The sequence below is a fragment of the Athene noctua genome, chromosome 2, assembly GCF_965140245.1.
Source record: "Athene noctua chromosome 2, bAthNoc1.hap1.1, whole genome shotgun sequence".
Lineage (NCBI taxonomy): Eukaryota > Metazoa > Chordata > Aves > Strigiformes > Strigidae > Athene > Athene noctua.
In genome coordinates, this window is record NC_134038.1 from 163,188,653 (window position 1) to 163,332,831 (window position 144,179).

At 38.3% G+C, this 144,179-nt stretch overlaps 1 protein-coding gene across 3 annotated transcripts; it reads left to right on the forward strand.

Moving 5' to 3' along the window:
* Positions 1-5,916: 5,916 nt before the first annotated feature.
* Positions 5,917-116,504, forward strand: VPS41 (VPS41 subunit of HOPS complex). 3 transcript variants are annotated; one of them, XM_074900924.1, is made up of 29 exons: positions 5,917-6,084; positions 10,127-10,165; positions 26,601-26,708; positions 29,659-29,736; positions 47,486-47,560; positions 53,184-53,246; positions 54,398-54,463; positions 64,500-64,619; positions 67,790-67,936; positions 69,146-69,212; positions 77,385-77,482; positions 79,772-79,901; positions 81,610-81,725; positions 83,316-83,372; positions 85,740-85,801; positions 86,564-86,645; positions 90,842-90,934; positions 91,438-91,565; positions 92,454-92,598; positions 93,816-93,857; positions 93,988-94,038; positions 95,295-95,432; positions 98,351-98,405; positions 99,497-99,637; positions 101,147-101,283; positions 109,867-109,966; positions 110,730-110,774; positions 112,229-112,308; positions 113,876-116,503. In XM_074900924.1, exons 1-29 carry the CDS (start codon positions 6,064-6,066, stop codon positions 113,954-113,956), a joined length of 2,565 nt encoding a protein of 854 aa, XP_074757025.1. In that variant the 5' UTR covers positions 5,917-6,063; the 3' UTR covers positions 113,957-116,503. The 3 variants fall into 3 exon arrangements, with proteins under 3 accessions (XP_074757025.1, XP_074757027.1, XP_074757028.1); XM_074900926.1 differs by lacking the exon at positions 5,917-6,084 and adding an exon at positions 7,756-7,777; XM_074900927.1 differs by lacking the exons at positions 5,917-6,084; positions 10,127-10,165; positions 26,601-26,708; ... (2 more) ...; positions 53,184-53,246; positions 54,398-54,463 and adding an exon at positions 58,942-59,033 and having other exon boundaries at positions 113,876-116,504.
* The last annotated feature ends 27,675 nt before the right edge of the window (positions 116,505-144,179 follow it).

Here is a 144,179-nt window from a genome sequence, read left to right on the forward strand (position 1 = left end):
AGTTTCCAGAAATATATTAATAAAACTATAAAATCTACAGTCAAGATTTGGGGTCCTACCTAAATATGTATTTTCTTTTAAGAATTGGTCACACTTACAAAGATAGACAGCAGTTTTTGATACACTCGGAAGGAAGTCCAATTGCTAAAAACTATCAAAACCTAAGACCAAACAATATCTTAAGACTGTTCTAACCATTTTGCGTTAATTTTAAACCAGATCAAATCTGAGCGCTTTCTTTGATGAAAATGCTCATTACTTGAATTACATTTATGTTTGACAATGGAATATGGCTCTTACTGAAAACAAACACTAATGCTGCTTTAAAAAGATTAAACTAATGAATAACCAGCTAGAAGGAATATATAAATGTGAAGTGAGAACTCTTAAAATAATAGCAAGGACTCTATGACGAGACAACAAAACACAAAATATCCCTAAGGAAGATGTGAAAGCATCGCTGTAGGTTTATATCTATAAACTTTCATTTATAAATTTTGTTTCAAAGAGAAAAAAATCAGGCACAGTAACTGTAAATTAAAACCTAGGAATGTTAAAAATACATATTAAAAGCAACAGGAAAAAAGAAGTCAAGTTAGAAGAATTAAAGACAAGGACTGTTCTCATTCTATTAAGAAGAAGAAATAATCCTAAAATGCAATGACAGCTGGAAATGGTAGAGTTATTCACAATAATAAAATAAATGCAAGTGAGGTGAGTATGTTGCATTAGTTTAACATTAAGAGAGTCATGTCCCACTAGGCACAAATCAAGAAAGATGGTAACAGATAGGAAGTATAGCAGACAACAGTCACAAAATTTATTTGTAGGATGTAAAACATCTTTTGTGAAAGAATCAGTGGCATCTTTCTATTTCACTTAACAAATAACTGAGAAGTGATTTCATGTTAGGCTATGAGTACTCACATGGGGAACAGAAATCTTTTAATACAGAACTTTCGAAAGTTGCTGACAGATGATGCTGTAGTGGACATAATGGAGCGCTTCAAAGCTGAAGTTAAGACAAATTTAAATTTGCCATAGGGAAAAGGAAAAACCATTACATACCGAGTCCTGAAATATTAGAACTATGGGGGGCTTATCAAAACTGATTGGAGAGCCATAGCAGAGCAGTTGAACAAAAGGAAGAAAAGAAATTCTTTAAAGCAGCAGGCAGAGAACTTCTGGTCTTCCTCGCCTCAAGAGAATGTGGAGACAAGCAGTACCAGCAGGTCCAAACCAGACAAATTTATCAACAGCAGGTTTGTTAAAAGATACTAGAAGGAGCAGTCACGGATGTGCCTTCTAACATCCCTAATTCCATACCAGTAGATGCTGGGGTAAGACAAGGGGAGTGGAGCTCAGAGATATGTGCTCTCGCGAGATAGCACCTCTTACTGCCACTGTTGAGGACCAAGCACTGGGCTGGATGGACCACTGCTCTGACACAGCAAGACATTTCTTTTGTGTTCTTTATTTTTCTAGCAATGAGTATAACTGCCCTTGAAAAGACTTATCAGAAGTGCAGGGAGTTCTGTGTAATTGGAAAAGTTCTATCAAGGTATGTTTTCTTTTAAAAAAATGGTACAAAGAGGAATTAATTCAGGTAAATCTCATGGCCCATGTTAGGGAGGACTTCAGATTAAACCACAGTGCTATTCCCATCTGCAGTCATAATCTATAGATCTATGAAATTATCTCATAATATAATAATTTTTCAACTCAGACTTGCTCCTTCTCTACTAGGCCCTTTATATTTTTAACTATATGGTTTTTAATAGGGTCCCTTACTACCTCTCCCTTTATATATAGCTCTTGTTTATCTTTAATAAATGGATAATTGTACTGGCTTTCTGTTGTTTACTATTCATATTTTTTCATCTTTTCTGTGTGCTATAGCCAGCACAAGGAGGTATCTTTCAATAAAGACTGCCTGACAGTGAAGATGAAGAAAGGGAGCAGAAGAAACATGGACAGGGAGTGAGGGTCAGAGGAAGAAAGAAAAGACTAAAGGAAATGTTATTCCAGAAGGATTTGAAAATAATTCACTATAATTTGGAAAAGTCTTTAAATGCCAGATAACACAGATCAACTATTTTAATGATTTTTTAATAATGTGTCTGATATTATTGCCACTCTCATTTTTATAAAAACAGCTGATCATTTAGCTTTAATTTAAATATGCTGCAGTGGTGGGACAGAGTGGTATTTCTTACCTTGACTTTTTGATGATATTGCAAATTACACAGGGGTGATCTTCAGCACCAGCTGAAGAAGGCAGTTATATGATGTTCATATGGTACTACTATGTTTAACAAAAAGATGTTTATTTATCCTTTTAAATGATTATCCTATGAAGATTTGCATATGAGCATGGTTTATCTAGCTTCAAGTCTTAAAGTGTGCTATTTTATTTTTTAAAAAATTTGTAATGGAAATGGGTTTTATAGTCATTGTTCTGATACTTATTTCAGGAAGAAATGTGATAAATAAATTTTAGAGTGAATTAAGAGAAAAATAAACAACTAGAAAAACAATATAATGCTAGCCGGTGAAATAGGATCTTTTTTAAAGTACGAAGTTACCAAACATGTTCAAAATTATGTTTATGGAAGGTATGGTACAAATTGAAAGTATCTTCACAGAAATAATTCTTTGATATAAGGGGGGAAAAAAAAGCCTTTGCAAGTTTATTTCTACAAAGAGAAAGAGTAAAGCCTTTGAACTTCTGTTGTTCTGACAATATCAGCTATGTTTTATCCAGCATAGTGTTTTTAAATGCTATTAACGTACACACAACACCGCTTTTTTTTTTTTTTTTAACTGAGTAAGTGGTGGTGAGAGTGGTGAGAGATAACCCAGCTGAATATTTTGTTGGATGAATCAGTCCTACTTGAAAGCAACTGAGAGCTCTTGGAGACTGAAATACAATAATCTCTACCAAATGGCATTGATACTTGCTGCTTGTTATGTTGCACAGTAGTCAGGAAGGAAGTGTGTAAAAGCAAGAGATAAAAATTCTATCAGCATTTGGAATCTGAATGTTGGTCAAGGCCCCAGTTTCAATGATAATTCTGAATTTTGTGGCAAAAGGTCAATCAGAAACTCATGACAGACTTGAATTTTAGGAAGCTGGATGGGGACATCAGCATCTTGTAGAAGTGTCCTGAAGAATTCCCATCAGCTGGAAGCTCTGCATTAAATTAGGCACAACTAACATTAAAAGCATCATGGTATGGCTAAAATTTTTATTCAAAAAGACTTAGGAAGAGTGATATTTTTGGTGAACCAAGTTAAAACTAAATGATAAGGTAGAGCTGGTCTATCACTTGAGATGGATCTGAGCAAGAAAGCTCTACCTAAACTTCAAAGTGTTCATAATCTCACCAGGGATCCCAAACCTCTCCCTCTTGTACAACTGACTTAACCCAAACGTCAGATCTACGTGCTGGCAGACAGCGAGAGTAGTTTTTAAGGTTAGGACAGAACATTTACTTCCCTTAGGCAGTGTTATATTTTCCACTTACGCTGAACTACACTTAAGCTTTTTATCTCCAAAGGTTCATTGGGATGTTCTCAGGCCTGAGTCTGTAGGATGCTGAGTGCTTTGCGGGAGGTGCTGAAAGCTTCTAAAACCCACTGACGTCATTGCTTGTTGATGGCTTTCAGCACTTTTGGATAGTGGGTGTGGGAGGGGTGGCAGAATCAGATGCCAACATATTAAATTTTCCTGACACAATAAAAGCCTATAATCATGGCAGATTGACTTCATACCTTAAGTCTAAACAAGAAAAAAATTAGTTTTGCACGTTTCTGCCAGAAATAAGTAGCACAGTGTAAGTAAATCACATTGTTTATACCACTTATTCTATGTGCAATGAAAACAAGAACAGCTGTTCCTTGACTGCTCTGTTTATAACAAATGTGCACTGTTAGCCGTTATAATAGCAAAGTTTACAAGATCTGCCATCCTTTCCCTTACACTCTGTTTTTCTTGGCATTTATAAAGTTAGTTATTAACGTTCATTTCAGTTTAAAAAGTGCCACAAAATGTCTCTGTTGAGGACAAAAAAAAAAAAAAAAAAAGAAAACCACCCTGAAGCCCCTATGCGTGGTTTTTTTTTCCCCCCTGAAAGTGAGAAAAAAAAAATTATTGGGCAACATTTCCTTTCACTAGGTATACACAGCCTTCGAGTACCAGATAAGATAGCTCGTGCATTACATATTACAGGACAAATCCTTGCTCCATTGACGGCAATGGTATTTTTCTTTCATTGATTTGAACAGGACTAAGATTCAAGAATATCAGAATGGGACCAGAATGAGCCCTCTGGGTAAGCAACACAGCTGTCAGCAAACTTTTCTTAAAGTCTCTTACATAAGTTTATTAAGTCTCATCTTGAAATCAGTTAAATTTCTTGACAGCAAGATTCTTCTGAGGACCACACATGTCTGACGTGTGGGAATCTACTTCTCATTTCCAGCCTAAATGAGTAGCTGATAACTATTTGATCTCATACCTTTTACTTTAGTAGCTCTTCTTCCTCTTCAGCTCTTTTCTATTTCTAGACTAAAGAAGCCAAGCTCTTCTTTTTCCAGTCTTCTCCAGTAGAACAGACCCTAAATTTCTGTGATCCTTTTAGTGGTCCTTTGCCACTTTCCAGTTTGAATTAATCTCTTTTGCAACAAAGGTGACTTGAAATTTACTGTTACATCCAGGTGATCTCAACAATATTTTGTACAATAGCAGCCAAAAACCTCCTTCTTTGTAGATATCCTTTGGCTCATATGTCCAGGATGATATTTACACACTCCTTCACCATGGTACCTTGACAGTCCATAGACATCTGGTAACAGACCAGAAAAGGAGGTTGTCTCATATAATGTCACTTGCAAATGAAGTGTATTCATGGTAGTTATATTCCTATGTTCTCGTACTGACACTGTTAACTTTGATAGCTCTCTCTCACCCCAGTGTCAACCTCTCACTGTGATTTTAAAGGACTGTTCTCTCTCAGTCAAAATTCTGGTAATTAGTTTCTAAAGTTATGGAAACTATATACATGATTTTCATATTGAAGGTAATACTCTCTGCAATTAACTTTAATTGCATGGCCTTATGGTCTTCCAGTATAATATTCTAAGATTTCTCTTTTATTGCCAAAGTTGACCTGCACATTTTTAAATACTTGGCTTTGATCCCAAGGGTAGAAGCTGGGTACATTAACACTGTAGCTCCCCCTTAGATTTGGAACAGCTCCAATGGCAAAACCCAAGTGATAAAAAGTACTGCCTATTGCTTTTTAGCTTTGGTTATATTATTAACATAAAATTTGGATTCAAGTACTGCTTTAAAGTTTTAAAAGAGAAAAATGAGGCAGCTTCTAGAATTGTAAAAAGATATTTAGGCTCTCTAAACTCCTGGCACTGAAGCGTGTGGGTAATTTCAATATCGACTAAGTAAAAAGTACAGAGAGGACAGAAGCTGCTACACGTCTTACCAGAGGATCTCATGGAAACCAGAGCTGTGCTTGACCAAGTGCTGATCAGATGGGCACCAGTAAATGGGCCTTGTCCTGGAGAACTGGCAGACCCGTGCGCGACACATCAGTGGGCACAGACAGGCTGCAAGCGGCTCTCAGCTTCAAGTACACCCAAGCTGTGGCTAACCAGAGGCCATCATCATTCACCATGGTGACCACCTTCAGCCTCATCACAGCTGGGTGTACAAATTCTCTGCGGGAATCGAAGGAATTCTGCTTAAAAAAGCATCTCACCTGCAGCTGAGGGGGGCAAAAGGACAACTCACTGGGATGTGCCGCCCCTGGCCTGTTGGGCCCAGCCTTGCCTCTGCCCTGGTGTAGGTTGTAAGGCAGCGCCACCATACCCACAGCTGGGCGAGAGCCACTCCCCGAAATCACTAACCACAACAACAAAAAAGAAGAGGGAAAAAAAAAAATAAAAAATGAGGCAAACGCGCACCCCCTTCGAAACTACATTTCCCAGGGTGCCTCCACAATCGCCGGCTCCCCGCCCCTCACAGGACAGCCCCGCGGCCGCGCCATGGCGGAAGCCGAGGAGAAGGTAGAGGCCGTGAGGGCACTGTCCCGCCGGAGGGGGCGAGGAGCGCGGCGGGGGGCGCGGCGGCGGGAGCGGGCGCCGGGGCGGCCCTTGGGAGCGGCGGGGCGGAGGGACAGCGGGCGTGTGAGGGGGCCGGGGGCGTCAGCCAGCCCTGCGGAGGGTGCCAGGGCCGGCGGCGGGCGGGAGCGGCGCCCGGAGCCACGCCGTGCCGGGGCGGAGGAGAGAAGATGGAGATGGCGGGGCGAGGCCTTCTCTCCCCCGCCGCGCTCCGGCCGGTGGGGCTGACCGAGGGTGCATGTCGCGTTTTGTCCGAAAAAAAAAAAAAAAAGAAAGCAAACCAATATGACAGACAGCCAGGGGAGGCGGCGCAAGCCCTGAGGGCTCCGCTTTGTAGATGACACCCGATGCAGGAACCTGGGGCTGGGTGGGAGGGAGAGATTTAGAAATGGAGCCGGCAGCCCCTCAGAGCCAGCTGAAGGGGCCGTCCACAGCGGTTGAGAAGCTGTCGTTTACCGAGCGGCACAGGAGACGTGAGCAAGTTCATCTCAACAGGGCAGTTTTCTCCTGAGACAAAATTTGAGGAGCTTGGTGCTTGTGACCCGTCGTTCCTCCTAAAACTCCCCCTGCCTAGACCACTCCTTCCCGAGAAAAAATAAAAGCAAGAAGCAAAGTTCCCGGTCCTTTCAGATACTTTCTCAATGTTTCTTTGCTGAGCCAGGACTTTGACACAGGGCAAAGATGTGTGATGTTTGTCTGTCTTGAATGCTTAAAGGTGGGGAATAGAATTACCTCAAGGAAATCGGCCTTAATTGGAGATTGGCACCTGGTTTCCACCTTCCCTGCTGTCAGGGGTTTTGTTGGGAGGGGTTGGTTGCTTTGGGAGAGGCTTCATGGCCTGGTTTGCTGAATTTTGAGTTGTGGTAGCGTTTGAAAGGGTTCTTGGGATAAAAGCAACTCTTGTCAAGTCTTCTTACCTAATAGTAGAAGAAATTAGAACAGCCTGTGCTTTGCTTTCTTTGGACTGTGGAAGGAAAGGTACTTTGTTTATTTCCTGCGGGGAGCAGGTACACCCCTGCTGAAAGGGATGTGTATGTTGTGTGTGTCGGTTTCTTTGAAACCCTAGGCCCGTAGATTTCCTGTCCCAGCAGCTTTAAGTTATGGGCCTAAACATATAGTGAATAGCATCTGATGTTTGTAAAGGCTGGGAAGGGAAAACCCTATAACCATCACATTGGAAAGCCAGTTTAAGAATTTATTGGGAAGTTATGTTGGATCTGCTAAGTGAGAGGCTATAATGGTGAGAGATTACTTCACATTTCTGTGGTTTCCTCCTCCGTGTTCCCTTTCTCTGTTCTTAGGCTGCTTGAGCAAGAGCATTTGCCAGCTGGCTGAAGTGTGCTGCTGGTTTTCCCCTAGAGTCTTAGAGCGACCAATGACAGCTATTCCTACATGATTTGGGATTCTGGTCGTCTACAAATCCCTGTTGAGGGATTTCCTTTTCACAGTTACAAGACTACTAAAAAGTAAAAGTGGGGGATAATCCTCTCGGTTCATGCATTTGGAGGGAGGGGAGAGAAACTGAACAAAACCCCAGGGCAGTCATAACTGCAGTTTACTCTTCCAGTTTGCCTGCACAAGTGGGAGAACTCTGGCAAAAAGCTTTTCATAGTAAGCTACTAGCAAGGGGAGTTAGTAGGTAAGTGTCAGTTCCAAGCACCTTCAGCTAAGTTCTTGTCAGGGAACAAATACAGTTTCTGTTTCTTTCCTGAGCCATGACTCCCTCTGAATTTTTGCATGTTATTTTCTGCAGTAAAACGTAAAGGCCATGAAGCATTTGCCTGAATCTGTGTGCCGTTTATGAAAGTTGCAGTGACTTGTGAATACAGTAGGGATACCAGCATACATGTCCTAAATCAAAACAGATTGATACTTTCTTGGTTCACACACGTTGATTATTTGAATCGACTTCTGGTGTGCCGTGATTTTGTAGGTCAAAATTTTCCAGGGATGCCCTCGCACATAACAACTTGCAACTCAGTTTAATCTTTAAGTGACTCAGGTGGATGTAAGGATCAGCTGTTGTAACAGCAAGTGGGCTGTTACCCCACTCTGCATGTCTGTAAGTCTGTCTGTGTGGTGTTAGATAGGGAGCTCATCTTGAAAATTATCGTTGCTGTCTTTCCCTACATTTGTGTTCTCCTGAATAGCCAAAGCAATTAGAAACGGGGAAGGGGGAGGGGGGGCGAATTTAAGCAGTGTAGCTGCACTAGAAAGTCTCATGTGTACCAGCAAAAATGTCACTTGTTGTCATTGCTGATTTTGTTTGGGAGAACAGATTTTTACCTTTTTAAGCAAGTTCTCCTGTTGTTACAAACTATGTGAACTATATCAAAATGGTAGTGCTAATAGTTTTTATTTATTAAGGAGCTGAGTAGGCAACTCCTGATAGTCTGAAGAGAAAGGCAGGGTTTTTTATTAGGAATCTGGTGGTATTTTGCATTGGACTTTGTATGTTGCTCTAGAACGTCCAATAGGCTGGCAGTGTTACACTACAGTATTGTAGTTCTGTTCTCCTTTGGTTATTATTAAGTAGAATTTAAGATGCACAAAGATTATATGTAACAGATTTGTTATTTCCTGAAAGGTAACTGCATCTTGTGAGTAGAAACCCTGAGACTGATGGACAGTTGTACTTGCGAAGTCAAACGTAAGCTTGAAAGTATGCCAGGATTTTACTCCCTCTTCATCTTCCCTTGACTCCCATGTTCTTTCTGCTTAGAATTTCTCAACTTATGTCATGAATATAGACTACTCAGATGACCCTTCTAGGGGATGTGTATTTTAGAGGGGGACCTGGCTGTAGCGATTAAAATGGAGGAAACCAATGGCAGCAATCATGGAAACACCTTGCACTGAGTTTCAGGTAGCAAGTAGAAATGATGGTTTTCTTCTCCCCCATCTGTTGTGATGGTCACTGTGGTCACTAAGGGTGAACCTCTGCTAACGAAAAGATGGCATTTGCTTTTTGCCTAGAGGTCACAATCAGTGCATTTTATAAATGTGGAAAATAAATAAATGTGGCAAACTAAAAATGACACTGGTTGTCCGTGCATTAGATTTTCTTCCCTTCCCATTTCTCTTTAGATTGTTGGTAACTGTATCTTTTTTTTTTTCTTTTTTGCCTTCTCTGGTGAAATTCTGTACCTATTTGTCTTACTGTCCAAATACTACTTCATAAGATTTGAAATGCTGCCTTCTCTCTCGCTCGTTCTTTGTTTATATCATATTTTGTTGTTAAAACGCTTACATTCACTGTCAGCGTATTAGTTGTAACCTTTTATTGCTATTGATAACAATAAATACGTTAAGTAAATCTTCATTTTGCTGACCTCTTTGAGGATGCATTGCATCAGCAGATTTTCTCAGTGGACAGGTGAGAGATTAGCAGGAGTTGACTTACAAAATTTTTTTTTTTGTAGGACAGTAAGAATCATTGTCTTGCCAGAGGGAGATGTTTTAAAGGTACAGCTGCTTCAAAGGCAAGAGAAAGCCACATGGCTTGCATTGGCATGGGATGGGAAGAAGAAAGTCTCCATGTGCTGGATTTTTATGGCAAATCGTTTGAAATGATTTAAGTTTAAAATAAGCCTATTAACAGCTGAATAGTTGAATACCAAAGCTAGTTTGTGGTTAACCTGAGAATGCTGTTCTGCCTCGCAAGTCAAGACACGGGCAGTTGCTTTGCAAAACTTGCTACCATGTGTGGAAGGAGCGAAGCTTTCACAGGGACAGGTTCTCAGATGATCCAGTCACGCTTTTAGGGTAACTGACAGTCAACTGGTGCCACTGAGTGTCAGTGTGGCACTAGTCTGCAAGTGCAAGCACAAATTGGGTATGAACAGAAAGGATGGAAACTGAACTTTGAGTTGCTTCCGCTTTATCCTCTTTTTCTTAATAAAGGTTTAAAAAGTGCTTTAAAAAGGGAAATACTGCTCTGTTATGTTTGTACTTCTGATTTCATCTTTGTTCTTTGTGTCGTTTTCAGGAAACCAGGTCTAATGAGGAATCAACAGATGAATCTGAGGTAAGCCTGCCTAAAATGCTTCACACTTCAACCTGTGTCAGTACTAGTTCTTATCACTATGGAGGGAAAATTACTACCTCATTGGTTGCTTTTAGAATTTTTGCTAGTACTGTGCAGCAAGGAATGCTAATCTGGGTTTAAATTATTATAAAGGAGCTGTGATTGCTATTAGAAGCTTCTTTGTATTTAAAACCCCCCACAATCACCCCATTAGAATAAAATGAATTATGTTGAGAGACAGATTCAAGTGCATGCACTTCTGTTTTGATCAAATGAAAATTTAATTGTGAGTATAATTATATATGCAGTAATACTACATTCAGGTAATTACTGTGTTATTTTACTAGCTTCATGGTCTAGATTTAATCATGTTCTGTGGAGTTTCTGTTTTAGAGATTTTGTGAAAAATTGTCTCACATTATGGAGAAGTCTGCCTACCCTGCTGTAGGTGCTGAAAAAGGTGGGCTGGGGGTGAGGAGAGGAAGGCAGCTACAGAGGGTTCAAGAATTCTTCCCCGAACAGCAGTGTACTAACTCCAAATTTACCGTCACTGAAGGAACCATGACAGATCTCGAAATGGATACTTGACTTCAGTGTCGTCTAGGATGGCTACAGGAGGGAGGCAATAAATGAGGGTGGTTGAGCAGCTCTGGATGTGGCCACCAGCAAGGACAGATGAAGCAGAGCAGTATGTATCTCAGTGAAAGTTGCTCCCAGACTTCCAAAACTTAATGGACTTGCTGTTAGGAGGATTTTCGGTTCTTTACCTAGTGACAAATCTTCATGCTTGGGATCTGGGTTTAAGCACTAAGCAGGTAGAAATCCTAATTTCCAAGACAGTGGGTACTGCAGTGGTGGATTCTGAAAAAATTCTTTTGCAGAGGATGGTGGCTTTGTTTCTCGTGGGATAGTATTTTCCCCTCTGCCTTTCACAAGTGGCTGTCTGCAGTGGCACTGCAGGGCATTCCTGGCGAGAAGTGGGGATTTCTTTGGCCCTTTAACCTTGCTGTGTCTAACAGCCACCTGGACCAGACTTTTTTTGCCCAGTGTGCAATGGTTTCATTCTGGATGTTGCTTTGTGATGTGAAGTGTGCTTAACAGTCACGGGGCAACAAGTCAGTGTTTACTAGAATAGTAATCCTCTCAAGCGTTGATATTCACAGGATAGTGAACACAAATACTTGCTGAGGCCTTCTTTTTCTTTAAAGCCTCTTGCAAGTGAGAAATTGTTTTAGTGGCCTTTTTAATGGCCTTTCAACATTTCAGCCCATAGTAAATAAGTATTTACAGCAGAATTAATCATAAATGGGTTGCCAGGTTATCGGGGTTTTACCTTAAGTAAAAATAGGCATCATGCAGTTTTCACAAAATTGAAAGTAATGAAATTTCAACAAGACCTTTGTTAAAGTTGATGTCTATTTTAATGTTAATGTTACATGTGTAGAGAAGTGAAAAGGAAATTTTCATGTTGAGAATGTAGACGTTGGATCTGACAGTCCAGTTGTCATTCTAATGCCTGTGAAAACGCTTTTCATGAGTTGTCTTTGAATAGTAAGTCCAGTCTTTAGTGTCTCGACACTGTACAGGTAGCTGATGAAATGAAACTTTGAAACCATGTTTAGAAAGTACTTAAAGTTAGTAGTGAATGATTTTCACAGTCTTAATTCTTACATCACTTGTTAGACTATTTCTAATGATCAAATATAAACCAAAAATAGTGGTAGAATCACAAAGTCTTAAATGTTGTCAGTGCTTGCTTATATTATTTGAAGTATGGTCAGCGATAGGATTGAACTGATCGCTTAGCTCTTGTGAACATAAAATTGTATTATTTCTTTTGGGTGGCCTATGAGACTATAATCGTTGCAACCTGTGTCCAGTTTTACCCATTAAAAAATATAATGCTTATGGCAAGGACTTTATAGACATCTTGTCATCATAGTAATAAAGATTTTTGCATATACAGTTGGTCTTGCACTTAATTTAAATTCTTTCAATCAAATTGAAAATTATTACTGTTGGTTTCAGAGGGCACATGACACATATCCAGGCTATACTATGGAAGTATTTTGTCTTATGGAGGAACGTAATTTTTAAATTCCTGGGTTTGAGTGAATGATGTCCTGTCTGAATTGGATGGGTAAACAAAAATACAGACTTTTTCCGTATTTTACACTGCTGTGCCACTATCTTAGTAAAGAGTCAAACATACGGTGATTCTGTTTTATGCAGCAACTCTTTTAGTATCATTCCTTTAGTAGCTCCTAGTAAAGAAGATGCTAACTGTAACTTGCTACCTGCTTGGTTTGTTTTGAATGACAGACGCTTTAACAAATGCCAGGATGCTTACTCACACAGTCTTGGCGGTAGAGCTTTATAATAGGCCTTAAATGTGGGAGTATGCAAAAATTAACAGCCTTGAATGTATGTGAGCTAAGAGCCCTTTATTGTAAGTTTGGTTCTAACTTGAGCTTCTCAGGAAATTGAGTTCCTAAGGCTGCTTAAGTCTTAATATTTTTCAGCTGTTTAAATCAGAATGTGTAAAATTCAAAGGTGTCAGCGGAGGTGTGCATATGTTCAGATGTTAAGCAGACTTTTCAGAGTGGAGATCGGGTAGTTACTTGTGTCAGCACCTGTAGAAATGTAATAGACGTTTCCTGATAACTGTAATACAACTTAGACTTTTATTTCATATCCTTATGTATGATATAGGGTATTATAAGCTGCTTCTTATAGACAGACTGCTACATATTATACAGTGATATGATGCGGAAGCAGTATAGCTAACACAGTCTTTTAATTTTCAGGAGAAGAACCTACTTGGTTTGCTAAATAATTCTGCTGTAGTCTTGAAGCACAATTATTTTCTTGTTGTATCTTCTAGTTTTGGTTGTTCGGTTTTGGGGTTTTTTTTTAATTGTGCTTGTGAAGTATATTTGCTTTACTTTTCCCAACCCTGTCTAATCATCAGATATGCTACATTTGGGGCTAAGCCTGAGCAGGTTGGTTTGTCTGAAAAGTCATAGTACAATGTGGTTTCACTGGCTTATTTAATTTTATTTTACAGCTATATGTTTGGATTGTCACATTTGATGAGATCTTAAAAGTAGACAACAAAGTAATCAGACTTTGGCTATTTGTATACTGTGGAGGAAAAACGTCTGCATAAATTATGTACAATCTGAATCTGTATTTCAGTTTTCAAATTAATTTTCTTCCTTGCAATGTCTTTGCTTCTGTAAACGCTTACTTTTCTCTGTTGAGTTCTTTTCTGTTGGGCAGATACTTACATTTTGCCAACTAATTAGCAAAAGATGATGCTAGTAAATGTTTAAGTAAATAGTTAAGCTTTCTTCAGTAGCAGTGCAACTTGGTGGTGAAATGCATGATAGTATTTTTCTTGCATTTAAATTGATGCTGCTGCTCAGCTTGTGATTTTGTCCTTGAAAGTTTTGCTTTTAATGAGAGAATCCCGTTATATTACATAATGGACTAATGTGAAGTGATTTAAACAAATTGTTATTTTAATTTAAAACATGATCTTCCTTAATTATTCCTTGTTTTAAATTACAGTAGCACACACACCAGCATGTTTTATGAAGTGCATTCTTGAATCACTTGCATTCTATGAAGAGTATTTCTTAATTCAAAAGAAATCTTATTAAAGAGTCAACTTGAGTCTCCCCTGAACCTCCATGCTGCTCTGCACTGTTATAGAGTGCGTTTATTTACAGTGTGTTGTAGTTACACGTATGGCAGATTCACCATTCACAGTGTTATACTATAAATCTTGTGATGTCAGGTGAATGTTATTTGTGTTTTCCCTGTATATGTAGTGCACAAAACATTCCCATTAAGACTTAATTTGAACTGATAAAACCCTGTATTGTACCCTGGAAACTTGCTGGTCTCCATAAATTAGTAACAGTTATTTTAGGGAACTTGCATGTAGCAGAAGAATGTTTGGAATCATGCCTCAGGGTCCTAGGACGTACAGCTTCCCTCTCAACCTCAGACTTCATGTACAGGTTAATTATGCTCTGCCTCTTTCTTGCCTGTGTGCCTCCCCCTGCCTCCCTTCTGCCTCTTATAAAATGGAGCAATAGTTTCTTATCTTTGAAAAGAGAGGGTTTCAAACCCCATTTGTGAGTGTGAAGTACTGATAAAATTTAAATCATGATGTATCAAAAACCAGAACCGTCCTACTTGATGAGAGAATCAAAGCTGAGTTATCATCCAGGAATTTGTTTAGTTACTTGTTAAAGTTTTCTACTCCATGCTAATTCACTGCTGAGGCTATGAGTGGATTGCCCTGGTCCAGTACGTGTGTTCTTTACAGGGAGCACCTTTTCAAGAACAAGTGTCACTGGGATCATAAAATTAGTGCTGTGTCCCATTAAATGATCCTGTGATTACGTAAGGAGTTTCACTGATTTTTTTTTTTTTTTTTTTTTTTTTTGTAGGTGATGCAGTACAGGGTAAAGTTTTTGTTTTGTATTGTTGATCTGTTAAAAGAAACCACATAAAAAAATAGGTGGGTGCAGATTTTAATTTTCTGCAAAAAGTTATTAAAAATAATATATATATATTTTTAAATTGCATTAGTATGTTCGTTGCTGGTTTGTAACTAGGTACTTGTGTGTGAGTCATCAGTGTTGCATATGTTTCCATTCTAGCATTTCCATTTTTATATCTCCTGGTCTTAATTTTTTTGGGCCTGTTTTCTGATCTTTGATCACTGGATCCCTGTGAAAGGGATATGTTTGTTCATTTAGTTTATTCTTTTAGTTATTTAAACACTATATTAATAATTTCTACGAGACTTCATAGAAAGTATTGTAGAAATTCTTGGTTAGCCCAGTGCTCAAACAATTTATGGTGATTTAGAAATATCCTTCACTGATACACTTTTATGGCTGAAACTGATAGTGATTTTGTACTTTAAGGTTTTCAAAATTGATCAGAGAAGGAGCAGTTAGGAAACATGTAAGCCTTAAAAAGAGGCAACTAAAAAGCCTTGATGTTTTCCTTTTCAGTGCACTCCAGATCTAAGTCTTGTAGGTTGGGTCTGGACTAGGTCAAAGCAATTAAATCATTTCAAGTAAATAAAGCATCTGGTAAAAAAAGCTCCTTGTCATACTCTGTTTCCATCAAAATGCTCTCTTAACATGGAGTGTGGAGCATTGGGCTGGAAGAGGTGAGCTCTTCTGTGACTAGTGGCTTTTGAAGGGGCATCACCATTACGTCAAAAAATGGATGGTTGAAAAGTAGATTTGGCTACTGTACCTCAGTCCAACTTGCCTTTTTTTGTCTCCTGTCTGACCTTTGGCAAAGTACATCTTTTCATCATGCCTCTTCCTTATTATTGCGTAGCTCCACATTAGGTTGCCATTTTTCTCTTCCAGTTGTTTTAGAAATATAAAATGGAAGAAAAGTGCTCAAAAAGGATATTATATTTCACATGCCTAAGCAATCCAAAGAGAGATTGCTTCCCCCTGCATGGCTTTAAGTGAAATTGGCATTTTAAATGGGGAGAATGGAAGGAAGAGATATATAAATTCCAAATAGAAAGTTCTCCTCCTTATTAGTGAGAAAATGTATCATGCAAATAATTTATCAATTTGAGTCAGTAGGATGAGCATAGTAAATAATTTATTGAAGTTTAAATGGAATCTTTTCATACATTAATTTGAAAAACAAGTTTGCAGTGACTAGTAACTAACATTATAATGTACATCGTTAGAGAATTGACTTGCAGGAAAAATGGATTATTGCTATATTCTTTTAATATCTTCTGGTTTTGAGTGAAAATTAGATACTTCATTTAATGAGCTATTAATATTAACCAGAAGTGCCTGTTCTATCAGTGTGTTGTGGAATACATTAAAAAATAAAAATGCTGCTGTGCGTGCTACATAAATTAAATGCAATTGCAAAGCTAGTGTGTTTACAGAGTATGCAGATGTGACTTTTCCAAAATAGTGAATGTATTCAACTGAGTGGAATAACACTCTGGGCTGGAAAAAGGAGAGTAGCGGGGAAATTCAGCCATTTACCATCTAGCTCTTCCACCGTGGTGAGTGGGTGAACTTTAAAAACTGCTGTTCCCAAAACTGCACTGTAGGGTTTTCATATGCAGTACATCACAAGGTGGCAACCGGGCTGCTTGAGTAGTGTTCATGGGGGAAACAAATGTTTGCCCAAAGTCCCTACTCAGCAAAAGGAAAATACAAGTAGAAATGCATAGTTTCATTGAGAATTGAACCGTGTTTGGATTTTTCATTGTTGGAATTGGATTTGGAGATGGAGGATAAAACAGCCTATCCTGTGCTGCCTCTCTATGGTGCACTTGATGTGGATGGACTGATCCTGTGCTTTTGAACACTGAAGTGGATTTGAAAGTTTTCTTTGGTGTTCTTTGCCGTGCACAAAACTACCAGTAAAATAATACAAATTGATGGGTGTCAAAGTGACACCGAATTGCACTATACGGACTTATTACTACTCTTTTTAAAAAAAAAAAAAAAAAAAGCCATTTATGATGATTGCTCATGAGCATTATGTCATCTGTGTGTTACTTCTGCTTCACAACTTGGCTCATGCCCAGCTCCTTCAAACTTGTAGGAGCAAATCTTCAATTGGTGTTCTGCAAATAGGGTGTGACATTCTGTATACCACAGTAGTTTTGTGAAGAAATAAAATGCTCTTTGCTTTGCTTTTCATCCGTGTGTCATTTCATACTGTGAATGCAGCCCATTTTGATACATATTCACAGGCAGCCATATCATCTTAATTCCTTGCTCCTGGTGTATATCTGCATTTTCCCAAAGAGGTCAAGGTATTAAATAAATCCCTGCAGAAAATGGCTGGGGAGAACAGAAAACTGCTGTGTGAAATTTTACCATCGTAATCCATGTTTACCAATTTTACAGCCAGGTACTGGGAAAGTATTGGTGATTTGCCTTATGAGGAATCATAAAGGAACTGGATGGGAGGTTATTCACTTCCTTAACTGAGCTAACATTACTCTGTTTTCACCACAGAATTAGGGGAAAAGATTTTTAGCAGCATAAGGCACAAATGTGTTTTCATGGTTTAGAAATTTCATTCTCCGTGCCCTTTGTTGTCTTGTGTAGTAATAGCTGCGGAATAGAAACCAACTCTCATACTGATTGGAAACTTGAATAGGTTTTACAATTATTCCAAATGATTGTAACGTTTATTCCAAACAATATTAATTCTCACAAAACCTGTGTTTATACAGGGTTCAAAATACAGCAATCTGTGCTCTTTTGCACTATCCTGCAAGTGTTACAAAACCTGAGTAAATAACTAGGTCTTCTGTGAAGATAATGATATGTCCTCCATGTCTGCCTCAGTAATTTGCATCTTTGTTGAAGTTACTACCCAGGTTGTCACTTGAGATCAGTAACTTTATGGCTCTCTTTTTATAGGAAATTGTGAGGTTTTTTTCTTTTTTTAAATCTAATTTTGGTTAAGCAGGCTAATAAATAAGGCCATCGATGTTCCTAGCTTTTATTCACTATTTCTCTGCCTACTTCTGAACCAGTGACTTCAAGATGAAATGCTCTTTGCTATTCTCATTCTTAAACCAACTAATTTATTTTTTTCTGCTTTGTTAAGCTTTTCTTACAGGAACAAACTTTCTAATACAGAAGTAACAGAGGAAGAGTTATGTTCTCTCAATAAGTTTTAGTCTCCAGAGGCTCTGGTAAAGTGCTTGATATTTAAATTCAGCACAGTAAATAAAACAAGAACTTGGAATAAAGTTGTGTTCCAATTTGTGCTCTATCTAGCAAACTGAGCTTCTGAAGGTTAAAGGCCTTAGTCTGAGTTTTTCTTGGCATCCCTTTAGTGTTAGTGATTTGATTGTATTGAGAGAAATTGAGTCAGGATCCTAATCCTGAAAATAGCATAGGTAGTCCCTTTATCATTGAGACAGGACATCTGGAAATGGTATCCTAGGGATGGAGAAACAGTAACGATGAAGCTGCACTTTGTAATAGTTATGTATTCTTCTACTATAATTCTTCTTGTTTGCTCTGTGTCACTTGTTTCTTCAGCACAAGTGGATATATCTGCCAAAACAGCAGAGGACGGAGTGCTTTCTTCTGGTTTGCTTTTGGATTTGTTTTTGCTTTTAGAAGAAGGTGGAGTAAGACCTAGAAATGGGCAGCAGGGAAGGGGTGACATTGGCATCATTTTAGAACACAGGAATCTTTTTAAAAAGCAAATATGGCCAGATCTACTTGGAGATCTTTTAATACATGAGTTTGAGTTGTTATATTTTTGAGGACTCAATGGGCTTTTAAATTGCACTTTGTGTGTTTCTTGATTATACAGAGTAACAGTCTACTACTGTGTTTGCAACAGTGCAAACATAAATTTTGGCAAATCTTCATGTTGTGAATTTCCATCTATTTTTATCAGAAATAATGATTATTTTAATTTTTTACAAAATAAGTGTTTAGGTTCCAGTTGTTACGAGAAGAAACTTCATTTGGGCTAGGGTTTTTTCTGACTCCCATGTCAGAATGGCAGGCAACCGGTTGTCCTGTGGGCCATTTCCTTCAAAAATGGCAGCATCAGAGGCAAACTCTGAAGAAGTCAGATATTACAATGGAAGAAATTTGAGTGAATAACTATGTCTTTTACAAGGATAATGATATGTCCTCTTTGCCCACCTCAGTAATTTGCATCTCTTGACAAATTTGACTTTAAAACTTCCCAAAGGCAAACCTCCCATGATTTCTGACCAGAACTGTTTATCATCTTTAAATAAGGTGAGCTTTCCAAATGGTGCTGAGGAGCATTTAAGACTGCTGGCATACATGCTCAATGCAGTTAATAGCAGGTCAGGTCACTTGATATTTCTGTAAGGAAACAAAAAGCATGTTTGCTTTTGGGGTAGAGGGAAGTGGACAAATGTCCAAAAATATTCTTGGATCCCTTATACCGATCAATTCCAATTTAATGTACAGGGTTCAAAGCTTTTACCTCTTCTCTTTAAAGTACAAGTGATAATCTGATGCCTGCAATCATAAGGCAAGAGTAGGATTTATGAAGATGTGTTTTGTCACTATTAAATGGGAATATGACAAGGAAGAGGGGGAGAAGGCTGATTTACCCCATCACCAGTCTAACCAAGGTGTTATCATACTTAAAATTATGAGCATGATAAGCTGTTTAGCAGATAAAGATTAGGAGTTTTTCTTTATTTTCATATTCTCATAAAACAGAAAACCTATTCAGTGTTACTACCAAATAATACAGTGACTTTAAAACATGATCCTGGGATAGAAGTTGAAGGGATCTCCAAACTGTGTTGTGACATGGTGAATTTAAAGAAGTAACATCATAAACAGACATTATCAATTTGTTACAACTTGCCTTTTAACACTTTCTAAACTGCTTTAAGAATATTAATCCTCCTGCATGTTATGTCCTGTGTTGCACCCATGCGATGTTTTCACTTGTAGCAGATTTTCTGCTTAATTTTTTAATTCATTAGCCGCATTCCCATATATTGCAAATGAACAGCATGTTCACTTGCATATGTGAATTCTGAATTAGTAAAATATAATTGCCATTTCCTTCCATGTATTTGAAGAACATCTATGCTGTTAAGGCATGGAAAGAGGACATGTAAATACAGGATGGTAATTGTCTGCATTGCCGAATCCTCTTGCTCAGTCTTGATCTCTGTCTCTGTAAGTTGGTGTGGGTATGCTGCTGGGATGGAAACTGTGGTCTGCTTTTTCTTAGATCCAGATTTAGTATATTTGCTGAGCTGTTCATGCTGGGTTCTGGTGTCTTGTGAACAGATGCTTTATGCCAGGCTGTAAGCCGTCATTAAAAACTCTGTAGAGGAAAGCTGTTCTGCCGTGAGGGTTGCCTGGCTGGAAGTGAGCTTCCAAATCAGGATGTGGTATCTTTGAAGAGTAAGAAAATGGGGATCCTGGCAGGCACACTGGAAGGTGTTGAAACTGGCATGGGAGTCCAGACTGGGAGGGTTTGGTGAAGTGTTCGAGGGGAGTTATGGTATCAGCAAAGGTCCATCTGAGGGTTGCCAGGGGACAAACCAGAGCAGGTTTGGAAGGGGGAAGCTAGAGGAGGGCTGGGTTCTCCTTCCTCTTGCTTGTTGAGGGCTCAGGACTCTGCAGTCCTAGTTGTGGAGATTAAGCGTTACACTGGGAGCCAGCACCCTTAACCTGTTGGTTTTGCATAGTTGGGTTACAGACAGGATTGACTGGTGCTTTGAAGGCAGGCCACCCCCTTCAACATCTGTCTGATGTAGCATTGTGGCGAGCAAAATCACTTGTTTCCTTCTCTGTTGGCAACCCAAAGTCCAGAGTTGCCCCCTCAGCGGACACCCCTGCAGAGCCACAGTAAAGAATTGCTGTGTCTGCATCTTTCTCTTCCAGACCAGGCTGGAGAACTGCTTGTCATCCTAGCTGAGCAAGGGTGTCTAAACTGACGCAAAATTTCCAGGGTGGAGAAACTATACAGTTTGTCAGGCCTAATCACTGCCGTTAGGTACAAAAATGTGGGAAGTGTCAGCATTTTAGCATACAGCTATTAGAAAAAGTAAATATCTGTGTGTGAAATATGGTAAATCAAGAAGTGAGAAGTGCACATGGGTATTCCTGGAGTGGTACTGGAAATATGGAGATTTGTGTCTGGTCATCTGGATTACCAGATAATCTGAGCCACATTTAGTCTAAATACGATCTGGGTAGAGAGAATTATTGCTGACAGATTAATGGAATGGTGAGTCTGTTTGTCTGAGGGACTCAGTGTTAGGTGAGTATTTTCTCTGAAGAATTTGTGGAGTGGGGTTTAGCAAACCTAAAGTCAAGTTCATTTATAAATCCGTGCTTCAGTATTTCTTGACCCTGAATGAAGGCGGATAGTCAGGTCCTAATAGAGATCTGGGATCTGAACTGGAAAGGGTGAAGACTGAAAATAATCATCATTTCTTTACCAGGCCAAAGGAGGCATTATGACCCATGTGGTACAATTCCTAGGTGTGGTAATGAGGTGAAGATTAAATTAAAAATTTTAGCTGTATCATTTCTTGGGTAGTACTTGCTTCCTCATGGAAGTCTTGCAACAGTTATCCTAAATCTTTAAGGTGCTTGTTGAGCGCCCTTGTCCAAACTGAGGTTTGCACAGCCTCCCTGGTGCAGTCCTGCCCTCCCAGGCAATGCTGGTGATAGGGAAGGTTTGTGGATGGCCTGGGGGTCAGGCAATGGTGTAAACATCACTGATGATTCCCCCTTTCCTAGCAGTGTGGTTAGAAGTCACCCATTCCATTTCTCAGCAGGGTACCAGCTGCCCATTGCTCCCCCTTCAATTAGGGGATTAGTAGAGGAGAGATCCTTCCCAGCCCGCTGACCCTTTCAGGCTGACGTAGTGCTTAGGGATATGGTGTAGTTCAGAACTGTCAATGTTAGGTTAATGGTTGGACAAGGTGATCTTCAAAGGTCTTTTCCAACCTAGATGATTCTGTGATATTCTGTGATAAAACCAAAATGAGACAAGCAATCCGACCCCCTGATTAATGCATCATTTTCGTTAAAAAATGAACAGTGGTAGATGGTTATGGTTTGTATCAAGACAAGATGTTAAGACCAAAAAGATAATACATGGTCTTGGCAACTGGGTTCTGCTGTTTATTTTGCTGCACTTTGTGCTCTATACATACAGAAGAAAAGTAAAGAATTCTCCCTGGAGACTGCATGTGGGGGCATGAGGGATTTTTATGTTTAGGCGTTTTTTATGGTTGTTTTTGAATGTCAGTATAAGTGAAGCTGTCCCCACCAGAGCACTAAGGATGTGTTTATTCATTTTTGCATAACTGAGGATGTTCTGTGAACCTTTATTTTAAGTCAGAAATAAACAGAATTGGTTTCTTTAGTTCTACCAGTTTTCATATAGTTTGTAAACTGATCATTCTGGAGCTCTAACTAGTTAGTTTAATTTTTTCTTCTGTGATAGTGACGACTGTTTAAATAAATAAAAATGCTGAGTTCTTAGGAGGTTCTGTGTGGCTTTCCAAAGATCTGGCCTATAATAAGTGTTAAGAAAAGTAACTCTCACAAATTGCTAAGATGCATAGAGGCAGAGCACTTTTAACGGATGTTAAGCTAGGAGGAACCGAGCTAATTTAACATTTTCTTATCTCTGAAATCGACGCAAACTTGAAAGCATGAAAAAAATGAAAATGAGGTGTGGGATTTTTGTTTGGTTTTGTCTTCCCCCCTCCCCCACGACACAGCCTTTTAGGAAGGCCTGTGACATCGTGACCTTGTTGCAATAGTGTGAAGTGTAGCTCCTTTGAAATTGCTCGAGTGAAGGACCTTGGGTATCTTGGTATTAGAGTTTAAATGCTTTGCAGGGTCAAAACTTGCAGGCATAAACAAGGCTGGAATGACCACCTATAGTGATTGGAATTCTAGCTGGGACTGGACAGATGATGTGCAGCAAAGAGGAAGGGCACTTGCCTTATAATGTATGCACCGTTTATTTCCATAAAGGCTTTGAAAAACTTCGAGGGCAAATCGTGCAGGAAGGATGACACTTTGCTGTCAGTGCCCGTAACATAATTAGAGTATCCGCAATCAGTAGAGCATGTAGTTCATGTGACAGACTGTCCTGTGGGCAGATCCTCTGCAGCAGGAGCAAATGTGGGCTAATGGAATAACTCCGGGAACTGCCCACAGGTTCCTTCTGGAAATTTTCTTCATGAGGACCAATTTCAGATAATTTTTTTTTTCCTCACAATTCCACCACAGTTGTTCCTGTAGGCAAAGCTAGGAAAGATGAGGCATTCAGAAAGGCAGATGAGCATCCCTTGCAGTGGTACTGGCCTTTTGAGAACTTACTGCATATTTGCAGCTCTCCCCAGTTTTATAAATCTGCTGCAGAAGAAGAGTTGGTAGCAAGCTTGAGACCTACTAGGTGTTAAATTTGAGAAGAGGAATTTGTTTTCAGTTCAGGAGTTCAGCAGTGACAAATGGAAGAGCTCTTAGTAGGAAGGAATTTGGATTAGTTTTACTGGTTAATTAGAGTATTTCATTCAGTTGGAAATGTGCTTTCAAGGGGAAATGTTTATGGATATCTGTTCTTTACAGGTTCCTTACAGTCTATTTTTAGCAATTTGACTGCTAGTTTCGCTGTAAAAAGCAAGTAGAAAAGTAAATGGAATCCAAGTTTCAAATTAGCATTCCTGTGGTTGGAAAAGGGTCGTTATTTATTTTACAACACCATGAAGGTAGCTTCCTCCTGTCAGCTCTCTGGGTTTCCTTCCCTTTCAGAATTTAAGGCTGCCATATGTGGAGCGCTTTATACATTTTGTGCAGTATCTATTTCTTTTAATACATTTGTCAAGAATTTCAAAATTTGGTGTTGCTGAGCTTGTTTTGTTTTGGGTTTTTTCAGGCAGAAAATACAGAAGTGTTAAGCAGTGGTACAAGAAGCAGGTGCTATAAAATTTATTTTCCAATGTTTAGAATCCTGTAGGATGGTTTAAAGGACTTCTTTAATTAAAAGTGCCATACACTTAGTAAAAATCCATGTTAGTTGAACAATTGATTTTTTTTTTTTTCTTTAAAAAAGGAAAGCTGTGAGTTTTCTTGTATGGGGTAAATGTCACTCTGTTTATATCTTAGCTTTGCTGCAAGTCAGGACTTGTACTATTCCGCTAGGTTGTCATAGAAACGCAGCTAACTGTCATCTCAACTCAGGCTGCTGATGGTTTTATTTGTAGGTTTTCAGGATTATTAAAATTTAACAAAAAATATTGATTTGCTTTTTATTAACACTGGCTTGTGTTTACTTTAGAAGTTCAGACTGCATAAAAGCTTTTCCTGATAGAAAAATACCTTTAAAATGATTAAACTCTGTTACTCTGAATAAGAGCTCATCACATGCATTTAATATATCAGGTGGAGTCTGAAGCAGTAGAGAAATCTTGCTTTTTTGTAAATCACTTTTTAAATTTCATTTTGTTTACAGCAAAGTGCCCCCACCTTGTTTCAATTCACCTTTTTGCTTGTCTTTTACTTAACATAAAAGATACCTGTCAAGAAAGCGTGAAATGGGTACATCATCGTGCCTAATATTTGAAGTTTTTATTTTATTTACTTTTTTTGAAGCTTGGCAGAATGCTTTGGTGCACCGACTTTTGAAAGTATATCTTTTTTTGTATATGTATGTGTGAGAAAAATTACTTAGTTTTCACTCATAAGTAAGACAGGCAAAACTTATTTACAGTGACTTTATCTAATGGTCCATGGATGAATGCTTTTATGCAGACTACTCAAGAGACTAGAATTAACTTTTCACGTTGGCTGCACATTGGATGTCCAGACCCCAGCAACATGTGGGATCTTATAAAAGCTAGATGACTGGAGTTCAATTTTTACTTTTATGAATTTATACAATGATTACCCATGCATTTCCAGTGTAATCTTTGTAAGCAATGTATAAAATGCAGTAAGGTATTAATTGCTGTAAGCTGCATGCATCCTTCCTTACGCTCTCCTTCCATCACATGTACACTTTTTTCTTTGACTTTACCTCCTTCTTCTACCCTGTAGTCATTTATTAAGAATCTGTAGGCACAAGAAATTTGGCTGATTTATGTACAGCCCTGTAATTTGACATTGTCATTCTGTCTAGTAACAACTTTGTTCAGTGTTAGATTTACTGAATAAAATTGTTTCTTGGTGGACATTTTGACACCTCACTTCAGACTGCTACGTCATGGACTGCTGACATCCCTGTATTAGTCTCATTTGTATTCTGTCATAAAACTCTCAAATAACATTTTAAAAGGGCCTCTCTTTGCAGCATATTTATATAAGCATGGGGCTAAATATTGAGTGTTTCCATGGGTCCGTATGGCTTTTATGTGTTTCATGTGAGGGTATGTACATATTATTACCATGTGTGATGGTAGCACGCATGGTAAATCGCCATAATATTTAACTGGGGAAAGGCTGGCTTTAGTACTCCAAAGGCAATGTAAACAAAATATGTTTTATTAACAAGTTAATATGTTTCTTTTCCAAATTTATTTTTCAGATCATTAGCTACAAGAAGATTTTGCACAAATATAGTTCTTCTGCCATAGCTCACACTGTGCATTTTTATCTTCTAGGGACTGGAAAGCAGTGGTTGGTGGGAAGTAAAGGCATTCCTTTACTAGAGCACTGCAGTGGTATATTCTCATTGCTTAGAAATGAGACATATTTTATGTGAGAAACAGACTCAGTGTTGATGTGTTCATTAGAACTAATAGTGAGTGTACGAGACTGTAATTGCAGGGATACTGTTTCCCAGTGAGGACCAAGGGATATATATAGGTTTGTGTATTTCTATGCCTGTATAGTATTGAGTCTTACTGAAGCCTGTGAAATCTCTCTCTGTCATTCTACTTCAGTAGACTGTCTGTTACATATAGATGCCTATGACCAGGGAGCTATTTTGCACCTTGGATTTTCTTTTTCTAAGAGATAAATGTGTTGGGTGTTTTTTGGATCAATGAGTTTGCTTGCTTGTGCTTTTTAGCTCTGTCTCCTTTCTCTTCACTTTGCCACTCAGTGCATCAGCTTTATTTGCATCTGTGAATCAGTTATTTGGTGATAATACCCAACATGCTTAAAAAGAAAGAAAGGAAAGTTTTGGTATTTACCAGAAAAGTTTTATAACATGCAGATGGTATAGGTGATCATTGGGAATGTGCTGTGGCTGGATCCTTTTCCCAGACAGTTTTGCAACAACGTATTTATACCTTTTTTTTTCTTTTTTAATGTAAACCCATTGGTGCGTTTTATACAATTAACTTATTCCTAGTGGGTTCTTTTTATTTTTATTCACAGCATTTTGCCTCTATCCTTTCTACAGAGGTGCAGCATCTTATAAAGGTCTTGAAGTTTCTTGCAGCCTGCATGCTTTAGCTTAGAGTTAATTGTGGCTTCAGTGGCACACTTTATTTTATCATCATCTGTTTTTCCATGTCCATCCCTTTTATATTTTTCTTCTCAATTGTGAATGACTAGGTAGCAAAGTACATGTACATTTTTTTTCCTGCTTTTTAGATATCGACTAAGTGCCTCTTACAGCTGTATTGATATGCTGCTATACAGTCATTGTTTGCACCCAGAACTTTGGAGTTAAAAAAGAAAGCATTAACAAAGCAGCACAACGCAAGCCCCCTCCAATGATAAAAATGTGAAAGTTTGGCCTTTGATTGTAATGGCTGTTGTTAAGAGATAGTAGTGATCCATCTTCGCCTGTTGCTGTGTGATAATTTTGGGGTATCTTTTAATTTGTTTTCATGTAAAATAAACTTATAAATGTTTGTTTTTTCTCTTGCTCCTTTTCCCTTACACTCTTCAAAATTTAGGAAGATGAGAGTGAAGAAGAACCTAAGCTGAAGTATGAACGGCTTTCTAATGGAGTGACTGAAATTCTCCAGAAGGATGCAGCCAGCTGCATGACGGTGCATGAAAAGGTATTACGTGACTTTGTGGCAGAGATAGAACTTCTGCTTGGTTTTATTTATTTATCTGTGCTTTTAATACATCAGTATATTTCTGTGTAGAAGTGCTGCCGAATTTAAAGTGCAGTGCAAGCCAACACTAATATAAACAAAATTAATGGTAAACCTGTGTTGAACAATCCACACGTTCTCAGTGAGAAAATGATGTGAGAATTCAAGGTGCAGTGATTTGTTAGATGGTATGTTCACATAAGCTACTGGGAAAGTGCTCACTTGAATTTAATTATGGGCCGTATTTTGATCTAGAATTGAGATACAGTCCCAACTTTCCTTCATTCAGAAAGGAAGTTGGCAGATACTGAGCTTATTTGTACAGTTTGAATCACTGAAGACAAGACTTGATTGTGCCAGGGGCCAGTTTAGCATGTATTCAGCTGTGGAAGAAAGCTGAGTTTCTGTTAATACAGCATAGAAGAAAGTAATTAAAATATTTGTTTTCTGTTTGTTTGGGTTTTTTGGGGGGGAGTGTTGTACTAACACTTCCCTATTCCCCGCCTCTGACTCAGTATGTCAAAAACAAGGAGAGGGAATGCATGTGCTCTAATACCGGTAAGGTTTGAGACATGCAAGAGAATGAAAGGGAGAAAGTGATGGACAATACAAAGTAAAGAAATTTTACAATGAATCATTCCTTTGTTCTTGCAAGAAAGAAACTTCTGTGTTTCTTTAGTGATTTAAACAATTGCTTTTTTATTTTCTGAGGTTTTTTCTCTTATAAATACTGAAGAATTTTTAGAGTATTGAGGAATTCTGAAGAGCATTTGAAAGTATGAGTTAATGGTTTGTCAAATATCTCTTATGTTTTACATATTAATAGTTATTTTCTGAATCTCTAATTTTTCACAGCCAGTAATAGCTCCTTAACAGTTATTGCTGAGGAATCTATCTCTGTTATTTGGCTATATTTTTAGATTGACTTGTGCTCTGTTTCTTTTACTCAGAGGACTGTTGCCATGGCTCAAGAGGCTCTTAAGATGAAGCTTGTATTTTAACTGTGCGAATGAAAACAATAAGTCTTTTTAAAATGTTTCTGACAGTTTAGGATTACACAGATATTTGGAAAATTGGCAAGCATTTCCTCCTGGTTTGTGGCCTGTTTGTCTTACCTTTTTCTCCTGAGCCTCAGGTAAATTTTGAAAGCCAAGAGTTGAACAGGGTTTTTCTATAAGGATGTGCAGAGACATAGCTTTAACTATAGTGTCACAAAGAGTGACAATACAAGAAAGCTGTTTAAGTATCCCAGCACTTTTAGTTTTCAGCAAACTAGGTACACTATTTATGAGAAGGATCAATATTGTTAGAAGACAGGTACTGGAGTCTTTTAGGAATAGGTCTCTTACAGCAGAGAGCTTAAAACTGACGCTAGGTTATAGGTTTTGGGAGGGTATTTTCTGTTTTGTTCTTTAGATTTGTTTTTTTTAACTCTGCAGGAGCAGGAAAAGCCCTGCTAAAAAGTCATCGTTAGCAAAATTATACAGTACTATGTAAAATATGCTTCTAATTAAAGCAGTTTAACTTTGCTGGAAACCCTGAAAATCTGGCTTCTGTATTCAGACTTATTTCCCCTCAGAATTATTTTTTTTTCTTTTCACTGCTAAAGCATCATATTTTCACCAGGCTTGCTGTCTGCACTGGATGACTAATCGTCATGGCACCTGGTGCATTCAAGCAGGCCTGTGCAGTGGAATAGTCATACCTAGTTATGTCTGCACACCTGATGTTTTATTAACCAGTATTGATTTTTTTACCCGGGGGACTTTTTTCTTCCTGAAAAAAGGCAACCTTGCAGGAGTGAAAGGCATTGCAGGGGATGAATTTCTAATGAACCCCTTCTTTCCCTTTCTTGACTCCTTTTAATGTAGCTTCATATTTTAAGTGCCTGAACTGAAATTTCATTTTAAGCAATTCCATTTTGATAAATCCTTTTAAACCTTGACTTTCTGTAAGGTTATTTTTTAAAGATTGTGCTGCCTGACTGACACGCTTAGCAGTGCCTGTAAATTTGAGCATTTCATTATAGGTTGCAATGAAGCATGCTCACATGCAGTGAAATACAGAGAATTGAGGAGTCTAGACTATTTGAGTAATGCTGAAAAGAGGGGGGGGGAATAAAAGAAACCTCTGTCATAAATCAAGTAGTACCGAAGTTCTTCTTTTTCTGTTTCGGTGTAGTTCACATGGCTCAATTAACAGCAGATCTCTCAGAATCAATTCCCTTCTTGATCGTATCAGAATAAGTTTGTGATAGCATGCATTTGTGTGGAGATTATTTTACTACTATTTTTTAGAATGAAACTCTTGATATTTCTGAGGAAAAGTGTATTTTTCTTGAGAGCATTCAATGTAGGACTGTTACTATGTGAAGGAAAGCAAACCCAGTGGTTATGTGTCTCAGAGACCTATAATTCAGCAGTATTTTACCAGTGGCTTACTGGTGGCCTCTTCCCGTGTTTGAATGTTTTGGATTTATGTTAATGATGAAGATGAATTAAAAACAGAGCCCAAAGGAAACCATTATGACTGAAACAAAGCTGTGTAAAGGATCTAGGAACTATTTCAGGTCTGTGCTGGTCCTTGCTTTCACACTGCATTTTTAATTTGCTGCCACAGTCCATCAGGCAGTGTGTACGGACTGTAGACACACCATTAGTTGTCAGTGGATGAGGGTCCTCATGACTCATTCTGACAGCTAACTTGCACTATCACAGTAATATGGGCTTGAAGCCCTGTTTTATTCGTTAGGTGCTGTTAAAATAAGCTTTCTCTGTAGAATGTGATGGTGTTTTTTTTTACCTGGTGCTGCTAATCACTAATCTGATAAACATCCAGAGTTCATTTAGCATTGCTGTAGTTTTGGTTGTGGTGTCTTTGTGTTTACGTAATCAGTCTCTTTCTTTTACAGTTTTTGGCACTGGGAACACATTATGGCAAAGTTTATTTGCTTGATGTCCAGGGGAACATCACACAGAAGTTTGATGTTGTAAGTATGGCATTATTCCAAACACATCTACTGGGATGTAAAAATGCTGTGATGTACTAAGTAATAAATAAGTTAACGCTCTTGTTACACCTGAAATTTTACTCTCATAAGAGGCAACATATGGTCTCTGCAAAAAGAAGTTACTGTGGATGGTTTTGTGATGAGCACATCTCAGTTTACACATAGTAAACTTTCTTTGTGAAGATGGAAGAGGAAATACATATTTATGATTGTAAATGGCTATTATTAATTATGTAACCCAGAGGCTTGTGACTTCCATAAGACATAAACCTGCTCATTAGATGACTATTGTCAGCTGTTAGTGTGTGCACTATCATCTTATCTAGTTGCCACAAGTAATTGAAAATTGATTGATTGCCTTGGTGGTTCAGTTTATCTACTGCAAATATATAACGCTAATATTTTATGTGAATGTTTTGAAGCTTGGACTCTTAAGGGATTGTATTGATTGAAGGAGAAGAGGCAGACTTTTTTGTTATTGTGGTTCCTGATATTAGAGAGTGAATGCTACATTTAAAGCTCTGTTCTAGAGTATTAAATGTGTCTTTTAATTGTGGATATGTGTTGATTATTTTTTGATTTATTTTTTAATCTTTCATTTTCAAATTCCCTGTCTTCCACAGGAGGTAGGAGGAAGACAACTAGCAATTTTTTTTTTCTCTCTCTTGGCATTGTCATAAAATCTAGTAGCCAGCATTGGTTTTTCATAGCAGTGTCAGCACCTGTCAGAGTATCCATCACAAGACGTTGGCATGTTTGCAAAGAGAACGTATGTTCTAAAGCTGACACAGCTAGCTGCATGGGAGGGGTGAAAGGTTTTGTTTCTGTTTTTTTTTAAATCTAATTATTCAGTTGTTTAGGGGCTGGATGGGGGAGAGGCGCAGCCAAAACCTAGACTCTTAAGCCCAACCTTTGGAGGAAATTTTATATATAGCATTGGTCAGATTGACAATGACCTTACTGGGTATTAATAAAAGTCAAGCTAATTAGGTTCTTCTCTTAACTTTATGTTTATCAGCCTCACAGAGGAGATGCTGACGGCATTTCAAATGAGGAAAAGCTTTTGGTGTCTCCCTTACAGTTCTAATTACTTTACATGTGTGCTACTTGCTAAAGATAGTTTCCTTCTCTCCAAATAATATTTGTGGCAGACCAGGTTAAAGCGTACCTGAATTCTTCTCTTACATCTCTGCTGTAAAAGACTGAATTAAAGACTCACTCAAATGAAGTGGAGATTTTCTATTGAGTCTGGCATTAAATGTGTTAGATTTGTATTCGTTCCACTCTGTGTCAGGTGCTTGGAAGACTTCATTTGTAGAAATTTTTTTTATTTTTTTTTCCCTAAGTGCATCACCAACAGCCTGTTCTCCCACACTGGTTCTGAAAGGTGAAATTCCTCTCTTTCTGTGAAGACATATAGCACTGCCTAGATGTAGAGCAAGGAACAAGTGGACCTGTTCTACTGAAGACTATAAAACAAAATCCCTGCATCTTCTTTATACCCACCTACCCACCCAAAGCTGCTATTCTTTTCTTAATAAAAAGTCCTACCCATGCCTGCTGGGAGGGTGGTTTCTTACAGTGAAGTTAAGTTTCGGTTATATAAACCACTTTCTGCTCTACTTACTTGGTTATCCATTTTCCGAACTTGGCCTGCTTGAGGATGAAGATTTTTGTGCCATGTTTTCTTATAGAGGTGGCAGAGATTTCTTTTTGAGATGGAGAACAGGAAAAAGAAATGTTTCTTAGATTCTGTTTTTAATGTTTCTGTCTCTTTTTGTAACATACATGTCTCCAGTGCCAAAGATAAATTCTATGGATCAGATGGAAAGGGTGCTTCTTTTTTTCTTTTTTACAGTTCGAAGAGAAATTATTTTGCTCTAGGACCGCTTGTCTTGAAAAGTTTTCCAAGGAACTACGAAATGGTGTAGAACAGAGTGGGCTGCCTATGTGAGAAACGGAGCAGCTCTGTGACATCCTTGACTGCTTAAACAGATAACTTTTCTGAATGAATGTTGTCAGCTGTTGAACCCTTGGACAGTTTATTCTGAACTGTCTGCTCTGTGTCAGAATATTTTCCTTCTAATGTGAACTTTTCAAGATCTTGGACTGCATAGAGGCATCACTATCAAAATGTTTGGTGCAGTCTTCCTTCTGTTCTCTCCTACCAATGCCTGTTTACTGTCTCTCCTCCTGAGGGATTTTGTGTTAGAGCATTGTCATGTTGTAAATCCCAAATAAAACCTAAGCCTTTTTTGAGAAGAAAGTGAGTCACTTCCTGAAGTCCTATAGATGCAAAGCATGCCTTGTAAATGTGCAGGGGCAAAGAATATTTCTCTAGTGGTATTTTCTCTGGTTCTTTGTTGGGTTCAAAATAAGAAAATTCTTCTGAGAAGCATTTCCACTGGTGGAGTAGCAGATATGGTTGTACTTTGAAGTTGTAGATAGAATAAGTGTCCGTTGTTACTAATTTCTGGAAATTAATAGTGTATAAAAATTGTTCCAAGTAAATAAAATAGTCTCTCATTAAAAATCAAGCAGTATTACCATTGAAATCTTTTAATTGTTTGTGGTAAACAGTATACCTGGGGAGTGACTTTTACATATTTTTTTTTGTGAAAGAATCTTTTAAGCAGACATTTTCTGTCTTGTGAGATGGCAGAAATGAATAGTAGTGATAACAAGGTGAAGCCCTTTGTCTGGAAGAAATCAGTTATTTAATTCAAGGAATTGTTCTGCATTTGAGTCTTTATCTGGATTTTTCAGGGATTTGGGTTTTTTTAAAGCCAAGTTGGGGAATAAAAAAATTAATTACTTTCCTATACATCCAAGTCTGTCAGATGTGTAAACAGAACAATAAATGATACACAGGAAACTTTAAAAGTCACTAGATTCAAAATAGTGTTAGCATGTGAAATAAATCAGAATGGAAAGAAGGGGGTTTATTTTAACCTCTTTTAAAAAAATTGTTTTTTAATGCCAAGTTCATACTAAATATATGTAGAAAATTCCATTACTGCTACTGCAGTCCTCTTAATTTCCATTTTTCTTTCCTAATCTCAGGTAACCGTGTTCAATAATATCAATGGGCTTAGAAATTGAAGAGATAAGAATTTTGGTTTTAAAATAAATTATTTATTTTCCATATTGGCTCACATCTGGATTTGAGCCAAATTGTAAAACAGAAATAGAGACTGATCTCAGAGGATTTGTAGCATATTTACTTTATCATGTCTCCAACTCCTGTGAACTTTGAGGTAGAAAACTCACAGATATGTTGCATAATTTCCAAAATGACCAATTTTTTAATGGTAGCACTCCTGTTGAAGACTTGAACTTATTTAGCATTTTAAATTGCTAGAAACAGCTAGAAGAAACACTAAAATGTAAAGCCTGGCATCCCTAGAAGTTCTGCTATTGTAGCACACCTTTTTGTTTGTTTGTTGTTTATAAAAGCCTTTTAGGACTTTAGTCTGTAATATCTGTAGAAGCAAAACCATGTTGGTATCCTGAATTGCAGATACTGGCCCTAGTGCTGCAAAGACTTAATCATGTGCTCTACTTTAATCCATAAATATTCACAGAGGCTTCTGTGAAATTGATGTAGGCAACTAAAAAGTGTTTTCAGATGAGTCTTCCTCTCATCCTGCTCTTAAGATATCTGCTGCTAGATCCTGTGTCAGGTGGACCACTAGTCTTACCAGGTTTTCAACTCCTCTTGTCAACAGCAGTGGAAATGTGTGCTTCGAAACTGGTGTGGGAGACTTCTGGTTTGGAGAGAATTGAGAGAGGAATTTGGGGGCTTTGGCCTTGCATGATGCTGGTATCTCAGCAGCCACCCTTCTGCTCTCACGTGATCCCTCTTTCCTGCTTGCCTAGCATGTTTTTAGCTCTTTCCAGTGTGGCTGTCTTTGACAATGTCAGCTGCCTAAGATTAACTGATATGCATCCTCAAATAACGTATGTTTGACAAACTGGTGTTCTCTTGTATTAGGGTTCAGTGCATTGAGTGAGATGAAATGTGTCAAACGCACTGAAAATTATTACTAAAAGGCAACAAGAACAGGGAAAAAAAAGCCTGCTAATGCCACTGACAAAGGATGATGCAGGACTGATTCACAGCATGTTAATTCCAAATGCCTCTCCATCTTTCTTTTCTTCTTAGACTGTCTACAATTTATTAATATAATTATTGCCTCAACTGACATCTTGTGGATTAAGGACTTGTAGATATGAAGAAAGCTGTACAAACATGTTTAGTTAAGTAACAAATCAAAAACCTTTCAAAGGGCAAGAAAACCTGCCTCCGTTCTAGTCTTCTAATAAACATCAAGCTTAAAGCAGAAATGGTGAGAAGTCTTGGCTGATGCTAGTGATACTCTGTGAGAAGAGGGAACGCCACCTATTTTACAAGTAGGGGGGATTTAAATGTTTAATGCATTGGAGGTGTTTCAGAGGTGATGCATGAGTCTAGAAAACAATGTAAATCGTATTTTAAAGCTTCTGTTAGTGCAAAGAAATTGAAGTCCCTTTGGCATGCAACATTTGTGATCTATTCAAGACTGCTTGAATTTCAGAAAGAATGAAGCTTTAAGTAGAGGCCCCTTCTCCCAGCATTTCTTTTTACCACGTATTTCTTTCCTGGCCTCACCATTTTTTTTCTAATTGTCTTATCTTGTATAGCACTAAACATTTCTTTATGGTTTTTTAATCGGCGTGACAGAAATCCAAAATCACTAGGTCATCTCTCAGCTACCTTGAATAATTAAAGGGGAGTTCCTTCTGTGGTGGTATTGTTGCCCTTGGGTGTATTAAAGTTACAGCACTTGCCAGCCTTTGGAGCAAGAGTGTTGCTTGAAGGTCTCGGTCAGCGGCCTGTTGGTTTTGCTGATAACTCAACAAGTTACAAACAAAATGTCAGAGGTTTCTGTTGCCTTGATGTGCTTTTGAAAAAGTTTAATTGCTAACAAGAAAAGCATATTTCTAACGAAGAAACAGCTGTTGTTAAGCTCTAAATGCTGTTGCTGGAAATAGGTGAAGCCCACCAACTGCTCTGAGAGATAATGCAGCATCTTTCAGTGGGGAAGGTAAGATTTTTAGCATTTGTATAATGAAGAAGTTAGTTTGAATCAAACTTTACATGTGAGTTTAAGATGATATAAATGTCACTTATTTTGACAGGCTACTTAAAATTCCCTGTTTATTACTTTAACTACATCATTTTAGTTGTCACTGTCAAACTATGAAAGAAGACTTAGTTGGGAAATGAAGTGAAGCAACAGAATTTAGAGTAAATATCTGGGTAGCTGTGTGTTAGTATTTGCAGGGTGTCACTGCGCCTGCTAAATTTGAAACTTAAATCTTGTGTTTTGTACAAAACCAAGCGGGCTGCTATATATGTAGGCTCAAAAAAACCATAGTAGAAACTAAGGTTTTGGTAGGAGCGAGTGTCTATGCAAGGGGCAGGTTTCCTTCCTCTCCCTGGGACCTCCCACCCAAACAGGTGGTGCAGTCATATGGCTTTAAGTTAATGCTTTAATTTAATTTAAAATGCTTTAAGTTAACCCCTAGCTCTACACAATGGAAAAACTGGAGAATAGTGACATTCTTTGGGATTTTGCTCTTAAGACTTGGATCTCTATAAACAATTTAATATCCCTTCTTCTGCTTCTGTCTACCTGTCTTTTCATTTTAACCACAGTTGATTTGGAAATCCAGAGGTTTTTACAGTAGTTGTGGGAGTAACTCAGATGGCCTTTGAGTCTGGCTTTTTGGATGTTATAAAAGCTTGGAAAGTGTGCCTTATGATGTTTGTTCTGGTACTGTGCTTATTAGGTTGTTTGTGACCTGCAGTGTTTCCAAGGGGAACTGTGGAGCTATTGAAGATTAGGACCCTTCCTTGGCAGGGTCCAGTCTCTCTGTCACTGGATGAGAAGTGAGATAGCTTGCCTAGACCAGCAAAAATTGTGGTGTCAGGGCCATTATTCCATAGATCTAGAAAAGTTTCTTGTCTGACATGACTGAAACCAAAAAGCCTCTCATAGATGTTTTGCACATCATCTTTGTATCCACTGTATCTAACTTTCCTTTCAAGGGAGTGTTGCTTAAAATTTTACTTAAAGAGATTAATTGGATGTGGAAGGCATTTGGTTTTACTAGAAATGTTGCTTGGAGTGTGGATGAAATATGGGAGTTTTAAACAATTGTAGTATCATGTATGATTAATTTTTATAAGCTCGAAACTGAGAAAAGCATGATCATTTCATTCAATTATTCTTTCAAGCTCATAGCTTCAGTAACTCTGTAGCTTAGTGCAGAATAATGAAAAAGTGTAGTTAAAGTATGGGTTCAGATATGGAAGGTCTTGCATGGTCCAGCCATTTATTTCTTTAATGCTGTCAGCTCATACAAGTCAAATGTGTGCTTGTGCAGTCACAAACAGTAACAGGGATGCTGTAGATTAAATTTATTTCAGTTAAAAGTATAAAGCCTGCGTACTTTATCAGCTGTTTCTGGGATTGCAATTGTTTCTGCCTTCTCTTTCGAACTTTTCACTAGCAGTTTTGTTGCCTATGTCCTTTTTTTGAGAAGGATGTAAGCCCCATCCTTAGAACTGAATGATCTTTCTACAACTTCATTACCCTCCAAATGCATATTGGTTTTCCTCTATTTTTTTGACATAGAGGCATAGTAAGAAGTTTCCTTTTTGTTCTCCAATATCAGTCACTTTTCTAGAGAGTGGCTATCCTGTTGTCAGTTTCATTTCATGACCAACTCTAAAGGCATTATGTTTAAGGTACCTTAGGAGTCCTCTTTAATGTCACGGATCTTAGTAGGATTCTGTTAATGTCACCTCCTAATGAGGTAGAGGGCTGTGACTGAATACTGTTTTGTCACAGTCATTTAGACATAGCATATGGTTGAGTTTCTTCTGACTTGGTAGGGTCCTATCACATTCTGTGTGTTTTCTCAAAAAAATTGAAATCTGGAAAATTCTAGGGGAAAAAATATCTCATTATGGGAGAATGCTAAACATGGACATTACTACTATAGTATTTAATACAGCCTTGGTGGTCAATGAAGGGGCAAAGTTTCCAAGGCATTCTTTTTTTTTTCACCAGACCTTGTAGGAACTTATTTTTGTGAGAGACCAGGTAGAGGATGTTACTGGAATTCTGATAAGTAGATTTACATGTGATATTTTCAAACTTTTTTGAACAAAATTATTTGTGACATTATGCAGAAGCATCAAAATCATCAAAACAATTTTTTTTTTTTCTCCAAACTCACCATCCAGGTTTTGTAATATTTGGTGTTTGAATGCATACTAGATCTTGTGATTATATAGCAAATGTAATTTGTGTTTGCAACTATTACTGACTTTTTCTCTTAAAAAATTCCCCTATGAACCATAATTTGACAATATTAGGCAACAAAGTTTATTTGTTTTTAAGAAAAACATAGAAACATAATTTCTAATTTCAAAGATATTAAACAACCATGCACTATAATATTTTTTACATCACTGATTTGAGCAAAGGATTACTTTTCTAGCATGCAATGGGCTCTTAAAAGAAAGCCTCAAAGGACTCCTAACGAATTTCAAACAACTGTTAAATAAGGAACATACTTTTCTATGCCTTCCAGAGGCTTAGTTCCTTACAGAAAAGGCAAGATGCTGCTAGGTTGTTCTGCCTTTTACTACTTATTCAGAGAACCACAGATTTTTACCATCAGAGATCTCCCTGCTCTACTGGGAACTTTATGGTTTGACCAGGTGATGTTGACTGGCACAAGACATATGTTCAGTGATTCACCACTTCCTTTTTCTAGTCATCTCAGAAGCGTATTGTGCCACATCTGTCTCACACATCCCCTAAATGCCCTTTCCTGATATATAGCTGGACCACCGGGCCAAGTTACTGTAGATTTTTTATTAGCAGCAATGAAACAACTAGTTTCAGATAGCACTGATGAAGTCTTTTCATAAAAGACTTATCACACAGATGTGTGTTTTTGAAACCCTAACAAACTTTAAAAGTATAGGGAAGATTTGTAAAGTTTTAATTCCTAAGAAGCCAGTGTACTGCTGATTCCTATAGCTGTTTTCCTTTCAAATGGCATATTATACCTGGATAACATTTTCCTCTATACAGAAGGCAGTCACTTACATGCACATATACAAAATAATAGCAGTTTGCTTGTCAGAATTGTTCAGAGTTCTGGCATTAATAAAATATTATTTGCGTTAGAAAATGTTTTTCCTAGTTAGAAAGTCCAAAGCAACTGAGTTCTGGAGGATAATGTTTTTTATACTAGTTGACATTAATGATAGAGCTACAGCCCTTTGTTTCCATTAACAGTAAAAATGCAGCACTATTAAAAACACAGAACGACATAACAGGGGCACAATATGATGAACGAAACATGAAGGCAAAACTAAGTATTTTTTCCCATAGGGGTTAAGATATTATTGATAATGAACTTTGTAAATCTAATGAAGATTCATTTCTGAAGGATGAGACTTATTTGTTTTAAAAGACATGACAGTGTGTATAGCAGTTGTTCATTGCACTCCTGATTGAATGCTAAACGTGGACAGTCCAGTTTTGACCAGTCTTGGGTGCTAATACCCTCAGAGTGGCTGCTGACAAAAGTAGCTACTTTCAAGCTGGCTATCTCCACTATGATGCTGCTGAGGAAGCTAGTTCCACACAGTGTCCTGTGACAGAGAAAAATAAATTTCAGAAATCGGTATTTTGGAGTTGGAAGGTTCACCACTGTAACACAAAACTGGCTGCTAATTGAAGTCAGTAGTTGCTGCGGGTCTTGGCAGTTTTGAAGATAGGAGCTGTGAAATGTGAGGAGTGTAAAGGTGGAGGAATGAATGAATCTATGTGTTTGCTTTTTTGATCTACTTTAAATAAAGTTTATTATAAGCAATCATGTCAACACTTCACTGGTATTGAAATAGAGCCTCTTTGTATGTAAATGCATTGAGGTTGCACAGGATCAATTAATCTTCACATTTAGCTTTCCCTGTCTTACTGTCACAGTGAGGATATGGCATACAATATGCCTCTTACAGTAAGTTACAGTGCACTTCATGATCCATAGTTTCTACTTGTGTGAGTACTCTCCCCCTATATTTTTGATTTGCACATGTTTTTAGGATCCTGTCAAGAATCAGACACCCAACATTGATCATTGTTGAGTATCTCTGATGGGTTTGTGAGACTTTCTCGGATGATAAAATTGCAAATAAAGGAAGTTCCAGAGTTGGTGTCCAAAGAGAATGCAGTGCTTTCAGTAAGCAGGAAATGTGTTCATTGTTGCATATAGCTCTGACTTACACCAGTCTATACCAGTGTTGATAACTGAATGTTTATATGGAAAATGACATTTTAGCTCTAGCTGTTGGCTGAACTTCAGCATTGATCACCCAGTGTAATATTTAACTATGCCAGGAATACGACTAGTTACATCATTTTCAGCTAGGAAAGGGAACCCATTCCCTTATAGTACTTCTACTTCTCTAAGATTCCATCAGTGAGAAATTTATTCACTGATTTCAGTAGCCATTGGGTTGGGATCATTGTCTGTGGTGGAATGGTTGGCAGGCTAAAATAACTGGAAAAAGTACTTAGTGCAGTTTTTCATTGCAGGAGCTGATGGAAGGAAGAAAACTGTAGTAGTGGAGAAAATAGTGGCTACATAATGGAATACATGGAGAAGCAGGGATGGTTGGCTCCATGTGGTCATGTCTTCTCTCCAGTGTTCAGTCAGGGAGGGGGATGAGCATCATGGCTGTTGTGAAAACCTTCCTGGAAATTATATTGGCACAACAGTGCATGACCCTTGAGAAAAGTAGTCAAGAGCCTCTTTGCTTCTTTAAAAGTTGTTTGGTCAAAGCACCAATAGAATTGTCTCTAAAAAGCGCATCCACCTGTCCTGACAAGAACTTGCAGTGTATGATCTGGTTGGCCTTTCTCATCAGTCATGTCTCTGAAATGTGGTTTATCAAGAAATGTAGAAAAATCTCATACTTTCTACTTTGGGGGGTAGAATTCTACAAAATTCTGTTAAATACATTAATGACAGTGCTGGTGGTATTCTGTTAGAAACAAGCTGTGAAAGTGCCCCAGTAAGTTTCATCCTCAGAGCTTTAGATACCTTTTTTTGGATTGTTCTTCAAAGCCCAATTTATAATTTAGTAGCCGGTGTGAAAAGTTAATGCTCTATGATGAATTCTCCAAGTTCATAGTGCCTGGGGAACTGTTCTGAAAAGAAAACAGTTAGAGAAGTCAGTGACGTGAACCTGCAGATTGCCTGGCATAGTCTTCTCCCATGCTGTGTTGGGTCTTCCAAGGAAGGTGTGTATAGTCATCACCTGCAGCCCCTCCTCAGCCCTCCACCTGTACTTCAGCCCTCCACATGGGTATGTGATGGGGAATATCTCTTCATATCATCATATGGTTTTAATACCCAGATAACAACAAAGAAGTAGGGGCAAGCTTAGGACGTACCATTGTTGTAGCCGTACAGTTCTACAGCAGATGGCAAAGGGGACTTGGGGAGGGGAGGAAATAGGAGTAATTTGTTTACCTTGGCACAGAGCTCCTGGGAGGATATCTCCTTACACACCACTTTTTTAATAGCAAAGAGATTCTACTTTGGATCAGTCAGGATTTAGCTAATGGTTAAACTCTGCTAGGAAGCAGTGTAGGCTTTCAATATAGATTTGTTTTCAGTAATATAGTTCCATCATTCCTAGACAAGCATTCTGATTATCTAGCAACTACTACAGATTTAGGGAGATCCCTTGTTAATTTTTTTTTTTCCTTAGATGTTTTTTTTCCTTTTTTCTTAGTCCCTTTACTTGACAAACAAGATTAAGGGATTCACTGATGTGGAAAATATTGAAATCACTGTAGGCTTTTTGGTCTTTCTCACTTCTCAGACTATATATGAGAGATTCCTTGTCCTCATATTCCCTTAGTTTTAGACAAGCTTTTGAGACCTTTCTTTTTTGCAGGCAAGGTCTGCCTTCCCGCAGATAAAAGAAAAGTTAATGTTGTTATTGTTCTGTGTCCCAGACCTTGTCACTCTCCCAGGCTTCCCCCCCCCCTTTTTCTTCTAACCAATATAATCTCCCATTTTTCATTTGGAGAATGACAGATTCAGGAGTGTTATAGGAAAAGCACTGGAGCAGGAATCCTCACTTACTTATCAGAATTTGGCTGCCAGTATTGTTGAACAAAACCTCTTTGGTGTGGATATTAGTAAATTTTCATCAAATGAAAACTTAAGTGCTATAAATTTAGAGTATACTGCTGCTATTGCAGGCAGTGCTGAACAGCTTATTCTGTAACTTTTAAAGCTGCCTTTTCAATTTAAACCTCTATGATACTATGTTTTGTTTCTCACATAGGTATGTGTGTACTTTTACCTTGTTACAATACAGCATCAGAATTTCTCTTCTGAGTTGCTTGTCCCTCTATTGTATCAGTAAAACTCTACAAATAGGCAAAATATGCATAAGTCAGTGGGGCACTGCAGCATCTGGGGCAAGAAACGTGCATGGGCTCAATTTCTTGTTTTTGAAGATAGTTCCTCAGTATAAGAGATTTCTGGCCATTAATGTTCTGAAGTCAATACAGGTTGGACAAACAACACGTAATACACTTAATGCTTAGCTGCTGCACACTTTCCTTCTTTTTCTGGTAGCTGAAGATTCTCTCACAATCTGGTTTATTTACTGTCACTTCCTATCACTTCCCAGAATGAAAAGGCCCTGAAAAATAGAACTCCTTCTTTGACAAGTTAGGTAAATTAGGCTTTCTTCTGGGTGAGCTGAGGGTATAATTTTGGATTGGAAAGGTACCCTTGGAGATAGAGAATATTCAGTACTTGCATAGTTTGTGTTTTTTTTCCAATAATCTTAAAGATATCTGTTTCTTAATTCATTGGTGTTGATGCGTATAGAATTTACAGATATAAAAGCTGAAGAATTGGGGCTGTATTCAAAGCAAGTTCCTCATCCTACCTAGAGCAAGGCTTATATATTGATAGGGTCCTAGCTTAGTTATGACAATAACTGTGGCAGTTTCTGTTTACAAATCAGTGTTTTGCACGTGGGTACCTCCACAAAGGTGGAAGTAATACAAACATAAAAATGGTAGCTCCGGTGGGCTAACATTTTAAGCAGTGGCTTGATTGGTCATATTGCTGTACCTTTTAGTTTTACATGCGTGTTTATGTGAATGTCATGCGGATGGAAACATGAATAAATGAAAAATAGGCACTTGTAGGAGAAACATTTTTATTTTTATTACAATGCAAACTCTGTGTACATACAATTTACCTTAGTATGGAGAGCAGCTACACGGTGGTTATGTAGATCCAGATTGATATTAATGTAACAGAAAAGACCTATGGGTGTTTTTCTTTGGGTATGTGTATAGATAGATGAATAAAAATGTTTGGGTTAATTTAGGAAAAGTTTCTGAAAATTCTCTTTAAAGAATGGATGAGAACGCTGCTTAAGGGAGTTGTATTAGTGATGAGAACCTCTTGAAGTAAAATGAGTTTGCTGTATGATTGAACACTGCTTTGCTTTTCACACTCCTAATGTGTGTGTTGCTTGCCTGCTAACCATGGCTGAAAGGCATGAAGTCACAGGCAACTATTAAAACATTTAGATTCCTAGCTTGTAAATACTGCATTTCTCACAGAATCGGAATGAAATCCGGTCTTACATTTCTTGTTCATCCACTTCATATCCATTGGGATGCAGCATTTGTGAAAGAATCAATTATCCATTTGTTAGTCAGAGGAGCTTTACAAATTATACATTAGCAGATTGATTTCTCAGGTTCACCATTGGGGGACTGATAGTATAAGGTGGGTTGATGATGAGTGTCAGGGGAGAAGGAATTGCCACAAAGAACACAATTAAAAGAAGCTTTCTGAGTGGCCGTGAATTTACTCCTAATTGAAGAGCTGACATAATCCATACTAAGTGCGTTTATTTCAAGCATTTTACATTAGGTAATTGATTATCACGAGGTACATTTGTTGATAGATACTTGATTTTCCTTTACTTTAAATTTAGGATTTTGCAAAAGCCTACATTTAGATCTTTATGTGCAAGGTGCCTGCTAGCTCTTTCTCCCTCTCCCTAAACTTTTCTTTCTTCCATTAAGGTAACATTTTTTTGCTCTATAGTGTCAGCTTGACATTATTGATTTTGAACAGTCAAACATACTTATGTTGTCCAGAATTCCAAACATGTCTCCATCAGAAAGAAAACTGCAGCTAATGGAAATTCAACTGAAGGCATTTCTTCCTTCTTTGCCAGAACTTCCACACTGCATGAAATTCTGAAGCTGTTCCCAGGTTAATAATTTCAGTGTATTTCCCTTCCTAACTAACAGGACCTTATTATTGCCAGTTTTTAATTACATTGCTTTAGAAATACTGTACGTGTTACTATTATTTATACAGTACTGGAAGTATCGTTGTGGCCACAGTGAAGTTGTGTGTTTTTACTTGTTTGACCTAAAGCTAGGGGTCTTGAGTAGGTTAAAAAAAGATTATCCCATGTAGAGTTAATTAAATAATTATTTGTAATTTCCTCAACATTTATAGGCAGCTGCCTGTGAGGTTTAAGATTAGATCATGTCTTAATTGAGTAATATTTACATGGATTATAAGTTCCTACTTTTTGAATTGACACTGACCTCAGATTGCCGTTTTAATTCTTAATTTTTAATTTATTTTTTTTTAAAATGAGGCCTGTAAATTTGGACAGATTTTTTTCCCCACCCATTTTATACCTTTAAAATAGTCACCTGACCAAACCCCAGAGCATATCCTGGTTCTGACTGAATCAAATGATCAGTCCTCCAGATTGTGATAACTTAGTGACTACCTGTGTCCTCTCTAACCTTGAGTGATTCTTCATCTTTTGTCGGCCTGTAAAGGTGGATGTTGCAGGAAGGGCGTTTATTTTCAGTACTGTAAAAACCAAAACCTATTTTCTTTTGTCAGGCAAATTAAACTCTTCAGTGGGTTAGCTGGAATAAGGTTTAAAAACCCACAAGGGAAAGACAGTTGTAACTCCAAGGCTGAGTTGATAACATTTAATAAAAATAAAAAATAAAAAATAAAAGCAGGGTGAGGGAGGTTAACCCCACAAAATTATCTGTGCTTCTCTTTTCTGAAATATCAAAACTGTCCATGTGGTGTTGGCAGGATATAAATACAACTAAATTTGAAATGGTACGGAACTTTGCTGACTGGCACAGAAGTATATTTATAAAAATAATTGATACGAAAAGATGAATTGGAGCTAATTCTAGAAGAAACACTTTGGTTTAGATAACACGTGCACCATTTTTATCTGTAGTCTTTTATCTCTGATTTCCTGGATAGTTTTAGATACAAATCTTAAACAGCTTTCTAGTGGAATGTGTTTTCAGAATGGTAGTTTTGACTGTTTTACAGCTCTGAACAAGAAGATCCTGACATTAGCTATTCTTGCTGGAACTTTATTTTATAATGTATTTAATATTCAGCTTTAACTGTTTTTAAATTCATGGTCTATCATCCCTTTCTGAGCTCCATAGAAAATTCTGACTGGTAAAGTCAGTGAACAAGCTAGGAGCCAGTAGTGCCAATTCCACTTGAGTGCTGAAAAAAAATTACTCTGTATGCTTTGCCTTGTGTACATCATCTAGAATAGCATCTCCTGTTGGGCCTTAACTGGAGGTTTGTGTAAGTGAGCTTTTAGTTGAATTTGTCTTCCCTGATTGTCATCTGTGTATAGTGCAGACAACAGAAAAAAAAAAAAAAAATCTGAGAAAGGAAAAGTTAAAAGCAACTGTTAAAGGTGTTGAGCATGCAGAAGGCTTGTAACAAGTTGCCAGTTATATACAGTGTTATAAAATACCATATCATCAATTTTTTACTCAACAAACCGTCTTGAAGTATTGTGCACAATTCTGAATGTGGGAAAAATGCAAATAAAATTGCCTTTTCCACCACTGACAACATTCTCTGTGTATATAAGGAGATGTTTTGCCTTCCGAGGCACTGTTTGGTTACCTGAGGGCAATCACACATTTAATCTTCAAAGTGTGCCACGTGGCTTTCAAACCACAGCATGACAGATAAATTCCATCATTCTGCTCCTTGTCTTCAACTTTTATGTGAAGATAACTTCCACAGTCTTACCTTGCCTACTTCCTACACTTCATTGTATCAGCATCAAACTTTACCAAAGCTGTTTGGCAGGAAAATGTGTGCACTGTAGGATTGAGCTGTCGACTCTCCTGGTGTGTCCTGTTTTGTTTCTTTTTGTCTTGGGCTTTGTTGCAGTAGAGTGTCTCCAAGAAGGCCCATCACACAGGAGTGCTGCTAGGTCTCCTGTTGCTGTCCTGTCAGCCCTGATACAGATGTAGGTGCTGGAGGGATGAGAAGAACATGGCCAAATGAACACTGTACCTTAGCATATCACTATGTGTCAAAGTGGGACTGTTCAAGATGGACTTTATGGCTTTCAACTTGTGAAGTAATAAAAGAACAGAAGAACTTTTGTGAGAAAGTTGTGGCAATGGCAACTTAGATGCAGCCCAGAACAAAAACCAGTGCCGCTCCCATGATGAACTCAGCTGAACTTTTCTGTGCCTGTCATTTCAGAGGGCCAGAGTTGTTTCTCATTGTAGAGGGAATGGTGGAGACATGCTGGCTTTTTTTTTTCTTTCCCCTAGACAGAATCTTCTCTTGCACCTTGATGAGCAAACAGAAGTTTAGAAAGGCATTTTCAAGGTAAGGCAGGAATAAAAGTGTGTGCTAGCAATTTTTAGGAAGCTTCTGGAAAAAGAGACTGTCAACTGACCTGTCTTGCCTTGCTCAGCATCCTCCAGGCCTAGAATTAGCCAACTGTGTGTGTAGCATCTGAGAATCAGAGCTTTCACAAGGGTGTTGACTGCACCAGCAGGCTGATGGGCTTGAGCTGTGCTCCTCAGCTGACACCCCCCAAACATGTCAGGAGGAACGCAGCCGGGGAATGTGCACCAGCTGCCTGTACTGCCAGTGATGCGCTTGCTTCTGATTTTGAAACGCAGCAAGTCAGTGTAACTGCTCTGTGGTGAAAGAAAACTACTTCTGGAGCACATAAGGAAAACTAATTTGACTTTTCCTCAGCAATGCACTTTTCAGCAAAGAACGCACAGCAGAAAGACTGCTTTGTGATAGCCAGTACTTGCAGTATTTTCAGGTGGTGGTCTGTGGTAGGTAACACAAAGTGAGACCAAGAGTGGTGTCTCCTACGCACGAGGAAGCAGGAAAGCGAAAGGGCTGGCAGCATTCTTTTCCCAACTCATCAAGGAACTGTTGAAGTGCAGGGCTCAGTTGTTCAACCTTGATTAGAAAGAAGCTTCTAGAAAATGAAATGTGATTTGCATTTCAAGGTGGGAGAGAGGAAAATTTCATTTCCCTAGTTGGAATTTTTTGGTGTGTGAAAGATTATGGGGAAAAGCTTTCCAAAGGCTGTGAGAAGACCTCAGTTCATATCTTGTAGATAGTCCATCTGGACAGTGTGATTTTGTGTAACTCTTGATGATGTACTTTTTATGTAATTCCAACTGCCATAACATATATATGGACCTGTGATATTTTAGACACAGTTTTGTAACACCTAATGTGACCCCATGACTCCAGCACTGTTCCAGTGACACTTTCTTTTCATGCAAATGTACGATGGATTTCTCTTTTATCTTGCTTAAAAACACAGAAGTGGTCTGTTTTGTGGTTCAATCTGTTGAAAATTTCATGAGTAGGAAAAGTTGTTCTTAAATGTGTAAGAGAGACTTACTTGGGTGAAGATCCTTCAATGGTGTTTGAAAACACATTTGTTACAGAGGGTGAAATCAGGATCATGGTATATAAGAAGGCTCTTTTGGTACTTGACTATAATTGGATGAGATTTTGTATGCAGGAGGATATGCATCACATTATTCAAATAATGTTATAAGTTAGTCCTCAGTACTTAAGGTGAGGATGTTTAAGCTAAAGTAAACAGTAACGGATACTCTATCACCCTGTAGACTAGAACCAAAAGTATATCTGGATAGGGAAAGGAAAATTTATTAAATTGGGGCAGTCTTCAGGCTTTTCTCAGTATATGTCTAAGAATGACCACGCCTGTGTTGCACTTCTAATATTCGCTTCACTTCTGAGAATGCTATTAGAGGCAAAAATGAAAGCAGGAGAAGGGATTTGAAGGAAGGAAGGAATAATTACCAGTATAGCTGTCAGAACAACCCAGAGGAGTTTTCAGTTGGCTTGATGCCGGTGTGGTCAGTGTGTTTGATCCTGAGTTTTGATAGTGGGAGAGGTTCTCAATGAACAGCTGTGGTACACAGGCGCAGATGCTCAAGGTCTGGGAACCTGGCATTTCATGAGAGCTCCAGAGCCCTGAGGTGCGTAACTGCAACAACTGTCAAATTTCAGGGTAAGGCAAAAGGCTGCAAAGGCGGCTGTCTTGGCATTGTCATAGAAATACCTATTCTGTGGGGTTTTTTAATTCATGGAACTAAACATTACATGACCGTTAACACATAAATCTGAGGAAGTGGGGGGGGTGTTAAAGCATGTGCTTAGTGATATAACTTTAAAGTCAACTTTAAAAGTCTTTTTTCTTTCTTTACTCTTCTTTCTGTAGAGCCCAGTGAAGATAAATCAGATCAGCCTGGATGAAAGTGGAGAACACATGGGTGTTTGCTCAGAAGATGGCAAGGTACAACAAATGCATTTATATATTTAATGAGGTAGCAGATAGTCCTTAGTATTACACTTGAGGTAATTGTGATACCTGTGGAGTTAATTCCTGCATTTAGCACCACCACTTTGACCATCCATTTTGAGAACTGAGCTCACCTTTGAATACTCAGAATTAAAGTCAAATATATTTTGCACAAATGTGCCGTAGGAAAAGTAATTACAAGAATGTCAATAATGTAACTGGTATTAAGCTGATTAACAGCTGTGGCAGGAGGACATGTCACCTTAATCATTACTGCTGTGCCAGTTATACTTCAGTGACTACTCTGCTGTTCCTGCAAGACAGTAGTTTAATGCCTTTCTGCTATAAATCCACAAAATTGGATTTTGTGGGCATGATTTCTGTGGGCTGGTGGTTTTCATTTTCACACACGTTATGAATGTTTCTCTTGAATTATAGAATCTTTTGATAAGCAATCATAGTTTATCAGAAGAATAAAGTGTCTTACAACAGCCACATTAAATAAATGTAAAATCAATATATGTACAGTTTCCTAAAAAACTGGCACCTACTTCCTTGACTGAGGACATATATCATTTGTGCAGTGTATAACTAACAATTATCAGTGCTTCTCTGGAATGTTGAGCTGTGACATTTAGTGGTTTTGGTGATTGATTTTTCACTTATAAGAATGTCTTTTTTGTTTTTAAGTCGATGGCAGTCTTTTCTAATGTTGGTTTGCAATGATAAAATTCTAATGCACAGGATGCATTTAAGCTTTCTTAATATAATGCTCATATACAAATGCAGTGCATTAAAAATAATTTAAATAATTTCTCAATATCCATCTCATTTACTGAGGAGAACATTTCTTACAGAGTAGACTTGTGGGGAGGAGGAATGTTGGTGATCCTAATGGATGCATCCCATTCAGTAGAAGTTCTATAAATTAAAAGTAAAAATTGGATTTTGCAGTAAGCAAAATGGGGAAGCAACCCCTTTATAGACTGTATGCACTTAGGTTTTTTCCTTCCAAATAGGTGGTATTTTTCCTCAACAGGCAGGCAGCCAGTTTATGTATCCAAGCCTTTTGTTTCTCAGATATCTTGATGTCAGTATCTTGACACGGTAATTGGGATACTAGTGCCTATCAAAGTGGGTTGTAGAATTTTACAGCCTCTCAGAAACACAGCAAGAGTGTCCTAATTGTCTAAGCAAGATAAGGGAAGGGTCAGTAATTGTGCAAGGTAATAAAATGTTGAGTTAACATTGTTGGTTTGGGTGTTTTGAATGGTGAGGGGAAGCAAGCACTTGCTGTAAAGGGCTCCTCAGATGTGACTGTGGATTACTGACTCAAAATATGTATGCTGCAGTGAGACTACAAGCCAAGCACATTTCTCATGTATTAAATTAATATTAAAAATACATATTTGACTTCAGAAATGTTCAAAAATCCATAATCCCTACTCTGGTGTGGCTGTATTTGAAGACTCCAATACTTTAAATGGTGAATCTGTGTTCATTTAGTGAAATAGCTATTGTGGATCCAGTAGGTGACATTACATGCTATACAAGGCAGTCTAAACTGCGGTCCCCAAGCCAGGGCTCATTTTAGTAATGTTTTTGATGCGGACCTGGAGTATCACAATTACAGTATTAATCATATCTGCCTTTCGTAGAGTCCAGAGATGCACCACCACACTGAAAAGCTCATCTGGAGATTTGAAAGATCTGGGTGTTTTGGAAGGTAGACTTTTCACCTGACCCAGAAAAGTGTGTGTCTGTGAAAGAGCCCACCCCTAAAATGGGTGAAAGCACATAGTTGTATATTGCGCTGCTATATAAGAAAATGACAGAAATTCCTGGCCAGATAACAAAGCACTGCTAGGTTCTGGGTCATAACAAAAGTGTAACTTTACCCTCTTTCCTTACTACAGTGGAAGTCTTCATATTGTAAGAACTTAAAACTCTTGTGCAAGTGGTTGCAAAGTTGTCATTAACTCAGATACAAGAAGGATTTCACTAGTTTTACTTACTGAAAAAAAGAAACAAGGAAAAGCAAAACAGCTTAGTTTTCTTAAATCAGTTTTAAACAAAAAAAAGGGGGTATGTTAAAAAGACTTGTGAATTTTGAGCCAGATGGGTTGAAGCAAGTTTTTTCTACCGGTTAATGGAGATATGTTTTCTAGGCCACTGCAAAAGATTTTTGCAATAGGCAGGGGTGCATTTTCCCATATTAAAGTGGATCCAATATGAGGAAGGTGGAAACAATTTGTCATCTTGAATGAAAGGTTTTATGATCAGAACACCCTCCTCGTATCTGTTCTGCTCTCTGATGCATTTTATTTTACTACTTTTTACTTTCTTTTTCCACTCTCAAGCTAGATTTGGACCAGCTATGTTGACTGAGGAGGGCGGGGGGCATAGCCGCATAGTGCAATTCTGTAACACTCTTATTGTTGGATGGTGTCCAGACCTCATGTCAAAACACCTGTATGTCATACGTGGCCTACAAGTGCTTTGAGAGCCACTTGTGACTCTTCTGTACTGTACGTTTGGTTCTTTGAAATCTTCCTTGCCAATGGACTCAACTGCAGCTGGTCACCACTGGCATGGAGAGGGACAGAAATTGAAACCACCACTTCAGTCTGGCTGCTGGTTGTTTAAATATTAGGGTATGAGAGGAGAGTTTTGGTGCTGGAATAAATAAAGGGGAAGCAGGCTTGCAGCTTCAGAATTACGAAGTTACTTCAGGTTAGTTTTTTTGTCTACTTGTATGCTGTCTTGAAAAACCTGAATCTTGACTCCCAATTTTGCTAAAGCTGTCTTACATTGTTGCATAACAGCGATGTAATTTGCACTTTAGTGGCTTGTAACTTTTTTAATATGAAAAATATAAATTATATTGAAAGCCCATGTGTTTACATGTTTTAGTGTCATGTTTAATGTCTGTAACAACATTTATGTTAACAACCATGAAGTATTACATAGATAGTTTTTGAAGAAGTGTGGCTTGTAGATAAAATGCATCTATTTTCCTGCCTTTTGATCAATGAAGGTTGGCTGCATCTTCCACATGTGGAAGCAAAAAACCAGTTAAGATAGGATGCACTGAAGTGGTGGGTTCTATATATTTAAAGTCGGACAGGATTGGCAAAATGTAGTGGACTCTCATCATGAAATCCTTTTTGCAGGTACCCAAAAACATCATGAGCTGATTAGGCATAGAAAGTAGAAATAGATAAATCCAGTATAAGTTGGTAATATCAAAAAGAATCACTTTCTCTCTGAAAAATGAAAGACATTAAGAAGTAATAAACTGTTATACAGTGTCCCTAGAGTAAACATGATAACATGTATTTTATGCTGAGTTGTTTCTGACTCTTTAGTTAATTGGCTCCATTTTGTTTTCATACTCTTAAAGGAATATCATATTGCCATGTCCGATGCAGTATTATGAAAATGTTGAAGGTACTGTTGCTAATGTTAATTTTGATTAATTTGTTTTAATCTGAGAGGGGTGTTTTGTTGTTTTTAAGGACTCTGCTTCCGTGGAATTTGCAGTGTTGCATTTTAACCATGTCTATTTCTTCCTCCTTTCTTCTCTCTGTCTTATTTTGTCCTTCCTCTTTTTCTTGTTTTCTTTAGTCTGTTGCATTGGATATGCAGTGCCAACTGATGAAAACAAAACCCCAAAAAACAAAATCCTCTAGACATCAGCCCGAAGGTTTTCTAGGCTTACAGCCAGGCCCAACTCAAATACAACCCTTTGGTTGGCTTACATAATCACAGCTTTGCGATACATCTCACTGTCTCCAAATATTGATTTTTCTAATCCTTTGGAGCGGTAGCTCAGCCCTACACAGTGCATGCTGCAGTATTTTTAAAGCGTGTTGTTAGAGGCAGTATATTCGCTAATGAGTAATGGACAGAGCTGATAATGCTGCTTAGGAGATGTATCCAGGAGACAAGCTTGAAAGGGAGATGAGGTGTTTTGAGATGTTTTTAACTTCTCTTAGACTGCTGAACTTTGAGCCACTCTGAGGATGGCTTAGTTCCTTGCTGATGGCTTAGTTCCTCTTGTAGTTTACCTGAAGCCTCAATTTTTTTATTCTGTCTCCTGCACTGTCTGCAGGAATTTTGGGGGAACCTCGCTTTTTGTGGCCCATTACTGGTATTTACAAGCTTTGTTCTGCAGATCTTTGTCTAGTGGTTTGGGTTGGTTTTTTTTTTAATTTCTATTTTTTGTTACTATATTTTGTTATTCCCCCTGAAGGAAATTATAGTAGGGATGGAGGGAGAGAAAGAAATAAGGTTAAAAGATCTCTTAGGCCTTTGAGTCCAACTTGTTGAACATGCAGAGCAGAGTTACTGAACGGATTACCTTTTTAAGACTAAACCTAAGAACCTTCTAAAGTAGATTTGCTGTCAGATACAGTTTTCCACTGACCACTCCATGGGATACTCTTTTTTTTTTTTTTCCCCCCCCTCCTTTCTCCCACCAGTAGTGCCCATCCCCACGGGGTAATTTTATTCCAACAGCTTCTGGCAGGGGGTGGAAACCTCTTAAAGTCATAATGAAAAAGCAAAGCAGTTGTTAATCTTTGTGGAAATTGTAATTAGTAAATCAGTTACTAATTCCTGGCTGTAAGTCTTCAGCCCCGTTTTACTCTTAAGTTCCGTAGGAACTGAGTTGTCAGCTGTCTCATTTGAGAACTGGAGAAGGGAATGTTGCATGTTGGATGAAGAGACATGAGCCCAAAAGAGGGTTGTACTTACAAAAAGCTTGAGGAATCCTGTTCCGTAGTCATAGTATTGAAGTCTAATAAAATTTCTTAACACTTGATATCTCTTTACCTGTCCTGTAAGTAAAGGGAAGAAAACATTTAAAAATCCATTAATTCTCTTGACAGTAGGAACCTATATTTGATTCTGGTTTTTTTTGATGTTGAGCCTTCTTCAGATGGATTAATTCTGATGGCCTATGGTTACAATTTCAGTGCTGACTATTAAATGTACTGAGACATCAACACAGATGAGAAGAGAGGAATCTTCAGAGAAAGACATTTCCAGTGGTCATGGAATAATACAAAATAGCACTGAATACACTTGGGAGGAGGAGAGGATGCCAAGAAACATATGGGTCTTGTTTTTCAGGCTGGTTTTGCTTTATTGTCACAAATTTCTTTTTTCTTATGTAAACCCTGTATTGCTTGGAGGGGAAAAAATTCCTACAGTTCTCTCTCAGAAAGGAAGAGTTTTTAATTTATCTTCCTCTGAATGTTATTATGTTGCTCTTACCTTACTTAGATCAGTATCTGTTAAACAGATTTGATCAGCCTAAAGCAAAAGGAGCTTGTAGTTTTTGCTGTGTTTGTAAAAAAAAAAAAAGAAAAGAAAAAGATTCAAGTAAGTACTTTGCACTGCTGCAAATATTTAGAGATAGGCCATAATAGAAGCCCAAGATGTCTCAATTAACTCTGAATTGTTAAATATGACTTTTTTTTTTTTCTTTAGGAAAAAGGATGTAACTGTTAGCTTTCAAAATAATCTCCTAGTGGTTAGGGATCTACATTCACCTTTAATTGTCAAGTGGTTATTAGGTAAATATTTTTGGTTTTTTTATGTACTTCTTTAGGTGCAGGTGTTTGGATTGTATTCAGCAGAAGAATTTCATGAAACATTTGACTGTCCTATTAAAGTAAGTGCTTGTTTTAATCTTTAGTAATTGTGTTGTTGCCATCTTTAATAACAGAAAGGTCACATTGAATCTGAATGAGAGAGAGGAATACTGGTTCCTTGTAATGTTATTCAAGTCACTAGAAAATAGTTATCTATCTCAATATAAAAGCTTTTGATCTGGTTAGGCAGGAAGAAAGCCAATCTTGGTTTCGTAAGAAGTATTATTGAGTTTTTCAAATAAAAAAGGCAAAGTGAAAGAGAAATTGTCCTGTTTCAGCTGTTACCTGTCTCAACGTATTTCCTTCTTTGTAGATTCTGTGATACAAATTCTGAGGGTTCTGCTAGCCATGAGGTCAATATTTTGCAACCAATTCATATCTATTAAACCTACCTCAGGATAAGGCAGTGGGTGGCGATGCTGATGTACCCTGTCTGAAGGGAAAATTTCAGTTATACTCTGTGTGAGAGATGTGGGGCTGCCTGGATGTTGAAAAAGCACCTCTAGTAGGTGTATGGAAAGATCTAGCGCTTTTTTTTAACAAGAAATGTTTCTTGCAGGAGGAAAGGTGGTGTGGGCAAACGATTGCATTTTGCTGCTTGGGGTCTTCTGTGTTGCAGCTGCTCTTATAGGGGGGAAAGAGGAATGAGGTCATTAAGTTTTTACACATCACATGCAACTCACCTCCTCAGGCCGTATGGCTCTTGCAGCTGGATCTCCCACACTTGACACGTAACACATAAGGCAAAGAGGCTGTTTAAGGCGTGTTGATGCTACACGAGGTTGTCGTGACCTGGCTGAGGTCTGTGTGCCATCTAGGCAGGCCCTCAAACCCTTGTGGCAGTCCTGTGCTGCACTGTCCTAAATCTGCTGCCTGCAGTGCAAAAAAAAAAGGAGGTGTTTGGTGTAACTAGCCCTCAGTGTCAGGCGTGTGACTTGTCACATGCCATGTAATACGAAGTATTTTCTTCTTTTCTAGGAAAAAGAAATGTCTGAAACAACTAAGCTCTACTTCAGAGAACTAACTCAGCTGTAATACTTGATACTTGGCAAAGGGTTATTTAGTTTAAAAAAAGTGATGTGGTGCTCTCTGTAAACTCTTATTTAAGCCACAATCCTCTTTTTTTTTTTTTGTTTTTACTCCCTTCTTCCCCCCTCCCCTCCCCCCCCAGATTGTTGCTGTTCATCCTCATTTTGTAAGATCCCACTTCAAGCAATTTGTAACAGGAGGGAAAAAGGTAAGCAGTCATAGTATAATGAATTTAGGCTGTCTTTAAACAGCTCTTAAAAATAGCTCTCAGAAGGCTGTGTATGTGCCTTCTGAGAGCAAAGAATTCTTTTACTTTATGTACTGTATTCCAAAACATTCTGACTTAATTAAGACTAATTCCAGGGGGCGAAAGGTGCAACATATTTAATGTTAAAAACATGTTGCAACATATTGAGCTTTGGAGTAGAAATACTTCTGTCTACACAGTCTGAAAAAAAGGTTATTTGCATTTCCTAGGGCAGACTTTCTCCATTCATTTTAATTTGTTGAAGTGGGAGCAGAAATTAGATCTTAATACTGATCTTTTACAATGCATGTTGGTCTCGGTTGGCATTTTTCTTTTGCTTTACCTGTGGGTGATTTTTTTGGTTTGGTTTTTTTGTTTTTTGTTTTTTTTAAAGTGGACAAACCCACTTATCTTCATCATTTCTTCATGGTTTGAGGTTTTTTTTTGTTTTTAAAGTATTTCAGGGGAGCTATTGGTAGAGCTCTCACTTTTTTAAGTACTTCTATCTGTATAGTTAATGTCTTCTACTTGAGACAGTTATTTTAAATGTGCGTTAGGTGTGAATGGCGTAGCGTGCAATATTGACTTCCAGTTTACAGCTGTTTCCAAGTCCTACAAGTATCTTGTATCACACTGCATATTTTCAGTCAAAATATTAAAAGTTTGATTTGGAACAGTTTCTTGAATTCATGGAATTTTCCTGTTGCCTTCTCTTGTGAGTTAAGGATGAACAATCCTCAGTTATAGATGCGTCAAACCGAATGCCATGGCTTTTCCTTGCCAGCATGTAAGAAATACAGACTTCTAGTGCTGAATACAACTTAATTTTCATTAACAGTTCTATATGTTTCAAAGTGTAGTTGTGTTTTATTTTGCTTTTTAAGTGGCGTGTATGCTTGACAGCTTTTGCTGGCTGGTCGGAGTTGGTGTTGTCCTTAAAATAATGCACAGTCAGTGTATGTCTTTGTCAGCCACCAGTTTGTGAAGCTTTTTAGTGCTGATAAAAGGGGTATGGAAAGAGAGAAGCAGGGAATTAATAGAACAGGGCTCCGTCAGGTGGTAAAAGAGCTTGCATTCACCTGATGCCGAACAGAAAAAAACATCAGGGAGTTAACACATTCTCTTTGGTTATCTTTGATTACTTGACAGGTTGTTTTATATTCTGTCCTCTGGGGAATGGTATACTTTTCTTAATGCATTCATTTTTTGCTGAGGAACTTTCCTCTTCAGGAAAACTTTAATTGACATCTTAACATAAGGTATTTAGCATGGAAATAAATGTCCCTTGACACCTGTAATTTGATTTTATTGATACATAAAATCAACAAATAAAACCTCTTAGCCTTGTGGTAGAAACCCTTCCCTTTTCTCCAAGAGGAGCATGTATGCTTGTATAAAGGCAACAACAAAAGACTCTGAGAAAATTTAGAAAATTAAATTCCACTTACTTATTTGTCAGAGATTTTTTTTCTTTTTCTGAAAATAAAAAGGCCTGGAAAAACATCCCTGGTTTTTATTTACACCTCTCCTTAAGTGTAAAACCGAAGAGCTCTATGGGGACAGCAGGCAACGGGAACTTGGTCAAGGAGAGTAAGGAAAAGCAGGCTGAAGGGTGTACCACCTCAGGCTGTGGACCTTGCATCTCTCTCCCTCTGTCTGGAGATTGTCCCTCCATGTAGTTGGGTGAGCTCCTTTCAGGGCAGGGGCTGGGGGCTGCTGAGGTCTCTCTGCTTTTAGCCTTTGCAAGGACCCAGCAACTCCACAGCTGATAGCTGGCAGTGGTGGGAGGCCTGCTGCCTGTCTTCCCTGCCCACACCGAGGCAGGGGTAGCAGTAAGGATAGAGGTAAGACTATCCTCATTTTCGATCAAGCTTAAGAGAGAAGCTTTGCTTGAAGCCCTCATGCTATGATCCTTACCTGAGCTGCATTCAGAAACGTAGTGTGAAGTGTGTGAACTCGTTGTTTAAAGGGTTGTGGGGGTGTGTCTTTTTTTGTTGTTGTTGTTCTGTGAGATGGTGACATAATATGTATGTATTCACGTTTGAAAATGTTAGGGTTTTTTAAAAATTGTTTGCTAAAATAATCTGAGCAAATAAAAAGACCCAGAAAGAAATTTGGTAACTTCCTCAAACTCCTCTGGTTGCATTGCGAACATTGTTGTCTTGGAATGAGAAGGATGTTCTTGATTTCCTACTTGAATTTCATGCTGATTTTGGTTTACAGTGAAACAAAATAAAGAAGTCAAACCACACATGCATGCAGGAAGCAAGATCTTGCCACCCTGACCTTCGTACTGGTTTGTCTCATCTCAGAAAACCACTTTTAAGATCTACTTAAATTTATTAATTTTATAGCAAGCATCTGCCTCAGTAGGGCCCTTAATGAATAGGGTTCAGGGCCTATAACTGTAAATTACCACCTCCTTAATTTTTTGAGAAATAAGCAGTTCTTCATGACAATATAAAATGTATAAAAAATACACTTTTCAGTTCAAAGACCCACTGCAGAGCATTCTGCAAATATTCAAGGTGAGCAAGTCTCTTGGAAAAAAAAAAAAAAAAAAGTAGGGGAGGAGGGTGGGGGGGAAGCTAAGGGACATGCTTCAGGGATGCACAGTGCAGGTCCTCGGTTTCCAACACAGGTGGATGTTTGGTACCTGGGTGAATTGTTCTGTGATGCTGAGATTTGCCATGTCTTAGAAGCTCAGCCTGACCTAACGCTGATTTAAGAGCAGTGCTCCCTGGACTAACTGATTAAATCACTACAGATTGTTGGACACTTAATGTCACCATGCATATATATTTATACCATTGCTTAACTGGGCATATACTAGAGTTCTTTAAGAGTGGTTTTGGTTTTTTTTCTAAATTGTATTATGAACTAAATAACCAATTTAAATTGTTTTAAAAACTCCTGCTTTAGTAAACAAAGTAAAGTACTTACATTAAGCTTGGGATGATATCATTACCTTCTGTTTTGGGCTGGAAAAGCTTTTTTCACCTTTTTTTTTTTTTTTTTTTTCAATGAATGAATGTTGTCTGTGCCTAGAAACAGGGCAGGTACTGTGGAAATGACACGACTGCAGTGAGAAGCAATAGGTACCGTACTAAATAGAGGCGCTTCCCTGCTCCCTGCCCCCTTATCTCTTGCAATTAACTACAGCACCATTGTGATGACTTGGCAGATGATGGTAACCCTGAAATAATAATATTGTATATTGTAAATAACAGGGCATTCCTGTCCAGAGCAGACAGTAGAGCTTCAAGGCAAGTGAAAAGACAAATACTGTGCTGTTGAAGGCCATAACCTTCTACCTTTTAAAAAAGGGTCTAATCTTAAAAAATAACAGGGTAAAAGCCAACAAAATGAAGGTGGTAAAACTGAAAACAAGGTGTTCTTTATTTAACTGTTAGAGTGCTGGTCCTTCCCAGCACATGAACTAAATGATCATTATTGCAGTGTCCAAGTATCTGTTATATCCAAAGGGTTAAGAAGGCAGAGGCAGAACTAAAAGAGACAAGACTGAAGGATATTTCAGTTCCAAAGTCAAGGTATCAGCTACTGCACCTTATGTAAAGATAACTTAGGAGAGCAGGACAACTTGAGATTTCTTTCTTGGCAGAGGCATTGATGAGACTCCCTGTTTCCTGTTTTGATTAACATCAATAACCAGACACAAAGGTTTTTGTAGTAAAGTTGCTAGGAGAGCGAATCCTCTGGAGTGATCGAGAGTCACTCTGCTGAATGTGTGCTAATGAAGGTTTTTTGGAGGGTTCTCTACCCAGCGTGGTAGTGGGGAACCAGCACTATTAAGCAAATGAATTCTGAAGCTAGTGTGGGAGTAGGGTATTCAGTATGTTAAAGGACTGGGCCTCTTCCTTTGCCTAGGACATGCATTTTGTATAATAAGTGTTGATTTGAGCATCCAGTCTGAAACACTGTTCAAGGGCTTGGGAACCAAGATAAAACTGAAAATTTCCCCCATGACTGTCAGCAGTCACATCTTTCTATCGATCTGTGTCTATATCCACATAATATATTTATATTTTATATATACATGATGGAAATAGATACAAAAACATATTTCTAATGGTGTTTGTATTTCTTTTGCTGGAGAAGATACACTATAAGAACAGGTTTTCAAACGCAGATATGTCTGGACATGTTTGTCCTGTTTATCCGCCCAGAATTAGCATCGAAGCATACCAGTGCCCATGCTCTCTTTCCTTTGTGTTATAAAAGCAGAGAACTGAGTGTTACCTGAGACAAATTCCTCAGTATTTAAAAAAATCTGAAATACTACTTCAGTGTTGACACCGTGGGTCTAGCCCAGGATTCTTCCTGCCTGAGACACAAACGAAGACAATCTAAATTCCTTTCCACTCCAGGTGAAGCAACGTCATAGAGAAATGATAGTGATTGAGAACACTGCACAAGTGGGAAGAGAAATAATATTCTTGGACATCTGCAGCTGCTGTTATGGGTAGTGGAATTTGTATGTTGAAGTCAAGTCTGCCAGGGAATGTCTCAGGTTTGTTTTTTTTTTTTTTAATTGTCTGCTTTATAGTGTCAGCAGATGCACTTTGCTTTGTGAGTAAGTAGATGACCTTTACCTCTGAACCCTATGATATGTACTTTATAATAACTGGTTGGACTGCTTTGACAAATTATTAAATTGTCAGGATGCTGTTTGCAGCACAGTCCATTTTTAGAAAGCAGATAGTCAGCTGTTTGGCATTATGTTGGGTAGAAGAGTGCCAGACAAGAAAGGCAGATTGCTTTGTAAGCTATAAAATGTCAGTCAGTAAATACTCAAAGGTCTGGTTTAAGTGAAGAAAGAATAAATACTATGGCAATTTCTGTCCATTCATTGGATAATTTACCGTAAGCAGGTAATAAACTGTAGCAGCAAGCAAGCCACAATAATACAGGTCTGTGATTTGCCCGGATGTATCCCATATTATTGAGCGGATGAGACTTTGATATGCAGTGATGTGCTTTTTGCTTAATGAGCAGATTATTTGGCTTACATTTCTTCTTTATTATTATTTGGATGTGCATTTGATCTTTATCACAAAAAACAAAGCAATGTGCTGTAATGAACAAATTTGGTTTGTGTAGAGAGAGAATGGACCCTAGTCCTGTGTGCGTGTAATCTGTAGCTGTGTGTTTTGCAAATGTCTGTGTAGAAAACTTTTTTCATTGCCTGAGGTGACAAGCAAAGAGGATCTAAATATATGAAATGCGTGAGAGCTTGTGTGTCTGCCTGCAAGGCTGCAGGACTTGCTTTCCAAGGTGTTAATTCTGTAGCTCTTTGTGAACAGGAGGCATCTGAAATCTAGCAGTTGAGTTATTAAAAGTACAGCCTAATAAAACTCCTATGGCATATGTTTATATTAAAAAATCTCAACATTTCTAGTTTCTTTGTCCATGAACTACAGCAGCAGCTCCTGTTTCGTATCTCACCGTTGCCATCACTTACCTCCCAAAGCTGCTGTTGTCTGCCTCTGCCTCTGCTTGATTTCCCTTGACTGCACCTCCTGCCCTCCTCTCCATCCACACCCCAGCTCCTTAGACAACAGTGTTTTGTGACGGTATTTTGAAAACTCATCTTCACTTGAAAAGTTGAGGTTTACATTATTCTCTGCCTCGTTTGAGCTCATCCAGTCCATCACTGCTTCAAACAGAAGTGATAATTTTTTATTGTTGCTATATATTTTTCTAGGGATGCACGATTAAACAGTAAGTCTTCATGTGGCATGCTGTTCTGTGTTACTCTCAGATATCTGTTAATCTTGGCTGTGCCTGTAAATGTTGGGTTTATGCCGAAAACAATAAATATCTGTAGTGATCACTTGTAACCATGGCGGTAGCGTTTTAAGTTTTTGTGATCTTCCATGGATGAAGGAAGAGTTGGTGACAGAGGTGCTGAAAACCAGAACAAATACCACAGGTAGGCACATCGTCACACTCAGGCAAGGAAAATACAGGGAGTTTTTTTCTAGTTTTTATTTTGTAAAATAAAAACTAATCCAATAACGCTGTAATAGGGAAGGGAAGGGAAGGGTGGCTCTTCAGTTACAAACTGAAGTCTCAGCCTTTTTCTTCTGTAAAACTCCTCCAGATCTTTAGAGAGAAGGTGCTAAGTTGAATTAAAGTAATGATGCTGTGCATAATGCTTCAGCAAAAGTATGTTTCGTTTGAAACTTTTCACAGTGTGAGAACAGACATCTTTTATTTCAGTGTTTTGAAGGTGGTATTTGGTAGTGGGATGAAATTGAATTACTTCACCGTATTGATACTACCAAAGCTGTAATCATTAGCCTCTTTGTTCAGAGGATTGAGAATTCCTGTACATAGTTTAAAGACCAGGATTGCATGTAATTAGTGTTAATGCTAATTGCATGAGAGGCTCTGTTAAATCCAAGCACTAGTGTGTTCTCTTCAGCGGATGAACTCTAAAACAGAGTTTTGAGCTCTTTTTGGAGGAGATTAATCCTCTTGGTAATGAACAATACAGAGAGATGTATTCACTAATCCAAGAGAATTATATCTACTTTTATTTAAAACCAAAATGTGTCCTACACCATCCTCTTGTCTCATGCATTTCAGTGTGTCATTTTTCTTAATGATCCAGTGGATCTTAATCAGAAGTGATTAAGAAGACTCACAAAATTATTAGGGAAATATCAGAAGATTGCAGTGTACTATGAAGGAGCATGGGTGGGGACCCTTGAAGTCAAAGGTTAGTTTAGTTATATTATGTTGCAAAACTGGATGCTGGAGCTGTGTTCTGAGCACTACTGTACTGTAACAAAGGACTAGAAAGATTTACCAGAGCAAATCAAAAAGGGGAAAATATAAACTGTGTTGCAGCGAATGCAAGAAAGTGATTTTTGTGTCTGCTGTTGAAATATAAGTACTGTGAATGCTGACTGCCAAACTATGGGATTTATGGGAAATAAAACCCTAAAATATTTTTCCCAAACCAAAAAGAGAGGCAAGTGGTAGGAGGACCCCCTCCAGAAACAGTGAAATTTTTTTATGCGTCTAACTGCTCTTGAAGTTTTAAATGGCTTTCAGGTGTGATAAACATTTCAGTGTGAAGACAAAAAGGAAGACTTACTTTGAGAGAGATGCATTCAGTGGATAGCAGTTCAAAAATGCATAGCAAAGTTCAGTAACTCAGTTTCCAGGTGTCATTGCTGTAAGTAGTAATAAATAAATCACGTTATGTATATCAGTAAAATGCAGATATTTGCATTGCATATAAATTCATAAAGCACGTTTTGAAATAAAATTATTTTTTTGAAGCTACAATGTTGAGTGTCCTTTGACTTCAGTGGGGGACCTATTGCACTTGCTGATACGAAACAGGGAATTCTGGGTGCTGCAGAGATTCAGATTCTCTTTGCGTCCTTATTACATGCAATATCAGACTGTTGTTTTCTACTGCCTTGGTCTGAGAATTTAATTAATCATGTGGTTAGAGCTGAGCACAGACTGAAGCAGGGTTTTTTTTTCTCCTCACAAGTTCTTAGGTCATTTATTTTCTTTGCAGTTTCTTATTCAAGTAGAGTCATGAAAAAGCATGATGTTCACAAACTATGAACAGTAACAAAGTAGCTGCAAAGTGTCATTCCCAGTTCACTCTGGATCTGTGTGTAATAAATAAATCACGATTCAGTCACAAGCAGAAAAGTTCAGTTAATATAATGGACATCAGCCACTTTTAACATTTCGTATCATCCCATCCATTTTCACAGCCTTGTCCAGTAGGTCCATGTGAAAGTACTATGTATTTTTCTGCTCTCTTTATTGGACAGCATTGAAAGAAGCATCCAAGTGACAATTCTTTGTCTGTCAAGCCTCTCCTTAGGAGTTTGTGAACTAGGAGAAAAGTAATTTTCAAATCTGGATCAGCACAGCACTTAATATTTAATCACATCCTCAGCTTCTGAGTGGAGCTAATTAGTTTGGACTAAGGATTGCTCCTGTGTTTCACATCCACCTACCAGCCTGCAAATGGAAATCCCTCTGTATGGCACTGCCTTATGAGTGTAGATGTTACCTCTGCTTTCAGTGTCTTGCCTTGGTCGCTGTGAAATAGCGTATTCTGTAAGAGTTTTTATCAGTTAGCATTTTTGTAGGTGGGGGAAAAATACCTGTAGACTGTCTATAAGGTGGGCTTTCATGTGAGCTATGTGAAGGACACACAGTCATTTTGAGTGGGTTCAAGTGGCAAGATGCACTTGGGTGAGAAATTTGATGTCTGCAGCGCACTTCACGCAAAAGTTTCTGATAGACTGGCCTAGCTGGTGACGGCTTTAAACTTCTGGAGGAAATACTTGTCTTTTGGTGCCATCTTGTGGCTTTAGGCATGAAAGGCAGTCTCTCTAATTGCCGTTAAAATCCCTTATTTTGTTAAAAGATTTTATTTTAAAACTAGCGTCTTCTCATTTGACATATTTATGCAAATACAGGTGGTGGGAAACCACGTGTAAAAAAGCATGTACAGATGGATCTTAGGAAATATTAGCAACATAGATTTTGGGCCCCTCACTACAAAAAGGCCATTGAATGACTCGAGCGTGTCCAGAGAAGGGCAACGGAGCTGGTGCAGGGTCTGGAGCACAGGTCTGATGGGGAGCGGCTGAGGGAACTGGGGGGGTTTAGTCTGGAGAAGAGGAGGCTGAGGGGAGACCTCATCGCCCTCTACAGCTCCCTGAGAGGAGGGTGCAGAGAGCTGGGGATGAGTCTCTTGAACCAAGTAACAAGCTACAGGAGAAGAGGGAATGGCCCCAAGTTGTGCCAGGGAAGGTTTAGACTGGCTATGAGGAAGCATTTCTTTCCAGAAAGGGTTGTTGGGCGTTGGAATGGGCTGCCCAGGGCAGGGGTGGAGTCCCCATCCCTGGAGGGGTTGAAGAGTCGGGTTGACCCAGCGCTGAGGGGTCTGGTAGAGTTGAGAACGGTCAGTGTGAGGTTAATGGTTGGACTGGAGAAGCTTCAAGGTCTTTTCCAACCTAGGTGATTCTGTGATTTAGGTTGTAGCACAGTCTTTGCAGGTAGCAATTCTTCACCTCTTAATGGTCATTGTGCACTTGTGTGAGCTTGGATTCAGGTTATGCATGCGTTGGTACATGGGTGTACTCATGCAAATTTGGCAGAACTGGTACTTCAGAGTACGATCTTCATAGATGTTCAGCTTCTTACTTGCGTATCCCTCCAAGCGCTGCACTTTGCATCACTTAAAGGGATTCCATGTTACAATCCTATTAAATAATTTCCTGAAACCATACAGGAACCAGTAAAAGAGCTGCACTGTCGTGCAGACTGTCTGCATGTAGTCTGTTTTTTCTTTGCTGCTGCAGAGCATTTCCCAACATCCCCTATGCATTTACATATTCTAAATACCTGCCTTATTTGCAGAACCCAAGATTCCCAATCACACAAGTTCTACAATCAGCAGCACTTGTGGTACAGTGCAGTTTGCCCGTGTGGGACTAACAGCATCTCTAGAGCCCTGTGGAAGGCCATTTAGTTCCACGTGGGACCAAGCAAAAGGATACAGGCTTGGGGGTCTTCAAAAATTTGCTCTGACTATCTGTTTTTTTGGAGGGAAGAAGGAGCCTATCCCGAGATGAATGGATAGGTGTGGGGCAGCCTCGTTTCTTTAACAGCTTTCTGAAGTGGTGTCATTAGTGCTGTAGGCTTAGGTTCTCAAATGCCTTAATTTCTTTTTCCTTAAAATGGAAATAAGTATACTTACCACTCTGGAGAAACTTGATGGAAAGGCTGCTTATTAATATGAAAGTAACACAAGAGTCTCAATGTATATGTACTATATGAAAATGGTTGTATTTGCTTTTTTGTTTTGTGATAGGTATATATTTTTGTTGCCCTTGAATCCAAGTAGGGGATAATGAAGCAAAAAATACCTCCCATCTTTACATACAGCACTGTGTCACAGAGATATTTCTTGTTGCATTCTTCATAGTTGCTGTTATATGAGAGGGGCTGGATGAATAGATGGAAGCCTTCAGTTTTACACGAAGGGGAAGGAAATATCAGAAATGTGAAATGGAGAGGACACTTAATTGCTTGGGCCAATAATATGGTAAGTATTCAGCACTTCTGTTAATTGAACAAAAATACTGTTGCATTACACTGATATCTGAAATGTTTCAGTGTTAATTGCCAAAATATTCCATTGAAAAATGGTACATTTGAAGAATCCAGTATAAAAGGCAATGATGGATAGTGATTTAGATTCCATTTCTTCACAGACATTTCTTCTGGTGTTTCCTTCTGGCTATTCAGTGTTCTCCATATGATTGCCACTTCTGAAGAAATTAAGAAAAATAGCTTTACATACCATTGTTGGGAATGGTCACTACTGTACACTGTGGTATAGCAGAATTTTGACCAGTGCAATTTATTGAAACAAACTGTCCAAGGAAGAAAATGCTAATATAACTCTTCTTTATATAAATAATAGAACATTGCCACCCCCAGAAAAAAAAAAAAAAAAAACAAACCAAAAACAAAAAAAAAACCAACCAAAAAAAACCCCTCTGTTTGGATTTTGTAATTTGTACTGAAGTGACATTATTATATGCACTTATAATGTTGCAGATTATAAAAATTATAGTAATAATTTCTCATTTTGGTAGACCACTATAGAAGTCTAGACTTAGTAGAAAACTAAGTAGCTTTAGTAGAAAATAGGCCCTTTTTGCCCTAAGTGTAATTCATATTTTAAAGGGAACCATTGCTTTCATGCTGAGTGTTGCATTTCACCTATCACTGTATATCTAATTGATGGGTCAGGGTCTGTGTTTTAAAGCTCAGCAGTGAGGGATATGTTTTTAATTCTGTATCATGTCTGAATTCCAGTATTATTTTAAAATGTGGTGAAAGTACTTCTGACACATTACCATTTTTCCTTCTACTGTTTTTTCCCTCCTGAAGGGAAGCTTTTATTAAAATATTTTAAAGTCATTGTTCTTTTATTCCATTCGAAACCAGTTTGATACGAAATTTTTAGAGGTGGACTTTTGTTTATTCACTCCCCTTTAATAACTACATTAGAATTAAAACTTCAGTGTGCTTGATCAACATAACATTAGCTTTTTTGAAGGTTTTGTTCTTTTGAGCCATACAATTAAAATATGTATTCAATGTGAATCTGCTGGGAATGGATAGGACAGTTGAGGAGAGTTATCCCTAGAGATGATGTGCCACATCAGAACACAGAATACTAATAAAATGTTGAGAGCCATCTGTCAGAGACAAAAAGCCATGGTCAGGGCCTATCTTTCAATGAAAAATTAAATGACACTTGCCCTCCAAAAGATTAATATATTTGATTATTGGCCTTTCCCTCCCCCATTATCTTTTTAAAAATTTCTCCGTCCTCTAGCAAGGTTTTGTGTTCTATTTTTTCCTTGCAAAGTCAGAGAAAATCTTTTATGGGTTGCTTCTTGTTGTCTGTGTGTGGCTACTTAGTTTTTATTAAGCCTTTTTTTTTTATTTAGCACACTGTATGTGAGCTTTTTAGACATTGGATAGTCTGCAGTTGTTTAGGCAAGGTCTAATTCTGCTTGACAGATGCTCAGGTAACTCATATTTGCTGCTGTGCCCTCTTCTCCTTCATCCATGGCCAAGAGTGTAATTTTACAAAGGGAGACAGCTGAGGACCAAATCCTTGGAGGCATTTGGCTGCCTACTGCCCATTTGTTCACGTTTTAGGCTCCTTCATGATAGGAAGTTTATGCTGGAAGTCCTTTCAGTTAGTGGTGCAGATGGCTAACTACAGAGGATTCTACACTACTGGTTTGAAAGGTACTTTAAGCCTAAGGTGGTCTATCCCATATAGGATTTGCTACCTTGTAGAAAAACACAAGGTGTGATATGCATCACATTTCTTTGAAAATTATCCTTGAAAACAAAGTGGTAAGATTAGTAAAAGAAAACTTTAATAAAATGCAGTTCAAGCAAGATTGCAAGTTTTATCACACAGTATAACCTTGTTTATGTTACCCAGAGATCTGGGCTTTGGACATTGCAGATGTTATGTGCAAGTTCTTTTCTGAAACCTTGATGGCTGTTAACCATGTCAATAGGAGTGTGTTCCATACTTGTAGTTCTTCAGTGACAAAGACCACTGAAAAAAACCCCAACCCACCCCCATAGCACTTACTGCTCCTTGTTATTTAAATAAATAAGAGGAAAAAAATAAGGGCAAAACCTTGCTTAGACCATGACACCCATGTTTATGTTCTTTGACTTACAAACAGTTGAATCTGTACAGCTGGGGACATAGAAACTCGCAGTAGGAGGGGGAACAGAAACAGGCAGGGAAATCTTTTAAATCAGTTTTGTCATTAGAAAAATCCTAACATGGAATGGCATCCTGGACACTGACCTTTCAAGGTCCCTTCCATCCCCTCTTCTGTGATTATGAGCGTTGTTCCTTAAGCTCAGTGAGCAGAAAAGAAGTATCTACTAAAATGCTTTGTTTCATTTTCACGACTGTCCTGGTTTTGGCTGATGGGACTTTTGGTTTTAAATCCAAAGAACAAGTCATTACTTAATATGAAATTTATCTCCATTTTGCTGTTGGAAAGGTTATAGCTCACCTTGTCTAAATAACATGGAAAAATCTAATTAATGGCGCTTTTTTTTTTTTTTTTCTTTCAAATGACTTTAATCTTCCTTTTTTTGAACTTTTTCTTCTTTTAGTTTAGGAGATTCTCTGAGGAAGCAGTGAAAAATCACAGCATACAAACCAAGTATCATTTAAATGTGCTTGATTTTCTCTTTTAAATAGTAGAAATGCATTCCTGGAGAGGTACAGATTGGCTTAATTTATCTTAATGAGCTGTTGCTTCACATCTTTTCCTTTTCCAAAGTGGAACTTTCTGCTTCTCTCCAGGGGCTGTTGTGGCAGAGCTGAGATTTTTTTTATTTATTTCTTCAGTAGTAGCACGAGCCCTACAAGATGAACTGGTTCATGACTGGAGCTGATAATCTGCCATTCGTTCACTTACTATATCTTTTCATTTGGCACGTGAATTAAAAATATCTAGCTTACTCTAGTCCTTCTGTCACCCCCTGGGTTAGATGGGTCTTTGCATCAACAGCTTTTTCTGTTGTCATGCTCAGCCCTACCCTTAGATTTATGACATAAACTGCTATGATGGCCTTAGCGTACAAAATAATACAAGAGGTGGTGAGTAGGTGTTTGTCACAGTGGGTAAAGTTCTCTTGTATTTAAACTTTCAGGGCGTGAAGATACTTGACGTGATCTCCAAGCAAAGAATTACCAATGTGCCTCGAGATGACATAAGCCTTCGCCCAGATATGTATCCCTGCAGCCTTTGCTGGAAGGATAATTTAACGCTGATTATTGGCTGGGGAAATTCAGTAAAGGTGCAATTACCTGTCTTTGTAATAAATGCTTGCTGTTATCACAGACAAACAGAGGATTATTTCTGGAAAGCAAAGACAATCGAAAAAAATAGAATTTGGTTTGACTATATGTGCAGAACTCCTGCTGCCATAGAAATGTCATTGGTCTGACCCTCATGAGGAGGAGGAGTGATAGACACCCAGCGGTCAGACAGATTTCTGTGTGTGAGCAAGCAGGCGAATGTAATCCTCAGGGACACTTCTCTCCTCTGTGCCTTGGAGAGATTTCCTCTTTTGAAAGCTTTTAGTCGGCTGTTGAATTCATTTCTTTTGATTAGCATTAAGGGAGAACAACTTACCATGAGGTGTTTTCGGAGGGAATTGTTTTGGGGGCTGAGGAGGTTGTGACTGCTAAAACAGCCACATGATTTTGGTCAACCATGAAGAAAAGAAAAAAAGGGGTGGAGAGGAGGGACAGGCTGCTTGGCGTTTTGTTCTGCTTTCAGCAGGGGACTGGCATTTTGAACTTGTGTGCTGCTGACTGATTATGATTTGCTCAGACCAGCACCTGATAAGAGTTTGTTACAAGCCTGTTAGCTGTTTTCTAATAACAAACTGCTACATCCCTGCACAGTGGGAAATTAAAAGTGCTTGGTAGGAGTAGGTGGAAAGGGAGGGTAAAGTGACGTAGATGAAGCGTAAAAACCTTTTGGAACATTAAACTTGAGAGCTTTACAAATGAGGAGGTTTGTCCCAAGTTTGGCATCTGTCTTCCCCCTTGTATTGTGCATGCTTCACAATATTTGGGCATTTGCATTTCTTTCTATGTACGTACTCTCCTCTTGCTACTGAGATTTGCAATAGCATATTCTTACTGAAATTGAAAAGTAATGAGACACAAAGTGTGAAAAGATACTGAAAACAAACTCACATACATGCTATTATGAAGAAATTATGGTAGGCAGATGTTTTCACATTTCCCTCATGTGGTCCATCTTCCTTCTTCTCTCCCAGCATATTTATAAGGCTGTGGACTTAACAGCTGTAACTTTCCTGTCTGTTTTACTTCTTCATTGAGCCATTGTCAGTGTTTTACAGCGCGTGTTTTTCAAAATACAGAAAAGCATCTCCCAGAATGCCTCAGTAAGAAAAGGAGTTTCTGGGAAACGCTAGTATCATTTTAGGAATTACAGTTTGTTCATCATAATGATCCAATTCTCTGTTTCCTAGATTTGCTCAGTAAAAGAACGGCATGCCAGTGAAATGCGTGACCTTCCAAACCGCTATGTGGAAATAGGTACGATTGTATGAATGTGCTCTTTTTCAAAATTATATAAGCTTAAAGGTCTGTTTTCACGTTCTAGCCTGAACAAAGCTGTTACTGTTCAGAAGCAACATGTAGTAACATAAATGTCTTCTCATTTTTAGTTGATGAGGTTGTTCTCCTGCATAGTCTTTTTTTTTTTTTTTGTAGAGAGTCTTAAATTCTATCGTCATGTAAAATCAGAGATCCTTGTGTGAACAGTGGATGTCTTGACTTTCCCTTCATGCAGATTCTTACAGAGAACTTGGGTTTTTTGTCTTGGTTAGATGATGATCAGTGTAGTAGTAAGGAGAAAATAGATGTTAGTTTATTCGATTATTTGACCACACTGCTTTTAACTTTTCTCTTTTTAATCATCTCTTTGGTATAGCGCTAGAAAATTGATTTGATTTTCTTTTTGCTGCTTGTTTTGCTTCTGTGTTTTATGTTCTCCTTTGCTTTCTTGTCTACCTTAGATGATGTGAATAAATTTCCTTATTATTGATTAATGAAAAAGGTCTTGACTAAATGTGTTTATTAAGTAAAACCTAAAGTGGAATTCAAAGGAAATTTGGGGAGGAAGAAGAGATCTAAACAAAAAGTCACAACTGTCCCCAGAAGCTTCTCCTGGGGAAAGGAAATAATCTACTAAGAGATAGTGCTGGGAAGATAAACAGGCCCTCTGGGACTCTGAAGACCGGAGTGGACAACTGTTTGTAAAATTTGGTGCTTCCTTGTCTTGACTGTAATGACGTGAGATTGTAGACAAGAACGTTCAAGCTAAATCCTGACTTGTCATGAGAATCATGCATGGCATAGGTGTATACTCTGCTTTCTGATTTCATGAAGGAACTGTTTTAAAACAGCTTTGGAAAATCAACTAGGAGACTTGTTAAACTCTGTAAGAACTCTGGAAACAGTGGCATGCCCAACAGTTAACTGAGACCTGAAAGCTATTTGTTGTTTAAGATTACATAGTCTCAACAGAATAATTAACTGTGGATTTCTAGGGTATTTGAGATAATTTTGTCAAGAAGTTCAGTCTTGAGTTTTAGCCTAAGATCTTTTATATAATCTTCTGTACCTGTAAGTAGCTTTTAGAAAATAATTAAGTGGGGTTGTTTACATAGTGACAAATGAACAGAGGCAACTTCTATTTCAGCTATGATGTTTCTATGTGGAGGGAGCTAGTTCTACCTGACTGTCTATTGGAATGTCATTTTAAAAAAAGAAAAAAAAAAGCTGTCATTAGACTAATTAGGTACAGACCTGAATGTTAGAGATTTTTGTGTGTAAGATGAACTTTTTCGTCTTACAGTTTTTAGCCTAAAATCTTCTCTGTATTCTTGAGGACTAGTTTTTTTTCTCACTTAACCTGTTAATGACGTGCTTGAGATTTTTCTTTCTGGTTTCAGGTCAGAGTACTGAAAGAGCTCTGCCAAATGCTGTCAGCAGCACTCATTGGAACATGGGTATTAGATTAGGAGGGAAAAGAGAGAGACATTATTTGTTCAAGTTTCCATATAAATTACAATAGCTTTTGACGTAGTCACATAGAAGTTCTTGAGAGCTGTGTGTCATGCCAAGCATCTATTTCCATTTTGTTTCAACTTTTCTTTTCAAAGGCATAGCTGGATTGTCTGATGTCATTAATGGGCAGACCAGCAACCAGTCTAGTTTTTTGCAACATTAATATCCTAAGTGGATGCACAAGCTGATAGTGTGAAGAATTTATACACAAGCCAAGAATATCCTTCAGATGTTTTGACTCATGACGTCTTGGCAATATGAAAAATGAAACCCATAACACAGTATAACTTTTGTCATGTTTAGTGGTGTAGGTTTGGGGGTTTTTCCCCCCCTGCTTTTACAATTTTGCACCCGGAATGAAAGCCAGGAGTGTAGTAGGAGACTTCATAGTTGATTCTCTGCTCATCAGGGTAATACCTGTAAAGTCTGTAATAATACAGTGTTTTCTCATGTCTCAGTGGTTTCAGATTTATGCTCTTTCAGAGCCATTCTGAGGGCCTCAAAGTTCCACAACAGTATCATAGTAAAAGTGTGATGGTATTAGTAGATCATAAATGTTTCTTCAGTGGTTTGCAACCCAGTGAATAAGGAAACAGAGCATTTCCTGCATTGCAAGTTAGGTGCATAGGATCCTGTGTAACAAAGTCCTCCTCATCTGATTCTGTCTTGACACATAGGTATACTTACTCTGAGGCAGACGATTAATACCATGTCTACTATGATGCTAAACCAGATGGCCCATAATGTGGGAAAGTGACACCACTGAACTCGTTCTAGGTGTTTAATTTTAAAGAAGATAATGCTGTGATTACCTGTAAGAGAAATTAGGTGAATTATACAGGTCTCATGCACCGACATCTGCATGGCATGGCTGATTTTATGTACATCTTTCAGCACATTAATGGTGCTTTTCTTCAGTAATCTTATCCATTGTCTCCGGTTATGTTACAGTTCATTGCCTCCAGGGTCTTCATTCAGTGTCGAAGATAAACTCCAGTGAAATGTTTCTGTTTAGGTTTAAATGTATGTTAGCTGAGCAGATTCTATCAGTTTAGCTCTGTCAGCTACCGCTGTGAAGTAGTGTATTGATTAGAAAGTATTGGTATTGAATTACAGGCTTAACACGGACTAAATGCTGTTGTGATCCTTCTTAAAGAGTGCTTGACCTCTGTGCTCACTCCTGATGTGTGTACCAAAGCTGTAATGCTGGACAACTTCTGGTCTGAACAAGGAACCCTTCCTCAACTGGAGCTTGTGAGAAGGCTGGTTGCTAAAGAACTAATTAGCACTTTGCAGTTAATATGATGCCTTTTCAAAGTGAAAGTGTCTAGTCTTTGATGGCCTTGTCAAGTAGCTTGGGTTTTTATACACTTTTATGGAGAAGTACTTTATCTCTGCCTTAGTTACTCAGGTTGTTAATGATAGTGGAAAATAGAGATTAACGCTGTAAATCAGTGAAATACTTGAAGTCAATTAGACACTTTCAATTCAATTTATTTTAGCCCAAATTTTAGCTGAGGAATCTCAGCTTAATTCTGAAGTGCCAACCAGACAATAATGCCTCTTGAGCACTTGTCTCCCCTCTGCATTCGCCCAAATTCCCCACAAAGTAGACTTCTGTTTTAAAAATTACATGTTTTGTGTCTGTGCTTGTAAACATACATCTTTATGTTTTGTGAGGGAGTAGCTGTATAACTGCATGGCAGACTACCGCCAGGCATTGAGGTGGCACATTTTTATCTGAGAAGAAAACATGGGAATACTTCTTTTTTGGTTTGTCAAGTGAGATACTGGGATCTACCATACCAGCATTATTTTTCTCTTTACACAGACAGAACTTAAAGCTTGCTTAATGAATGTGATGAGCAGGAAATGAACTGTGACTAAATGTCATCAACTTTATATGCTGATTTATGCAAATATTTCATTGGAGCAAGTCTGCTGCACTCTGAGAAGCAAATTGAAAAAAAAAAAAAAAAAAGGAGAAAACCCCCCAACCCATTTATATAGCTGATTCCACTTAGCCTTTTGCTCATCCTGTTTTGCCACAAGCCAGACTGATCATTTATAAATTGCTTAATAAAATTGGTCAAGACTGCCAGACTCCTGAATACTTTCTGTGTTGGTTAACAAAGTTTTCTCAGTTCAGTGGGTAATGGACAAAAGACTTTTTCAGAAAATCAACTTTGAAGCTTTGAAACTTAAGCTCCTGACTTTCCAATTGTCACCAAGGATTCCATGGGATTTCCTTAAATGTTGCGTGTGTCTGTAGCTAGAGTTGTACAGGCAATTGCCATATTTCTAAAGATGATTTTTACTGCTGTGTGAGATGGAATAGCAATGATTTCAGCACCACAGTAGCACTTCTGTTACACACAACCTGACTGGAGGTAAACCAGCAAATTGTAACACTGCTTACAGTAGACAAAGCATTTTTCTAATTTAATTGAAAGAGTAGACCTCACCAGATGGAAGATTATTGGCATGATGAGGTAGTGGGCTCTTTTCCGGATGGTTTCTGATTAGTGTGGTACTATAATTGAGAGAAATTGTTTCGTTTCAGTAGCAAAATTCTTGCTCATTTCCATTCTGTGCTCGTAGCAAGTAGTAAGGCAACAGCTTTCAGTGACAGAGGCTTTACAGAGTTTTGATTTTAAGCCGAGGTGGGTTTTTTTGTTCAGTGATCATATTTAATTAACAGTATCATTTTCATTGCTCTGCTTTGCTTTAATGAAAATGCTCATCCTCTATGCTGTGTGGCATGCCAAGTTATATATAGAATGATTGATTAACGATTACTAAATTTTCACTAAAGCTTTTTGGAACCTTCAACATTCAAACAAAAATAAATTTGAATATGACTTTTCCAAGCGTTTTGATTATAAATAAATAGCGGAGGGTGTGAATTCCAAGTCTGAAAGGATCAGTTTTTTGCAAATCATTGATGTATAGGACCTACCATCGCTTTTAGTTTTACCCTACTGCTTTTCCTACTGAAATTCAAGAAAAAAAGATAGTCCATTAAAATGCCATTGCAGTATGTACATGATTAGGGAAATAGTTGCTTGATTTTACATGTAGCGGTATGGTTGGAAAATTTGTAGGGAATTCTAAGGATATCCAAGCCCAAACAAAGGACCTTCATGTGGGTTACTTTACTCCCCTTCCCAGAAGTTTACAGTTCCTTCTGAGTCACAGTTGACATTTCTTTAATTCGGCACATCCTGAGCTTTCTGCTCAGCCTTCTATTCTGATGTAGGTCTGTCTTGGAAATTTTAATATATGAAGGCTGTTGTGGAGTCTTATGGCAGATAGCAATCATTTGTAAGGAAATACTTAAATGCTGGGGCAGGTGTTTGTATCTGAAGATTTTCAGAGAAAAATATGAATGTTAAAAAGTAAGATTTGTAATTTCTTCAAGGATTATGTTTGGTAGCACACCTAAAAGCAAGAATATTTTTTTATTTCAATAAAAATATACCATGTATATGTATTTATGCTTTGTGATTTTGATCTAAAGACAGCTTAAGTGATAATTATGCGGGACCTTTTCTGGTCCTCTAGCTGGAACTGAACGCACTTACTGTGGAAAAAAGGAAAAAAAAAGTCTTTTTGTATTTTATAGGAAATGCAACTGCATGCACATGATCATAGCTAATCAAAACATGCCATTTTGTATTCTGTTTTGTATAAATAACCTAGCTCAGTAAAAGCACTGGTGGTGGAGATATCATCCTGAAAACGCTTAATGGTATGGTGTACTGTGGTCTACAGCAATGACTACAAATTTTGCAGGTGTACCTGAAGTAGCTGGTTAATTTGGAAATGCATAGTGGTATCACCCCAGCAGCTAACTGTGCACCAGAGTTCTAGGTAAGCTGGGCCAGTTCATGGTGCTCTGTGGCTCTGCTGCTGTTGCTATATGAGTGGGCTATCTAAAAATTAGCTTGTGTGTTGGCTTTTCCATTTTTTTCATGTATGAAAAAATATGGAATTTAAAAAAAAAAAAAAATCCTTCTTTTTCTCCACATGTGAAGTTTCATGTTAATTCTCTGCATGCTAGTTCAGCTTCATGCTTACTTTCCCAAAAGACAGTGTTGAAACCTTGGCCCCACTGAAACCAGTGGCAAAAACTGTAACCAGAATTTCCCTATAAATCTACAGTGGAAGAGTAGGAGCTGCTTTTTGAGAGCTGATCAAAGAAAATAGACTTTTAGTTTCCATCCACCACATGTGTGTGGATCTTTAAATTCCAGAGAAAGTTGCTTTATAGCATTTGGGTAAATAATGTAGTATATGTTGTTTTATTTCTGTAGTGTGGTATATTTCATACATTCTGTTTAATGAACAACAAAAAAAGATTTTTAGGTTTCTTCTTTTTGCTTCCTGGTAATTTGTTTGACAGCTGTACATAGATGCTGCACATAGAGTAGATTCACTGTCAGCATATCTTCCATCTTCTCCTATGACAGGCATAAACATGTATGACACATGGCCATACCTCGGTCATTCCCTTTTACTTCAATACTACATTTGTTTTAATTGTTATGGTTCCTTTTCAAATTAACAGCATTTCTGCAGTGCCTCTATGTTGGATTTTTTTCCCCTTGATCACGACAAAGTGTCCAGAGAGTAATTCGAATTAACCTATTAGTGCTCTGTGCAGCTATAACTATTATTTTTTTTCAGTGAGACTTTTTTGATTAGCTGCATCAAAGGTTTTTATCAGGTCAAGAAGCACTGTCTATGCCAGCTATTCTTTGTTCAAGGCTGTAGCAGCAGAGCTAGAGCATTGTGTTTCAACAAGGCCTCTTAAGGAGGATGAGCTGAGAGAAAGCTGAAAGTGAAACCAAGGAAACTAAACTCGATTTAAAAACAAAACTTGAAGTGATGATTTTTATTTGTTTATATATTTTTGTCTCACAGAACAGTACTACTGCTTGATCCTAAATACACCATTACATCGACATTACAAACATTTTTACTGGCAAAGGAACTAAACTTCCAGTGAAAGTCAAAGAAACGTTGTTTTTTTTTAACTGTCCTCATAATCTTTATAAATGTACCATTCACCATGCTGTTTTTCTCTCCAGATTCAAACCACAATATTTTATATGCCTTTGAGAGCTTTTTCTTGTCACTTTTTAAAGTTGAAATGAAAGTTTCTTTGCTTTTTCTTCCAGCCAGCATTATGGATTTGACTTTGTTTTTTCTTTTCCATGTTTTTCCTCCAGCCTTTCATATTCTTTTAAAATGCCAAATTCTAAATTATAAACTTGGAATAAGATATATTATGTAGATGTTTCTGACATGCTTTGTTTAAAATCATCACTCAGAGCAACATGTGACACGGTCGAAGTAATCTCATCAGTCTCGCAGGCTAGAACAAAATAATTATGTACAGGATTACGAATGTGAACCTATTCTCTCTTAGAATAGATGGAGTGCTTTACCCTTGTGCTGTGCTTTGGTCCCGCAGTGATGTCAAAGTGTCAGCAGTCATTAAGAGAAAAACAGTATTTGCTTATTCATTGAGAGACAGGTGTCAAACCTGTACTTTACTTGACAGTAATTTTTTCTCCTTTAGCAGGAGGACAATTATTTCTCCTGTTTCTTCTTACTACCTTATTAAATAAGCTTTCTTTTTAGTGTCACTATGCTGCATTTTCTGTTTGCTTTTCTAAAATAATTAATAACTATTTTAGTAAACAGTAGATATTAGTAATGTAGTATGTAAAGCAGTAAGCAAGGAAACTTTTTTTTTTCTCCTTGCGCTTAGATTCTCCTAAAACCATATTGTGGGAGACAATGATGATGCATCTGATACTTCTGTAAAAGCTTATAGGTGTAAGTTTTTCTGTTACAAGCACTTGGCTGATTCCTCTTTTGGGCCCCATGAGAGAGGAGCCCACAAAAAGGGCTGCACTGTAAATCCAGCAGAATAAAACTAAATAGCTATTTCTGTGGCAGAGGTCTGCTTTAATGAGCCTTTTTGTAAGTACAGTTCAGCTGTCTTTCTCTTTCTCAAAATAGTCATCATTCATTGTCGTGATTTCAAGACCAGTTCTAGGAAATTACATTTTCAGTTTCATGAACAGGAAAAGGGATTATTTAACCATGTGTTTTCTTGGTAATGAGGATATCTTTAAATATTCCTATGATGTTTAAAGTGATGATAAATAAATAATGATCTTTGTGTTTTCATGTATCATGCCAATAGATGTAGCAGGTGTGATTCTCTTATGGCCACATGAATTTGCTGCGAATATGCAAACCAATTAAATTGTTCTATTTATTGCCTGTTTTATTAAGCTTAGTTTTGGTTTTTCTTCCTTTCTGTCAATATGATTACTGAAAATCAGCCTGACCATTCATTTCAAATGTTTCATCTCTAGCATGTCCTCGAGCAAAAACATTTCTTCTTGCAAGCTTTAATGGAATTTAATCTGTTAAATGTAATTTTTCATATTGCTGATCCAACTGGGAAGTCTGTAGGTTTGTTATATGTATTGAGTCTTCATTTCTCTGAAGTGCTATTGCATGCTGTTGATTGCCACTGGAAATCAGTTGTGTGGGTTTTTTAGGGAGTAGCTCATACACATTCATTTATTTAATGTTTTCCTTTCTGTATCTCAGTTTTCCAGTTTGACACCGAATTCTATATCAGTGGACTTGCACCTCTCTGCGACCAGCTGGTTATACTTTCATATGTAAAGGAGATTTCCGAAAAAACGGTAATTGGTTTTATGTTAGTTTCTTCACAGCACTAAACTGCCCTGTGAATTGGACCTTAAACTAGTCACGCAGATCTGATTATCTGTGAAAAAAATTGTAGTTGCTCGTAGTGAACAGTGCTTCAAACTTCTCTGACCTATAAAATAAGGTCAGTGGAGGTGATGTTGGAGACTAATGTACTTACCTTTCAGAAGTCCTCTCTGGGTTCCCTCTCTCTTTTTCACTCCTTTTCTTTCTGCTATTTCTGCACCAGAAGAAACGAAGAATCTTTTTTAGCAATAAGAGGAGCTTGCTGACATTGGGTGTAGTGAAGTTGCTCAACTCAAGCAATAAGAGTCACTGTGGCAGGGTGGGATGCATGATTGCAAGCGAGTGGCATCATTGTCTCCCTTGCTTTCAAGACCTCTGGATGTGTACACCCAGATATGTGCGTAGATAGGTAGAAATTAGAATGCATGTCAGCCGTTCTTACTGCGCGCAGGCGAGTGCCACGTCTGTCTCCGACATTTATTTCATATTGCCAAATAAAAGACGAGGCAGTGGAGGAAATCCTTGAAGTTGCGGTGTGAGAATGGCAGATGCTCTTGATCATCTCTTTGATAGTATGTCTGCATTAGACAACCATCACCATAGTAACCTTAAGCAACTGGGTGCACAAGTTGCTAGGCAATGAAATGCTGTAGGTTCAAACAAATGCTCGAGCCTGCTGAAATCAATAGGGTTAGCTTCTAGCTCTGCTGCAGGATGTCAGATTATTATTTCTTTATTTATATTAAGGAGAAAAATAATGTTACAGCAGTGTTTCCCAAGAGAGCCAGTACAGTAGTCGTCTAGTGCGGGAGAGTCGATAAAAGAAAAGGAGGCAAACAAATGGGATAAGGAAGGGGGAGGAAAAGGTGGTTGAAATGCTAGGGAGCAAGGAAATTGGGAAGCTGCTGTTAATGAAGTAGCAGCGTGGGAAAGAAGCTAGTGTAAAGGAGGTAGTGACTGATAAAGGTTGAAGTCACTCTAACTGCTTCAGGAAGGAAAGATAAAAAGAGAATTTCAGGTGACATAATGGTAATAGAACATAGGAAAGATTTTTTTCATGTATTTGCTTTTAATTAGCCTTTTAAACTCCAAATGCTGGACTTCGATAAACTTCTCAGTCCTCTGGGTAAGCCTAGCAAGGAAATAAAAGTACTCTCCTCTCTGATACAGTGTCTGTGCCCTGGTGTTGTGGGAAACCCTCTGTTAGAGTCTTGGCTCCATGAGCCCAAGCTGCCTGAGCTTGCAGCAGAATTGCTGCTCGCTACAAATGCTGTTGGGTTGTGAGGAACACAGTTCTTCCTACACTTGATTTCACAGCTTTCAAATAACAGCCTCCTGCATGTTACAAATTGGATCAGAATTGAACTGATGGCTTGCTTCCCCCCCCACCCCCGCCACTTGCATTGGAATAGTTAAGTCAAGAAAAGCCCCAAGTGGTGCTGCTGCCAAATGGCTAGGCTAGAGCTGTGTAAATCCACATTGTATGTCTCCTTGCTCTTTCATTCTGTGTTTCGTTATAATTCACAGCCAGAAGTAGAAAATAAGGGATTGTCCTGGACCTTGACTTAATTAAAAATACAGCTAGTTGAAGACAGAGGTTTTTCTTTGATAGAAGATGAAAATCCATGATGTCGTCTTACCATAAACACCTACACTGCGCTTGAAAGTTCATGTTACTGTAAGATCATTAGCACAGCAAGTGGTTTAGATTGTTCTTAGGTTAATTCTTTCCCTACTGCTGCTGAGTGCTTAAAAGTGCAAACTTAAACACCAGCTAAAAGTACCCCAAGTTCAGATTGGTACCAGAATATCATTGATTTATAGAAGTCTGTGCTTCAGGGCCTCAACTCAGCTGAGAATGTGTCTTAAATTGTTGCTCATTGAATACAGTGGTTGATTATCATCTCTTATAGTCCTGAAGACTTCTGTGACTAAGAGCAGAGAACTAGTGAGCAAACTCTCACTATTTAGACAAGACCTCTGTCTTGTCTAAACCTCCTTCTCTGCACTGATCTGTTTAAGGGAAGACAGCCAAAAGTAGGAATAACTTTCCTTTGTGGTTCAGATGCAATTACAGCTACTCTGCGGAGCACAGCTTTGCAACTTGTATGTTTTGCAGCTGGGTATCCAGTGCAAAGTACCGGTCCTTTGGGGATGTCTGCAGCTGTTGAAATTCAGCCTTGTTTGTAGATGACCATCAGTTGACATGGCTAAGGTAAATCATGCAGGATGCAACTAAGATGTTGGTGTTTTTCTAGGAAGTGGAGTGCTGTGCAAGGCCTAGACTGGATATTGTACAACCCCTGCCTGAGTCCTGTGAAGAGATCTCTTCAGATGCATTAACAGTACGAGGATTTCAGGAAAATGAATGTAGAGATTATCATTTAGGTAGGTGTTCTTAATACTGTTTTCTATTATTTTCATGCCTTGGTTTAAAAAAGATTTGATTTGGGAGGACTCAGCCTTCTTTTCATCTCCTTGAATAACTGTCTGTAACTGCTTATGACACTGAAGTGTGAAGTAGAAATCCACAAGAAGCAGTCACATGAAAGAAAACAAATGTGCATCTTTAAACATCATGATTTGTAATGCCATCTGTTAAGTACTAGGGAAGGCAGAAATGCAGAGCTCATGTAATGTCCGGTATCGTGGAAGGCAGTATCTTTGATGGAGAGGTATTCAGCATTGATCTGTAGGAGCTCTTGTGTCTCTTCGGATGCAAATACTTCGGGAATAGTGAAATGAGTGGCACAGTGTCTGGAAAAGCTTCTTTAGAGACAAAGATGGAATAAACGTTGTTTCAACAGCAAGATGCACCTGGATCAACTTAAAAGGGGCACACTGATACTTAGCTTTCCTGTACCGATAAAGCTCTCAGTGTGTAACAGACCCCAGAATGGTAAAATGTAATGATTAGAAATTGGAGTTTGGCAAGTTCAGCCTAGAAGATAGGTTTAATTATGTAATAGGCAGGGAGATTAACCCCTGGCACAATATATACCAGAGTATTTTAAATAAGATGAGATGGTTTTCTGATATATGTGTTGTAGTTCAGAAAGACAAATGGCAAAGCTGATGCAGAATTCCTTGGTGAAGATTATATAGCCTGTGTTATACAGAAACATTCCTTCTGGCTTTTAAAATCCATGAATCTGATTTTTAAGCATCTTCTCTGGCAGCATGCTTCAAATCATAGGCTTGGCAGGCCTCTTTGTGTACATCAATGCCCTTAAGCCACTAGAAATACAGTATATCTCCTCCTGATGTCCAAAACATCTCTGCTGCTATCAATAGAATTGGGATTTCGTTATAACTGTCCCTAAGCAGAACATTCATGTCCACAGTTCTGCTTTTATACTTAATGAATATTCTAGTTGATCTGACAAGTCTAAATTTTTTGGATGGCTTTAAAACAAGCATTATTTTATGAATTGCTTATCAGCTTAGGAGTGTATTTGTATGCGTGTATAGATACACATAAGGGGTGGGGGATGGTTTTCTTTCCTGTATGTACAAAATATTGATGGTGTTTCTTCATGGGTTCTGTGGAAATAATAACTATTCTGAGCAGTCATCTTCTGTGTTTGATTTTACCTTTAAGTACATTTTTACTTTGAGCTTACTCAAAAATAAAGGCTTATGGTTTAAGCAACTGCATTATACATACAACCTTAACTTATAACATTGCAAATGCATTGCTGTAATGATGTGCTGTGTCCCCAGGGGTTATGGCATCTATCATTTATGCTTTTGATGGCCTTGACCTTGATGGGGAGGATAAGTTTATTGCAGGCTATGTAGTGTAATAGTCCTCTAAAAGTATAATAATGTGTTCTAAACCATCATAAAGTTTACACATAGTGGATGAATCAGAATTTGCAATAAGCTGTAGAGATTTTTTTGAAAGATATTTTGCCATTTAAACCAGTTTTAATTTATTGGAGAATACAGTTTCCCAAACAAGCATGTTCTGCAGGAGTAGCCTTGCTATCTTCCTTGCATCTCCTTTTTTTAAATTCCCCTCAAGGGTGTAGTAAAAAGCAGGGCTTTACTTAAGGAAAATATAATAATAACAAAACTGTGTATGCATTTGCAGAGTATTCAGAAGGTGAATCACTCTTTTATATCATCAGTCCAAGAGATGTGGTTGTGGCTAAAGAGCGGGACCAAGATGACCACATCGACTGGCTTCTTGAAAAGAAGAAATACGAAGTAATTTTTATAACATTCTTTCCTTCAGGCTTTCCTGGTTTGGAAATTGGAGTGGGATGATGAACTTTGCTAGGTCGTTTGGATTGGATAGTTTCTGTTCCTACAGTCACTGACTAAATGCTTGTAAAGCGTAGCAGTTGACTATACATCTCTCCATCTCTCTGGAGAGTTAGTCTTCCTACTGAAACAACTCATCTGAATTGCACCCAAGTGAGGTAGCTGAATTAGATGCTGTGAATACTGCTCTCAGCATCAGATATGAAATGTATTAGCTGTCACTGAAAATTATTAAAGCTGCGTTCTGGCTTTAAAGCAGCAGAACAGTTAACTAATGAGCTATGTGGATATTTTTCTAGATCTATTCCATCTAAAGAGGGAAGGGAGGTGGACTTGGTGGACAATATTAGATTTTTCCCATTCTATATGGCTTCCACTATAGAACAAAAGGGTTGTGTTAGGATATTGTGCATTGCTCCATATTACTTACCTTCGGTGTTGAAGCTTTTAAAAGTAAAATAATACAGGCTTGAACTGTAGGTGTTCATGCTGAAAGTAGCATTACTCACAAAAACCAGAGTCAATATTAAAAACAAGGGTATACAGCTTCCTTGGAAAAAAGCAGCTCAGTATTTGGTTGCGTAAATATCGGTGTGCTTAAGCCTTTATATCTAAACACCTAAAACAATGATAATAAATTCTTACAGACTGTATCAACATGCACCCAGTGTTCTGGATTCTGATGTCCAGCAGTTAATGGCCGAGAACAGTTGTTACAATGCATAAAATAACTTGCAAATTCTTATTTACTTGTTATTTGTTGGATGCCCATAGCAAGAAAAAAGAAAAAAAAAGGGAAAGACATTTGGCACATATTCCTTTTGTTAATGCAATCATGACATTCCTTATGCAGATTTGTTTAAGTCCTTTGTGGATGCTTTTGCATCTGAATAGCAAACTCATACGATGAGTGCAGTTTTGCAGTTTATGTAAATCGCAGTATTTGGTCCCTGAAGATTCCAGTAATTTGCAAGTGACAGCTGTGCATGTGCCTTTATGAAAGCCATTCAAGGTAGCAGATAGCTTGTGTGTTATGATGTATGTTAAAGGTTTCATTTTGTTTGTAAAAGTGTTAGCCTTGTTGCTGTACATTTGAAAGAAGTAAAAGAACAGCAAATGACATTTAAATATAAATTAGTCTGACTGGAGAAGACTTTTGGGCTGGCAAAGTGAAAGGTAGCCTTCCCCCACTCCCTTTCCTGATGATTTTTTTCATGGGTTTTCGTAGTGAAGGGTTCTCATTTGAAAATGATCCAATGTGATTGCATTGTCTGTTTCGTTGTAATCTTGCAATTTGATCCTAATATAGTAATGTGGAGTGAACCCAGATGGAAACAAAAGTAGTTTTCTCTTTGGTTGACTGCTTTTGTTTGAGTATGAATTCAAAGCTGTTCATCCAACCATGGCATTAAAAATTCTAGTGCTTCAAACACCCTGCTCTGAAAAATAGTTTATTTATGCAGTTCTAGAGCTTTCTGTATTGCAAGTTTGTGTATTTGGCTAGTATCTCTGTTTTCTACTTTTTGAACATAGGAAGCTTTGATGGCAGCTGAGATCAGTCAGAAAACCATAAAAAAGCACAAGATTTTGGTAAGTCTCAAAACCTGCTATTCAAAACAAAATATCTGATTTCTTTTAGAATGCTGTGAGATGCTACAAATATATTTCCTGTTCTGTATCGCACCAGACAATAGCTGTTAGGCATACTCCAACAATTTCTTGGTTTCAGCTGCAGAACAGGAATGTCTGGATCTGGATTTTATGAAGGTGCTATTGACATTAAAAAGAAGAGAATTCCACTTGTCTGATTGCTGATGGAGTTTTTGTTTACTTTTACATTTGTATTAAATTTGCGGATGTTTCAAGTAACGCACAGAATTGTAATATTAGAGATTGGGTGGGGAATGACACATTTCTCTCTAACTTTGACCTTGTACATGTGACAGGGTTTTGGCAGGAGTTTAGAAGGCACAACTGGAAGACCTTTTAAATGCTATTGAAATTCAGTTACAGTTTCACATCTACTTCTCTCACGTGCTTTGCAATTCTCATAATTTTACATAGTTAAGCTCATTTTCTCCTGTATGGTTATTTCCTATGTTTATAGTCCACAGAGCAACAAAGGGTATCGATGTTTAAGACAAAAGTGGGCAGGAGAGAAGTGTAATAGCCACAAAAGCATCACTAATTTTAGCTCTTTTTTTGTTTGTTTAAATTGACCTCAGTGTGAACACATTGGTGTTTCATTAATACCGCTTCTTTAAATGGAAATTTCTATTTAAGTACAAAGTGTTAGAAGATGTGCTTAATTTTAGCCAGATTACTGCTATAATATGCATGCTCTATATCCGTACATCTTAAAAATTCTTTTCCTCTTGTGTTGTCTAAAAGTTGAATCAAGACCTAATGGCATCCCACAACCTTTCACAGAGTTTGTAGGATTTAGCTGCTTTGTGACCCTTGCAAAAGATGTAAAGAATTGTTAAAGGAGGTCCTGCCAATACATTAGAGGGGGAGAGGGGGAAAAAAAAATCCTTTGGTTTACAGAAATATGCTCCACTAGGGTGAAATTTAGCATGGGTATATACAAGCAGAATTGTTGAGTATTTGGTGTCTAATGCAAAACCCACAGAATGGGATGGGGGAAAATGTTGACATCAAGGCCTAAGTAAAGGATTAGTGATACAGGGATTTAAAACAACTCATGTTCTCACTGCTCAGCTGCAATCAGATCAATGACAAGTGATCCTATCAATGACACCACACTCACACCACCTGACAAGTCTGGTAGGCTTGGGAATTTTTGAGGTTGCAGTAATGATCACTGCCCCTCTGCCCTTCTTGAGCAGAATGCAAGGGTCCTAAACTGTCACAGATCTACAGCTTCTTTCCTTATACTGCCTTCTCTGCTCACTGGGGAACTGGCCTACAGGAGAAAGAGGCTGCCAGAAATCGTCATTCTTGAGAATAGTGAAGTTGAAAATACAAAGGTGGTTCTTATAGTGGAATGAAATCCTAAAATCTGGTGTATGTGTGTGCTCTTTTTTTTTTTTTTTTTTTTTTTTTAATAAACTTTGTAGCAGATTCACCAATTGAAGTTGTTAGATATCTCTGCTCATATCCTGGTCTGCTCAGTACTGTCCTTGATCAAAAAATTTATATTATGCCTCAGAAGACCCAAATGTTTATTTTTATAGGAAACAAGGACTTTTTTATTGTACACATCTCTCTTTTATTTTCTTTTTTTCTTTTTTCCTTTATTTTCCTTTTTTTTCTTTTTCCTGGAAACAACATGCTTTTAGTGATGTGATTCTTTATTTATGCAGTGGGTACGCTGGACTGTGTTGACCTTGACACCAATGTTGAGATTACAGCAGAAGGCATGGCTGTTTTGCCAAAATTTTAATATATTAAACACCTACCAGAAAAATTTTTCAGCTGCCCTGTGTGATAAACTCTTGGGAAGGGGAATTTAATGTGTAATAATATGTAAAAATCTTGCTAAATTCTCAGTAATTCCTTTACTTCATAGAGCAGCACTAGGATTTATATTCTCGACCAACGTTCTTCCACCTTGCAAACTGTGTTGACAAAAAAAGTGTCTCATAGAGTGGCTGGTGGTTTTCTTTTTGAGATAACTAATGCAAGCACTGAATCATCAGCTATGTGTTTTGAACAATCCTTAATATGTAGAGGTGGCACAGTCTTCTCAGCATCAGTGAGTTTATGAGAATTATTTAAAAGAGCATCTTAATTTGAACCCATGAGTGGTCTACAAAGGTATTTAGTGTTGTCTGTTCTATGGGCCCTACATCTAAAGGAGAACTCAGACTATCCAGTTAGGGCCTGGTGCTTGACTTAATAGCAGTGCATACAGCTGGAATGATAGTTATTGTGACAGTCAAATAGTTGACTTCCAAACTTTTATAACTAATTCTTTATTTTTATTTCCTTTAGGACATTGGCTTAGCCTATGTAAATCACCTAGTGGAAAAAGGAGAATATGACCTGGCAGCTCGGTAACTTATTATTAAAGATTTTCTTTGCTTTCTAAAGTGTGTCGGGGGGGTTGGGGGGGGTAAAAGCAAAACTAAATTATTGGTTCTGAAGTATTTTGTGATGTTGATTTTTCTAGTGTTCTAGAGTTTCTGAAGTTTCAAAACATACAGATGTATTACTGTGCTGTATATTTTTTGCCTATAGTGACCCAAAAGTTACTGTAACCTTTCTAAAGTTTAACTAGATTTGGGACATGTATATTTTGGAAAGTCAGCGTTGATTTTTCAAAGTCACACTAGATTTTCAAAACAGAGGTTTTCTTTGGATGTTAATAATCTAAATTTATTAGTGTGTCGTTACATGTAAGACCATCCGAAAATAATTTGTGGCTACGTGAGTGTAAACAGAAATGCCAAATATGGGTATCTAAAGTAAGGATCAGAAATGGCCTAAGATTTATGTTTTCATGTATGTGTAAGCATAATCATATCTTTTTAAGTGCTCAGTTTTTCTCAGCTGAGGTTTAAATCTTCACTCATAAAGGTAATGTAGCCCTAATCAATAAGAGTGAATGCAAAGTAAGGAGTCGAGTCGTTTTGGATGCAACAACATTGTAAGAACTGAAAGGAGGAGTACTTGGCATACTCTGCTTGAAGCAGTGGTTTCCAAAATAAGCCAGCTTCGAAATTCTCTTGATAGGGAAAAGAAAGGAATCCTTGCAGTAATGCTGTCACACTTGCATTATTCAATATACCTACTTTTATTCTCTCTCTGTTCACCAGAAAGTGCCAGAAAATTCTTGGCAAAAACACGGAACTCTGGGAATTTGAAGTTTACAAGTTTAAAGAAATAGGTCAGCTTAAGGTAACTTAATTTCTGTCTCTGTACTCAAGTAATTGGCATGCTGTGTTTCTCATATGTTTTGACCAACTATCTAAAGCATTGCATTTAATAGCCCTAGTGCAGTAGAAGGGTACAACACTGCCTCTGAAATCCCTGCCCCAGATCTCTAGTTGTACAGTTGTCTTTCAGGTTGACATGTCTATGATAACAAGCCTCAAAACGGGGTTGGAGGCGTAGCACATCTGGTACTCAGCTACCTATTTTTAACTTGTTGACAGCCCCCAAGTAAAAGATACCCCCAAGGCTTTTACTTGCAAAGATGCTCACAGTTAAATACATCTTTCCCATTTAGTTTTCACTCCCTTCCAGTGTGTCCTGAAAAATCCTACCCCAACTCTTAAGGCAAATAACCTCTGTGGATGCCAGCCTTTCCTGAAAATCCAACTCCCTTGCAACAGAGTCACAGCTTTAAGTGTCAAAGAATAGGTAAACTGCAAAGTAACAGGGAAAACTTATGCTGTGTGCTAGAAATGGTGGCAAGAAAGAGGAGCAGTCTGCCCTGTCTTGTGTTTTTCCTGGTTGCAAGCCAGCTACCATAATAGTACACATTTAATACAAGATTCTCAGTTAATAAATTGCCCAGGACATAAGGCTATAGCGCTGTCACTGCCAAACCAGTAGAAAACATTATGCACACTCCCTTTGGTAACACGTGTACGTTTATTTCTGAATTTTATGTCTTCCTATTCAAACTCAATGAGCCTAAAAGGACATATTATTAAGATCTCACAGCATGCAGTCCCTTGCTGGTTTTGAGCTGTTTAATTCTGTTCAAAGAGCGAAAGTGTTTCACCGTTATGGTTTTCAGAAATGTCTGGCTTTTGTTTTAGAGCCACTCCAGTGCAAGAACAGCCTTGCCTTTTGTATGAGTTCTTAGTGGTTCGGTGCACACTTTGCCACCTTGGAAGATGAAATCTCATGTTTCTGTCTCTTTATTTCAATCCAATAAAGGACCTGAGTGCAGGTACAGGTGAAATTTTGATACACTGCTTCTTAGTCCTTTTGGGTTTATTTTGGTTTTCGGATGCAAGTGCCTGGAATGGATGTTTTTCTTGTCTCCACTTATGTCATCCAGCAGACTGTAAAATATAAAAATATTTGCAGGTTTGCTGCAAAAACATCTCTACTAAATTACTGCCTTTCTAAACAGTTGGTTGTTTTCATCCCTTTGAAAGTGGGCTTAGAAAAACATCAGACGCAGTCCGTTACATTATTCAGCTTCAAACTGCAGTTCTAGAAGACACCTTTCTTATTTTACTATTATTTCAACCACAAATAACTTTTCCCAAGTTCCTAAAAATACCTGAATATCATAAAGGTTGAACTAAGTTAAGCCAGATCTAAATGAAGCGGTTCTTGTAATGCGTGGGGTCACGTGTATGCTATTTGGAATTTTTACTTATTTGCTCAACCAGCAGGTATCAAACACAATAGTGTAACTAGGCTATAATGGCTTTAAGCCTTGATGAGGAGACTCTATTTGAGATTTGGAGACAAAGTGTATTTCAAAATGGAATTTTCTCAGATAATATGCACTGTATGTAAGTGACTGCCTAAAATTTGACGTTTCCCATCTAACGTGATTTGCCAGTAACTAAAGTGGCAGTAAAACTAAAGGTTTAAACTTTTGTTCCTGCAGAGGGACTAATTAGTGACACCCCAGTGTCAAAGCCCGTGGGGTGAGTGTTCTGTTTGTTTGCCTGTGATTCTAGGGGGGCTTTGTGTTCTCTACTAAAAGGTCCTGTTTGGCTACCAGAGGCTGCATTTTGGTATCTTGATGTCTCTCAGGTCTTCAGTGAATGTCCTCTAGCAAACCTTGTTAAGGCAATTTCAAGATTTTAGAGCCTTGCAATGCTCAGTTCCTCTCCTCCGCCAGCAGTGGTGGCTTGCTGGAGTTACGTGCTTGTGCTCACATCACTTCAGTGTAAAATCCAATGTCTCGGCTCAAACAGCTAACAAAGGTGGATTTGAAGGAGAATGCCAAACTCTGTGAGTGCTGGCCGTTGTGGCATGAGGGATATGCTCTATTCTGTTGATTCTGCTGTGACAATGACTTTCAGCAGGGGTGCAGGATGATCAGCTAGCAGCAGCAATGTTTTAATACCAAAACGTTGTCTAGAGGACACATGAAAGACTTCACCTGACTGTGGTGGGCATAGCACAGAGCAGCATTATCCAGACAGCCTCTTTCATCTCATAGGTGTCCTCTGAGGAATAAATAATTGTGGTTTGGTCTTATTGGCGAGATGTTTTAGGCTATCTCATGTCAACTTTTATATGGGCTTTCTTGTGTATACCCTGTCCTTATACCATTTGATCAAAAGTCTGAAAGCAGGTCTTAAGGAGAAACTAAGGAAGAAAATATATTAGTGTAGGGTATCCTTTTTTATTTAAAGTCACTTTCACCACGTGATTCAGGAATTGATACTAAGACATCCTGATTCTGGAGCTTTTCTGTCTGACCTCTCTCCTTAATGACTACTTAAAAATAAAATAGGAAGAGTTTGTAACCTCCAACATGGGTCTTCGTTCATCTTTGTGCCGAGGCTTAAAAATAACTTGGATGCTTCTCAGTCTTTGCTGAGTACAGGGGCCAAACTGCAGGAGGTGGTTGTGCTTTTCCTTCAAAGCAGTGGGACGTGGGGTGGGAGAGATCTCCTTCCCGAGGCAGCCTGGCCCCCACACAGCGAGGCAGCTGCGCTGCTCCGCACCTCGCTGTGCAGGCAAACCGCAGCCAAGAGCTGCAGCAAAGCCTGGCGGGCAGGGCTGGTCCTTGAGGAGGTAGCAGCAAGGTAGAAAGTGGGAATGAAAACAGCCGTTGGAGAATGTCCTCTGCCTTCCAGTCTCCAGCTGATGTCCTGCTTGCTTGCTTTATGGTTGGAAGAGGCTTTTTTATGACGAGGTCAGGAATATGATTCCCCAGGGCATCTGGCAAGACTGTTCCCTGAGTTAGCTATTAAATTCTGTGACAGATGGTGGGAGCTGATGTTGGCAGTGTGCTACGTTGCAAAGACTGGCCAAGCTCAAAGCATGGGGAGAGAAGAGATCTCCTCTGAGCAATGAACTTTTAATTTTTGCAAAGCTATTAACAATGCACTTTTTTATTCGTCTTTCATTTTTACCTCCTTTTTCACCTATGGAGGGAAGACTTTAATGAAGTATGTAACTTAGGCAATTGTTTTTGTTTAAATATTGGGAGAATTTTTTGTGAATTGCTGTCTGAAAGACTGCAGAAAATAAACGTAGTGAGATGTTATTTCTTCTGCTTTGTACAAGCAGCTTCAGTAATAAAATGCTACTGCACCATGTGCCATTAGTGGGCAACAAGCAACATCTCTGAGTGTTTGGAGGAATTTCATCAGTGTTGGACCTTCAGCTACAAACCCCAAAGTCCCAACACAGCTGGCAGCAATAGGGTTTATTTTGGCAGGTGGTACTAACCTTGGCCTCTAGTTGCATGGAATAATAGTGCTAATAAGATGCTGGGCTGAAATTCCAGGGTACGAACTGATTCATTCTGGCGGGTTCTCTTCTCCTGCCTGCCAGAATGCAGTTCCTTAATACCTCCTGTAGAGCAACAGATCACACACCTTCACCTTTTCCATGGAGAGATGTATTCTCAAATTAGTTTTCATTTGGGTATGTAAAAATAGCTAGCAAAACAGAACTTTTAATAAAATGTAGTGACCTCACAGTAAGTCATAAATCAAAAGTACACATTTTTCATCTAATGAATGCTTATACCTTTTTACAAGATATAAGACCAAGATTGGACAAAATAGATTTTGAAAACTTTCTTCTTTTGAGGGTTCTTTAGTGTGTTTTATTTTCTAAATGTCTAGCAGTAAATATTCAGACTTCTCTAAGTGCAGTGACTCATTCTCCCATTCTAACTACTGTCTTACCACCTATCTTTCTAATGAAAATGCTTTCAGATAAGTAATACAATTCAAATGTATGCAATCCTAAAGTAAATAACTTCAGGATACTGCTTACATATGTGAGTATACAGCACTTCCAATGTTTACCAAGAGCCATGCTTTGCATATAACTTTGGGGGCTTTTTGTTTTGCAGCAATTCTTTTTTTCTATTATCAGTTTACTAGGATGTTGTATGTCATTTCCCTTCTGACACTTTGTTCTCCTTGTTCCTATAGGCAATTAGTCGTTACTTGCCCAGACGGGATCCAGTTTTGAAACCTCTGATCTACGAAATGGTCCTGCATGAGTTTTTGGAGAGTGACTATGAGGTACTTGCACCCTTACGTGTCCGCAAGTAATCATTATTGCCAGCCAGACACCCTCAGCAATGTAGAATTCTAACAGCAAATTCTCTGTTGTATTCAAACAGATTATCAATGGACACTTCCACAATAATGAAAAGATTAGAAAGATAAATTTTGGTTTTGTTTTTAAAATACTAAGTAAAATGTTCTTCAGAACATGCAAATACTGTGAGATTGATTATCTTTTTCTAAAGAGTTATTTTTAGTTTGTTTAATGTAACGTAAGTGGTTGAGGTGCTGCACAAAGCCTACAGTGCCTGAAAAAGACTCAGCTTCATGAATCTTAATAACATTGCCCTAAGAAGGAAAATCTGCGTTCTGCACTGTGCATGTCTGTGGGCACGTAAAAGTGGCCTAGAGGTGAAGCACAGCAGGTATCATCTCTGAGTCCTAGCTGAAGCTTTGATGTTTTGCAGTGTTCCTTAGGCAGTTCTTTCTATTTCTGTTACAATCTCTTATACTTTTAGGGGTTTGCAACCCTGATAAAAGAGTGGCCTGGAGATCTCTACAACAACACAATCATAGTTCAAGCTGTAGTGGATCACCTGAAGAAAGATCCACAGAACAGGACTTTGCTACGAACACTTGCAGAATTGTGAGTACAATTTTAAACTCCTGTTACGAAAAGTAAGCTTGAAATAGCATACTATAGTTTATAAATATTTGCCTAACTCTCTTAACAGAAATATCTGCTTTGCGGCGTTCTACAGAGTATCGGCTTTTTCTCCTCTCCACTGATTGCACAGCTTATCAGTTCTCTTCCCTTCCTTATAAAGTATACACTGAGTATGCAAGCAAAGAGTTTAGTGTAAGATTGGATTTGCTACTCCTTTTTCTAAAGCAAATAGCTAGCATTCCTCTTTATGCTGTAAGAGGAAACTTCTTTTGTGAAGTGTGCATTTCAGAATTACCCACAGGAAAATAAAATGGTATTTTTTCCCCACTATTTCAAAAGTAGTAAATTTAGTTTTACTGTGTGGCTGGAAATATGTGACTGGAAAATGTGCCAGAACTGATCTGGCTCTAGGCTACTTCATACAGGGATAAAGCTCTTTGGTTTCCTCAGCCTGATTCCCATGTTAAGTTCTTTTCATTCTTTGAAGAAAGCAGAGCTACTGTCTATTGCTGTGTTACGGTCTGTCCCAAAGTTTTAAGACAATGTTTTTAGCTCTGAAGAGAGTTCCAATTAGTTTCCAAAAATAGAAGAGCTAGTGTTTTATGTGACTTCCCCTGTGGTTTGAAAATGGGAAGATGAAAATGTAGAGAACCACAAGTCAGAACACAGATGTGGTGGCTAGTATAAACAGAGTTGAAATTAATGTTGCCCAGTGCTTTATTTTCCTTAAACAAAAATTAATCACAGCAACTATTTAGATACTTATCACATCAAGTACCATCCTAACAAGCTTTACATCCTAGAATAATGATTTTCCTACACTTAGATATGTAAGATCATGTGTGTTATAACATTATTTTTTATCAGATATACTTATGACCAGCGCTACGGCAGAGCTCTAGAAATTTACCTAACTCTGAGGCACAAAGATGTCTTCCAGTTGATCCACAAGCACAATCTTTTCAGTTCTATCAGAGACAAAATTGTTCTACTCATGGATTTTGATTCAGAGGTATGGTGATCTTAATGATTTTGTATTCACTTTCCACTAAAGATATTTTAACAGATTAAAAATAAATGAGCTAAAGATAGTGTTGAGGCAGAGAGTGAGTTTGCTGTGTCTGGATACATTCAGAGGTAAGGAAGATGATGTTTGCCTAGACCGCAAAATAATTGACCCAAGGATGAGTTTTTCCTTTGTATTTCCATTTGAGTATCACTCAGAGTGAAAACAGTGCCAGATCCAAGATCATTGTTGTGATTCTCAAGTAGACTTTCACAATATTCCTTCTGCATTTCTAACCAAATAATGCTATTAATAAGCCAAAGAAAGGAGGCAGTGAGGCATGTGTTAAATGTACTTGCGACTTTTCTTTCACTGCAGTCAATTAATCTGCTTCTCAAAGTTTGCAAGGTTATTAACCTAAATTCCAAAAATCAAGAAGTGTGCATTTTGTGCTGAATTCAATCTTCTTTATTCCTAGCTGACTATAAAACCTCAGCAAATGAGTTTTGGTATGATCCTTGAGGGGAAACCAAGTAGATCTGCTCTTTTTTCAGTTTAGTGGTTGTTTAAACACTGGAGATAAAATATGGAACCATCTGTACGAAAGATGATAATCTTTGGCATGCCCATTCTAAACTACCTGGGGAAAAAAAATAGTATAATTTTTCTTAAGTAAATCATATTAGGGATCTGTGGTTTTGTATTTTTTGAATGTGAAGCAAAGTTTGCTCTTGTAAGAGGAAGCAGAACTGGAATCCTGGTAGCCACTCTGCTTACATGGATGGTCTTGTATTAGTGTGCAGACAGTTTGGAGGAATCCAGTTGGAAAGCAAGTTGAGTCATGTGTTTCTTATAGAGCCATCACCCTGCAGTTCCCTTTTGCAACGGGACAAATAGTGTTTCTGCACATTTGGTAGTAGCCTTCTGTGGCCCATGATTCAATGGGCATACTTCACCTGCAATTTAAGTGCACAGTATTGATTGCAATTAGTGTGGAAATTTAGGAGAACTATTCTGGAAGGATACACGCTATGTTCTCCTGCAGTGCTGTGCTGTCGGGGAATGCTGATGTTATTCAAACAGCTCTCTGAATTACTGTTGCTGAAAAGAGTAGGTCTGCAATATCCATCTGATACCCATCAGTGAACAAGTGTAATAATATATAGACTGAGCGGAAAATGTCTGTACCTGTTTCTCAACTGGGTTCTCTTTCTTTACTGTAGAAAGCAGTAGACATGCTTTTGGATAACGAAGATAAAATTTCCGTGAGTATAACAAGGTCATGGCATGGCAGTCCAGCGCTTGCTTGTGTTACCCGTCCTTCTTTCAGTCCTGTAAAATGTGATGTTCATCACACATTTGCTAATCTATTGGGTTTTACTTGTTTTCTTTCAGATTGACAGAGTCGTTGAAGAATTAGAAAACAGGCCTGAGCTACAGCATGTGGTAAATATTTCTGTATTCTTTTGGTTTCAAGTTGAGCTGAATAAACCCTTTGCTGGGCATATCTTTTACAGATGTGGTGATCCTGTCAAAGTGCACATGACGCTGAAATGTCATACATCATCAGCACCAAAGTGGCTACTTTTCTAATCCATTTTTTAACATGGCTATAGCATTTTTATACTATTAACATAATTTTAAAATGTGTATACCTGTGAGAACTTTATAACATACTGCTTACTTGTTAACATACCATGAAACACTCCTTATGGCATTGCAGATACTTGTCTTCTCCGGTCAATTGCTTCTTGCTTGTATCCTTTCTCTTTTCCTACACAAAAATGGGGTTGGATGGTGGGTGCAACTCTGAAGCACATTTTGCTGACCCACAGAGACCAGTGAACTGCTTGTCTTTCTAGAACTGTAACTTCTATATGCTGCAGGATTGTTCTTGTTTGGGCACAATTACAACAGCACTGTAGGGCTGTGGCTCCACATTGCTATTCCAAAAGCACCTTTGGTTTGAGCATGCTGTCAGAGGAATACGTAACGTGTAACCATGGACTTGGGCTGTATTAGGTGGGGAAGTTTAACTTGCTGTTGCTTACAGGTGGGGCTTGGGGCATTGATCTGGTGGAGAACAGGTTTATGTGTTAGAGATCTGATTATGGGAAGCAGCTGTATGAAGTGTGCAATCCGCAGCCCAAGAGCTTTGCAAAGATGACTGACTGACTGTCAGTTTATGGAAGGGATGCATCAGTTCCGAAGTGTGAAGCCTGTTTCCTTGGAACGAAAGTGACCCTCGTGATTATTCTCAAGGCTTTTCTGTGCTCATCTAGGGAGGAAGGAGCTTTGCCACAGTATCTATAACTCAAGCTGTTTTGGTTAAAACATTTCATGTGGTAAAAATTTGATCTGTAGTTATCTGTAATGGTCAAGTACATCTAGATAACCAAAATGTTTAATTTGACGTATTCCTCCAAAGTTTTCCCTAAAATTCAAAATCCGGTAGTTTCCTTGAAGGTTAAAGGACAGTTACTTAATTGTCTGAAAACCTGTTTTACAGATCTGGGTTTGGAGATTGCTGTGATGAGGGTACTTCAGAAAAATATAGTCCTTTGTAACAGGATTTAATCTCTGTGCCTTTTAGTATGTGTTAGCACATTCCTGAGGAAATCAGGAGAAGTTTTTTATTAGTGGAGAATGAATAATATTGTAGAAGTGGTTTTGACTTCTGGTTCTCTGGTTTTGATTCCTAGTATTTGCACAAACTTTTCAAAAGAGACCACCACAAAGGCCAACGATATCATGAGAAGCAGATCAGTCTTTATGCTGAATACGATCGTCCAAACTTACTCCCCTTTCTCAGAGACAGCACGCACTGTCCGCTAGAGAAGGTAAGCCCCTGAAATCTGAACACAGGTCCTCGATCTTTGTCTGTAGCTTATAGTGGTGTGCATTTGTAACTGTGTCTGGTACTGCCCTCTACTGCCAGAAGGAGGGATCCTTCGCGTTTGTGTCCATCACCTGCAGAAGTTTGGTTCGCAGGGCTGACTGACAGCAAGACCTTCCCCTCTCAGCTCACATGGCAGGAATCAGCGGGGATTTTAAATGCAGAAGTTCTGAATTCACACATGATGTGTACCTGCAGTGTATCTATTCATTAGTGCCTGGCCTGACTGAACAGCAGGTTGTGGTTGCAAGAAAGCAATAATAATTTTGCCACATCTAGGACTAGTCAGTGTTAGAGCTTTTCTAGCTTTGTATTCTAAGGTCCTAAGTTGCTTTCATATAATATACACAATATAACAGTCACTGAACTAGCAGAGCTAAAAGTATTTTGTCTTTGTCCTTCCACTAGTAGACTTGGGGTTTTACAGAGTGCCATGTTTCCACCTTCTTTAACCTTTTTACATTTTCCTTCCTTGACAAATAAATAAATAAAGTTAAGGGCAATCTTGGGTTTTTATCCCCTGCTTGAATTAAAGTGAATTGAATGGAAATTTTAAGTTTTCCTCTGTAGTTGGGTTAGTGCATTATTATTTGTATTTGTTGCTGTTAATGGCCTAGCAGAGCAGCCATTGTGAAAGGATGCCTCTCTGTATGCAGCTGTAATGATGACACCAGTGCAGTAGTTTCAAATCTAATGTTGAATATTACATTTTACGTGGCTGACGTTCTAACGAGAACTAGTATTGTTCCTGGTACTTCTCTAGTTTTGCATGCTTCTGTCAACTTTACTGTGCAACAGCAGGAAGCACTGGAAAACATGTTGTTAGGATTGCAGGTCTTTGTTGAAACTGTCACACGAAATTACGTTGTCTCAGTGATCTTTTTAAGCAATGAGTTTGAGAGGTTTCCAGCCAGAGACTTTTGTCTACAACGTTGGCTTACTTGTTTTTAACTTTTTGATTCCCTCTTAGTCTTTGCCTTATGTATTATTTGTGTGGTCATGGTTTTATGTATAAAACCTTACCTGCATGGGGTTTTTTTGTCCTTTTGGTGCAAATTAGTTTTAGTTTTTGCAGATCCAGCCACCTGTCTTTGGTGATGGGTGGTGCAGAAAAATGCTGTCAATAAACAATGCGAGCACATTGCTGGCACTGCTTTGCTGTGAGCAAGAAAAATATGTCAGAAACTTGTGAACCTTTGGAAGGTGTGGTGCAATGATCACTGAAGTGAGAGAAAAGGATGTTAGAAAAAGTGTCATTCCAACCTTACGTTAAAATATTAATACATTTCAGTAAGAAGCTAAGGAAGAGAGGAAGGATACCAACACCGTATAAAACTTAGTTAAATACTGTCAGTGCTAATTCTGTAATTATACTTCTTACCATACATATCATATAGTAACACTTTTTGCTACTTACATATCTTTGTTTTAAGGAAATAAAAAGGGAACCAAGAATTTCCCAGTTACCAATGTTTTCAGTTCCTGTTAAGCAAATTCCAGTGCAGTGTATAAATTGCAAAAAGCCATAATACTTGAACAAATCCACGCTTATTATCGATTTAAAGAAATTATAAACCCAGCAGGAAGAGGTAATTCTTGTTCCTTAAAAGTAAACCACTTTTATTTAAGTGCTGTTTAGCAAATATTTTATAAACTGAACTGAAAAATAAGTTTGAATGTTCCGTGTTTACCTCTAGAGGGAGCATGCCAGTCAAGAAACGTGCAGCATCCAGAGTACTGAATACCTGGTACTTTGTAGGTTAACTTCAAAGTGGAGGGAGAAAAAGGGCTGTCAGCAGTGTTTATAACTTAGAGTATTATTCGTACCTTCATTTCTCTGAAGTATTTGGTGGGTAATTCACTTACCCCTACCCCAGAATTCATTGTCCATATCTCTGTTCTTCATAGTAACCCATCTGAAATCATTTGAGAATGGAAGGAAAAGTTAATTCCTACCTACAACTTTAGCTGCAGCTGTATCTTACGCATTTATAGTTTGGATTTCCAAGTATGAAATTCTTTATTGGTGAACACTTGTCTTCACAGGAGTGCCATGAATCTTGAGTTTGCTTTCTGCTTCCAAATTGAAAACAGACATGACATCACTTATGGCATACCAGCTCTGCCAGTTTTCTGTTACTAAAAACTTGTTGGTGATTAGTTTGGTAATTTTTGAAATTGTGCTGAGTGTTTTTCAGCTACACACAGATTCTGTAACTGCTTATGGTATTTAGTCCTCAGGTCTTTAAACCAAATTTACAAGAAATGCTTCTTCCTTGTATCTTTCATATTTGCACTAAATTATTTTTGTGTTGTTGTCTTGGAGGTCACTGGTACAAAATTTAGGGGGTACTCTCTACCTACCAGCACCATTCTGGTTACCCAGAGGAGAACTGTAGTCTTGTGTGAATGAATGTCAAGGAGACCTCCATCACTAGAGGCCTCCAAGGAGACCTCCATCACTAGAGACCTCATAAGTCCACCCACAGGAAGAAAGTCTTGACAGCAGATCACATTAATGCTTTTGGATTAACCAACTTTTGGAAGCAGAAGAAAGAAGTTGTCAGTACATTTAAAGGTAGCGACTGGCATAATCCAAACTGAAATAGCTATCCTGTCCCCAGATATATTTGATCTTTTTTAAGAAAAATTTTTAAAACTGCCATGGAGTTTCTCTTCTTAATTAATGCCAGAGAACCTGACAGTACACACATATGAAGGGAGCTGTATTCCTGTCAAAATAAGTAATGCAAGTTCATGGAAAAATATCTTTAAGCCTCTTGCAGCATTTGTGACCAATAAAATGTCATGTTACATTGTTCCCTGTATTCTCTTTCCCTCCTCCCTTCCCTTAAATTCAAGGCTCTTGAGATCTGCCAACAGAGGAACTTTGTAGAAGAGACAGTCTATCTTCTGAGTAAGTAACACTCAGTGTGATAAATTACAACATGCTTTTAATCTTGTCATAAAGTTTATGATGCAAAGATGTATTGTCTAATATCGTTTAACGTGCTTTCCCAGAGACAAAGTTGGTATTTAGTCCTCAGTCAGTATAACCAAATAACATAAAAACAAACAAACAAACAAAAATAAACCAAAACAAAGCACTGGATTATTCATATCATATCTTAACTCTATATATAGTGTTACTGTGTTTCTGATTTGGTGTTTTTCTGGGGTTTTGGAGGTGTTGGGGGGCTATGGGGAACAGGTAGCGGGGGGGAGTATTTTTGAGACATTCTCCAAGACAAGAGTAATAGTTTGCAGAGAGGGGAGAAATAAAACAAATGTTTTATTCTGAAAACAGAAGCTTAGTATTATCTTTGCTGATTTGGAAGATTGGCTTGATGCCTTTTTTCTTTTCTTTTTTAAAGAAAATTAATTGTAAATTAACTCCTCCAGCAGGCCAAGGAATCTACCTCTGAATGGGAGGCATTGTAAGACTATGATTAGTGTATGTATTAGTATGTTATGCATTAGTCATGAACAGAACGGAAAGCGGTTTTTTAATCAATCTTTGTTTTAGTAGAATGTTTTGTGGACCTTTTGAGAGCAAAGTAGAATTTACTCATGTATTTATTTAAAGAATTCAGCCTTCCTACTACTTCTTCCTCTTCCCTTCTCTCATTTTTCGTGGTTATAAGCTGTGCTATACTTACTGCAAATTAGGACTGCCTGTGTGGGCTCTTGAAGGAGGCATTTCATGTTATAGTTTACATGCATACACGTACACACACTTCCCCTTGCATTAGATGTTGCTGCAGTTCAGAACCCCTAATATGACCCAACACACCCTTAAGAAAGGCTCCAGGTCCCAATACAGCAAAGTGCCCCAAGCACTTATTCAGATATGCATTCCTACATCAGATTACATTAGATTTGGGGTTGGTTGAATTAGTCTGAGGCAACTTCACACTCATAAAATTCATATTGAAAGAGCTTCTTAAAGCACTGAGCATTGATAAGCATTTAGGATTTATAATCTCTTTACTTATTTTTTCCTTGTAGGCAGAATGGGTAATAGCCGCAGTGCCTTAAAGATGATAATGGAAGAATTGCAAGATGTAGATAAAGCTATTGAATTTGCCAAGGAACAAGATGATGGAGAACTTTGGGAAGACCTCATCTTATATTCTATCGACAAACCACGTAAGAGTGATAGTTTCTCAAAAGCCCTGTGTGTGTATTTTTTTGTGGAATGCTATTGCAATTCAAAGATTGAATTACCCATGTGCGTGTTAGAGAAGGTGTTTATGAATGGCCAGGGAGGTGTTCTGGTTTGTAGGGCACAACGTAGCTGTCCTACTGGGCATAAAAACTTTCAGTAAGGCAACATGTGGTCATGCTACAGCATGAGTACTTGAGGAATTAACATTTGACTAAGCGCTGCATAGTTACAGCCTTAATGACAAATCAAGGGGACAATGGTGCTTTTAACTGGGCAGAATGAGGCTTTATTTTTAGACAGCCTCAAAACACAGTCTGCAGGCTTGATGAGGATGTTGTGGAGTGTGTTTATTGCAGCTGCTTCCCTTTGAAATACTGAAGTGAAGAGCCTACACCTTTCTGCCCCTCAGTAGAATAACTATTTTGTTTTGGTTTTGTGGCACAAACATAAGATCTGTAATAATGAGTGCATTTTGCCTTTCATCCATGATATGAATAGCTACTCAAGTTTAAAGTTCAGATGGAATCGGAAACTGTCAGAATCTTGTAAGCAACATCAGTTTTGTTCAGGAGGCAGGTTCAGAGGAGTTCATAGGACTGAGAAAACAGTATTGTTTTAATTATCTACTCCATTAGTTTTGTAACCTCTTCTGAGGCTTTAAATCAAGGCTTTAAACTCTCTCTTGGGATCTCTTTTCTGAAGGATTGAATGTCCTGTAGAATTAGTGTCAGAATACATATCTTTTCAACCCTTGGCTGCTAATTTTGACAGAAAGAAGCAACCAAAATCTGTTACCAAAATCCTTTAGCAGAATGGCATTCTCAAGTTACCCATACTTAAATGCAGTCCGTCACTAAAAGTGATGCTACAGTTAGTGACATCTTCAGAGCAAAAGAGATTCAAAGCATGTAGAATTCTCTCAGTTCTATCTGCCCATGTATAGAGCAACTCCAGTGATATTCTTCAGCTTTGGGGGTTGAAGAAAAAGCACAGCCTTGAGGTTCATCCTTCTAGTGTTTTGTTTAGCCAGGTGCACTTCAAAAAGCAAAAGACTTATTTTTGTGTCACTCTCACCAATGTTTAGAAACATGTTGGAGTTAGGTTAAAGCCTGAAAATTTGGTTTTAAACCCTGGAACTGTGAATGGAGTTAATTTTCTGGTTCTGTTCGCTTGAGTGCCCTTTTTATTGAATTGAAATGCATTATTTACTTGTGGGTTTGTGCTGGGTACTCTGTACCCCTTTTCTGAGTACCCTAGATCTGTGAATCATCAAACTCTATCATCCTCTCTTCCCCAAAACCTTGTATTCAAGTACATACAGCTGCAAGAAACATATGAAGGCTATGTAAAAGAGGCTTAGTGTTATCCCTTAGTAGAGAACTGTCATAGTATCAGCTAAAGCCTGTAGCTTGTCACCAAAGCATCTTTTAATCAGGTATTTTGCTGGATTTTTTTTTTTTCTTAATTTCTTTGCCTCATGCTTTCCACAGCTTTTATTACTGGTCTGTTGAACAATATTGGAACACATGTTGATCCCATTCTTTTAATCCACCGCATTAAGGAAGGCATGGAGATTCCTAATTTGAGAGACTCACTAGTGAAGATTCTTCAGGACTACAACTTGCAGGTAAGTGTTACATTCTTTCTGTGATGCTCATTTTCAGAGAGATAGCCAAACTGGTTTGCCACTGAACAGAACAAGAAACGGCTATCATGAAGGTTTGTTCCTTTTGTTCAGACATCTGTCATTGACGCTGTGGGTTAGTACAAAACTATGACAAAAAGGATAGAAATTTGTCAAGGTGAATAGTCTCTTCTCTTGATGGCTTCTAGCACTTCTAAATCTCTCCCATGCTGTCTTAAGCCTGGCGGGTAAGTAGAACTGGAAGGATCTTGGGTGATTCAGACTGTTTTATACTGCCTGGCTATCCAGTATTGGAAAGTCTCATGACCAATAGTTATTCTGTTTCATATATGAGGAGGCAGAACAGAACATGCACTCACTAAAACATTCACCAGATATTAGAGTCATATGTTGTGTCATACTAACTAAAGGAAGATGAACTTTTAAAACCACATTCATGTCTGTTGTGCAGAATATGTTGACATCTATGCATTTAAACAAAGGACTGTTCATTGGATTATGGGTGTCTCTATCCCAACATAATTAAACAGATATGTGCAGTTCTCTACATGTCTGGTTCTGATGCATGTTTGTAAGAACTTAGAAGAAGTATACGCTTCAGTGTTCCTGAAAGTGACAACAAAGTGTTGCATTGCATACTTCAAATCTCTCTGCAAGCAAAGGAGGCCCAGACTTGAGTTCTCTGTGATGCTGCTCTGCACCTTTCTACTGAATGATGTAAGGATATAGAGCAGTTTGAATGCCTATGGTGTGACTATGCAGAGTTCAAGAAAATATAGCCCAGTTAAGCAGCTGAAACTTCCAATTTTCTGAACCTCATAAAACTTTGTTTCCTATCTGCTCTCTGGAAGAAAAGGATCTGGGGGTTCTAACTGACAAGCAACTGAGCATGAGCCGACTGTGTGCCCAGGTGGTCAGGAAAGCCAATGGCATCGTGGCTTGTATTAGAAATAGTGTGACCAGCAGAAGTAGGGAAGTGATAGTCCCCCCTGTACTCTGCACTGGTGAAGACACACGTGGAGTATTGTGTCCAGTTTTGGCACCTTAATATGAGAGAGATCTCAAGGTGCTCGAACAAGCGCAGATGAGGTCAACGAAGCTGGTGAAGGCCCTGGAGAACAAATCCTGTGAGGAGTGATTGAAGTTGCTGGGACTGTTAAGTGTGAGGAGAAGGTTGAGGGCAGACCTCATCACTCTCTACAGCTCCCTGAAAGGACACTGTAGAGAGGCTGGTGCTGGTCTCTTCTCACAGGTCATGAGTGATAGAACAAGAGGGAATGGCTTTAAAGTGCAACAGGGGAGGTTTAGACTGGACATTAGGAAAAAAAAATTTTCCAGAAAGAGTGGTCAGAGAGTGGAAGAGGCTGCCCAGGGAGGGGTTGGAGTCACCATCCCTGGAGGGGTTTAAGGGTCATTTGGATGAGATGCTGGGGGCTGTGGTGTAGGGGAGAACTTTCTAGAGTAGGGCTGATGGTTGGACTCTGATACCAAGGGTCTTTTCCAACCTGAATGATTCTGTGATTCTGCTATTAGTCTTTGGACATCTCTAGCAAATAGATGGACTTGATGGTTTTCAGAAAGGTCACGGCTGGTCTCTTATCAGGCCAAATAAAGCCTATATCTGCTAGAGCCTTCAACATCAGAAGGCCTTTTAAAAAGGAAGAGTTTAAGCCTTTTCAAGTCTTTTCCATTATTTTATTATTATATGGGCTTTAGATTATGTCTTTCACTGTTTCAAAGAAACATTTTACGTGTTTTATTCTCCTGACAGTTGTTAAGTGCAAGGACCTACCCCAGATAAACAGACACACGTTTGCATATAATGCGTGTTGTAACATTACTTCCAGTTTTTAATTGACTTCATGAGATACTAATCTCCTTCCACAACAGTACTAGCTAAATACCATGCTGCATTCAAAGAGTTGCATGTTAATCTTGCTGCTGCCAGTACTCTTCTGCTTCTACTGCTGATACTCCTGTTTTGACATTCTTTTGAAATCAAAATGTAATTTTTGGTGTGTCTGCAGGCAGACTGAGAAACTGCTGTGTGCATAGCTGCAGCTTTACACATATGTAAAGTATATTGCCTGGCTTCAGACAAAGCCAATGGCATCCTTTGGTCACATTTTGGGGAGCGAAGAATCATTTTGTCTTCAAATACCTTTTAACAAAATTACTTAGGGATTAAAAGGATGTATTTAACCTTCGGAGTGATATCTAAAATTATTTCCTGTTAGCATTGAAATGCTTCACAGATTTCAAATTAATTAATCTTGAAGTAGATTCAGATAGCTCTAGGGCTAAAATTTAGACCTCATAGGAATAATAGAAATTAGGGAAGCTTAATGTAATTCGTGCTTAGCGTGCTCGTATGATAGCAAAACCATATATTAAAAAAAGGGAGGGGTGGAGACTATTTTTCTTTAGAAAACTGTGAGCTATAGCTTAAAATAAGACTGTTCCAGAAGCATTACAGGCAATGAAAAGTTCACTGTTTATGAACAGATGGTGTGTCTACACTGAAATGTAAAGATGCAATCACAGCTCTTGCACACTCACTTAAGTAGCCTTAGATTGGCAAGCTCAATTTTTTATAGCAGGACTGTTTCTGCATTCAGCATGTGCTTCAGGACATGGCTGGGACATCAGCTAAATGTCTAAGCAGCCTCTCATTGCTGAAAGCAGTTTTTCCCTTTCATTACTACTGCTACCTCAGTAGTTGTTTTAAAGGTATTCTTTGGTGCATTTGTAGGATGCCTGGTCACGCCTTCGCATCATGTTGTTCATGGTGAGAAGTCCATATCCTCTATTCTGGCCTGGCTCTTTGGATTTTGCTCAAAACTTCCTGATTTGTATCACATAATGTGTCAGACATTTTGAACTCATACAGAAATCCAAATTTCATTGTGTAGGACTTCCTGTAATTTCATCTATTTGGATTTCAAGCTCTGTATGCCCCTAAGTTTTTTTGTTGTTCCCATTTTCAAAGGCAAAAAAGAAAATCTTGTGCCAAGATCCACAAAGGAAACATGCAGGTGAAGTTAGAACCTGTTGCTTGGTTTGCAAGTCACTGCCTAACATGAAAATTATGCTGATCTTTTCACAATGTTGTCTCTCCAAAAGGTATTACAGCTGTGTCATTATATTATTTAATGGTGGCCTCCTTTTGCAAGCCCTGATAAGATTATTTCGTAAGTATGCAGATGCGAAGTTCCTGTTAATCACGGAATGGTTTGTGTTGGAATGGACCTTAAAGGCCATCTAGTCCCAACCCCCCTGCCATGGGCAGGGACACCTTCCACTAGCCCAGGTTGCCCAAAGCCCCGTCCAACCTGACCTTGAACCCTGCCAGGGAGGGGGCAGCCTCAGCTGCTCTGGGCAACCTGTGCCAGGGTCTCCTAAATTTCCACAGCAGTAAACTTTACATTAGATGTGATTTGAAATATGGGTAGATTCTAAAAGCAGTGCCTTTGACAGACTTTGTCTTTTTGAAAGCAATTATTTACATCCCAGCAAAACTAAGTGAATCAAATTGAGTGGCTGCCAAAGCATGCCATATGTGGCTTACAGTGTACATTAGAGAATCCAACAAGGAAGTCTGCTAATGCAACAAAATTTGTTGTAAGTTTTTTAAAATCTGGAATCTTCCCTGAGTAATTTTTTACTAATGCTGGCATATTGCAGACTGATTGCTTCACTTTAACAAGTTACCACCCGTTAGATGAACCGCTGCAACTGTTCTGTACTATTAAGTTCACCTCAGCTCCAATGTGGTTAGCTTACACCTTTGAAAAGGAGTTAACATCTGTTCACTACCAACCAACCAAACATGGCACTAATATAGAATTAGATGTTCTGTTGAGTAAAAATAAAATGTAGATCACGTGAGACTTTGGTTTTATGCTACAACTTCACCTAAGTACTACTAATTTGCTTTAGCTCTGGCCTTGCAGCTCTGCTTTACAAGTAGGGAACTATTAAGCTGCCTTATTATTCAAGAATACCCATTTTTATTTTCCGACTTCAGGAAATGTAGTTCTGCCATGAACTCAAAACTGAGCACACTCTTAAGTATTCTATTAAACAGGAAAAGATTTAAGTTCTCGTTTAAGTGTTTTTCTGATTTGGGATTAAAACTCCAAGTGATTATTTTTGTTTGTTTGTTTTTTCCCTCCTGAGGATCATTTATTGTAATGTTTTCTTTTCGTCATTATCTGAGTTATTGTATTAAAACCATAGTACATAAGAGTGACACTGATTTGTTGTAGTGATGAATACTGATTTTACTGTTTATATACAGTAACATTCATAGACAACAAAGTTATGAAGACATAGGCAACAAAGAAAAAAGGTATAGTCTGAATTTTAGAAGTAATATTTATCAAGTAAAGTGTAGTCTAAAACTTTTTTATTATACTTTATATCTGACTCCTGAAATCTAGTTCTTTGGTGCCATAAATTTATAGATAGAATAGATCACAGACTACTTCCTTTGAATTTATAAACTGAAGATGTGTTGTCTTAAGGAGAAACCTGCTTATTTATTAGAAATGACACATTGCTAGCACACTTTTTATTTAATGGCAAATAAATCACCATTCTTCTGTCAACAGTTTCAACATAACTAAATAACATTCAAATCTGTGGCAAGCTAAACAAATTGAGTCAAGTCAGCTTGATACCCTGACAAAAGTTGAATATTTTTTATCTTTATTACTTGCGTTTAGAAGTGTTTTCAAAGACACAGAAACAAAATTCAACTTTATCTCCTTACAGTTGAAAAGTTGTTGTCAGTGTAACTTTAATTCTGTTTCCACACATAGAGGTTGCTTCTCTGAGACTCATACAGAACCTCTGTTCCCATTAGAAATTTACCAGTGCAATTATTTTTAAAAACTCCTTAGCCAATACAATTAGGGCAGTAATGCTTGTATTTGAAAATTGTAGCAAAATCAGCATTTACTACTAGTATTGCTATGCAAAATATAAATTCAAACTATTATTTTTTTCCAGTGAAACCAGTGCTACTGATGTTGCTTTTACATGACTTCTTTGGACTGAAACTCATCAGTCGTACAACAGTTAGATCTTAACAAAGACCTTGTTTCTCAAATGTACTATTGAACTTTGTATTTGCCTTTTATATTTATTTCCCTGGAAATTAAATTGAAAATGAATGTGAAATGTTCACTTGTGTTTAAGTCTGTGGTATCTGATTACACAGTGATCTTAAATTATGAAGGAGGAATGGAGGAGCCTTTCTTAAAATAAGCCATGCAATCATGCTTCAGGTTTCTAAAGCATTGTATCACACATCTCACAGAGAAGGCTGATAGAAAAATCCTGTTATTTATGCACTTGTGAGTTAGTTGTAAGCCCATTAAACTTTCCAAATGTATAAAATAGATGTCTATACCTGAGTGAAATTCAGGAAATGCTTGTGGTTTTGGAAGAAATTTCAGAAAGCAGTGCCTAATTTCTCACCCTTTGTACGACAGTTGTTAGATGAAAACTTCAAAAGATGTTAGTATTCTAAGACTTTTCCCCCCTAGTTTTAAAATATAAACCCAGTTTCTTTAGATGCAGCACCTCCAGATTTTGTGAATTAGCCATTTTACTCAAATGTTGACTAGTACTAGGTTGCACTTTGATTGAACCTGCAGTAACTGATGAGTAAGAGAGTTTCATCCGTTCATAGAATTCACATCTATCCATCCGTTACAGAATTTACAAACTACTAGACCCTGATGATAATCTGATGAACGTTGCTTGAAACAGCACCTGGAAAAATTGTTAGGTTTTGATCCTGAACGTAGGCTGCTGTTCTGGATACGTTGGAGGCACTAAGGGCAGGGGTCAGCTTGCACAAGACATCTGCCTTTTGGTTGTAAAGACTAAAAATATTGTGCTTTTAATTGTGGTCCTGATGCTGTTTGGAAGAGTTTGGTTAATTGGCCTCAAGAAACTTGGACTTAAACAAGTCGTTTGAGTGCTAAGCTGAATCAAGGCATGAATTTATCCCCAGAGCTTTGAGTATACCCTTTTAAATTAACTGCATACTGCAGTGTTTTCCTTTAAAGATAATGTGAGGCATTTGTAAATCGGGACTTTTTTAATTAAATAGGAGGTTTGATGGCTTCTGATTTTAATTATGCAGTAGCATCTTCCCTAATACAGTCAGAAAATGAACTAAGATTCTTTTTTTTGCAATAACTGGTTTGGTTTCAGCAGTCTTTGTTAATTTGGTAAAAAGCATTATATCTGCCTAAAACTTCTTTTTGTAGGTGCTGTCCTGCTTGCACTTGCAATGATGTGCTTTTAAAGGGTTTAAAAAAAAAAAAAAAGTAGTTCATTTTCATCCTCTCCGTGTCCTATTTCTTCTCCTCAAAAAGTGGTTTCATTACAGACTTATGCCTGATGTCACTTCTAGCTAGTTTAGCCTAATCTTAGGGTGCACAGTTACATACTTCTCCCCATCTTTTAATGTGAAGAAGTTAATTCAAATATTCTTTCTCCCTCTGTCTCACCTCCAAATCCCCTCTTCTACTTCTCTTAAATTATCCATCTCATCTTTGAGCTCTTCGAATGTGTTCCTGCAGAAGTGTTGAGATTTATTACCTTGAGATTTGACATTTTACATTCTTCACTGTGATTATTATATAACAATAGCTGCCTTCTGTATTCCATTTCTAGCAATATAAGGTCTGACAAGTCATTGAATGTGATATGGAAAAATCTTAGCAGAGTTTAAATAATGGGGGAAAGATGGCACATGTGTCTTATAAGACATTGCTGTTACTTCTGATTTTTAAGGCATCAAACAGTATTGAGGTTTTCCAGTGACCTAATGATGTTTACTGTTTCCCTCTTTATTTTTCTTTTTTTAAATTAAGTTTTCCCGTTGGCACACTGTATTTTAAGTAAAAAAATAGTAAATCATGCTCCCTTCTTCCCATTTATCTCTGTTCCACCCCTCTCATTTAACATGCTTGCTTTGCTCCTTTTACTTAAACATGGGATTTTTCATCTGCTTATGCTCAGTGCTGCTAGCAAAGACTCCAGTATGTAGCCCAGACCTCATCCGCTCCAAGTTATTTACCTGTCTTTGGGATATAATTTGATAATTGAGAATATTTTGAACCAGGAAAGTTCTCATTCTGTAAGATAGTAGCATTCTATTGCTCTTGCGAAAAGTTTCTAGTAGTTTTTTCAGAGCTAGTGACATTTTTCTGTATTTAAAACAAAATTTAATATTCTCTTCTGCCCTTGGATGAAGTTGGAAGGGAAAGACATACTTAGATAGTTCCTGAAATTATCGCAGCTAAAAATGATTAATTTTCTGAGTGTTTGTCTTGTAGAGCTGCATTCAGTTTCTGGTGCTCTGAAATGTTTTATAGCTCAATGTGTCCGGTACTGGAGAATGTCATTTACCCACTGAGATGCCCGGTTTGAAATGCTTAGTGTTACACAATTCTAATTTTTTAATGTATTTCAGATTAGCAGACTTAACTGCATGTCATTCTTGGCAGTGTGTCCTTACTACTTCACAATGTGTATGTGAGAAGACAGGGTTTGGGACAGTGTTCACCTGGCTGTAAAAATCTATTATTATACTTCTTCTTTGGTATCTACATTAGCTGTATCTTGGGCTATTTTAGAACGTTCAATGTCTCCTGTAATGCAAATAACCAGGAGAAAAGAATGAACATTGCCTTTTTATACCACTTTTTTGGTAGGGTTGTTCAGCTTAGAATTGACTGTGAGCCTCTTTTGAAAGCACTTTTCAGAGGAATTGTTGTCTTGGAAAACAAATTTCCAAACATCAATTTAGGAGAAGGAAGAAAAATTCCACAAGACTTATTTGGGTTTCTCATCTTTTCATGCTTGCTTCATTAAGTATTGTGAAATAAGGCTCCGTATAATTTTGTTGTCCTTGATTTCTTTTTGTGTTTCACAACATTGCCAGGCAATGACATGTCAATCTAGTGAAAAATATTAAATAAGTAGAAAATGAGTTGAGACTTCTGCTACAGAGGAACAAACTCTGGACCTTTGGTTGGTTTTATGGACATTTAATACTGTTTAATAAATGACACCTCAACAGGAAATATATTTGAACAAAATAAATGTTGAATTGCTGTGGTCACAAAGGGTTTATGATTATCAAATGCCTTTCCTAAAGAAGATGGGAAAGATATGGGTGGAAGAAGTAGTGAAATGGTTTGGAAAGCAGTTGTGAGGGGCACTGTAAAAATCCCTCTCCATAGTATTTTATTAAGACAAGCTTACAGGAAGATTATAATAATTTTTGACAATAGTATGTTTGTGAAGTTTGGGGGGGGTGGGGGTGCAGGTTGGTTGGTTGTTTTATAATGTGGGGTTTTCATTTAGGTAGAGGTAACGGTAATGGGTGGTTACTCCTTTCCCTCCTTTATAATAGTTTGAAAAGTCTTAAACATTCCTTGAACTCTCTTTGGCAGCAGAAATCCAGTGGAGACTTGCCAAGATAGTTGAAATACCCATCTATTCATCAACCACTGTATTTTGTGTTCTTTGCACCAACAGATCTTGCTGCGGGAAGGCTGCAAAAAGATACTTGTTGCTGATTCTCTTTCTTTATTGAAGAAAATGCATCGAACTCAGATGAAAGGTGTTCTAGTAGACGGTGGGTACAGAGGAAACATGGTGACTCTGAAGGTTTTGAATTCTTTTACTGGGTTTATATATGGAAGCCACATGACTGTCCGCTTTGGAAGCTGCCCAAAAGCCTGAGTTTTGTACCTCGTTTCTAGATTGTTTCCCCTTTGCAAAGGAACTACTCATATCTCAAACTACAAGACCCAGCATGCAGCTTTTTCTCTTGATCCGTCTCTGTGTAGCCAGTAATGTATTGTGTCCTGCAGTTTGTCTATGAAGATGAAAAATGCTGTTCAGTTCTAACACGAGATACTCAGATGATAATCATCTGCGACCAAATCAAAAGCTACCAGATAGTTTTCAGAAATAGTTGAAAATATTTTGCAAGGTGCTATTGATGCATGTGAGCAGCGCTGTAATTCACACCAGCTGAGAGTTGATACCAAGAGGCAAAAGCTGACAGAAGGACAGAGGATCAGAGCTTATGCTGCAGATATCGGGCACCCATGCTATGCTCTTTTTTTTCAGTTTGCCTTTTGCCTCTACAGCACTGATCCTGTACAGCCTCACTCCTGCAGTTCTGCCATCATCAAAATTCTCATGCTGTTAATAGAAATGCTGCTCCAGTATCGCTCTTCAAGTTTTAATAGATTCTGTTAAACATCTTAAGTAAATAGTTTAAGACCAAGCTCCATTTCTGTAATAGCAGTATGTTTGTGCTTGCTTTATAAAAAATGTAAACATGGAGTTTAACAAAGATGTTGCAAGTTTGGTTTGTTTTGTTTTTCCAGAGGAGAATATCTGCGAATCATGCCTGTCTCCAATACTTCCTTCAGGTAGGATGTTTTTCTAGAAGAGAAAGGGGTTTTCTGGTGGTTTTGTTCGGGGTTTTTTTGAGGAACTACGGCTTGCTTTTATTCATAGAAATGTGTAGTAGTCTTCCTTGGTAATCACTGTATAAATTTCAGTCTCCTGTGCAAAAATTTCTTATGAATTCTGATGTAGGAGTGGAGTTTAATTCGAACTTTTTTTATTGCAGTAAACCCAGATTTCTTTCTTATTCATCTTTGACTTCCTTATTTTCTGTTTTGAAATATATAGAATGCAAGGAAACTTCTAATTCCATTAACATACATATTCTTAGATTATTAGAACCACAAAACTAAGATGTTGCCACCAATTCTTGTCCAGCTCTGAACCATGTAGACTGAACTTGTAGATTATAAAGTTTTATAGAATATACTTTTTGTCTGAGTGGTGGAAAACTCTTGGCTTCAGTCACTGCTGTCGTATTTAAAACAACTTACAGCAGACTGTAGCTTTAAAACATCTTCTAAAATTAGTTGTGAAACTAGAACTTCAGGATGTTATTTTGAAGGCCTACATTCTGAAAGGCAACTGTATTTCAGAAATACCAGTAGAGTTGTTGAACATCTTAAGAAGTAGTTTTACTAGGAGAATATCTGTCATGGCATCTTCAAACAAAAATACGCAAGACAAAAGTATATGTATGGACCTTTTTTTTTTTTTTTTTTTTTCCAGAGTGTGTGTAGCCCAATAGAATCATTTTTTTAATCTGATTTCTACCATTTTCCACTTAAATAAATAAATAAAACCAACTACACTAAGATCACATGCACTAACATACAGACCACAGCAGTCACATGGTGGTAGAAAACCTGGCAGAGCTGAATGTGCTGGTGCCTTGAGATGTGTGTGTCGAGAGAATGGGAGCCAAGGAATCAAATGTGGATGATGCTGATGAGCGAGATGGTTATTCTTTGGATATGTGGATGTTTTACATAGGCTTCTAATTGGACTAAATATTCCTGTGGGAATTGAAAGGCACATCATGCACTTAGGAAACTTCTTGCCAAATTTCAGGATCATACCCTGCAGTGTAGGCGCTAGGACTGCTTAATGTTCTGGTTCTTCCTGCACTAGCGCAAGAATTTTTTTGCTAACTTTTCTTCAAAATGGCAGCTTACTCTTCTCCCTCCCCAAACTTAGCATGTAGCACATATTGGCATGAAAAACTTCTGGTGAAAACGTATACCGCATTTAAGCCACAGAATAAAATTGTCTTGTAACTCCATCACTGGGACACATTATCTGAGACCATCGCTCTCCATGGTTTCTGTAAATGAACCAGAATAATTTGGAAATTAATTTGAGACATGTTACTTGATGTTCCTATGCGTATAATACGATGTGGACTTATACTGATATAAGCCATTGAATCATTTGTTTAATTGCTCTGTTGTAATTAATTTACTTTACTCTTTCCCAGATGCATCCAAGTCCTTCAACGTGGTAGTGTTCCACTGTAGACATATGTTTCACAAAGAGTGCCTCCCGATGTCTAACACAGTAAGGAATTAGCTTAATCTCTCTGAGATATTTGCCAAAAATAAAAGGACAAATTATTACCTTCTGTTAACTGTGGAGAAGGGCATAGGTTTATCAAGAATTATAATATGATTACAGTAATTATTTGTGATGATACCCCATAGTAGTATATGACTAAGGAAAGTTCGTTCAGGGCCTCTGCAACTAAAGTTCATCCAATTTAGAAGGAAATTTCTGCTGTCTGAGAAGTATTTTGTCACTTTTTTCAATCTGAATGTGTAATGCAGCTTTGAGAAAAGGGAATACAACCTGTTTTATTTTTTATTAATTCTTTTATGTTGCAGCTCTCACTTTAAGTATGTTTCAATAAAGACAAGAGTAAAGATGTTTTCTCAAGTGAACCGTATTAAATGATTCTGACCTGGAAGAAAAAAAATCACTCATTTCAGAGTGAATATTTAAATATCTTTGTAATCATCTTTATGCTCAGAACATGTTTTTCTTCATCAGGGATTTTTTTTTTTTTTTCTATAAAAACAAACCAAAAAGGTAACTTCTAGATATAACTAGTGAAAGCATCAGAATAGTAACAGAATCACAAAGAAGATGGAATTTAGGCTCTTCTGATTCTGTATCTGTCTCTGGGAATGAACACCTGTTGAAAAAATAACTTTGGTGAATTGCTTAATCTGCAAGTAACCAAGCAAAGTGCTTTTAGCCAATAAGGTACAGCATGTATACTTAAATATGTTATGAAAATCTTAATGAATTAGATCATTTGCATGAGAAAGTCCAACAACTAGTAAATATTTATTCAAGCAATATTTACCACAAATTTTATTATTTGAGAAATAATCTAAAATTTATCTAGCGTTCTCAGTTTTCTGGGACAGTTAACTTTCCAGATGGGATTTCTAAATGACATGCATATTACTTTATATATATTCTATAGTACTTATAAATACACAGGTATCTGCATATATCTGGGCCAAATTCTCCACTGCCATAGTATTTCTTGGCCTTAGGTAATCAGCTGTGTTACTGATATTTGGTTACTGGTGACATTCTGATGAAAAGTATTGCATGCATGAAGCATTGCACAGAGCTACACGCAGGAATAACATGAAACATATATTTGATATCAAAGGGACAGTATTCAGGCCATATTCTCAGCTGCTGGAAATCTGGGGAGCACTACCCAAAGACAGAGCTGTGACTAAGACATCCAGTGGTCAGTGGAACTGACCAAGTGACTTACTCTCTCCTTTATCTATGAAGATAATCAGTGATACCATTGACTCTATTATTCATTTTTGTTGTGGGGAAAATTTTACCTTGCTCTCCTGGAGGGTGGTAGCAATGACCCTGGAGTCAGTGGTGAGGTGTACTGCCCTCTGACTCCAGAGCAGCCTGCTGTAGTTTTTCCTCCTATATTGCCTTCCTACACCTGTCCATGAATACGTTGATAGGTACAGCCTGACTGTGAACGGGAATGTTGAGAAAGGCATTAGCACTTCTCATTCATCTTCCCACATTCTAATGTGGATACGTTTCTCTAAGAGATTCTTGTTTTCTTTTCAATTTCTAGGTATCTTCTGTCCAGTTCTGCAACATATGCAGCGCCAAACACCGAGGCCCAGGAAGCGCAATCCTGGAGATGAAGAAATAACAGTCCCCTAGTTCTCCATGCCAGTCTGTGACACCAAATCTGTTAGGACCATGCAGAGCCACTGTAGTTTCTGTTAAGTCATTATTTCTGTATATAATTCTGATTGTGATTTAAAACTGGTTTCTGTAAAGTTATCCAGCTTACTGAACATTTTCGGGGAAGAGAAAATGTGAAAATCTTTCCCTATTAAGTATTTACGCAGTTCGTATGTCACCGTTCCTTTGCTCAGCTCGTTACTTAACTCTAGAAGAGAAAATAGAAATAAAATGTGAAGACAAAAAAAACCAGTTTGGAGATTCATGCTTGCTATCAGTTAATGTGCTTTACAGTTTGGAGCCATATTGGGCTCATGCTAAGATATTGAAAGAAACATGAATTGCTGTGATATCAGCTCACCAAACTACTTTAGTCCTGACTTTGTCTGTTAGAGAACTGTTTAACATGAGACCCATAGGAGTCCGACTGTTTTCAGTGGAACTGCTTCAGGACTTGAAGCTGGCTGTGGGCTGACTCATACGTTAAATTAACAAATTCATTAACTGTTAATTCCACACATTGGCAAATTGCCTTGGTTGTGTGGTTACACATTCATAGTTTCTTATAAACTGGTTATTTTCTCAAGTGATCTTCACAGTGCAGTAGTTTGAGGTGTGCTTTTTGCATGTTAAACTCATCCAGAAACTTTATTTTTAAATGTTAGCAGTAGGTCTTTACGCTTATAAGTGTGGCTGTAGCATATGATTTCATTTAAGTACAGGGGAAAAAAAAAACACATTTGACCTTTCAAAGATAAGATCTCTAGGAGTTTCTTTTGGTCTTAGCAATTTAATAGCTAAATTAAATAAGTCTATCTGGATGTTAACAAAAAACATTTATTTTTAATTTCAAGTGTTCTGTTTTCTTGATCCAAAGGAGGTGATCTTTCAAAATGTCTTCACAGTAACGTAATCTCTTTATAATGTTCTCTGATTAAATTAATATAAGCATGTTTTCCCTAAGAAAAGTCATTTTTCAGAACCCCCAAGATATTTTCCCCCTTTTTAATAACTGGAGTTTGATACATTGTTTTGCCATCAAATTGTGAGGTTTAAACAAGTAGTTAACGTCCTAAGTTATGAAACAATGGTATAGTGATACTGCAGTGGATCTGTACAACTGGAAAATATAACACCTCTAAGTTCTTCTGTGCCTTACTCCCATGTGGGTATGCCTTAAAATAATTTATATTGTAGAAACCTGGATTTCTAGTTTATGTAAATTCATTGTACTCTCTTGATATCCCCTGGGCAGCTGGCTGAACTGGTCTAGCAATCTGAAGAGTGATTTCTGTTGTCCACTGTGTAGATCTGTATAATACCAGAATAAAATTTTAAGTGTATTAGAAATGCTAGGATTTACTCTGCATGGTTACAGAGGCAAAGTTGTCATTAAAAGGATAGATCTCTTAAAAACATAGCAATCATATTTTATTGTGATAATACAGGCAGCTGAGGAAAAAAGAAAAAATGGTGAAGATTATTTATGGACATGCAGTAGATTAAATAACAGGAGGAGAGGAGCTTTGTAGTGACGAGCATAGTCTGCATATGTCAAGCTTCACCGGTAAGAATTACTGCCTGGCTCTGCAGCAGTTCATTTTTGGTGGCTAGTACACATTCTCAGGTATATTGTTCATTTATCCATTCTTTACTACACTGATCAGGAATGCTGCTTTGCTTCCTAGTAAACGAAATGCTGCAGTGAGCTCAAAGGTGATTTTACCCTGATATTTGAGCTATTGCATGCCTGTAGACAAGTTTAGAAACTTCATTAAAAACCTCTTCCTCAGTAGCTCTAAGCAGCTTTTCTGTGTTGCACCCTAAGAATGCAGTGTGCAGTGCCATAAGATCACAGCTTGCGGGAGGAAAAAGTCAGATTATTCCTATATAGTCTTGCCACAAAGTACTGTGTAGCTCAGAGTTATATGGTATTGTTTACTTCAGCTTGGCCTTAAATTCCCTAAATCATTTGAGCATTCAGTGACTCAGTTTGCCTGCCTGCCATCACCAGCAATCATATTGCATTATACCCTGGCATATTCTTTGCAGTATGCAAGTAATTTTAGATCACTGTATGAAAATCTAATCAAAATCTTCTCTAAATCCAAAGCTGCTTTTATTTGGGCTTCAGGGACTCCCCTTTTTATGTTCCTGAATTCTGAATTTGCTCATTAAAATGCAGCAAGAAATGTACAGTCCTGACTGAGTCACTTTTCTTCCTAAGAAACCTTCACATCATAGAAGATGTCTGAGGTTAGAGTCTAAAATATTCAAGCACCCAAGAGCTTTGCTTCTGGAGAACAGTTCTGCCTAAGAAGTAGCCATAAAGTAGCATAACCCTTCAGAAAAGTACAGAATAGCATTTACCCAGTTTCACCAGAGTTTAAGATGTCAATCCATTTATCAAAGTGCGTGTACTTCTAGTGGATGTAAACTTAAGGTAAACTTAACAAGGCTAATACTATTTTTTCACTGATCCACCCAGTTCTGTGTGATTTCTCCAGTAGTGACCAATAAAGCTAACTGAAATGATATGTGATAGATCAAGTAAGAATGCATTGGTCTGCCTTATCAAAGAGGCAAAAGTATTTTGGTTATGATGAGTCTTTGGATGATTTTTTTCTCATCTGTCTTTGTTTTATTATTTTGAGACCCATGATGCTGTGTGATAGGCTTCGTGGCAATGTTGGGCTACACTGAAGATTCTGGTGGGCCCAAAAAAGTGAGGAGCTGGTGGTGCTTGGTGAGCATGAGGGTATTTAGTCCTGCTCAGAGCTCAGTTAAAAGGGACAGCATCAGGATAAAGGTTAACTTCTTCAAAAGGAAGAGTTAACCTGTTCCTAGCAGACCTGTGGGGAATGGAAGGGACCTGCTGGGAGTAAAGCTCTAGCCAGTGATTTGTGGGGCAAGTAGGAGGTGCCTGTTGCTCTTGTAATAAATTAATTTTTTATTGGGTGGTCTTTTTATGGCTGATAGACAGTGTCTGAAAGGGACTGGGACAGGCTCTGTGGATCTTCTGGGTCTCAAGTTGAGAGGTGCATGACTGGCTTTTGCCATCTCCTGCTACAGCTGAGTCTCGGAGGGCTTGAGGCAGCTCCTCTGGCAGCTCAGAGGTGTATTCTATCAGCTGCGTTTGATGCCTGGGCGAGAATCTGCTGCCCAGCATCACACGAATCAGCGGGTCAGTTAATACCTCAAGGAGTCATTCTCTATACTGGGTGTGTTCTCTAGCTATAGCTGCACCTAACAGCTGCTCACCTGTGGGAAACCTTGAACACAGAGGATACTGCGTGCTGGAACAGGGGTAAATTGCTCAGTGTCTGACACTGATCTTGTGTTACAGAGGCAGAGCAAATACAAGATGAGTTGTTATCCCATTTTTAGATCCACATCATATTCCTACCTGAAACAAGTGTTTTTCTGGACAGTTGCTGCCAAGGACTTGGCTGAAGATTTGTCAAAGACTACCATAAAACAAAGAACAAGAAATATCCAGTTGTCTGCTGTTTTGTAATGTATTTTTAGTAGGAGACTATGCTGCAACATCTTTTTCTGAATTTTGATTGATACCTGGATGGATAGAGGCTGTAAATATTCGATATAGACTGCACAGGTTGGCTTATCAAGTGTTCACCTGAGGAAATTTAATCACTTTTTACTTCAAAGTTAACGGTTATTCCGCTAGAGTCTTTTTAGCAGGCACCATTTTACTCTTTGCTGTTGTGGACACTACCACAGTGTTTTTTTTCTTGGTGAGTAGAGTTCCTGATTGCAATTCAAGGGAACTGGAATTGCAAATAACTTCTTAAATTAAATTCTCACATTGGGTTTCCCATTTCTGAAATGTAAATTAGCATTCAAGTATTGTATGTCTCAGTCACCTTGGAAAATACAGTGTCATCTTTTCAAGTTGGTTGGACCAGTCCCCGCCTGTGTCATTTGACAGCAGTTTGAAAAAATACTTGCCAGAAAATTCTTACCTAATGCTGAACAAGGACCATTATCTGAATGAAGAAAATCTCTCAGAAGCCTGTTTTCCCTCTCTCCTGTTCTCTTGTACGCTTCTGACTTCATATCCACGCAGCATAACTTTTACCTGTGTTTTCCAAATGCTAGACACAACATCAGGGTCTATTCCTTTCTAGAAAAGAGCAGATCTTTGCCAAATACTACCTCTAAATCAATTGCTGTACTCTCAAAACAATTTAAACAAGATTTGTAAGAAACGAAGTACCACATTTAGAGAATGACTCTTTAATTATATACTTTCGGGACTGTCTTCTTACTCCACTGTGCCATGAAAGATTAATTTTCTCTTGGCATTAGAGAAATCCCTAGATGATGGTTTTTCTGTTCTTCAAGACAATGTGTGCTTTCTTTTACTATAATAAAATACTAAATTGTGCAGAAAACAGGACGTCTGAAATGTCTGAGGCATCAAACGCACAAGAGAATAGGATGTGTGAGATGTTCTAGGAGAAGTCAATGAGTCATAGTGGGAATGACCTAAATTTAGTTTTAAAAGGCATCGATAAATGGCAATCATAATTTTGCAGTAGAGGCTCTGATGTGTTTAGGCTGTGACATTCCCCCAGGAGTCTGCAATCTGAACAGACAGGACTGCCAGTGGCTTCTGCTCCGGGGTTGTGCTTAGGACTAACTAGTTGTGGTGCTGCAGCAGCAGGAGTCAGAAACCTGCTGAGTGGAGGTTGGTACCCCTCCAGCCTGGAGGAACTGCCAGAAGCAGAGGTGTAGTAGAGTAATTAAGGGCTAGAAAGTGGCAGGAGCTGCAGAGGGCAGCTGAATTGTTGGTTGGGGTTTTCTTCCCCTTGCTTTTAGTCTGATCCCAGTAGGATTTAAGTCCAATTAGGTTGACAAGGCAACGCTATCTTGGTGTCTGACGGCTGTAAAATCACATTTAGCAAGATGTCAGCTGGATGATGTGTTTCATAGTGTTCATGTAGGATGCAGATTTGTCTGTCGCTGGTGGCAGTGAGGGATGAGAGCCACAATAAACAGTTGTGTATTTTTTAAAAATCAGATTAATTGAAATGTTTTTAAAAATGAGCAGTTGTCTCACTACCGTGTCTTACACACAAGAAAGTAGTAGCAAAGGCGCAGGTGACAATAATGTTTTTACTCAGTGGGACCCATTCAGTAGCAGCTATTTTTGCACATGCTGTCACAAGAATCACTGAAGCACTTTTCAGTGTGTCCAACACCAACTTAAGAGTCTTCATCTGGAATTTCTGCAAATTAATGGAGATCTTTAGCTAAATAAAACCAAAGCTGGGAAACATTTTCTCTGAAAGCTGAGCCAGGAATATATTTCTGGCGTAACTCAGTTCTGTGCTATGCAGAGTTTCATTCTCTGCAGGATCAAAAACCTTTCTGGTGATGCGCTAAGGGGACTATGTTCTGTTTACATTATCCTATATTTATTCTCTCTCTCTCCTTCCATCCTCCCCTCATCCCCCCCACCCCCTCCCAAAGTATGTGTACTGGAGGGAGTTCCTTGTTATGAATTGTGTAGTGATTTTCAGTCAGTATCTGCAAACACAGAGACTGTGCTGTGTATGTGTTAAGGTGGGCAAGATCAAAAGTACATGCTTTGTATGTCCTGATCTCTGTTCATCCTCAGTTCCTGGGGGAGTTCATTCCCCAGTGTCAAGCCAAGGAAAACATTTTCCTTCGGAGGAGAACTTTACAGAATAACAGTAATTTTCAGTGGTGCCAAAACAATAATTGAGGTAGGAAGGTGTCACGTCCTGCTCAGATGAGGGAGACAAGTGACTCAGATTTGTAGATCCCCAACAGAGCAGACAACAGTGAGACAAGTCTCAAAGTCCAAACATTTATTAACTACCCACAGTATACTAATTGGACACATGATAATTGGCTAAATATATAACAAATTGTGGTAAGCAATACAGTATGCCTTGCATTGCTTAATGGTAGTGAAGGAAAAGGGGGAAAAAAGGAAAGGAGGGAGATAGAGGGAATAGGGGAATAGAGATCACCGGTCTGGGTTCCCGTGTCAGTCCCACCAGTGAGGGTTCCAGGAGGCATCCGTCTTCTTTGCTTCACTGCACTCTCCGGGCTCCCCCCTCTTTCCTCCCCCTCAGTCAATACACACTTTCCTTGGGTCCGTTGCCTAGGCTGACCCACATGCCTACATATCCTATGTATGGGGGAGGGGGGGGTAAGGTGTTCCATGGGATGATGTAATTAGTATGATCATGTTAGCCTTCGTTAGCATATTGAGGAGTGTGAACTTTAATATGTATTTCATGAATAACGAAGCAAAGGTCATTCACCGGGCAGATGGCCCTTGAAATTTGCCCAGGTGCACCACAGCAAAACTCTGTCTCCACAGAGTTTCCCTCTCCAGATGCATCTTGTGTTATTGGGGCAGTTTTAACAGCTTCGACCTCCACAGAATGCACCCTGCGACTCAAAGTTTTGTCTTGCAAGTGTTTGAGGTATTTCTTAGCTCAGAAGGCCTCAACTTTTATCTCATTCTCAGTCCGTGTTTCTCACAGGCCTGTTTTTTCATCTCTCACAGAAGGGACCTCTCAAGATCATCTAGTCCAGTGCCCCTGCTCCAGCACTGGTTGCTCCATAACCTTCCTAGGAGTTGAGATGAGGCGGATGAGCCTGTGGTTCCCCAGGTTCTACTTCTTGCCATTCTTATAGATGATGGTATCCCAGAGAATCAGTTAAAATGAGGACTACAGCCTTGAAGAGTGAGATTTGCTTTCTTCTAGTCTTCAGGAACCTCTTTGGATTGACATGGCCTTTTAAAGATAACCAAGAACACTTTCTTCACACTGAAGGCTTTGTGCATGGGTATTTTATAATGTTGCAGTCCAGCCCAGAGATGAAACCGTTATAAACTGCTGTGGGGTTAGATCATGGTCCCCAACAAAAGGGCAGGTGTTCCTAAGCACCTGGCTTGGCAGATGTGTTACTCAGTCTTTACAATCATTATTCACAGAAACAGTGCCGAGTTCCTTAGCAGTGGTATAAATGCAGCTGCATTTGAGCACATTTCTCTCACACAGATTTTCCTTTCCCGCCTCTTTCTTTCACAGGTAACTGCTCCTGTTGTCTTGCTTGCTCACATAACCGACAACTGCCCTTGCAGCTCTCTGCCTGGGAATTGCAGTGGAAATCCTCTGTTCCTCCATTGTCTGTACCAAGAGCTATGTCAGGCTGCTTTGAAGCTGTTAAACTTGCAGCAGCTCAACAAGCAGATATAATACCTTTTCATTACTGGTGAATGAACAATGAAGCTGGACACTTACTCGTCTCTAAGTACCAAGGAGGAATGAATGAAAATACATTGCATATGGTGGAAAGAGGGAAAAATGGCAGGCCGTTTTTTGGGGAAGGGCAGAATAAATTTTAATTTTTTAGTAGAATCTGTATAGAGGATTATGTATTCAATTAAAAAAAAAAAAAAAAAAAAAAAAAATCAACATTAAAAAAAAAAAAAAAAAAAAAGCCACCATAACAGATTTTTTGGTAAACTATGCATAAAGTGGGCTGTAATGCCTGTACTAGATGGCAGAGATCAGAGGTGATGGGCCTAAGTAAGGCAACAGCATATACAAGATTCTCTGCAGCTATTTTAAGAGCTTAATAAAAGTTCTGCTTTTATAGGGTGTGTTGTAATCACTGCTGTTCCCTCTGGTTGACTTCTCATGATGAGACTGACTCAACTTTAGCAGGCTGAAAAGCACATAACCTGGATGTGCCTCTCCACCATGCTCAACAGCCACATCTATAGGTACAGGCAGCTCAGCAGTCACAGGCTCCAAGGCTGCAGGGTGATGTCAGGAGGAAGGACCTTTGCTTGCTGAAGTCTATGTTGTAGGCTTAGAAACGAGACAGGTTTTGTTCTCCTGAAACCGATGCCAAATTTGCCTTGACTTGAATGAGGACCGCATCTGACCCTCCTTAGATAGTAGTTTGCATTATGAGTAAATGCTATAAAATCATTTAGATCAGGAACTGTTCCTTCTGAGTTGGCTGTGATAGTCTGTAACTACCTAGATGCCTGTAGTACAAGATTAATAGCGAAGCTTGGTGGTCATCTGTAGGATTCACCTCTAAAGAGTTTCATGACTTATTTATCATTCTAGGAAACAGTGAAACCCGTTTTAATTAATAGTGTGTACTTCCAAAACAAAATTATAAGGGCATTTAAGGAGATTATAACTTGTGCTGCTCCTGTGAAATATGAGTGTGTTGATAGCTGTTTTTAAGTGCCTCTTCCCATATGCTGCATTGCAGTGTTATACTGGAAAGGCTTATGCTGCTGGATCTGAGGAATGAAAAACTAGTGTTGCACAATGAAATTAGGTAAAGAAATGAAACTATCAGGATTTCTTAAAAATATTTTTTTAATTACTGTATCCTTTCTCTCCTTCCTTGTGCTTCACCCCAACCTGTTTTGTGACTGCAACCAGCTTTTACGCTGAATTGAATCAAACCATGTTACTGAATTAATTTACTATTCATTCAGTTAGTATCTTACAATTCATGAAGTGACAGGTGACAAGATGATTTTGTATATTTTGTTGGGGCTGAATCCCAGCAAATCTAAAACTGGTCGCTGATTTCTGGTGTGATGTCACGCTTATCATTTGATTCTGGTCTGCTTCAAGTTTCTGTGAATCTTTTCTGGGAAAAAAAAAAACAAACAACCCTTCCTAATTCCCTTTTTGTCCGTTGTGGCAGTGGCTGTATTGTCTCGAGAATATTCATAGTAATTGTTGCCAGCACACGATCATGTATGAGAAATAACCTAAAAGGGGTTAGAAATATAAACCACTTACGTCTATTAAAATCCTCATGGTAACACTTCTGAAATATTCCCAGTAGCTGAAGCATGAAAAGTAGGAAGGCAGAGTCCCAAAATACACTTGAGAAAATAGCGTGGTAAAAAGGAATTTAAAATTATAAGGAAGTGGGTTCCACCTAAGTTGGTATGGAATTAAGTTTCTGGTACTGAAATAATTTAGAGATGTTTTAAACCAAAGACTAACAAGGAATTTTGTTAGTCTTCACCCAGGAGACTCTAAGGGTGAACCTACAAAAACTATAAAGCTAAAAGACAGTTTTTAATATATTTTGGATAGGGAACAGTAAAAACAAAAAAAAACCAAAAAAAAAACCAAAACAAAACAAAACAAAAAAAAAAAAAAAAAAAAAACAAACACAAAACCCAAAAAAAAAACCCACACAACAAAACAAACCAAACCATGTTATAAAAAGAAACCCTAAAACCTGTAATTGGGAAACATAAAATTCAGACTAAGTTGTTATGTATATCATAGAAGTGCTGTTTGGAAGGGATTTCTGGAGATCATCTAGGCCAGGCTTGAGGTTTTGCTGAGAAGGTGACATCACTAAGACACCATGATACCAATGTTCAAATTATGTAGAAGTATCAGAGAAAACCTTGTGAGCAAAAGGCAGGCACTACGTTTGGGAAAGATTAGAATCAAAGGACATAACTAAATTAATACTATCAACAAGTAATAGAGAATCAGTAATGACCTGAAATATTATGCCTGGATATAAAACATAGTAATAGTAGGGATATATTGCCAGCCACTTGACCAGGATGGTAACACAGTGCAAGCAGTCGAGGACAGAAAGATCAGTAACACTGGCAGGCTTCAGCTATGTCTGTGTACATCACAATGAGGCATCATGAGAAAACTACATTTTCAGTGCTCCAAAAGGCCACCCCTCAAAGCACCTCATCAGAGAGCACAAAAGGAAAAGCAATCCTCGATTTTTGCCCTGGGAACTGCACAGAACCTGAATGCTACAGCTGAAAGGCACTTAGTATGAGATTAATGTGATCAGACTCAAGGTCCTTGTAAGATGTAGAAACAAGAAAGTAATATCTGTCATGAGAAAGCTTAACTGTTAAAAAAAAAAAAAAAAAAAACAACAAAGAATGAACTATATAAAAATGAGGGAGAAAATCAAAAGCAGTAGTTAAGTCTTTTCAAGTGGTATGAAAATTGCTAAATTCATGACAGTGGGCTTTTTTTAAAAGCATCTCCCATTTCCAGAGCAAGTCTTGATAGACAGCAAAAGTAAATAGACAGCTTAGGCATAAACATATCTTCAAAAAATGCACATTGTGTCTAGGAAGGAAAACAGAAAAGAACATTACATTCTGGCAAGTTAATGTCAAGCCACAATAAAGTAGGCCAAGAGACTCGGAGAGAAGCAATATTCTAAAACTGGCAAAGCTATCAATGAAAGCCCTATCACCAAGCTGTATATTAGGCCACCTGTAGAAAAATGGAAGCAAAAAGAGTTTCAACAAAGAGAGACAACAGCAGAAAACCAAATTAGTTCTTTGAAGTATCAAATAAGTTTTTATTATGAAAGTGTTCAGGGAAAGTCTAGAATAGAGCCTTTTTTAACATGGAGACTTCTGAAATTAAACTATTTGTAGAGAACATAGGAAAAAAGCAATAAACAGTATGAAAATACATGCAGCAGTACGTATCCACCTAAAACACTGGTGGATCTCAAAGCGGGGTATTTCTAGATGATTAACTGTGGTGTGTAAATTGTCTTTAAAGGAAGTTCTAATACTAGAAGAATGGAAAGTAGTGAACATGACACCAATAGTATCTGAAAGGCTCCATGACAAATCCATAGAAACACAGGCCAGTAATTCTTACTCCTTTACTGGATAAATCAATAGAAGTGCTATTTAATAAAAACAAACAAACAAACAAACAAACAAAAAAAACCATGGATATATCTTTTATATCTCATGTTGGGGAAAAGTGAACATGGATTAAGGAGAGGGAAGTTATGCCTCCCATTTATCTGATGTTCTAGAAGAACTTGATGAAACTGTCAACAACTGATTCAGATGGTATAGTCTTTTTACACTTGGAAAAGCACCTAGAAGCTTGTGTTAAAATCCTTCAACAGGATTAAAAAAAAAAAAAAAAAAGGCCTAGAAACAAGCAGCAAAGGGTTCTTCATAGATTGAAATCATTTAAAATTAGACTTGATGTACGATCCACTTTCACAAGGAAGGATTGATTGCTGATGAAGTTCCACAGGAATAAGTGTTGGGGCTCAGGATATTCACCATAACTGGTGATCATCTGGAAAACAGCTGCATAGCAAAAAAAAAAATTTGCTAACAATGTAAAAGTAGCCACAGTCAAAACTGAAAGCTGAGAACATTTTTTGATCAGTGATCTGGAGGCAGGAGTTGAATGCACGGGTAGTAAGTTTGCTGGTGATACTAAACTGGGAGGTGCTGTTGACTCTCTCGAGGGACAGGAGGCCTTGCAGAGGGATCTGGATAGATTGGAGCATTCGGCACTCATCGGTGACATGGAGTTGCACAAGGACAGATGCTGGATTCTGCACCTGGGGCAGAGTAACTCTGGGCACCAGTCTAAATTGGGCGAGGGATGGCTGGAGAGCAGCCCCGCAGAAAGGGGTCTGGGGGTGCTGGTTGGCAGGAGGCTCGTCAGGAGTCAGCAGTTGTGCCCTGGCAGCCAAGAGGGCAAACCACACCCTGGGGTGCATCAAACCCAGCGTAACCAGCCGGGCAAAAGAGGGGATTATCCCCCTGCCTTGGGCACCGGTGCTGCCTCACCCTGAGTATTGCCTGTGGTTCTGGGCCCCATAACGTAAAAAAAGGATGTGAAGGTACTTGAACATGTCCCCAGGAGGGCACCAGAGCTGGTGAAGGCTCTGGAGACATGTCCTGTGAGGAGTGGCTGAGGGCTCTGGGTTTGTCTGGTTTGGAGAGGAGGAGGCTGAGGGGCGACCTCACTGCTCTCTGCAGCTTCCTGGGGAGGGGAAGGGCAGAGGGAGGTGCTGAGCTCTGCTCCCTGGTACCCAGCGCCAGGACGCGTGGGAATGGCTCAGAGCTGTGTTGCCGGGGGAGCTTCAGACTTGACATGAGGAAACTTTTCTTTACCGGGAGGGTGGTCAAACCCTGGAACAGGCTTCGAGGCAGGGTGGTCGGTGCCCCGGGGCTGTCAGTGTTTGAGAGGCATTTGGACAATGCCATTGATACCTTAGCAGTGAACTGGTCAGGCCCTTGGACCGATCACTGTAGGTCCCTCCCAGCTGAAGTAGCCAACTATCAGTGCCCACGGGAGAGCACATGAGCAGTGCACGTCTGCTTCTGTCAGGGTCCTGAGGGTGCTCACAGGCCTCAGTGGCCGGGACCGGCCTCCCCGGGACCCCCGGCCCCCCCGTCTCCTGCCAAGGGCCCAGGGGACGTGTCTGAGCTCAGCCCGGGGCCTTCAGTCCCTGCCCGAGCGATGCTGTAGCTGTGCCCGTCTCTGCCCCTGTCTCCCGGGGGGCTGGGACCTGCTCTGCAGAGAGCTGCTCTCCTGGGGGGACCCCTCAGACCCGCCTCAGAGCTGCTCCTGCAGAGCGCTCGGCATAACGCGGGGTAACTCTGCTGTTCTATTCCCTGCGCGCACCATGACTCCAGTCACGAGGAGACGGTTACTTGCCTGAAATGCCAGGGGATTTCAGCTCCAAAACCACTTTCAGGGACACATATTGCAAAGACTACAAGTGGAAACAGATTTTAATTTTTATTTTCGCTTTCTTTTTTCTTTTATTTATCCTTTTTTAAATTTATTTTTTTCTTTTCTTTTCTTTTCTTTTCTTTTCTTTTCTTTTCTTTTCTTTTCTTTTCTTTTCTTTTCTTTTCTTTTCTTTTTTCTTTTAATCTTCATTCTTCTCTCTTCTCCCTTCTCCTCTCTTCTCCGCTCTGTTCTCTCCTGTAACTTCTCTCATTTTCCTTATTTAAATATTCCTTGTATAAATTTTCCTTGTTTCTATTTTCGTTTTTTATATTCTCCTCTCCTCTCCTCTCCTCTCCTCTCCTCTCCTCTCCTCTCCTCTCCTCTCCTCTCCTCTCCTCTCCTCTCCTCTCCTCTTTCTTCTTCTCCCTCTCTTTTCTTATCTCTTCTCCTCATCGATATTCTCTCATTAAACTTTCTAATATTTACTTGATTATATTTTCCTTGTTGAAATTTTCCTTCTTTATACGTCCTTTTTATGTTTTCCTTATTTAAATTTTTTATATTTTGGTATTTTTTTAATATGTTCCTTTTTTATATTCTCCTTATTTATATTCTCCTCTCCCCTCCCCTCCCCTCCCCTCCCCTCCCCTCCCCTCCCCTCCCCTCCCCTCCCCTCCTCTCCTCTCCTCTCCTCTCCTCTCCTCTCCTCTCCTCTCCTCTCCTCTCCTCTCCTCTCCTCTCCTCTCCTCTCCTCTCCTCTCCTCTCCTCTTCTCTCCTCTCCTCTCCTCTCCTCTTCTCTTTTCTGTCTTCTCTCTTCTCCTATTCTCTCTTCTCTCATTAATCTTTCTAAATTTTACTTCTTTATATTTTCCTTGTTTAAATTTCCTTCTTTGTATTTCCTTCTTTATGTATTCCTTATTTATATTATTTTATATTTTGTTTTTTGTTTTAATATTTTCCTTCTTTATATTCTCCTTATTTATATTCTCCTCTCCTCTGTTCTTCTCTCTTCCTCTCTTCTCTCTTCTCCCTTCTCTCTTGTTTCTTCTCTTCTCTCTCCCCTCTTCTGTCTTCTCTCTTCTCCTATTCTCTCATTAATATTTTTAATTTTTACTTGATTATATTTTCATTGTTTAAATTTTCCTTCTTTATATTTCCTTGTTTATGTTTTCCTTTTTAATATTTTTTTATAATTTGGGATTTTTTTATATTTTCCTTTTAATATTTACCTTATTTATATTCTCCTCTCCTCTCCTCTCTTTTCTTCCTTCTTCTCTCTTCTCTCTTCTTTCTTTTTCTCTCTCCTCTATTATGTCTTCTCTCTTCTCCTCTTCTCTCTTCTCTCATTAATCTTATTAATTTTTACTTGTTTATATTTTCCTTATTTAAATTTTCCTTATTTATATTTCCTTGTTTATGTTTTCCTTATTTTTATTTTTTTGTAATTTGGGAATTTTTTTTTTATTATTCTCCCTATTTATATTCTCCTCTCCTCTCCTCTCCTCTCCTCTCCTCTCCTCTCCTCTCCTCTCCTCTCCTCTCCTCTCTTATTCTCTTTTCTGTCTTCTCTCTTCTCCTATTCTCTCTTCTCTCATTAACCTTTCTAAATTTTACTTCTTTATATTTTCCTTGTTTAAATTTCCTTCTTTTTATTTCCTTGTTTCTGTTTTCCTTATTTATATTATTTTATATTTTGTTTTTTGTTTTAATATTTTCCTTCTTTATATTGTCTTTATTTATATTCTCCTCTCCTCTGTTCTTCTCTCTTCCTCTCTTCTCTCTTCTCTCTTCTCCCTTATCTCCTGTTTCTTCTCTTCTCTATCCCCTCTTCTGTCTTCTCTCTTCTCCTATTCCCTCTTCTCTCATTAATCTTTTTAATTTTTACTTGTTTATATTTTCGTTCTTTAAATTTTATTTCTTTATATTTCCTTGTTTCTGTTTTCCTTATTTATATATTTTTTTATATTTTTGTATTTTTTAAAATGTTTTCTTTTTATATTCTCCTCTCCTCTCCTCTCCTTTCCTCTCCTCTCCTCTCCTCTCCTCTCCTCTCCTCTCCTCTCCTCTCCTCTCCTCTCCTCTCCTCTCCTCTCCTCTCCTCTCCTCCTCTCTTCTGTCTTCAATCTTCTCTCTTCTCTCACCTTCTGTCTTCTCTCTTCTTCTCTCTTTTCTCTTCTCTCTTCCCCTCTTCTCTCCTCTCTCATTGATCTTTTTAATTTATACTTGTTTACATTTTCCTTGTTTAAATTTTCCTTCTTTATATTTCCTTGTTTATGTATTCTTTACTTATTTTATATTTTAATTTTTCTTTTAATATTTTCCTTTTTTATATTCACCTTATTTATATTCTCCTCTCCACTCCACTCCTCTCCTTTCCTCACTTCTTCTCTCTTCCTCTCTTTTCTTCTGTCTTCTCTCTTCTCTCTTCTCTCTTCTCTCTTGCCTCTTCTTCTCTCTTCTTTCTCCCCTGTTCTGTCTTCTCTCTTCTCCTATTCTCTATTAATATTTTTAATTTTAACTTGATTATATTTTCCTTGTTTAAATGTTCCTTCTTTTTATTTCCTTGTTTATATTTTCCTTTTTTATATTTTTTTATACTTTCGTATTTTTTTATATTTTCCTTTTAATATTTACCTTATTTATATTCTCCTCTCCTCTCCTCTCCTCTCCTCTCCTCTCCTCTCCTCTCCTCTCCTCTCCTCTCCTCTCCTCTCCTCTTCTCTCCTCTCCTCTCCTCTCCTCTTCTCTTTTCTGTCTTCTCTCTTCTCCTATTCTCTCTTCTCTCATTAATCTTTCTAAATTTTACTTCTTTATATTTTCCTTGTTTAAATTTCCTTCTTTTTATTTCCTTCTTTATGTATTCCTTATTTATATTATTTTATATTTTGTTTTTTGTTTTAATATTTTCCTTCTTTATATTCTCCTTATTTATATTCTCCTCTCCTCTGTTCTTCTCTCTTCCTCTCTTCTCTCTTCTCTCTTCTCCCTTCTCTCGTTTCTTCTCTTCTCTCTCCCCTCTTCTGTCTTCTCTCTTCTCCTATTCTCTCATTAATATTTTTAATTTTTACTTGATTATATTTTCATTGTTTAAATTTTCCTTCTTTATATTTCCTTGTTTATGTTTTCCTTTTTAATATTTTTTTATAATTTGGGATTTTTTTATATTTTCCTTTTAATATTTACCTTATTTATATTCTCCTCTCCTCTCCTCTCTTTTCTTCCTTCTTCTCTCTTCTCTCTTCTTTCTTTTTCTCTCTTCTCTCTCCTCTATTATGTCTTCTCTCTTCTCCTCTTCTCTCTTCTCTCATTAATCTTATTAATTTTTACTTGTTTATATTTTCCTTATTTAAATTTTCCTTCTTTATATTTCCTTGTTTATGTTTTCCTTATTTTTATTTTTTTGTAATTTGGGAATTTTTTTTTTATTATTCTCCCTATTTATATTCTCCTCTCCTCTCCTCTCCTCTCCTCTCCTCTCCTCTCCTCTCCTCTCCTCTCCTCTCCTCTCCTCTCTTCTTCTCTTTTCTGTCTTCTCTCTTCTCCTATTCTCTCTTCTCTCATTAACCTTTCTAAATTTTACTTCTTTATATTTTCCTTGTTTAAATTTCCTTCTTTTTATTTCCTTGTTTCTGTTTTCCTTATTTATATTATTTTATATTTTGTTTTTTGTTTTAATATTTTCCTTCTTTATATTCTCCTTATTTATATTCTCCTCTCCTCTGTTCTTCTCTCTTCCTCTCTTCTCTCTTCTCTCTTCTCCCTTCTCTCTTGTTTCTTCTCTTCTCTCTTCTTTCTCCCCTGTTCTGTCTTCTCTATTCTCCTATACTCTCTTCTCTCATTAATATTTTTAATTTTTACTTGTTTATATTTTCCTTCTTTAAATTTTCCTTCTTTTTATTTCCTTGTTTCTGTTTTCCTTATTTATATATTTTTTTATATTTTTGTATTTTTTAAAATGTTTTCCTTGTTTATATTCTCCATTTTTATATTCTCCTCTCCCCTCCCCTCCCCTCCTCTCCTCTCCTCTCCTCTCCTCTCCTCTCCTCTCCTCTCCTCTCCTCTCCTCTCCTCTCCTCTCCTCTCCTCTCCTCTCCTCTCCTCTCCTCTCCTCTCCTCTCCTCTCCTCTTCTCTTTTCTGTCGTCTCTCTTCTCCTATTCTCTCTTCTCTCATTAACCTTTCTAAATTTTACTTCTTTGTATTTTCCTTGTTTAAATTTCCTTCTTTTTATTTCCTTGTTCCTGTTTTCCTTATTTATATTATTTTATATTTTGTTTTTTGTTTTAATATTTTCCTTCTTTATATTGTCTTTATTTATATTCTCCTCTCCTCTGTTCTTCTCTCTTCCTCTCTTCTGTCTTCTCTCTTTTCCCTTCTCTCTTGTTTCTTCTCTTCTCTATCCCCTCTTCTGTCTTCTCTCTTCTCCTATTCTCTCTTCTCTCTTTAATCTATTTAATTTTTACTTGTTTATATTTTCCTTCTTTAAATTTTCTTTCTTTATATTTCCTTGTTTCTGTTTTCCTTATTTATATATTTTTTTATATTTTTGTATTTTTTAAAATGTTTTCCTTTTTTATATTCTCCTCTCCTCTCCTCTCCTCTCCTCTCCTCTCCTCTCCTCTCCTCTCCTCTCCTCTCCTCTCCTCTCCTCTCCTCTCCTCTTCTCCCTTCCTCTCTTTTCTACTGTCTTCTGTCTTCTCTCTTATCTCTTCTTCTCTCTTCTCTCTTCTCTCTGTTCTCTCTCTTGCCTCTTCTTCTCTCTTCTTTCTCCCCTGTTCTGTCTTCTCTCTTCTCCTATTCTCTCTTCTCTCATTAATATTTTTAATTTTTACTTGATTATATTTTCCTTGTTTAAATTTTCCTTCTTTATATTTCCTTGTTTATGTTTTCCTTTTTAATATTTTTTATAATTTGAGATTTTTTTTTATATTTTCCTTTTAATATTTACCTTATTTATATTCTCCTCTCCTCTCCTCTCCTCTCCTCTCCTCTCCTCTCCTCTCCTCTCCTCTCCGCTCCTCTACTCTCCTCTCCTCTCCTCTCTTCCTCTCTTCTGTCTTCAATCTTCTCTCACCTTCTGTCTTCTCTCTTCTTCTCTCTTTTCTCTTCTCTCTTCTGTCTTCTCTCTTCCCCTCTTCTCTCCTCTCTCATTAATCTTTTTAATTTTACTTGTTTACATTTTCCTTGTTTAAATTTTCCTTCTTTATATTTCCTTGTTTATGTATTCTTTACTTATATTATTTTATATTTTAATTTTTGTTTTAATATTTTCCTTTTTTATATTCACCTTATTTATATTCTCCTCTCCTCTCCTTTCCTCACTTCTTCTCTCTTCCTCTCTTTCCTTCTGTCTTCTCTCTTCTCTCTTGCCTCTTCTTCTCTCTTCTTTCTCCCCTGTTCTGTCTTCTCTCTTCTCCTATTCTCTCATTAATATTTTTTATTTTTACTTGATTATATTTTCCTTGTTTAAATGTTCCTTCTTTTTATTTCCTTGTTTATATTTTCCTTTTTTATATTTTTTTAATTTGTTTTTTTTTTATATTTTCCTTTTAATATTCTCTTTATTTATATTCTCCTCTCCCCTCCTCTCCTCTCCTCTCCCCTCCTCTCCCCTCCTCTCCTCTCCTCTCCTCTCCTCTCCTCTCCTCTCCTCTCCTCTCCTCTCCTCTCCTCTCCTCTCCTCTCCTCTCCTCTCCTCTCCTCTCCTCTCCTCTCCTCTCCTCTTCTCTTTTCTGTCTTCTCTCTTCTCCTATTCTCTCTTCTCTCATTAACCTTTCTAAATTTTACTTCTTTATATTTTCCTTGTTTAAATTTCCTTCTTTTTATTTCCTTGTTTCTGTTTTCCTTATTTATATTTTTTTATATTTTGTTTTTTGTTTTAATATTTTCCTTCTTTATATTGTCTTTATTTATATTCTCCTCTCCTCTGTTCTTCTCTCTTCCTCTCTTCTGTCTTCTCTCTTCTCCCTTATCTCCTGTTTCTTCTCTTCTCTCTCCCCTCTTCTGTCTTCTCTCTTCTCCTATTCTCTCTTCTCTCATTAATCTTTTTAATTTTTACTTGTTTATATTTTCGTTCTTTAAATTTTATTTCTTTATATTTCCTTGTTTCTGTTTTCCTTATTTATATATTTTTTTATATTTTTGTATTTTTTAAAATGTTTTCCTTTTTTATATTCTCCTCTCCTCTCCCCTCCTCTCCTCTCCTCTCCCCTCCTCTCCCCTCCTCTCCCCTCCTCTCCTCTCCTCTCCTCTCCTCTCCTCTCCTCTCCTCTCCTCTCCTCTCCTCTCCTCTCCTCTCCTCTCCTCTCCTCTCCTCTCCTCTCCTCTCCTCTCCTCTCCTCTCCTCTCCTCTCCTCTCCTCTCCTCTCCTCTCCTCTCCTCTCCTCTCCTCTCCTCTCCTCTCCCCTCCTCTCCCCTCCCCTCCCGTCCCCTCCCCTCCCCTCCCCTCCTCTCCTCTCCTCTCCTCTCCTCTCCTCTCCTCTCCTCTCCTCTCCTCTCCTCTCCTCTCCTCTCCTCTCCTCTCCTCTCCTCTCCTCTCCTCTCCTCTCCTCTCCTCTCCTCTCCTCTCCTCTCCTCTCCTCTCCTCTCCTCTCCTCTCTTCCTCTCTTCTGTCTTCAATCTTCTCTCACATTCTGTCTTCTCTCTTCTTCTCTCTTTTCTCTTCTCTCTTCTGTCTTCTCTCTTCCCCTCTTCTCTCCTCTCTCATTAATCTTTTTAATTTTACTTGTTTACATTTTCCTTGTTTAAATTTTCCTTCTTTATATTTCCTTGTTTATGTATTCTTTACTTATATTATTTTATATTTTAATTTTTGTTTTAATATTTTCCTTTTTTATATTCACCTTATTTATATTCTCCTCTCCTCTCCTTTCCTCACTTCTTCTCTCTTCCTCTCTTTCCTTCTCTCTTCTCTCTTCTCTCTTCTCTCTTGCCTCTTCTTCTCTCTTCTTTCTCCCCTCTTCTGTCTTCTCTCTTCTCCTATTCTCTCATTAACATTTTTTATTTTTACTTTATTATATTTTCCTTGTTTAAATGTTCCTTCTTTTTATTTCCTTGTTTATATTTTCCTTTTTTATATTTTTTATAATTTGGTATTTTTTTATATTTTCCTTTTAATATTTACCTTATTTATATTCTCCTCTCCTCTCCTCTCCTCTCCTCTCCTCTCCTCTCCTCTCCTCTCCTCTCCTCTCCTCTCCTCTCCTCTCCTCTCCTCTTCTCTCCTCTCCTCTCCTCTCCTCTCTTCTTCTCTTTTCTGTCTTCTCTCTTCTCCTATTCTCTCTTCTCTCATTAACCTTTCTAAATTTTACTTCTTTATATTTTCCTTGTTTAAATTTCCTTCTTTGTATTTCCTTGTTTCTGTTTTCCTTATTTATATTATTTTATATTTCGTTTTTTGTTTTAATATTTTCCTTCTTTATATTCTCCTTATTTATATTCTCCTCTCCTCTGTTCTTCTCTCTTCCTCTCTTCTCTCTTCTCTCTTCTCCCTTCTCTCTTGTTTCTTCTCTTCTCTCTTCTTTCTCCCCGTTCTGTCTTCTCTATTCTCCTATACTCTCTTCTCTCATTAATATTTTTAATTTTTACTTGATTATATTTTCCTTGTTTAAATTTTCCTTTTTTATATTTCCTTATGTATTCTTTACTTATATTCTTTTATATTTTGGTTTTTGTTTTAATATTTTCCTTTTTTATATTCACCTTATTTATATTCTCCTCTCCTCTCCTTTCCTCACTTCTTCTCTCTTCCTCTCTTTTCTTCTGTCTTCTCTCTTCTCTCTTCTCTCTTGCCTCTTCTTTTCTCTTCTTTCTCCCCTGTTCTGTCTTCTCTCTTCTCCTATTCTCTCATTAATATTTTTAATTTTTACTTTATTATATTTTCCTTGTTTAAATGTTCCTTCTTTTTATTTCCTTGTTTATATTTTCCTTTTTTATATTTTTTTTATAATTTGGTATTTTTTTATATTTTCCTTTTAATATTATCTTTATTTATATTCTCCTCTCCCCTCCTCTCCCCTCCTCTCCCCTCCTCTCCTCTCCTCTCCTCTCCTCTCCTCTCCTCTCCTCTCCTCTCCTCTCCTCTCCTCTCCTCTCCTCTCCTCTCCTCTCCTCTCCTCTCCTCTCCTCTCCTCTCCTCTCCTCTCCTCTCCTCTCCTCTCCTCTCCTCTCTTCTTCTCTTTTCTGTCTTCTCTCTTCTCCTATTCTCTCTTCTCTCATTAACCTTTCTAAATTTTACTTCTTTATATTTTCCTTGTTTAAATTTCCTTCTTTTTATTTCCTTGTTTCTGTTTTCCTTATTTATATTATTTTATATTTTGTTTTTTGTTTTAATATTTTCCTTCTTTATATTGTCTTTATTTATATTCTCCTCTCCTCTGTTCTTCTCTCTTCCTCTCTTCTGTCTTCTCTCTTTTCCCTTCTCTCTTGTTTCTTCTCTTCTCTATCCCCTCTTCTGTCTTCTCTCTTCTCCTATTCTCTCTTCTCTCATTAATCTATTTAATTTTTACTTGTTTATATTTTCCTTCTTTAAATTTTCTTTCTTTATATTTCCTTGTTTCTGTTTTCCTTATTTATATATTTTTTTATATTTTTGTATTTTTTAAAATGTTTTCCTTGTTTATATTCTCCTTTTTTATATTCTCCTCTCCTCTCCTCTCCTCTCCTCTCCTCTCCTCTCCTCTCCTCTCCTCTCCTCTCCTCTCCTCTCCTCTCCTCTCCTCTCCTCTTCTCCCTTCCTCTCTTTTCTACTGTCTTCTGTCTTCTCTCTTCTCTCTTCTTCTCTCTTCTCTCTTCTCCCTTTTCTCTCTCTTGCCTCTTCTTCTCTCTTCTTTCTCCCCTCTTCTGTCTTCTCTCTTCTCTTATTCTCTCTTCTCTCATTAATATTTTTAATTTTTACTTGATTATATTTTCCTTGTTTAAATTTTCCTTCTTTATATTTCCTTGTTTATGTTGTCCTTTTTAATATTTTTTATAATTTGAGATTTTTTTTTATATTTTCCTTTTAATATTTACCTTATTTATATTCTCCTCTCCTCTCCTCTCCTCTCCTCTCCTCTCCTCTCCTCTCCTCTCCTCTCCTCTCCTCTCCTCTCCTCTCCTCTCTTCCTCTCTTCTGTCTTCAATCTTCTCTCACCTTCTGTCTTCTCTCTTCTTCTCTCTTTTCTCTTCTCTCTTCTGTCTTCTCTCTTCCCCTCTTCTCTCCTCTCTCATTAATCTTTTTAATTTTACTTGTTTACATTTTCCTTGTTTAAATTTTCCTTCTTTATATTTCCTTGTTTATGTATTCTTTACTTATATTATTTTATATTTTAATTTTTGTTTTAATATTTTCCTTTTTTATATTCACCTTATTTATATTCTCCTCTCCTCTCCTTTCCTCACTTCTTCTCTCTTCCTCTCTTTCCTTCTGTCTTCCCTCTTCTCTCTTCTCTCTTGCCTCTTCTTCTCTCTTCTTTCTCCCCTGTTCTGTCTTCTCTCTTCTCCTATTCTCTCATTAATATTTTTTATTTTTACTTGATTATATTTTCCTTGTTTAAATGTTCCTTCTTTTTATTTCCTTGTTTATATTTTCCTTTTTTATATTTTTTTTAATTTGTTTTTTTTTTATATTTTCCTTTTAATATTCTCTTTATTTATATTCTCCTCTCCCCTCCTCTCCCCTCCTCTCCCCTCCTCTCCTCTCCTCTCCTCTCCTCTCCTCTCCTCTCCTCTCCTCTCCTCTCCTCTCCTCTCCTCTCCTCTCCTCTCCTCTCCTCTCCTCTCCTCTCCTCTCCTCTCCTCTCCTCTCCTCTTCTCCCTTCCTCTCTTTTCTACTGTCTTCTGTCTTCTCTCTTCTGCTCTCTTCTGTCTTCTGTCTTCTCTCTTCTATCTTGCCTCTTCTTCTCTCTTCTTTCTCCCCTGTTCTGTCTTCTCTATTCTCCTATACTCTCTTCTCTCATTAATATTTTTAATTTTTACTTGATTATATTTTCCTTGTTTAAATTTTCCTTCTTTATATTTCCTTGTTTATGTATTCTTTACTTATATCCTTTTATATTTTGGTTTTTGTTTTAATATTTACATTTTTATATTCACCTTATTTATATTCTCCTCTCCTCTCCTCTCCACTCCTCTCCTTTCCTCACTTCTTCTCTCTTACTCTCTTTTCTTCTGTCTTCTCTCTTCTCTCTTCTCTCTTGCCTCTTCTTCTCTCTTCTTTCTCCCCTGTTCTGTCTTCTCTCTTCTCCTATTCTCTCATTAATTTTTTTAATTTTTACTTTATTATATTTTCCTTCTTTAAATTTTCCTTCGTATTATTTCCTTGTTTATATTTTCATTTTTTATATTTTTTTATAATTTTGTATTTTTTTATATATTCCTTTTAATATTTACCTTATTTATATTCTCCTCTCCCCTCCTCTCCTCTCCTCTCCTCTCCTCTCCTCTCCTCTCCTCTCCTCTCCTCTCCTCTCCTCTCCTCTCCTCTCCTCTCCTCTCCTCTCCTCTCCTCTCCTCTCCTTTCTTCTTCTCTTTTCTGTCTTCTGTCTTCTCCTATTCTCTCTTCTCTCATTAATCTTTTTAATTTTTATTTGTTTATATTTTCCTTCTTTAAATTTTCTTTCTTTATATTTCCTTGTTTCTGTTTTCCTTATATATTTTTTTATATTTTGTTATTTTTTAAAATGTTTTCCTTTTTTATATTCTCCTCTCCTCTCCTCTCCTCTCCTCTCCTCTCCTCTCCTCTCCTCTCCTCTCCTCTCCTCTCTTCCTCTCTTCTGTCTTCAATCTTCTCTCTTCTCTTACCTTCTGTCTTCTCTCTTCTTCTCTCTTTTCTCTTCTCTCTTCTGTCTTCTCTCTTCCCCTGTTCTCTCCTCTCTAATTAATCTTTTTAATTTTACTTGTTTACATTTTCCTTGTTTAAATTTTCCTTCTTTATATTTCCTTGTTTATGTATTCTTTACTTATATTATTTTATATTTTAATTTTTGTTTTAATATTTTCCTTTTTTATATTCACCTTATTTATATTCTCCTCTCCTCTCCTCTCCTTTCCTCACTTCTTCTCTCTTCCTCTCTTTCCTTCTGTCTTCTCTCTTCTCTCTTCTCTCTTCTCTCTTGCCTCTTCTTCTCTCTTCTTTCTCCCCTGTTCTGTCTTCTCTCTTCTCCTATTCTCTCATTAACATTTTTTATTTTTACTTGATTATATTTTCCTTGTTTAAATGTTCCTTCTTTTTATTTCCTTGTTTATATTTTCCTTTTTTATATTTTTTTATAATTTGGTATTTTTTTATATTTTCCTTTTAATATTTACCTTATTTATATTCTCCTCTCCTCTCCTCTCCTCTCCTCTCCTCTCCTCTCCTCTCCTCTCCTCTCTTCTTCTCTTTTCTGTCTTCTCTCTTCTCCTATTCTCTCTTCTCTCATTAACCTTTCTAAATTTTACTTCTTTATATTTTCCTTGTTTAAATTTCCTTCTTTTTATTTCCTTGTTTCTGTTTTCCTTATTTATATTATTTTATATTTTGTTTTTTGTTTTAATATTTTCCTTCTTTATATTGTCTTTATTTATATTCTCCTCTCCTCTGTTCTTCTCTCTTCCTCTCTTCTGTCTTCTCTCTTCTCCCTTATCTCCTGTTTCTTCTCTTCTCTCTCCCCTCTTCTGTCTTCTCTCTTCTCCTATTCTCTCTTCTCTCATTAATCTTTTTAATTTTTACTTGTTTATATTTTCCTTGTTTAAATTTTCCTTCTTTATATTTCCTTGTTTATGTATTCTTTACTTATATCCTTTTATATTTTGGTTTTTGTTTTAATATTTACATTTTTATATTCACCTTATTTATATTCTCCTCTCCTCTCCACTCCTCTCCTTTCCTCACTTCTTCTCTCTTACTCTCTTTTCTTCTGTCTTCTCTCTTCTCTCTTGCTTCTTCTTCTCTCTTCTTTCTCCCCTGTTCTGTCTTCTCTCTTCTCCTATTCTCTCATTAATTTTTTTAATTTTTACTTGATTATATTTTCCTTCTTTAAATTTTCCTTCGTATTACTTCCTTGTTTATATTTTCATTTTTTATATTTTTTTATAATTTGGTATTTTTTTATATATTCCTTTTAATATTTACCTTATTTATATTCTCCTCTCCCCTCCTCTCCTCTCCTCTCCTCTCCTCTCCTCTCCTCTCCTCTCCTCTCCTCTCCTCTCCTCTTCTCTTTTCTGTCTTCTCTCTTCTCCTATTCTCTCTTCTCTCATTAACCTTTCTAAATTTTACTTCTTTATATTTTCCTTGTTTAAATTTCCTTCTTTTTATTTCCTTGTTTCTGTTTTCCTTATTTATATTATTTTATATTTTGTTTTTTGTTTTAATATTTTCCTTCTTTATATTCTCCTTATTTATATTCTCCTCTCCTCTGTTCTTCTCTCTTCCTCTCTTCTCTCTTGTTTCTTCTCTTCTCTCTTCTTTCTCCCCTGTTCTGCCTATTCTCCTATACTCTCTTCTCTCATTAATATTTTTAATTTTTACTTGATTATATTTTCCTTGTTTAAATTTTCCTTTTTTATATTTCCTTGTTTATGTATTCTTTACTTATATTCTTTTATATTTTGGTTTTTGTTTTAATATTTTCCTTTTTTATATTCACCTTATTTATATTCTCCTCTCCTCTCCTTTCCTCACTTCTTCTCTCTTCCTCTCTTTTCTTCTGTCTTCTCTCTTCTCTCTTCTCTCTTGCCTCTTCTTTTCTCTTCTTTCTCCCCTGTTCTGTCTTCTCTCTTCTCCTATTCTCTCATTAATATTTTTAATTTTTACTTTATTATATTTTCCTTCTTTAAATTTTCTTTATTTTTATTTCCTTGTTTATATTTTCCTTTTTTATATTTTTTTTATAATTTGGTATTTTTTTATATTTTCCTTTTAATATTCTCTTTATTTATATTCTCCTCTCCCCTCCTCTCCCCTCCCCTCTCCTCTCCTCTCCTCTCCTCTCCTCTCCTCTCCTCTCCTCTCCTCTCCTCTCCTCTCCTCTCCTCTCCTCTCCTCTCCTCTCCTCTTCTCTTTTCTGTCTTCTCTCTTCTCCTATTCTCTCATTAATATTTTTTATTAATTAATCTAATTCATTTTTACTTGTTTATATTTTCCTTATTTAAATTTTCCTTCTTTATATTTTCTTGTTTGTTTTCCTTATTTTTATTTTTGTATGATTTGGGATTTTTTTTAATATTCTCCTTATTTATATTCTCCTCTCCTCTCCTCTCCTCTCCTCTCCTCTCCTCTCCTCTCCTCTCCTCTCCTCTCCTCTCCTCTCCTCTCCTCTCCTCTCCTCTCCTCTCCTCCTCACCTCTTACCCTTAGCCTTACCCTTCTCTTCTCTCTCCTCTCCTCCCTGTGTCCTGCACTGAGTGAGCACTTTTTGCCTTCCCAGACTTGCTCCGCCGCTGTGCCTCCTGGCCAGTGACACACAGAAGCGCTCTCGTGCCTGCCCGGCGCTTGTGTTGCAGGCAGGAGGGATGGAAAGGGGCAGCTCCGGATGGGGCAGCGAGCCTGGAGCCCTTCCAAGCACAGGCTGCTGGGCACGAGAAAGAACCCCCGGGGAAATGGAGCCAAGGGGGAGCAGAGTCGCTCCCGCTACAAGCTTGCGATGGGCGAGAGAGCCAGGGAGAGCCAGGGCACGAGGGGGGCCTTGGAGGGGCAAGAGCCGCAGGCAAGAACCCAGCGAAAGGGCTCAGAGGAGCCCTGGCCAGGGGCTGTGCTCAGTGCCACAGAGGACAAGCAGCAACCCCGGGGGGCACCCTTGGGGCCCACCCCGGGAGTCTAGAGAGCTTCCTCCCCCCGGATGCGGGGCACGAGGGCCATCTTGGTGGAGCAGGAGCAGCAGGCACCTGGCCAGCATGGCCCAAAGGAGCCCTGGCCAGGGGCCGTGCTCAGCGCTGCAGAGGAAGGCAAAAAACCCCCGGGGACACTGGCTAGCCCGCCGTGGGGGAAAAAAAGCCTTCCTCCCCCCAGCTGCAGGGCACGAGAGGCCACCTTCGTGGTGCACGAGCAGCAGGCAGTGACCCGGCCAAAAGGGACCGGAGAAGCTCTGGCAAGTGGTCATGCTCAGTGCTGCAGAGGAAGGCAAAAAACCCCCGGGGGGCAGCGCCAATGTGCCCCGGGGGAAAATTCCTTCCTGACCCCAGCAATGGCGATCGGCTACTCCCTGAGCAGGTGAGCAAGACCTGCCTCCGCGTCCCACAGGCTGGTCACGCCTCCCAGGAGATGCCCAAGCCCTGTTCTCCCTCAGCCTGGAGCCATCTCAGGGGCTCCCAAGAGTGCCCGAAGGCCCCCGGCCTGATCGACCTTGGGGGCAAGAATCCTTCCCGCGCCTGGCAGAGCACCAGTGGGTGCTCCAAAGCACTGGCACCCCTAGCGACATCCCTGCATCCCATTTCTTACGTCTGCTGCCCCTGGCTCCGCAGGGGATGAGGCCGGCGAGCTCTGCAGTGCTCCTCAAGAAGGCATTCCCTGGGGCTGGCCACGGCTCCCCAGATGGAAAGGCCTGAGAGCCTCGGGCACCTCCAGGGGTTGGTGGTTCTTCTCATCTCCTGAGGGTTTGTGTCTGTTCCCTGAAGGCTGAAGCAGGATTTCCATCCATCCCGTGGGCTTTGAACGTGGCCATGCTGGGAGCTGGCCTTGCAGCGGAGAACCTCCAGGCGCCTCCTCCAGCCGCTGGTCTTCCTCCCTCAGCCCCCTGCCAGTAATCCCACCCTACCCTCAGGGATCTCCTCTGGGATGTCCCCGGGGCAGCTCTGGCAGCAGGACAGTGGCCCCGGGTCATGGCAACTGCTGCGTTGCCAGGGGTGGCACTGTGACATGGGGGCAGCATTGTGACATGGGGGCGGCACTGCGCCATGGGGGCGGCACTGTGACATCGGGGTGACTGACAGGGCCCCCCATGCTCAGCCCCGCCCCCCGCCCAGCCCCCCCGGAGGAAGCCTTTGGGGTGCTGGCCCCGAGGCAGTCGCTGTGCCAGGAGGCCCCGGGGCTGTCCCTGCCCTTGGTGGCCACGCTCTGGGCCCAGCTGCTGGGCGTCCCTGACGTGTCCTCTGCCACTCGGCTCCAGGGACAAACCCAGGGCTGTGACTGTTCTCTCAGGCCATGGCTAAATTTGTACAATGCCCTGAATTTGGATAGCCCTTAAGTTGTCAAGCAGGTGGACTACATGATCATTGTAAGTCCCTTCCAGCTGGACTATTCTATTCTATTCTATTCTATTCTATTCTATTCTATTCTATTCTATTCTATTCTATTCTATTCTATTCTATTCTAACATATCCTAAAAGACCTTATCCAGCGACTGGGAAATATTTTATTCAATTTTCACCTCTTCATTAATACTAGAGGGGAAATTTAATAACCAAAACAGCAATGCATAAACAATGATGTATTTTAAATTAGGTCTTTGAGTATGGAGACCTGGAAGTCACTATGTGCAGTTCTTACATAATGTCTCCCCATCAACTGTTGGCAGCCAAGAGCAAGCAAATTTTTTATTTTGGGGGGGAATTTTTAAGGAAGCACAGAGTGAATGCACAACAAAATATTGCTCTGCTGCCCATCAAGTCTCTTATTCCTCCCTCCTGTCACTGAATAGTTGCTCCCTGCAGAACTATAATATCATGTTGTCTAGAGGTCTAGAATCTGCTTTTAGATATTTCCAAACAATACCACGTCCTACTGGTCCCTTGAGAGTCTACATGGAAGTTTTAATAGATCATATCATTAAAAAACTTATACTGAGCATGTGAATTTCTTTTATTTTATTTTGCATCTCACCTGATACAAAACCAGTTGTTCCACAAAAGTTTGAGCTGTGCAGCTGAAATTGCTGTGGACATGAGATAGCTACAGCATTTACTTCCTCCAGCTGTGGTCTCTTTTTTGTGCTAGTGCTCCTCTCCGCTGCTTCTTCACACAAAAAATATTTGGCTAACTTTAATACAAGCTTCACAGACAAAGAAGAGAAGATGCTGGGATTGTAACGGCTCCATGCAAAGGTTCATTCAGTCCTTGAGAAATCTCTTCTTCTGATGTGCTTTCGTCAGGTACACAGTCAGTTTTCCCAAGATCCCTGCAATGGGAGGTTTCTGGGTTAATGATTCAGAGTAAACATTTTTCTATTCAAATCTATTCTAAGTTAGTAAATCTACTTTGAAGTAAATTTAAAATCAGTTAAAATGTTCCAAAGAAGTGGGAAGGAGCTTTGAAAAAACCCTTCTGTGGAAGCTCAGCTATTTCTGGCATGGAGATGAGTGTCCTGTGTCCAGGCGTGGAGCCCACGGACTATGTGTCGGGGCAGAAACTGGTGGCAGGTCCACGTGTCAGCAGAAAGCCCGTGTTTGTGCCTGTCTCTGGCAGGTCCTGTATGTGTACCCTGTAACAGGCCCCTCCTTCCCTCTCCCTCCTGTAAGATGCTGCCCCATCTACTGCCGTGGCAGATCATGCAAGGGACATGTGCCAGCCTCTGCCAAGGATGAGGTCCATCTGATCTGCTTCATTTGGCACAAATTGTGCCAGGATGCTAAACTCTCCCTGGCCAAGGAGCCAGCAAAAGCAATTTAGTGTTCCTACTCTAAGCATGAAGGAGAAATGAAACAGGATCCCTCATTTAATTTGCTCGATGTAGAAAATTTGGATCCTTCTTTCTCTCAAGCCAGGACTTGTCCTAGGGTTTGTGTCTTTTCCACACCCCCACCCCCACTGCATCTCACTGTAGGCGGCTCCTGGCTGGCTGCTGCTTAGGTTTTGGCATGGGGAGTGGAGGTGACACAGGGAAGCATCACAGTCCCGAGATAGCCATCATTGTCCTGCTGTTATTAATCTCTCTTAAAAGGGTCATTGGCATGAAAGAAAATAGAATCAGTGATTTCACTCAGCCAAAATATGTAATTGAGAATGTCACACTGCAACACTTTCAGCTCCTCAGGCTACTAGGTGGTACCACAGAAGCCCATATCCAAGGTAGTGGCGATCCTGAGAAGGCAACAGTTCAATTCCTGCTTCACTTCAAATGGCCAATAAATCTCATAATGACAGATGGTTACGTTTCAGAAGGACAATGAAGGAGAAAATTCATAGCTGGTGCTATTCTGAGAACCCTGGGCACCACAATGACTTGATAGACATATAAAGGTCAAGATGACCTTGTAAATGAGAATGAGGTAGCTCACTGTTTGGGTTAAAATAAGCAAATACATGAAAAGGTTCACAGGGTCCAGCCACTGCATAGACCTTTATGTCCTCTTGATGTGGTTTTTGCAAAGAAATGAATATAACTCTGCAACTTTTTAATTTATTTATGTGTTGTGAATCTTTTCATGATGTGATTGAACTGTAAAAATAAAATCAGGAAACAACTAAAAAAAAAAAAAAAAAAAAAAGGAGAAAAAAGACTGGCAAAAATACCTAACACAAAACCTTCCTGTGATGAAGGTAAAATCTCTGTCTCACACTTGGTGCAACCATGCCAGAGTGAGGTGGCAAAAATCCAGATTCTGGAGTGATTTCTTGGTCCTGAAAACCAGAGAAAAGTGACATCTGGCTATGAAGCCATCAATGAGCAGCATGGTGTGAGTGGAGCAAAGCAACTCATGCTGAGGAGTCAGTGTCTGCATTACAGATGCTTCACCCA

Bases quoted from the DNA above. Each gene is read 5' to 3' on its own strand.
- VPS41 (XM_074900924.1), top strand. From the start codon at position 6,064: ATGGCGGAAGCCGAGGAGAAG. The intron at 81,726-83,315 runs GTAATTTTTATA...TTTTGAACATAG, and splicing joins TTGAAAAGAAGAAATACGAA to GAAGCTTTGATGGCAGCTGA. The intron at 93,858-93,987 runs GTGAGTATAACA...GTTTTCTTTCAG, and splicing joins ATAACGAAGATAAAATTTCC to ATTGACAGAGTCGTTGAAGA.